Genomic DNA, 144,179 nt, shown 5'->3' with positions numbered 1-144,179 from the left:
CCTCATTTTTTTTGCCAGATGTGGACTTACGCTCCAGCAACTTCAAACAAGTTCTTGGCACTCAGCTGGCACTCAGCTTGGCACACAGCAAGCCAACAGTGTCGTGATCAACACCTGACAAATGTCAACTCCATCAGGCAAAAGTCACCTTCTTGTGCCACATCGTTAATGCTTCTGGCATCTGCCCAACTCCAGAGTGCATCGAACTGAATCTTAACCTACTGCCACCATCTGACGACCACAAACTCCACCATTTCCTCAGAATTCTCAATTTCTATTACTGTTACTTGATCCATGCCACTGCCCTGCAGGAACCGTTAACACAAATCCTCAAAGACGAAAATACAACTGGTCACAGGAAGCTCACGTGGATCACAGACATGCAGCACGCCTTTCAAGTGATCAAGGACGATCTTGTTCAGACAGCACCCTTAGCACACTTGACTCCAGAAGCTCCCCTATCCAGTAACACTGACACTAGCGATTTAGCGATAGAAGCTGTCCTTCAGGAAGAAGTCAACCCTCATGCCTCTTCTCCCATGTTGACCAAGGCGCAGCATACATGGTCAGCTTATGACAGGGAGCTACTAGCCATTTATGCGACCATATAGTATTCCGGAGAAGATGTTGAAGGATGCTCCCTTATAATTTACATGGAACACCAGCCCCTACCCAACGTTATCTGTAACCCACCCAAGGATGAGTGCCTGAGCCATTATCATCACCTCAAATACATCACAAAATTCACTATGGATGTCTGTCATGTGAAAGGCACAGACAACATAGTTGCTGATTACTTGTCATACATTGGCACCATCTCGGTAACGATCAACTTCAACAAGCTCGTGCAGGCTCAACAGGTCCTCTTAAACAATATCTCCTCCACCCTCATCATTGAGCCAGAGTTTGGCAAATGGTTCAATCTGCCCTGTTCTCTGTGACATGTCCCAGGGGCACACATGCCCACTCATCCCAGATCAGCTCCTCTCAATTATTTTCGACCTGTCTCATAACTTCACCCACCCCTGCATCAAACCTGCTACCTGCCTTAATACTGAGCGATACGTTTGGACCCACGTTAAGCGAGACTGCAAGTTGTGGATGTGGACATGTGTATTGTGCCAGTGATGTAAAAACACCCGGCACACTCAGACCCCACTAGGTACATTCCAGATGTCGAAGGGTAACTTCCAACACATTCATGTGAACATGATTGGCCCCTTTCCCCCATATGGCGACTACCGCCATCTCCTCTCTGTTATTGAACAGGAAACACTCAGGGTAGAGACTATCCCCAACCAAGGCATTGCTGTTGAAACAGCTGCCAGAGCTCTTGTGTCTACCAGCTTCGCCTGTTTTGGCTACCCTGGCTCCATAACCATGGACCAAGGTAGGCAATTCAAGTCATCACTGTTTGCTGAACTCTGTAAACTATGCAGCATTACCGATTACAGAACCATCGCCTACCACCCTCAAACTAATGAGCTTATCAAGAGGTAGCATCGCATCCTAAAGACTGCTCTTCTGTGCAATAGTGGTGACGCCCCAATGTCAACTTCGCTTCACGCCTTGGTTGACAGTGTCTGGGGTCACACTGCTAATCTCCATGTTTCCGCCTCTCTCCCATACCCCTCCTAAAATTTTTGTCAACAAAGACATAGCCACTTGCAACCACATCATGCTGCATGACACTACTGTCTACGCCACTCTCCAGCCCTCATTCTGGGGCCTGCGTAGAGTTCTCCAATGCAGCATCAACATCTATGACATTCTGTTATGCAAGCCAGTCACAGTCTCCATAAACTGACTGATACCTGTCTAGTATCTCATCAACAAGCCCGCTGATACAGACTCTACTGTCATGGTGGCTTTCCCTCCCTGCTCCTGACCCTCCTGCCAGTGTGACTGTGTCCCCTCCTTTTCACACACTACTCAACATTACAAGGAGCTGGTAGCAAAGGGCCCACAATGACTACATGGTCGTCGGCCGAAGTGGCCGCGCGGTTCTGGCGCTGCAGTCTGGAACCGCGAGACCGCTACGGTTGCAGGTTCGAGTCCTGCCTCGGGCATGGATGTGTGTGATGTCCTTAGGTTAGTTAGGTTTAACTGGTTCTAAGTTCTAGGGGACTAATGACCTCAGCAGTTGAGTCCCATAGTGCTCAGAGCCATTTTGAACTACATGGTCTCACCTGAGTCCCTGGTAGACAATTTCCAGGAAGGCCTCATCTTACCTGATAATGCCGACTTCACAATTCTGCATGCATATTTCACCAGGCCAGGTGCCCAATACCTGCTCACCCCCCCTGGACAGCAAGCTCCTCATGGACCCACCCAATCCACACATACGGGGGGATATATCTTCCCCACCTCCCCCTACCATGCATACTCGTGTGTGCCCTGCCATCCATGTACCTTCCCATTTCTACGACTATCATTTCTACACTCTGCACCAGACCACCCTCACCAGCACTTCCACCCCCAGGTCGGTGCCTCCACACTGTGCTCCACACCACTGGCAGGTGGGAGGGGGGGAGGCGCTCTGTGGGCATCGTTAGCCAGAGAAAACGACCAACAGTCATGGTTGAGGGTAGCAGTTCAATTCGCTCTGTGATCTGAGTGTGTTATGTTATGTATCCTAGTATATATCGAGTTTCTATAAAATAAAGTGTGTTTTGTACTTCATATCACTGTGTTGTCTGTTATTCACTCCGTATCGGAGTTCTACTACCTCAGCATTCTGTATTCGTCCATCTCTATTAATATGCACCTTATAGAGCAAGAAGAATTATGAAATTCAGCTTCATCCAGTCTTTTCTTTGGTCTTCTTCGCATCATAGGATTTACACTGAGACATTCACTCAGTTGAATTTTGTGTATCATAGGAACCTATTTGATTAAATTTCTTCTTTAATCTAGTCTGAAAACATTTCAATTATGAGCACTTACAAGCATTATCTGTAATGTGACTCATGACCAATAATATTTTTGAAAAATCAAAAAGACACCCCAACGTTTTTCCTCGCACTTCTATTCTGCACAGTACTGTAATATTCATCTTCGTTCTTCAACATTTCTGATGCCTTCATTCCATTTAAGAAGTAACTTTATGCACGATCTCAGTAACAGTAACACATGAGTGTTTCTGCTCACCTTACCAAGAACAACTTCTTTTCCAGTCTACTCTGGAAAAACAATGTGGCGCAACTTTATATGTCTTTGCTTTAGTACTAAACAATGTAACAATTCGAACTTTGTTTTCAATTCGTGGGTGACTGCCAAGTATTGTTGGAAAGCCAGTAACATGAAGCTACAGCGTTACAAGATGAAACATAAAAGGAGAAGGAAAAAGCTCTAAGTACACAATAGAGCTTCGTCGTTATTACTCACCTTTTCCTCACTGACATCAAAATTTTAGCACAGATTTTCTAGCATCCTGTTCGTTTTTATAAAAAATAAACCTTGCCACATTATAGTCTTTCCAGTCCTCTATAAAGTGGCAATATGAACTAAATTTTAAATTCTGATGGACCTTGATCGTTATTGGCATGTATGCTTCATATGTAGGTAATATTTCTTAGTATGTACACATGTTCGTGACAGTACCTGACAAGTACATTGTAACAAATTTGATCTCCTGTATGATGGACCAATAAGTAAATAAAAGCTATAATTGGATATACCCATGGGCTTCAGCTAGAAGTGGCGACACGGGGACCCGAGCTGAGTCTGACATTGCTTCCACTTACTTGTGTCAGACTCCTTCTTTCTCCTTCCCTGTCGGCCTCCCTTGGCCAACTCTTGCTTTTTCGACCCCAACGGTATTAGGTTTCGAGGCCCGAGGGCGTCTTTCCAATTTTCTTATTCCTTCCTATAACCCAACTCCTGAGGGGAGCCCACACCTTAAGAAAAGCCAGCAGTCCTGTGAGCTGTGAGGGTAACACCGCAGGTTCGATGGGAGGCCAGCACCCTCTCTCCATAAAAAATTAAACATGCTTTCAAGACTACAAGTAAGCCTCGGAACATTACTGACAAAAATAGACGACGTCAATGGCAAAGAAACGGTATACGATTTGGAACGTGGAATGTAAGGAGTCTGTACAAGACAGGAGCTGCAATCAATGTGGTCAAGGAAATTCAGAGGTACGAACTAGACCTAGTTGCACTGCAAGAAATCCGGTGGGATGATGCTGGGAGCATTGATGTTGAAAACTGTACAATTCTGTATGGAGCCTGTGAACGAGTTCATCTGTTAGGCACTGGTTTCTGCGTCAGTAAGACGTTGGCCACTAATGTTTCAGAATTCGTTTCAGTCAGCCCAAGAATATCTGTTCTAACACTGGAAGTAAAGCATATTAAGGCGACTTTTGTGAACTGTCATGCTCCCACAGAGGAGAGCGAATGTGAAGTGAAAGACGAGTTCTATGCACAGCTAGAGGCAGTGATGGATGCTATACCAAATGGTCACCTGAGGATCCTCCTTGGTGATATGAATGCCAAGGTTGGGAAAGAACAAATATTCCAAGACACAACAGGTAGGCACAGTCTACACAACCTAACCAATGACAATGGAGTTAGGTTCATCAGCTTCGCTACATCATTAGGGTTGTTCATCTCCAGCACAAACTTCCAGCGGAAAAACATACATAAAGGAACCTGGGTATCACCAGATGGGAGAACTGTAAATCAAATAGACCATGTTGCCGTTGATCTCAGAGCCAAGAGATGGGTGTTAGACGTTAAGAGAGCACGGGGTGCCGAAGGTGGGAGTGATCATTTCCTGGTCAGAGGCCATTTAAACATACAGTGTAAAGGAAGAACGGGGCCTAAGTTAAAAAGTGTGGAAAGGTACCATGTGGAGAAACTAAAAGATGAGACAATGAAGACCAGATATCAGTTGCAACTTAGTAACCGCTTTGAAGCATTCAATGAAGTGGACGCGAATCAGGACCTCGAACTTATGTGGGGAAACATCCAGAGCTCAGTTAGGGATACAGCAAAGGAAACACTCATGGGAAACCCAGTGGGCAAGAAGATCTGGTTTGGAAAGGGATGTGCAGATGCCCTGGAAAGGAGAAAGGAAGCCAGGAACAAATGGCTGAAGGGGACAAATCTGGCACAGGCCAAAGCACAATTTGAGGAGGTCCGAAAGACTACACAAGCAATTCTGAGAAGAGCAAAGAGGAAATATATAAGGAATATCATCACTGAAGCAGAAACAGACTTCAGAGGACAAAAGACGAGGGAAATGTTTCTGAAGGTGAAGTACCTCTGCAAAGGTCACCAGGCCAAGCAGAAATTTGTCAAAGATTCACGTGATAAGATCCTGACGAACGATAGGGACATAGCTGAGAGATGGAAAGTGTACTTTCGACAGCTGCTAAATTGTGATGAACCCGAACTGCAGTTTGATTTCCAGTACCCAATTACAGCAGATGCAGACTATCCCCCACCTACCCTGGATGAGATAAAAACCAGAATCAGACACCTTAAACAGAATAAGAGTCAAGGTCAAGATGGAATACAGGCTGAAATGATCCTGGCAGGAGGAGAGAAACTTGCAGAAAAAATACACTGACTGATACAGGCAATATGGACCAAAGAAGAACTACCAGGAGAATGGAAAACAGCTCTGATTTGTCCAATACATAAGAAGGGCGACAAACTGAAATGTGACAACTATCGAGGAATCGCCCTGCGTAACGTCTGCTATAAGATCCTGTCCAATTGCCTCATACATAGAATTCAGCCAGTGGCAGAATCGGTGATTGGGGAGTACGAGGGAGGTTTCCGGCCAGGACGGTCAACAGTAGATCACATCTTTAGTCTCTGGCAGCTCACTGAGAAACTGGGTGAATATGGTAAAGATTTGCATATCTTATTCGTTGATTTTAAGAAGGTCTATGATTGCATACATCGTAAGAGCCTGCTCAACTGTTTAAGGGAGTTTGGCATAGCAGAGAAACTCATCAACCTGATAAAGATCTGTCTGAACGAGACACATGCAAAGGTGAAGATGGGAAATCGCGTAACTTAGGAATTTGAAATTGTGACAGGACTCAGGCAAGGAGATGGGTTGTCCCCTATCCTGTTCAACTTTGCCCTCGAGAAGATCATACGCAGACCTTCCAAGAGAACGAAGGGATTGAAATCGAAGGAAAGAGACTGGCATACTTAGCCTATGCAGACGACATCTGTTTACTCTCTAGATCGGGAGTTGGAGCAAATGACCAAAGCACTAAAGGAGGCTGCCAGCAAATTTGGGCTAAACATAAACGAAGCTAAGACAGAGTATCTCGTTATGACGTGTGGTCATTGTCAGACTGCTGATCATCTACAATCACTGCAGGTTGGGGACCATTCCTACAAGAGAGTGCAAGAATTCAAATACCTAGGGGCACTTTTCATTGAGAACTCGTCATGTGAAGCAGAGATCAATGCCAGAATACAAGCAGGAAACCGATCTTACCACAGCCTAGCACAACTGCTTCGGTCCAAATCTCTCTCCAGACAGTTCAAGATTCGACTGTACAAAACCCTGATCCAGCCTGCTGTTCTATATGGCTGTGAGACATAGAGTATCCGGAAACAGGACTTCCATAAGCTCCTTGTCTTTGAGAGAAAAGTGCTTTGGAAGATCTTCGGTCCGGTTCTGGATGCAGATACAGGGGAATGGAGGATCAGATACAACCAAGAGCTTGAGGAACTATACCAGCAGTCCAACATAGCAGGAGCTGTCAAAGCCAAACGAATGCAGTGGGCTGGCCATGTGGCCCGGATGGAGGATCACAGATGGTCTCAGAAGCTCCTGGATTTCACACCTACAGGAAAGAGAGCGCCAGGGAGACCCAAGAAGCGTTGGAGGGATGGACTCCATGAAGATTTAAAACAAATGTCAATAGATGTGGACGAATGGCGGATAGCAGCAATGTACAGAATACAGTGGAGGAGGAAACTTGTAGATGCGTGCGGTCCACTGGGCCTCATCATGCAGTAGTAGTAGTAGTAGTAGTAATTGGATATAAGCTCAACCGAAATTTTTGCGAAGAAACTATCGGCGTTCCGAAAGGATAGGCTAAACATGGTTAACGATGGCGTGTTTGTCGCTGTTAGAAGTAGTTTATCTTGTCTCAAAATTTAAGTACATAGTTCCTGTGAGTTAATATGGGCAGAGGTCACTGTTGGCGACCGGAATAAAATAATAATTGGATCCTTTTACCGACCTCCCAATTCAGATGATACAGAAGAGTTTCATTTCAAACACGTAACCGACTCATACGATTATAGTTGAAGGTGACTTTAATTTACTCTCGATATGTTGGCGAAAATACATGTTTAATTCCGGAGGTACGCATAAAACATCATCCGAAATTGTGCTGAACTAATTCTCTGAAAATTATTTCGAGCAGTTAGTTCACTAGCCCACACGAATACTAAGCGGTTGTGAAAACACACTTGACCTCTTGGCATCAAATAATCCTGAGTTAATAACGAGCATCAAAACAGAAACAGGGATTAGTGAATAGAGGGCTGTCGTATCCAGGTTGAATATTGTAAACCCCAAATCCTCAAAATATAAACGAAAAATATACCTATTCAAAAAATCAGACAAAAATTCACTTGGCGCCTTCCTGGGAGACAATTTCCACTCCTTCCAAATTAATAATTTCAGTGTAGACCAGATGTGGCTTGAATTCAAATAAATAGTATCGGCAACAATTGAGAGACTTATACCAAATAAATTAACAAACGACGGAGATGATCCTCCTCTGTACACAAAACGGGTCAGAACACGGTTGCAGAAACAACGAAACAAACATGCCAAATTTAAACAGACGCAAAATCCCCTAGATTGGCGATCTTTTACAGAAGCTAGAAATTTAGCGTGGACTTCAATGCGAGATGCTTATAACAGTTTCCACAACGAAACTCTGTCTAGAAACCTAGAGATTCTGGTCGTATGTGAACTATGTTAGCGGCAAGAAACAATCAATGCCTTCTCTACGCGATAGCAATGGAGATACTATGGAAGACAATGCTGCCAAAGCAGACTTACTAAACACAGCCCTCCTAAATGCTTTTACATAAGAAGACGAAGTAAATATTACAGAATTCGAATGAAGAACAGCTGCAAACATGACTAACGTAGAATTAAATCTCCTCAGAATAGTGAAGCAACTTAAATCACTTAATAAAAGCAAGTCTTCTTGTCCAGACTGTGCACCAATTAGGTTCCTTTCAGAATATGTTGATGCATTAGCACTATACTTGACAATCATATACAACCGTAATCCACTTAATTACAGTCCCATATCATTAACGTCGATATGCAGCAGGATTCTGGAACATACATTGCGTTCGAACATTATGAACTACCTCGAAGAAAACGGTCTATTGACACATAGTCAACATGGGTTTAGAAAACATCGGTCTTGTGAAACACAACTAGCTCTTTATTCGCATGAAGAGTTGAGTGCTATTGACAAGGAATTTCACATCGATTCCGTAATTTCTGGATTTCCAGAACGCTTTTGACATTGTACCACACAAGCGGCTTGTAGTGAAATTGCGTGCTTATGGAATATCGTCTCAGTTATGTGACTGGATTTGTGATTTCCTGTTATAGACGTCACAGTTCGCAGTAACTGACGGAAAGTCATCGAGTAAATCAGAAGTGATTCCCAGCGTCCTCCAAGGTAGTGTTATGGCCCCTTTGCTGTTCCTTATATATATATAACCGATTTGGGAGGCAATCTGAGCAGCCGTCTTAGATTGTTTGCAGATAACGCTGTCGTTTATCGACTTACAAACTCACACTAAGATCAAAACAAATTTCAAAACGATTTAGAAAAGATATCCGAATGGTTTGAAAATTGGCAATTGGCGCTAAATCACGAAAAGTGTGAGGTCATCCACATGAGTGCTAAAAGTAATTCGTTAAACTTCGGTTACACGATAAATCAGTCAAATCTAAAGGAAGTAATTTCAACTAAATATCTAAGACAGAGATTTAGGAACCAGGTATTAAATTGTAAGACATTTCCAGGGGCAGATGTGGACTCTGACCACAATCTATTGGTTATAAACTGCAGATTAAAACTGAAGAAACTACAAAAAGGTGGGAATTTAAGGAGATGGGACCTGGATAAACTGACTAAACCAGAGGTTGTGCAGAGTTTCAGGGAGAGCGTAAGGCAACAATTGACAGGAATGGGGGAAAGAAATTCAGTAGAAGAAGAATGGGCAGCTTTGAGGAATGAAATAGTGAAGGCAGCAGAGGATCAAAAAGGTAAAAAGACGAGGCCTAGTAGAAATCCTTGGGTAACAGAAGAGATACTGAATTTAATTGATGAAAGGAGAAAATACACAAATGCAGTAAGTGAAGCAGGCAAAAAGGAATATAAACGTCTCAAAAATGAGATCGACAGGAAGTGCTAAATGGCTAAGCAGGGATTGCTAGAGGACAAATGTAAGGATGTAGAGGCTTATCTCACTAGGGGTAAGATAGATACTGCCTTACAGGAAAATTAAAGAGACCTTTGGGGAAAAGAGGACCACTTGTATGAATATCAAGAGCTCAGATGGAAACCCAGTACTAACCAAAGAAGGGAAAGCAGTAGTTCCATTAGAACTACTGACGGCCTTGGGAGAGCCAGTCCTGACAAAACTCTACCATCTGGTGAGCAAGATGTATGAGACAGGCGAAGTATCGTCAGACTTCAGGAAGAATATAATAATTCCAATCCCAAAGAAAGCAGGTGTTGACAAATGTGAAAATTACCGAACTATCAGTTCAATAAGTCACAGCTGCAAAATACTAACGCGAATTCTTTACAGACGAATGGAAAAAACTGGTAGAAGCCGACCTCGGGGAAGATCAGTTTGGATTCCGTAGAAATATTGTAACACGTGAGGCAATACTGACCTTAGGACTTATCTTAGAAGACAGATTAAGGAAAGGCAAACCTACGTTTCTAGCATTTGTAGACTTGGAGAAAGCTTTTGACAATGTTGACTGGAATACTCTTTACAATTTGTACAGAAACCAGATGGCAGTTATAAGAGTCGAGGGGCATGAAAGGGAAGCAGTGGTTGGGAAGGGAGTGAGACAGGTTTGTAGCCTCTCCCCAATGTTATTCAATCTGTATATTGAGCAATCAGTGAAGGAAACAAAAGAAAAATTCGGAGTAGGTATTAAAATCCATGGAGAAGAAATATAAACTTTGAGGTTCGCCAATGACATTGTAATTCTGTCAGAGACAGCAAAGGACTTGGAAGAGCAGTTGAATGGAATGGACAATGTCTTGAAAGGAGGATATAAGATGAACATCAACAAAAGCAAAACGAGGATAATGGAATGTAGTCGAATTAAGTCGGGTGATGCTGAGGGAATTAGATTAGGAAATGAAGCACTTAAAGTAGTAAAGGAGTTCTGCTATTTGGGGAGCAAAATAACTGATGATGGTCGAAGTAGAGAAGATATAAAATGTAAACTGGCAATGGCAAGGAAAGCGTTTCTGAAGAAGAGAAACTTGTTAACATCGAGTATAGATTTAAGTGTCAGGATGTCGTTTCTGAAAGTATTTGTATGGAGTGTAGCCATGTATGGAAGTGAAACATGGACGATAAATAGTTTGGACAAGAAGAGAATAGAAGCTTTCGAAATGAGATGCTACAGAAGAATGCTGAAGATTAGATGGGTAGGTCATATAACTAATGAGGAGGTATTGAATAGAATTGGGGAGAAGAGGAGTTTGTGGCACAACTTGACGAGGAGAGGGACCGGTTGGTAGGACATGTTCTGAGGCATCAAGGGATCACAAATTTAGCATTGGAAGGCAGCGTGGAGGGTAAAAATCGTAGAGGGAGACCAAGAGATGAATACACTAAGCAGATTCAGAAGGATGTAGGTTGCAGTAGGTACTGGGAAATGAAGAAACTTGCACAGGATAGGGTAGCATGGAGAGCTGCATCAAACCAGTCTCAGGACTGAAGACCACAACAACAACAACAAGAACAGCAACCTAGGAATTACAATTGCGAACAACTTAAATTGGAAGATACTGCTGCGTGGTATGGGATCCTTACCTGATAGGACTGATGGAATACATCGAAAAAGTTCAAAGAAGGGCAGCACGTTTTGTTTAATCGCGAAATATGGGAGAGAGTGTCACTGAAATGATACAGGATGTGGGCTGGACAGCATTAAAAGAAAGGCGTTTTCGTTGTGACGGAATCTTCTAACGAAATTCCAGTCACTAACTTTCTCCTCCGAATGCGAAAGTACTTTGTTGACACTGACCTACGTAGGGAGAAAGGACCACCACGGTAAAATAGGGGAACTCAGAGCTCGTACAGAAAGATATAGGTGTTCGTTCTTTCCGCGCGCTATACGGGATTGGAATAATAGAGAATTGTGAAGGCGGTTCGATGAACCCTCTGTCAGGCAGTTAAATGTCATTTGCAGAGTATCCATGTAGATGTAGATGCATGGAGCCCTATTATTATTAATGGTTTACCACAAAGCTTGCTGTAGGCTTATGTACTTTGAAAACCACAACATGAAATTCAAAAGTAAAATCAAGCAATGAAACTGACCCATAGAGGTTCGGCAACAAACGATCTGGGAAATGAAGCAAACAGGCTACATTAATTTAGTGTGAAAAACGAGAGTGAAACTACGTGGCATGTGAAACACCTGTTTAAGAAGCTTGTGATGTTACAGAGGTTAGGCTCTCATTACTAAAAAAAAAAAGTGAGTTACGTACCTGTTGAAGCAAAATATCCAATTTACAGCGTCTAGACTATTACCACCATTCTTTTGTTGACATTGTAGCTTTTTTCTAACTAATATAAGATGTATTCACTGAAACGTCCATTAATGCCATTAGAATTGCCTACTTATGACATTTATTGAATTGCCAATAGCTGGAACATGCTTTCGCAAACGACTTTATCACTTTTTGCAGTTATTGGCTGCACACAAAATGACACTTCACGGGTAAGATGGCGCAGTGATAAGATGCGAAAACTAAAATGACATCAATGCACGGACCGTCTGATACAACAAGAGTGCAGTTCTGCATGCAGATAAACTTCCAAGCAGTACTGTTCCTTCGACATTTCAGACATCTTTCATTTTTTTTATATCTGGCTTCAAAATAACGTACAGCGTCTTTGGAGCGACATCTCACCTTATTTTTATTTTTTATGTCCCTGAGCATAACTTTATTGACTAAAAGTATTTCTTTCAAAAAAAAATGCATATAGCTACTAGAAAATGCACGCGTTTTGCCAAGAATTTCCGGCATCCTGTGACTTACTTAAGAAATTGGTGTAATTATAAAATAATTGCGATTTTGTGTAGATAGCAAGTTTTCTGTACAGTGTGGGACTCAAGTAAATAGACCTCACCACTATGAAACTCCACACTACACTTCACTACCACATGAGTTTAACAGCGCCCTACCTTACCCACTGTTGTAGATGATGGCACGTAAATTCGTCATTCTCTTGATTTTTAATTTTTACAAATTTTAGATTTCTTTATTTAATTCCATTCTTTGTTAACCCTAGTTCATTTTCATAGTTTTCTCCGTACATTTGCATGCATCTTCAATTCTTATGTATGTCATATGTTCATGTGAAAAGAAACTAACATACAATGAACATACGGTTATGAATACGATTATGTATTCAATACAATTAATTATTCCATAATTATTACGCTCGCGTTCTAAGTCGCCATTGCAACGTCGATTATATGGGATCTGAGTAAAGAAGGAATTACGAAAATTTTTTTACCTTAAACTATGTCCAATGCCAGGCTGATTCAATAGTGAAAAGCGGCTTCAGATCACATGTAAACGACATCGGTGAGAGAGAAATCTGTACTTAGCTGCCCACTATAATATTTTCTCTCTCTCTCTCTCTCTCTCTCTCTCTCTCTCTCTCTCAACCACATTAGAAATGTGAACGGACGTGAAATATTTCTTTCATGATTAACTGGCTTGGTCGCGAATTTTATGTCAGTTAATTATAAACACATCTAATTCTATTGCACTCATACATTAGACTTCATTACGATGAAACAAGCATGTTCCGTGTAATAAATATAAATGATAATCACCTCTATGAGATGGTCACAATTTTATCTGTATAAATAATGACCAGGTCGAATAATTGTTCTCACAAAATCGATCCATTAGATGAGATATTAAGAAAGAACAACCAACATCTAGTTATCATGTTATGGTATTGAAATAAAAAGAAGTAACACTTCTGTCTGGTAAGACATTTCTTACTATTTAAGAACCATTACATACACATACAGTTCCAAAATTACAGGCAAGAAGTAACAAGTTAAGTAACAAATTTGACAGAGCTCCTTTCTAGTAATGGAAATGAAAGCTACTTAGCCTTATGCAGGGGATACACGAATCTGAGATACTGGTAGATATTCATTTAAACATCATGTGAGCTTCTCACACGGTAGAAATGTATCATTCTACACTTGACCAAACACCATTAATAACCCAAGACACAGCTCGAGATTGAAAAACCATAGTGAAATTTCAATCTTCATGTGTGGTTTTCTTGCTCAGAAGAATACTTGTGAGGTGTCATGTCAGAGGGGTGTTCTAAACACAATTTCGACACAAAGCAGCTCAATAGGCTGTGGACTGGAAGGGGTAGGCTAGCAATAGAACAGTGCATCACCATTGACTAGACACTCATTTATTGAACACATAAGTCAGGTATTACTCAAAAGGAACAATCAGTACAAAATTACAAAATAATATTCTTTTCCTTTAAGTCACTCAAACATTTAAACAGGCAAATAGCAATCATTTAACTGAAAGCCTTTTAAGAAAGCAAGACTAGAAATTTTGAATGATAAGTTTAAAACCATATTTAAATAGGCTCTGACCGAGCACATATTTTAATACGAAATACTGCCTTTAAGGAACCAGCGATCAAAATTAATTACATAATCCTCAACAACCATATTACATCCAAGACATTTAAGATTAAACGGTAATATATAACATCAGAGAGCTGCAGTCCCAAGTTTTCAGCAGCACGGTTCAGATGGACTGCACTGCAACAGTACAATACAAGTCCCTCAGAGGATCTCCCCACACAGGAAGTTATTGCCGCAATCGACAAAATATGAACATCATTCCACGTACAGACCTAAAACAAACTAAAAGTTCTCATAAGTTTGGTACAGTTAATTCCCTTTCAACATAACATACATCGTAGGTCTAGCCCTAGGACAGCACCGACACCCCACAATTTAGCACGCGAAAACGACAGCAATGCACTCATCACGTATCCTTACAAAATACAAGAACAGAGAGCCGGCTCCCCAATAGCGGAACATTTAACCACGCACAGCGTGCGGGTTTGCGGGATGCTGCCCTTAACCTTAACACCAGTTCAAATACTCATCAGCCTACAATCTTGAACCACCATACACATTCCTTCAGTTACGTGAGCACACTCACAATCAAAAGACAAACAACACCAATCATAAGGACAGTAGCACGTAAGCAAGTACCAATGGTAACTTCTGCTTAGATTGGCTACAAATCAGTGCGTGATTTAACACACCAGAGAACAGTCTTTACAACCTAACCATCAATACAATAGCAAATTACTCACACGTGTAATCCCCCACAATTTCGATTCGTAAAGCCATAGACAAAATGTGGAGAACGTATCAGTTAGACCAACATAATGGTGGTCCCTCAGTTACCCCAAATAACTGACTCCCTTAGTTGCACAGCAAAGAACCAGACCTAATGAAACCACCACAGTTTTCGCCTCTAAATTGTCAAAGTACAAGTGAGACTCAATCACAAATGTAATTTTACATCACCAGTTCCCGTATAGTTAAAACAAGCGCCCGATTTTCACCCGTTTATAACGGCAGGCAGCAACATCATACGGAAAAGACCGTAGACACAAGCTCTTACCAATTCTCTTCTCCAAAAGCAGCCACCACAACTCTCGGGAACCACTGAGACATCCACTGCAAAAATCGTTACTCCTTCACACAAATTACAGGACGCCCGCTTCCCGCTGCTTGGTACGGCGCCTTCCGTTCAGAGCCAACTTGTATATCTCCATGCGATAGGTCCGGTCCCACACTCGCTGCGTCAACCCGACAACCGTCTTCCACCACATCCTGGAGCACACCGCACGTAGTACCTCGCCTCTTTACTCCTCGCATAGGCCCCAGAGGGCGCTGCTTACCACCTTGACCGTGGCAGGAAAGATAAACCACCAGAGTGACATTATCGTTATGAGCCGCCACGGCTCATCCTCCCTGCAGAAAACAGAAACTACACCCCCTCCTTCTTTTCTTCCAGAGGGGTCAGTTTCCTCCCTTCACCTGGGGGACGTGAAACCGGGAGACCTTTCCCTTCCCTAGGTTTTTAACTATTAAACTGACCAGGTTTACGACACGCAACACCTTGCATGGACCCACGAAATGTGGTGAGAGATTTCCTGCAATTTTATCGGCGCCCTGACCCCCTGTAACAAAATTACGAATAAAGACGCTCTTTCCCCCGGTTGCACTCTGAACGGACGACGTCCTTCATTGTAGCGCTGCGCCAGCCTCTGATGTGCGAGCTCAATGTTTCTACGCGCGCGCTTCCAATTCTGGCGGATCTGCTCCTCGTCCAGCTCTTCAGGTAATAAGTCATTGATGACCCACAAATTCGTGAGCAGTGAATTCGCCGGGTAGCTAAGCATCAGCGACAGGGGGGGTGGCCTTACTTGCTTCATGATGAGCAGCACTGAAAGCTAAGTTCAACCAGGGTATAGTTTCGAAGCACCTACGCTGTGACTTATGATGAAAGGCTATCAATGCGGCCTTGAGGTTCCTATTGACGCGTTCCGCAAAGGAGCGTTGCGGATAATATGGAATGGTGGTGATACGCCGTATAGCACTTTCGAAAAAAACTTCTTAAATTGTTGAGACATGAAGGCGGGGGCGTTGTCGCTAACTTAAACCCGTGGGGGACGGAAGATGGAAAATATGCCCATTAAGTGGCGAATAGTGAGCCCTGCGGTTATTCCGCTACTAGGAATGAACCATACAAATCTGGTAAATGCATCTACTACCACGAGTACATACCTATGTCCGTTCCTAGTCCTTGGCAAGGGACCGATATAATCAATAAACAACTTGTCCATTGGCACCCTCTCCCTGCTAGACTGCAAGAAGCCTCTTTGAGTATTCGCATTTGGTATAAAAATTTTGCACACCTGACACTCCCCCACTAACCTAGGGACATCTTTATACAGGGTCTTCCATGTCAGGTGTTCTCGGATTTTCTGAACAGTTTTCGCAATTCCCAAATGCCCTCCTACTACCGAGCTATGAAAGTAATGGAACACGGCGGGAACGAGTTCCTTAGGCAAACAAATCTTAGACCTTCCGTCATTCGTAGTCTGATAACAGACGATACCCTTTTCGAGGTTATACCCCTGCACTTGCCTACCTTCGAGGAGCTGCTTCCTCACCGGACCCAATTCGGGTCCATCTGCTGCCTCTCCTTTAGACTCCCAAAGAGTACCGGGACTTCTGTTAACACACCCATGACCCAACGTTCTGACTTGTCTTCAGAATTACCCTTCTGTGTCTCTTGAGCCACCTCGAACATTCGGCTTAGTGTGTCCGCTACAGAATTATCTGATCCCCTGATATGTCGGACGCTAAACTTAAAAGCGGATATCCGTACCACCCACCGCGCAATGCGTCCAGTCTTCCTGGGTCTAGCCAGAACCCAGCTTGATGCCTGGTTATCGGTCTCTAATTCGAACTGCCTATGTTCCAGGTAGAAACTGAATTTTTCTAAAGCAAAGAGTACTGCTAACGTTTTCCATTCGTAAACGGAATACGACAATTCGGCAGCCAAAAGGGTCCTGGAGGCGTAGGCAATTGGGAGACATTCACCCTCATCTCCCTGGAGGAGAACAGCAGAAACCCCAGAGTTCGACGCGTCAGCCTAAACCACAAATTTCCTAAGGAAGTCGGGAACCGCTAACACCAGAGGGTTAGCTAAAGCAGATTTTATCGCATCAAAAGAGGATTGTCGCGACCCCTTCCACTCAAATGGTACATTCTTCTTTCGAAGTTGGTTCAGGGGCGCTGCCAGTTGTGCAAAATTTGGCATGTATTTGCGAAAAAAATTCGCCATTCCTACAAAATGGGCGATTCCCTTCTTACTCTTGGGAGGTGGGAACTTTTGCAAATCTTTCATCCTCTCCTGGTCAATCTTAATGCCTTTAGCAGAAACCAAACGTCCTAAGAAGGAAATCTCTTCATGTGCTAAACTAATCTTGGATGGCTTAACTGTAAGTCCAGCTTCACGCAATCGTAACAAAACTTGCTTAAGGTGCTGAACATGGTCCTCAAATGTTGAACTATACACTATGACGTCATCGAGGTAGTTATACACAAACTTGTACTTGACGTCACCAAAGATATTATCAAGCAACCGGGACAGGACCGCTGCCCTCGTGGACAATCCAAATGGCACCCGATTAAACTTGTAAAGATTCCAGTCCGTGGTAAAGGCTTAGACTCTCCCGACAACAGAATTTGATAATAAGCCTGATACAGGTCCAGGACAGTAAAGATCTTAGCCCCCGCAAACCAGGTAAAACAATGGTGCAGGTCGGGTAAGGGGACCAACTCCAACGCCACCTTTTGATTAAGCTGTCTATAATCCACTACGGCGCGGTATCTCTCCCCCACCTTTGGGACTAAAAACATAGGAGTCGCATACGGCGAAGTCAACTTCCTAACTACGCCTTCCCGCAACATTTTATCATTTAACTGCCGTAATGCCTCCATTTTGGGAGGCGACAGTCTATAAAGTGGCTGACGAACAGGTATATAATCTGTGAGGCGTATGTGATATCTAATTTTGTGGGTAATGCCTAATTTGTTAGTCAATACATCAGGAAAACGACTCAAAAGCTCTGACAACTTCTCCGCCTGACTATGCAGTAAATGACTGAGTCTAAACTCGGAACCTTGCCCTACTACATTATTAACCTCCGTCTGCACCCGACATGAACAAAATTTAAACCCTTTCCCCAGTGCAAAACGGAAATAAAATATTCTATCAGCCCAATCCAAAATTAATCCCCACCGTTGTATCAGGTCACAACCTAATAATAGATCGACAGGTAGGTTATCCACTACCAACAACTTAGCTGGCCAAGAAAACCCTTCAATAGAAATACTACCTCGGCAGCAACCTAGAATAGACAGGTTCTGCCCATTAACAGCCCGACAGACCTCGGGAGTCGTTTGTAAGTCCGGCAGCTTACACAGATAACGATGCTTCTGATACCAATGGTAATCCAGTAAGGAAGCACTACTCCCCAAGTCGACCAACATACAAATCGGTTCACGATTCAAGGCCCTGCACACAAAGGGTAAGGAAGACCCTACAACAGCCCTTATCTGATTACACCTCCGTATGGGACACTTCTGTGACGCGGCGTCTCTATCCCCTTACAGTCAGCTAGAAGGAGGTCTTCCTTTCTCCAGACAGACACGTACCAAATGTTCCGAACTACCACACCGAAAACACCTATTAGGCTTGACGGCTCCTGTCCTGTTCTCAGTAGCCTTAGCTACCCCTTTCTGAATCACGGCATTGACTCGCTCCTTAATGTCTCTCTTACTATCCGCAAAATGGAGTCCTTCGATTTGTGACACCAAATTCTCCAGTTCAGTAAAGGTCGTTGGTCTTGTGGCAAACATCATGCGAGAATGGTCTTCTGGCATAAAACCTTCCAATATATTATCAACGGCCTCTCTCTCTGTCACATCTAAATCCAACACAGTAAGAGTGATCCGAACCTCACTAATGTACTGCTCTAACATTTCATTACCCTGTTGCACACGATAGAAATACTGTCCAGTAAGTTCATGTTTAATATGGGATGTGAACTTCCGTTCAATAATCCGCCTATGCACATTGGCAAGAGAACCCCGTGTTTGCAACACTTGACTAATTATCGTGCCGAACAAACCCATTGCCAAGGGATAAATTAACTGCAAGATAACATGCGGATCAACACCTAAAGCACAAGCGTGTACTTCCAAACGCGCTAATAACCACAGGACCTAATAACCACAGGACCTCAACAACTCCTGACAATTCGTCAACTACTAAGATTGTCAGCCCCTGAATTAATAAAACTATGGGATTAGGTAACTTAGCAAAGCCTTCGCATACTGACAGTCCTGTATTAACTAAATTTCCCCTTCATACAGGTTCTCTCTCTAGATCTTGTGCCAAAGTACCTCCTTTGCCTTGTTCCTCCTGTGACTCTATTAAATTATTCTCAAATTGCAAGGCCACACCCATCTGGTGCAACTCGGCAATCATAGCCTTCTGTTCGGGCGTAATTTTAAACTGCTCCCAATCACCCAATCTATTCACCCTGTGAATTAACTATGCATGGACTCTACTAGTCTGAATACTTGATGGATTACTGCCCCGCATAAACTCAAGTCTCCCTCGCACACCAGAAAGCGACGCAGCGCAAGCCAGCAAAGCAGCGCTTACCTGCGTACTGTCTTCCCCAGCGAGACAAATGGGCCACTCTAAGACGCCGTGCGCTCTGGGATGGTTTGTTAGTGGGAGCCCCTCTCATCCTCAATTCATAAATTAAATGTTCCCTTTTCAAATATTTTAGTCCCGCGCACTCCTGAGGCTGCGGATGGCTGGTCTCATCTCCCTGTAACATAATGAAACGAACAGATTCTGTTCCACAACAAATACAAGCAACCAATCTTAATCTAATCATATACCAAACAATGGTGATGGCTGCCCCAGGAACCAAGAAGAGAACCAAGCTCTGCCACCAATGAGGTGTCATGTCAGAGGGGTGTTCTAAACACAATTTCGACACAAAGCAGCTCAATAGGCTGTGGAGTGGAAGGGGTAGGCTAGCAATAGAACAGTGCATCACCATTGACTAGACACTCATTTATTGAACACATAAGTCAGGTATTACCCAAAAGGAACAATCAGTACAAAATTACAAAATAATATTGTTTTCCTTTAAGCCACTCAAACATTTAAACAGGCAAATAGCAATCATTTAACTGAAAGCCTTTTAAGAAAGCAAGACTAGAAATTTTGAATGATAAGTTAAAATCATATTTAAATAGGCTCTGACCAAGCACATATTTTAATACGAAATACTTCCTTTAAGGAACCAGCGATCAAAATTAATTACATAATCCTCAACAACCATATTACATCCAAGGCATTTAAGATTAAACAGTAATATATAATATCACAGAGCTACAGTCCCAAGTTTTCAGCAGCGCGTTTCAGATAGATTGCACTGCAACAAGTCCCTCAGAGGATCTCCCCACACAAGAAGTTATTGTCGCAATCGACAAAGTATGAACATCATTCCATGTACAGACCTAAAACAAACTAAAAGCTCTCATAAGTTTGGTACAGTTAATTCCCTTTCAACATAACATACATCGTAGGTCTAGCCCTAGGACAGCACCGACACCCCACAATTTAGCACGCGAAAACGACAGCAATGCACTCATCACGTATCCTTACAAAATACAAGAACAGAGAGCCGGCTCCCCAATAGCGGAACATTTAACCACGCACAGCGTGCGGGTTTACGGGATGCTGATCTCGCCCTTAACCTCAACACCAGTTCAAATACTAGTCAGCCTACAATCTTGAACCACCGTACACATTCCTTCAGTTGTGTGAGCACACCCAAATTCAAAAGACGAATAACGCCAATCATAAGGACAGTAGAACGTAAGCAAGTAGCAATGGTAACTTCTGCTTAGATTGGCTACAAATCAGTGCGTGATTTTACACACCAGAGAACAGTCTTTACATCCTAACCATCAATAAAATAGCAAATTACTCACATGTGTACTCCCCCACGATTTCGATTCGTAAAGCCATAGACAAAATGTGGAGAACGTATCAGTTAGACCAACATAATGGTGGTCCCTCAGTTACCCCAAATAACTGACTACCTTAGTTGCACAGCGAAGAACCAGACCTAATGAAACCACCACAATTTTCGCCTATAAATTATCACAGTACAAGTGAGACTCAATCACAAATGTAATTTTACATCACCAGTTCTCGTATAGTCAATACAAGCGCCTGATTTTCATCCATTTATAACGGCAGGCAGCAACATCGTACGTAAAAGAATATAGACACAAGCTCTTACCAATTCACTTCTCCAAAAGCAGCCACCGCAACTCTCGGGAACCACTGAGACATCCAATGCAAAAATCGTTAGTCCCTCACACAAATTACAGGACGCCCGCTTCCCGCTGCTTGGTGCGGCGCCTTCCATTCAGATCCAACTTGTATATCTCCATGCGATAGGCCCGGTCCCACACTCGCTGCGTCAACCCGACAACCGTCTTCCACCATGTCCCGGAGCACATCCCACACAGGAGCTCGCCTCGTTACCCCTCGTGTAGTTCCCAGAGGTCGCTGCTTACCGCCCTGACCGTGGCAGGAAAGATAAACCACCAGAGTGGCACTATCGATATGAGCCGCCTCAGCTCAACTTGTTATTAGCCAAGTCTATGTGACGCTGCAGAGATTTAGAACTTTGGACTCTTTTTCAAACTAGATGACACTGACAAAGATCGACTGTTCTGTGGCTTTGCCTCACCAGAGGTTGTAAAAGACTTTGCACATTTGAGAGATCTTCCAGAATGACCTCTTATATAACTGCCATCAACCTGCTCTTTGACGATGATGCAAGAGAGCATGAAGATCGACCACTGACATGGTCTGCTGATCAAGTTATCAGAATTTCGTTTCTGATCACAGTAGAAATCATGAACTCTTCCGGTTATGGTGAAAAAATTAATGTAATACCAAATCACAGCATAAACTGAGCTGTCTCCACTTTCTCTTGATCTATGTATTCTAAATAATAATACAGTACCCATAGATACTTACATATATTTTCTCAATGAAACTTGAAAATAAAAAGAAATTTAAGAAAATATCAGCCAGATGTTTTCCGAAATGATTTGTATAAAAGTATGAACTAGAAGGGGCACTTAATAAGTAGTGTAACACTTTATTTGTAAAAGCAGGTTGTTTTATTCAGGACTCCAATATACCATATTGGCCCCCACTGGTTTGGCTACAAAACCCTATTTTTAAACATAATCTCCGTTCGAAGTGGCAGCCTCACGCCACATTAAAGGTAGGGCATGTAAACCAGCGTGGTACCACTCTACTGGTCAACGTCAGAGCCAATGTCTGTTGCATCAATAACCTCTCCATCATCCATATACTGCTTCCAATGGAGCAGATGGAAGTTGGAATGTGCGAGATTCAGGCTGTAGGGTGGATGAGGAAAAACAGTCGACTGAAGTTTGTGAGACCTCCTCATGTGCACAGATTTGCGATGGGCCTTGCATTTTCATGGAGGAGGAGGAGTTTGTTTGCATTTTTGTGGCGATGAACATGCTGAAGGTTCCACACGTTCCAACAGTCCAGGGTTCACAGCAGTGTGTGGCCAGGCAGTAAATGGGAAATTGGACAAGTTTGTGCAACCTTGTTTGGATGATGAAAGACGCCTTTCCGAACAACTCACTGTGCTTTTCTTCCTGCCAGGTCTCCGTAGACATTCCGCAAGCGCCTATGAATATCTGAGATGCACTGTTTTCATGCAAAAACTGCGATGCTGTGGTTTCCCACAGAAACAAATTCAACAACAGCTCTCTCCTTGGAACGCACCTCTGTAACAGACGCCATTTTGATGGTTACATGTAACACCATCACCTATCTGAGCTGGGTTGTTTGGGGGAAAGAGACCAAACAGAGAGGTCATCGGTCTCATCGGATTAGGGAAGGACGGGGAAAGAAGTCGGCCGTGCCCTTTCAAAGGAACCATCCCGGCATTTGCCTGGAGCGGTTTAGCGAAATCACAGAAAACCTAAATCAGGATGGATGGACACGGGATTGAACCGTCGTCCTCCCAAACGCGATCACCTATCTGAACTTCATGAAAGTATAGGGGCATTTTTTTTTTCAACCGAAAATGGCCAAGAAGAAAAATGTGCTGCATTAATTACTGGACGCCCCTCGTAAAATAGATGAGAGGAACATTTGACATGCCTTTAATGACACTCGAATTCATGTATATTTTTATCTGGAATCATGTATCGATGTATCGTTTGCAAATCATTGCTAAGTGAGGGCTCCAATTGCCTTTACTTTGTAACGGAAGATTCGAGCAGCATCACGAGGGCACATTCGTTGTTGACACTGGAGTCCAAGGCAAAGCTCACTTGAGACCCGCAGGCGAAGCAGTTGCGTATCATTCAAAAAAGAGGGTTCCATCGTAGGTGCCTGTCTACACGCTCATTCCACAGCCAAGTCGTAGAGGATGTGCCGTCACGGAACTAGCTGCCGTCCTTGAGGAATTTTTCCACCGGTTGCAGTTTTCAGCAAGCTCCTCGTAAAGAAATGTATAATTGTTATGGTGATGAAATATGTGGCCCTTCGTGGAGACATGTGCAGAAACCTAATTACTATTCTTAAAGAGCAGATGTCTGTTTGCAGTATACAGAGTGTCATAAGGCTGTTCGTGTCTCCTTAGTCTGTTAACGTATTTTTTGTGACTATCAGACTCGAGTTTGGTGGCTGTAATGAGAGAACATGCTGCATCACGAAATAAACCTGACCATACAGCTAACACGAATGCGTGTGTCTTATACTTTCTAATATTAAACTTGTTCAGTTGAAATATCGAAAATATCACTTTGAAGTAACAACTTCAATTACTTTGTTTATTCGTGTTAGTGTGTAACACACTTTCCTAACAATGCCTAAACTTATCCAGTCCTATGTTAACAGTTAAGCTCGTTTCACAATCATTCGTCAACCATTGGTAGTTTGCGTTTCTACTTTAATTACACAAGAAAATCTATGATCACAGAAGCCTTTTTATTTATGTTCTACTATCAATATGCTCGTCCCCAAAAGTTACTGATTAACAAACATGAGACGGTTTCAACAACACATCTCAAAAATAACCCACTGTGCTCTTTCCACGAAATAATACATTCACACAAACATTTATGTCACACTAACACTTTCAACTCTCAATTACAGTTTCTAGCAACTTTTTTATACCGCAAGATTCGTTCAATAAGTAATGCAACACATTTTTTGTGCCGATTATGGTTGAAAAAAATGCGCAATTTGTTGTGTGACATCGTGGAATGTTCCCGCTTTCAGCACCTATACTTCCTTGAACTTCCGATAGACGGCGGCGCTATAGGCAGCCTTCGAAACGGTGTCTGTAAATGAGGTGCTTACCGAGCAGGACGGCAGTCATTGAGTTTCTTTTGGTGGAAAATCAGAGCACCGCAGATATTCATAGGCGCTTACAGAATGTCTACAGAGACCAGGCAATGAACAAAAGCATGGTGAGTCGTTGTGCGAGGCGCTGTTATCATCCCGAAAAGGCTGCCCAATCCTGTCCAATATTCGGCGTGCCGACCAGCTGCACACAGCTGTGCTGCTACCCTCAGGAAATCGAAGAAACAACTTCAGCGTGTTGATAGCCAGAAAAATTCAAATGTAGTTCTCCATCTCCATGACAACGCAAGGCCTCACACCAGTCTGTACATCCCTACAGGAACTCACAAAACGTCATTGGACTGTTCTTCCTCATCTAGCGTACATCCCAGATTTCACACCTTCCAACTTCCATTTATTTGGCCCAATGAAGGATGCGCTTCACAGGATGCAGAACATAAATGACAGGGTGGTTGTTGATGCAGCAAGATGTTGGCTCCAACGTCGACTAGTAGAGTGGTACCACGTGGGTATACAGGCCCTCCCAGTAAGGTAGAGTAAGGTCGTCACCATGAACAGAGATTATGTTGAAAAGTACAGTTTTGTAGCCAAAAGAGTGGGGATAGTATACTAGAAACTGGAAAAAAACCTAGCAGTTTTCAGAAAACAAATGTAATGGATTACTTACTGACATGCAACCTCTCCATGCTGAAGCTCAACAATGGCTCTATCGAATACACCAAGCCAGTGTGTGACCACTACTGCAGGGGCATTGTTGACGTACAGCAAGACTACGCTCTATGAGAGAAAAGGGCATTCAGCTTCGAAAGTTCCAGAAATCAACGATAAGTGAGGAGTATGTTACAGCATCGAAAACAGCAGTAGTCCATACACCCTCGCATTCTCTACAGCCAGTATTAAATATTTTCACATCATTGTTGGCGAAATATTTACAACGCAGTGCAGGAATTCCAGGCAGTCTCCCCGCAATTCTCATCTCACTAAACAGTGTACAGTATAGAGTGTCCTAGCCACTGCAGATGACATTCTTTCAAAGTGGCAGTAATACTCGGTAGCCTTGCAGCAGTCGGGAGTCCATCTCTTCTGTTAGACGGTCCTTCCATGGTATGCCTAGAATATTTGGTACGCACCAAAAAGGAGGTTTGTTGAAATCACATTCTTGTTTAGCATATGACATCCAGATCTGGTCCCATACAAGCCAATGCTCACTACCATTACCTGACAGACGAATATTTTTGTGGTCACTGTAAGGTGCTTGTTGGCCAATGCTCACATCTGGAGCTCCCCAGTAGTCTTCACCACTTCACCAATTGTAGCATTTATTTCGTCATCAAGAGAGATATCTTCTGACGCTAGTGAGCCGGGGCAGCAGAGTTTATTGACTACAATCACCATATAGCACAATCCATATCACTGTGAAAGGCGCTGATCATCTTCAGGAGTTTTTGTGGGAATACTACCTTCATTAGTAAGGTGTACAGTCCCTTGCTGCTGACTGTGTCAATGCGCTATTCATGTTGATGAAAGTAATGAACAAGGCTGGCATCTGATAGCAAAATTTTTTCTGAATTTTCCGTAGTGTGAAGATCATATCAACAGTAGGTCGCTGAGATCGAAACCCACATTGAGGCTTGGGACACACACATTCCGCAAGATTGGAAGGTAGGAGATGAGGTACTGGCGGAATTAAAGCTGTGAGGATGGGGTGTGAGTCGTGCTTGGGTAGCTCAGTCGGTAGAGCACTTGCCCGCAAAAGGTAAAGGTCCCGAGTCTTGGTCCAGCACACAGTTTTAATCTTCCAGGAAGTTTCACATTATGCAAGTTTCTCCACTGTGCCCAACATCACATAGGAAAATGCTTTTCCGCCTATAGTAAGCAGCGAAATTCTGTAGTAGCAATTTCAATCACCACGATCACCTTTACCTTTGTATAGAATAGTGACATTGGCGTTGTGCATATCCTGCATCTCACACTACCACAGGCCAACACATCAATAAAATGTTGTATGGTTGTGGAAGGAACTGTGTAAGTTTGAAACATTCTGCATTGGTGTCATTTTAACCAGGGCATTTCCTAGGTTTAAAGCCAGGAATATCTCTTTTAAGCTCCTCATTTGTAGGCATGGCTTTGAGCTTCGAGCAAACTGACAGATGAGAAATTGTTTTTGGCTCGATGGTGGCTGGTCATGAACATAGATTGGGGTAGTGTTCCAACCAGTGACACAACTGTCGATTACAATTAGAGTATTTCATTGATCTCATTAAGTAGGCAGTCTTCTTAGGCGTGGCCCAATGGCCCTTTTGATATCTGCACACACTCCAATGATGTTCCTAATATTGACACACTCCTGTATACTTGCGTAGTGTTTCCCACAGTAAATGTTGATGCAGTTATGGATGGTGAACTGAAAGTTGCCTTTACCTTGCTTATATTTTTGTGGGAGCTGTAAGTTACCTGATTCTTAGAATCACAGAGAGCTTTTGGGATATCAATATTCTTGATGAACACTCATGGGATTTCACTTTTGAATGATCAAATGTGCTGCCAGGCATAAGGGTAAGAAGTGGATTGATCTTCGGGTAACCTTCAAAAATGGGTGCATTTAAGAATGCAAGAATCAACTTCTTTCAATACACTATCACCAAATATATCTACTGTTTCAGGATCCTTAGTTTTACAAAGATTGGTTCTGCTAGGTGTTTTAGGAGACTGAATCTTTTTAAGGACAAAGGGCACTTTTGTCACTAGTAGTATATGAGCACTGTCACAACTGGCGCAATGGATGGGGTACATGTGCGGAAAATGGTGGAGATCTTTCCTCTTCGCCTCTTAGTTAAAATAGGATCTAGTTGCTGCCGATGTTTGGACTGGAAAGTATCTACCGTATTGGAAGATGGATGTTATTAAATGAAAGCGTCTGTGGAATGGTGCTGTTGTTTGTGTAGGATGTTACCAGAAATACATGAAAGGAGTTGAGCCTATGAAATTTTACAGTGCTCAAAGCTATAGTTTCTAACAATTATGATTGGGTGAACCTATAAGAAGCAGTGGTTCCTTTGAATAGAATTAGTTAATTAATTAATCAGTCTCCCCTTCGAATTTATCAACTTCTAATTCAGAATTTCTTAATGCAATGGATATTCATTAATTTATATTGATCATTGCCATTAGTTCTCATTACTGAACCATCAGACTTCCAGTGCATTCGCTTGGTTGATAACTGCTAATTGAAATAAAGAGATGAGGACAATAGTGAATTTGACAACACTTTTATTTTCTGAAACAGAACTCGAAACTAATACTTAACAACCTGCTAGTGGTTTCCATGAAAACTAATTTCGATTTATGCCATAAAATGCAAGAAATTGGAAACCCAACAAATAATTCGAGTTCATAGGATGTGTATGAGAGTGGGGTTATTCCACAGTCATGCCTTTGCTCATTCTGAAAATCGTTCAGTAGAGCAGTGGGTAGTGTTTCTCTCTTTATCAATTCAAATAACAAGAGATGGTGGATTGTGGAGGAGTAACCGGTATGAACAGGATTCCCCATACTACCCTTGATATACTGTGGCCATAATCATAATATTAAATCTTTTCACAATAAATATCATCCAAAGTAAGATTCAGGTTCAGTTCCACAGTAACATGGTGCATCTGGTGAAGCCATATTAGTTATCAACCATGCCATCAAAAAAGTTGCATCAGTGCAGCCGCTGCCGATTTCCTGTGCCAACATGAATGCAGACTGTGTGCTACATTCGCGTGAAATATATGAGTTCTGTTCTCTCATGATACACATCATTCCTAAAGGGAATACAGTAGTCACTTAGTTTACGAGAAAACAACACAAGATGAAAATATAGGTGGTACAGAAAAGCTGCGCATGGGTACTAAATCAGATTTCACGCAAAGGAACAATACTTGATTTCTTTATACGTCGCTTAAGCTTCCAGAAGAGAATACCACTATTGACGAAATTTAGACCAGAAGCAAGTTAACTAAGGTGGATTGTACTGGATGGCTTCCCACGTGGCAATCTATTTCTCTATGGGCCGTTTTCCCTTTTTTTTTTGGGTCGCCAGTCTTCTGACTGGTTTGATATGGCCCGCCATGAATTCCTCTCCTGTTCCAACCTCTTCATTTCAAAGTAGCTCCTGCAAACCTACATCCTCCATTACTTGCTGAATGTATTCCAATCTCTGTCTTGTCAGTTTTTGCCCTCTACAGCTCCCTCTAGCACATGAAAGTCATTCCACGATGTCTTAACAGATGTCCTATCATCCTGCCTCTTCTCCTTGTCAGTGTTTTCCACATATTCCTTTCCTCTCTGATCCCGTGCAGAAGCTCCTCATTGCTTACCTTATCAGTCCACCTAATTTTCAACATTCGTCTGTAGCACCACATCTCAAATGCTTCGATTTTCTTCAGTTCCAGTTTCCCACAGTCCATGTTTTACTATTATACAACACTGTGCTCCAGACGTACATTCTCCGAAATTTCTTCCTCAGATTAAGGCCTATGTTTGATACTAGGAGACTTCTTTTGCCCTTTTTGCCATTGTTGGTCTGCTTTTGATGTCCTCCTTGCTCCATACACAATTGGTTATTTTGCTGCCTAGGTAGCAGAATTCCCTGAACTTCACCTACTCCATGACCATCAACCTTGATGTGAAGTTCTTTTTTTCTCATTTCTGCTACTTCTCATTACTTTCGTCTTTCTTTGATTTACTCCCAATTTATATTCTGTACTAATTATATTGCTCATTCCAGTCAGCATAACATGTAATTCTTCTTCACCTTCACTCAGGATAACGATGTCGTCAGCGAATCATATCATTGATATCCTTTCATCTTGAATTTTAATTCCACTCCCACATTTTTCTATTATTTCCATCATTGCTTCTTCGATATACAGATTGAACAGAAGAGGGAAAGACTACATTTCTGACTAACACACTCTTTAATCCAAGCGTTTCGTTCTTGGTCATCTACTTTTATTATTCCCTCTTGGCTCTTGTACATACTGTATATTCCCCGTCTCTCCCTATAGTGTACCCCTATTTTTCTCAGAATTTTGAACATCTTGCACCATTTTACGTTGTCGATCGCTTTTTCTAGGCTGACAAATCATATGACCATGTCTTGATTTTTGTTTACTCTTGTTTCGGTAATCAACTGCAATGTCAGACTTGCCTCTCTGGTGTTTTTACCTTTTCTGAAGCCACACTTTCATCTGGTGCATCCTCAATTTTCTTTTCCATTCTTCTGTACATTATTCTTGTCAGCAACTTGGATGCATGAGCTGTTAAGCTGATTGTGCAATAACTTGTCAGCTTTTGCAGTCTTCGGAATTGTGTGGATGATATTCTTCCAAAAGTCAGATGGTATGCCGCCAGACTCGTACAGTCTAGACACCAACGTGAATAGCCCTTTTGTTACCACTTCAACCAATGATTTTAGAAATTTTGATGGAATGTTATCCATCCCTTCTTCCTTATTTGATCCTAAGAACTCCAAAGCTCTCTTAAATTCTGATTCTAATATTGGATTCCCTATCTTTTCTAAATCAAATGGCCATTATCCACACAGTATTGACAAAGGTACTACCATGTTATCTCAACTCTATTTTCTTACGGTACCAACATGAAATCTAATTTATCGTGAGGTCACTCAAAAGAACACTTTTCTTTGAGTCACCCACCATGTAGCACATCAAGCCATACAAACTGGTTCCACACTCAACATAAATTCACTTTTAATTACTCGTTGACGCCCATTTCGATTTAGAAACCACTTTCTGAATATAGCCAGACACTGAAACAAGAATACAAAACTGGACAGTACCTCTCCCGCCCGTGTGCTTCCGTGTTAGCTGCATCTGATTATAACTCACATGAAACCATTTCTAAAGTCACCATAGGTAAAATATATGCGAACACGAATTTTGTATTGCAGTAGACAGTATCTACCTGAAAGACATCACATTTTGTAAACCTTTCGTGCCCTTGCTTTGAACATATGAGAGCATGTACACACACATATCTTCACATGTAAAGTAGGTCTTAATCATGAACACATTTATTTCGCACACGGACTTTATCGTAATTTTACCTAATAATCTCCTTCTGGAAGAGATCGTAATTGACAAACCTTTCATGCTCTCGTTTGGCATCAGTGAGAGATTGGTCTCACACAAGGCTTCACACAAACATGAACTTAAAACTAGCATCCATAAATACTCCACACAACAAAAATTTTAATTTTAAACTATTACCTAACAAAAATGACCTTAAAACTAGCGCCCAATAATATTCTACACAAGTAACATTTTAATTCACATTATTACCTAATATCCTAAATGCTGAAAGTGAAATATTGCTACCAAATGGCTCAGAAAGTGAACGAGGAATCTCACAACATCTTCAGACCGAGCTTTCCCATATGTCCACTTACCATCAGCTTCCGTGCCAGAGTGCTGGAGGAGTTGCAGATGGTTACCATTCTTTGTACACTCCGGAAGTCTGCCAACCCTCGACTTCCTTCCAAAGAGCTGTCTTTCTTGCCAACCTAATGCATCTCCATCTGACCAGCAGCTAGTGTCCTCTTGTACCTGTCACCATCTTTGCAGCAGTGCTGCACCAACTTTTGGTGCACCTGCGCAGCAGATGCTGTAGCCTACCACCATATATGTCTATGCTATGCAAAGTATTGCAAAGATTCAAACACCACCCAGGATATGGTTACAAGAAGTACTAAAGGAAAAATGAAGTTGGCTTTCTCTTATTACAAAATAATTAAATAAACAACTAGCTCTTCCTGCTTTGAGTTTGTTTAAATTCTCAGATTGAAAGTATTAGTCAGGAGACACAGTAAATGTGATGTGCAATGAAATAATTAGAGACCAACTAGCAATCTCTAGGACCAATGATGCACCAGGGGCATCATGTGTGTCATTTTGCATTTTAATTACATGTCAGCGACACACACCTGGTACTTTGCACAAAATACTAGCAGCCATAAACCATACTCCTTTATATTGCCCACTCCACGTATGTCTAGGAAGCCTGAACAACACCCATTGCAGACACTAAAGTTCCCTAGAATGCACGGGTGAAGCTCAATGTGCATTCCCCACACTGCTTCACTGAGTAACTCATAAAACTGACCTCTATGTCCACAGCTGAGATCAGCATTGGGGCTTATACATCTGAGTCAATGGTCCACTATTAGTTGACAAATACAAAGTTATAAAGTGTTCTGAAATCATGATTGGGCTTTCAGTGCTGTACAACACGTAATTGAAAGCAGCAAGACTGCCACCGTGTTGTCTGGGACTGTCAATATCTTGGCCCTTACAGAAAAAGTGCGATTTTCCTCAAAAATTTAACCTTCACAAGGTATACTCACTTTTTACATGGCTGCCGTGAAAGTTTTAAGGCTGTCTAAATCCAGTTAGATAAAAGTTTGTACTGTAACTGAATTTCGATCTCTCTTCTATCTTTTCTACCTGGCAGATAATTAAAGAGTGATTACACAATAGCATCTGTAAAATACTTACGAAATATTTATTTTTTACGTTTCATTTTAAACAAACAGGTATATACTTGGTTGGAAGCGGACTATCACTACACCAGTCAGACTGACAACTAGCCACCAGCCAGGGACCATGAGAGAATACCATCAATTTTGTTTTACTCCATGTGAGCACTATTAATGCAATTGCAAAATGATAAATACGAGAGAGATGAACAAATGTAAATGCCATTTATGTCGCATTCTGAAACGTTTTTGCCTTGTGACTTACGTGGTTCACAAAAGCAGCTTGTTGCAATTGTAACTTTATTACACTGCTAAAAATGAAAATTAAAATTTTATTTTGTAAATTTAATGAGGTTATGATGTACAAAGTATTTATTGTCATATTAGTCAGTTTTCTTTGTGTAATGTCAATATGCAAAACGTGAAAAAACATTTTTACTGTCACAAAACCAGAAAGGTGTATGTTGCAGATATTTGTACACTCCTGGAAATGGAAAAAAGAACACATTGACACCGGTGTGTCAGACCCACCATACTTGCTCCGGACACTGCGAGAGGGCTGTACAAGCAATGATCACACGCACGGCACAGCGGACACACCAGGAACCGCGGTGTTGGCCGTCGAATGGCGCTAGCTGCGCAGCATTTGTGCACCGCCGCCGTCAGTGTCAGCCAGTTTGCCGTGGCATACGGAGCTCCATCGCAGTCTTTAACACTGGTAGCATGCCGCGACAGCGTGGACGTGAACCGTATGTGCAGTTGACGGACTTTGAGCGAGGGCGTATAGTGGGCATGCGGGAGGCCGGGTGGACGTACCGCCGAATTGATCAACACGTGGGGCGTGAGGTCTCCACAGTACATCGATGTTGTCGCCAGTGGTCGGCGGAAGGTGCACGTGCCCGTCGACCTGGGACCGGACCGCAGCGACGCACGGATGCACGCCAAGACCGTAGGATCCTACACAGTGCCGTAGGGGACCGCACCGCCACTTCCCAGCAAATTAGGGACACTGTTGCTCCTGGAGTATCGGCGAGGACCATTCGCAACCGTCTCCATGAAGCTGGGCTACGGTCCCGCACACCGTTAGGCCGTCTTCCGTTCACGCCCAAACATCGTGCAGCCCGCCTCCAGTGGTGTCGCGACAGGCGTGAATGGAGGGACGAATGGAGACGTGTCGTCTTCAGCGATGAGAGTCGCTTCTGCCTTGGTGCCAATGATGGTCGTATGCGTGTTTGGCGCCGTGCAGGTGAGCGCCACAATCAGGACTGCATACGACCGAGGCACACAGGGCCAACACCCGGCATCATGGTGTGGGGAGCGATCTCCTACACTGGCCGTACACCACTGGTGATCGTCGAGGGGACACTGAATAGTGCACGGTACATCCAAACCGTCATCGAACCCATCGTTCTACCATTCCTAGACCGGCAAGGGAACTTGCTGTTCCAACAGGACAATGCACGTCCGCATGTATCCCGTGCCACCCAACGTGCTCTAGAAGGTGTAAGTCAACTACCCTGACCAGCAAGATCTCCGGATCTGTCCCCCATTGAGCATGTTTGGGACTGGATGAAGCGTCGTCTCACGCGGTCTGCACGTCCAGCACGAACGCTGGTCCAACTGAGGCGCCAGGTGGAAATGGCATGGCAAGCCGTTCCACAGGACTACATCCAGCATCTCTACGATCGTCTCCATGGGAGAATAGCAGCCTGCATTGCTGCGAAAGGTGGATATACACTGTACTAGTGCCGACATTGTGCATGCTCTGTTGCCTGTGTCTATGTGCCTGTGGTTCTGTCAGTGTGATCATGTGATGTATCTGACCCCAGGAATGTGTCAATAAAGTTTCCCCTTCCTGGGACAATGAATTCACGGTGTTCTTATTTCAATTTCCAGGAGTGTATATTATGAAAATATTTTTAGTATGGCAACTGACAAGGATTGTAGTATTATAATAATCCCTAGACCTAGGTTCACAGTGTCAACTGTTGTCCTCATATATAATATTACCTCTGTCATCAGTTCCTGTAAGGCGTATCTATTGTATAACACCTGTTGTTCCAAACTTGACAACTGTGTGAGATACCATTCTATAACTGCTTTGTTACCTTATTCTTTCCATGTGCTATTGCAGACACCAGGAACTATTTGCCATACAGCCGTTATTAAAATGCCAAAGACTTATTAACATAGTAACCATGCATAAATACTAGACTTCATTCATGTTGCATTGCTCTTCGATAATTATTTTGCTGCTTTTTAATTTCCACCTCAACCGTAACAAGAAGCCAGGGAAAGATATAAAAATGTATGTGTCGATATTTGGAATAATACTAAAGAAGGTTGCTTGCTTTGTCAAAACCATCCCATTCACTGCGCGAAATTATCCTCTCTTGAGTATCAAAGTTTTCTATCGTTGCTATGACTAGTGCTGTATCTGGTGACATCTGTCTGAATATTATTAGTGTGATGACAAAAACAACGTAGCATCCATAACATTTTCTTGTGTTCTGTTCCCTCCATTGTAAACGTTTGTTTAAAGATAAAATGGACAGGTAGTGAACACTGGCAAATTGCCTGCAAAAACTCATTCGCTTGTGTTCACTTTCATTCATTCTGGTGTAAACGAGGCTTCAGGTGAAATGTTCACCTGCAGCCAGTTGAAGGTACTGCAGTTACATTCACACTGGCTTTTGCTGTTGATGCTACAGCCGAGAATCGCCACACAGTTTCCTCTGCACTGTTGCCACTGCTGAAGGTTACACGTCACAGAATGCCACACTGCCTCACAGCTGTTTGCCTCCATGGGTGCCGGGAGCCGCACCGACTGAGTGCTGAACTGCTCACGTTCAGCCTGCTGTCAGCTGGGCACACAGGAGAAACCACTGTACAGCAGGCCATGGAGTGCAGCAGCTTGCTCAGGAGAAGGCCTTACTGTATCTTCCATTTGTATATGCTTCCCAGCACTGTCATCTGAGCATTCATGCACGTTGCTTGAGAGTTCCTCTATTTGCCAGATTTGTACTTTATAGTGGCTGTTCTGGAGCACAATACAACTGCTGTTTACCCAGCAAGGCAACTCCACAGACCGCTCTGCCCTCTCCAGTTTTCTTCATACTTGTAGGGTCTGAAGGTCAGCGCCAGGACATCACCATTTTAGGCAGTACAATCCAACTCTCAAACTCCAAAAAAACAGTATGAAAATTAGAAGATTTCTGAGCGCTGTTGAGCACCAAACATGTAGACTAAATAAACCATATTGTCAGAAGCACTAATGATAAAGTACTTGGCTGAAATCTCGCCAGTAACAACTTTTTTAACTTAATTTGAATTCGATATTTACTAGCAAATAGAAATCCTGTTATTTTTTATTATTCATCATATGAAAAGAAATACAAATTTGATACAGATATGCAAAATGTCTTATCATTAAAAATGTTACACATGTCAATATTACTTTTCAGTCGCCAGAAATAAAAAAGTCTTTTACTTCCTATGTGAAATTTTGCATTTTTGCACCATATTTTAATCAACTCTGAATGCTGGCACTTTCATATGGCTGATAATTACTAGTAGAATGTATGTTACTTTTACTGGAAATATGATTCAATATTTGTTAATTAACATTTCCATTTGTTAATACATACAGAAATAAAATAAAAAAAGGGGAAGATGTTGCTATGAGTGAGATCCGAAGAGCTCTGTGGTCAGTTCCAGTCCCAGTGGTAACTGCCCCTGAACCATCCGATAACAATCAAGTTCTGGTAAAAAGTACTCTGCTTTTAAGTTTCTAATCCCACAACATTCCCACTCCATCCTTGGTGAACAGGTAAAACACTGCTCTGAGTGGGATTCCTTGGAAAAAGGGAGCTGCAAATAACTTTCCTTCCCCTATTTGAAAAGATTTGCTATCACAAGACATAATTCTCTCAGGCACAATGAATATAAATACTTGATATAAAAACTTGTTCCTTGCATCTTCCTTACAATCAAATGTTGCCTTCCGATAGCCACACAATACAACGGCTCAACTAATGTTACTCTCTTTAATTACATTACAACATAACACAAAATATCCCTCCTTATTTCCTCGACCTTCACAATACAGTATCCCATACACAAGTTGCGCCAGATCCTTGTGTTCATCCTTACCCTTACTACTTGTAACCTTGTTCTTAGCAATGGATGCTGCTACCTGTCATAATGAATCTGGAGAATATTAAAATGGTCGTAGGCATCTGACGTGAATTATTATCATTCTAGCTGGCAACTGAAGCTTGACAGTAACTGGTGATGTTGTCTATTACTTAATGCAATTCCTTGTATCTCATAACAAATTCTTTTGTTATGCCATTTGGGGTATACAGCCTTGATAGCATTACCCATAGTCCTGTTCTATATTGTGGTAATTCTCCAGTGTGGTTTCCTATTGACTCTTGGCATTCCAGGGACCTTGGTGTTTGCCCTGCCACACATCTCCATAGTCCCTTAGTGTGTTGGCGAAATTGCAAACCAGTTCCCCATCCTTGCTAATTTTTGGTCTCACCAAATCGAACAGTGAAGGTATCTCTCTCCCATACACCACCTCATAATGGAATGGCTCAGTTGTATGCAGCTATGACAAATGACAAGTACATATCCCTACCATTATGGTGAGAGTTTACACACTAACTCAACATCCTACCAGTAGCACAATGCATGCATTTCATTCTACCATTAGTTTGCAAGCATAGCGGCCTTGTTCTTAATGTCTAAGCCTCTAGCAAGAGACATAGCTGATTCATCAAGTGCAGCATGAAGTTCGTCCTCTGGTCTATGATCACTGTTTCAGGTGCACCAGACTTGAGCAGCCAGTTGTTGACCATGGTCTGTGCAACTGTAGTTGCCTGCTGATGAAAAATGGCAGTCATTTCCAAGTACCATGAGAAGTGGTCAAATATCATTAAAATGAAATGGTTTCCCACTGGAGTCTAGTCCTAGGAAATCCATTCATATCATTTGAAATGATTTAGTTGCCTCTAATAACATTTGCAATAGTACTTGCTTATGGTCCATGTTTACTTGTCGTGCACACAATATACAATTTTTTCCATTCATTTCTATAAGTTCCTTCTATCTAGTTCACCAGCACCATTCTGCTACCATTTCATTAATTGCCCTATAACATTCATGACCAGATAGCGCGTGATTGTGTGTTTCCTATAACATTTCTTCCCTGAGCTTAACTGTTACTACCACACATAGCCCAAACGTAGTTGACTTACATTACCAGCCGTCACTCATGCTGAACTATGGATGTGTCATTTCCAACTTGCATTTGGCGTCAGTAGCTTGCACTGTCTGCCACTCCACAAGGCCGTAACTCAGTGCCCATACTACTCTTATGTTCCTTCTCCATCCATTCATGTTCCATGCTTCTTGCCTGACGTATGAACAACTACATAGTCAAACTTTTAAAGTTCAAGACCACCTCATGAGTATGCTAGAAAGGTCCTTCAACAATAATAACCATTTTAGACCTGCATGATCGATTACCACCTTGAATTTTTTTCCACACAAATAGTATCAAAAATATGTAATTCCATAGATTAATCTGAGCATTTCCTTTTTTGTCATGGAATAGTTCCTTTCTGCATTATTCAGCTGTTGTAAAGTGTAAGCCACAGGACGCTATTCACCATCTACCATCTGACTTAAAACATACTCCGATACCTGACTGGAAGCATAATATCACAGTACAAAGTCTTTCTTATAGTCTGGGATAATGAACACTGGGCTCCATGTCAAAGCTTTTTTCAACTCCTTGAATGGGACTTTGCATACCTTTACCCACACTTGAGTTTCATGCCCTTTTTCGGTAGTTACATAAGTGGCCATATAACATCTTTAAACATCTTTAAACATTTACAAATTCACCTAATATTTTGCTAACCCCAAGCGTGAGTGCAGCTCCTTACCTGTCTCAGGGACTAGCAAATCTCGAACTGCTTGTACCAACATCAGACTCATCTTTACCCCTTCTTTATTATATTCCCTAAGTAACAAACTTCCTCCAAGACAAAATGATGTTTCTCCATCATTAATGTAAGTGTGTGGCACACAACCTTTTCAGAACCTCTTTTAACTGTTGTATATTCTCCCTCATATCCCTCAAGAACATATTTATACCACACATTGCCGAGGTTTCAATCCTCTCAGTACCAACAACCGCTGAAATGTTGCTGGTGAAGTCTTTAATCCGAATGCCATCCTGCAGTACTGATAATGACCCCAAGGGACCGACAATGTTGTTTATGGTTGGTCTTTTGAAACCCCTCTAACTGATAGCACCCACTCCTTAAATCTTTGCTACAATTACCAGCACTATCCCAAGTTATCGATGGTCTCCATCACACTGTGTATCAGATATGCAGCTGTTACTGATGATCCCCCCACCTTCCTCCGCCCCCTGTCCCCCAATGGACTAGAGCTCTTCTCTAGTATTCCATCAGCTAGTTGTTCATTAATTACCTGTTCCATGAATGGCTGTAAATGCTGAGGTATATGATATAATTTCTGATATACTGGTGCTTCATTTCCTGTTGGAATTTGATGCTACGATATGAGTGTTATCAGAAAACGGCCTTGAGGATAGAACATATTCTTGGACATTAATGGCAATTTCTCAATCTCTACCCTTTCCACTTCTTTCAAATGCTCTACCTTCTTATGTAAAGAAGTTTTTTTCAGTGGCCTGCAGATGTCCATGGTTCACATTTGATGTGTCACAATCATCCTTATCTACATGTCTAAATTTGCTACCAAAAGTCCCTTAGTAAACTTCACCTCGTTGGTGCTAAAATTATCTAAAATCGATTTTTCCACCATCTCCTTCTTGTATGCATACAACTCTTCTTCGCAAAAAACAACGTGATGTTTCATATAAATTGTCCTCCTGTAGTGGCTCTATCATACACAACATATCACCAGGCATCTCCGATTCTTCATTAACCCAAAGCAACTTCCCAGCATCTTCTTCTGGCAGAATATCATGTGAATCAAGACTTAGAGCTTTTTTTTTAAGTTTAACTAGTTTGCTCCTTAAGACAGATGAATCTCGCGACAATACTCCACTTGCGATAGTTTTTCCTAGCTGAAATTTTGTCTCTCTGCATTCCACTGTATGTCACCAAAAGCTCAATTATGGCTTCATGTTCGAATAGAAAGTCCAACCCTGTGATCAGACAGTACTCGTCACTTACACAAGACACTACTTGGACACACTGCTTAAACTATTCTGCATCAACAAGAAAATTTAATAGCATTGAAACAGATGACTTCACATCAGTCTCCCACCCCACGTAACCTATAGCACAATAGGTTCAATCTCTTCTGACTTACAAGATCCAGACTTGCCACTGCCATGTGGCCCTGTGCCCAACAAAAACTTACGTTTTCTGATGCCTAAAATTCCCATTACAATATATTCTACCTCTGCATATGAATTTGTAGCATCAAAATTTAACAGGAACGCCACTCAGCAGACTTGTGGCTTCCTTTTTGCATTTAACACCTGTCCATTTCACCAATGCCTATCTTTACCATTACTTTTTCAGTCTCATTGTTGATGTACATTCACATCACATTTACCCCACTAAGACTGCTGACACTGCGTATGGACATACTTTGACCAACCACATCTGTAACATCCTTCATTAATACAAAACACCACTCGCTTATCACATACCCCTGTCCCTATGTCAGTCTTCTCAAACTCTGTAGCCAATGTGACAGCAGTGTATAGCTATTACGCGGTATCTGTCTGAACCTTCTACACAGATCAGGCGACAAGCCCCTTAGAAAAGCACCTAATGCCCTGGATTGGACTTTCTGAAGCATAATCCTCTTTGCATTGTCACTCCTCCCTCCACTTGTACGTTTGAAAATTAATTTTACGTATCCTATCTGCAAAACTTTATACTGTTTCACACTGGTTCTTTGTTATACATACTGAATTGTTCACGGAAAACCTCACGCTATTCTGTTTCTTTAAAACACTGCGGGAGGCAGTGTTTCAACTGATCAAATGACCGCATATCTCAACCACTCCACGTATCTGATAAAAGTTTTGCCGGCCGGGGTGGCCGAGCGATTCTAGGCGCTACAGTCTGTAACGGCGCGACTGCTACGGTCGCAGGTTCGAATCCTGCCTCGGGCATGGGTGTGTGTGATGTCCCTAGGTTAGTTAGGTTTAAGTAGTTCTAAGTGCTAGGGGACTGATGACCTCGTAAGTTTAGTCCCATAGTACTCAGAGCCATTTGAACCATTTGATAAAAGTTTTCGCCTCCCCTGCCAACTGTAATATTGCTACCTCCAATATCCGATCATTTAACCAACTTCCAACCTTCACCAATTCCATGTAGTCCAAGGCAGACATTACGTCCTAAGATGACTTGCAAAAAAAGTGGGAGTGATTAACTGATGGTACGTTGATCTATCTGAGAACTAGGCTGTGTAGTTAATGCTAACTGCTCCTCCCTATATACAAGTTGCCCACTTTCGTATGATCTGCTCTCAACTACGCTATCTTGCCAAGTAAACACTGTAATGCGTCTTGCTGAGAAAGACTCTGTGCCCTGGACTCTGACACTGTGGAATCTTTACTGTCATTACACAATTATATACAACACAGCATCAATCAACATAGCTCACACGGTCACAGTTACAATACGTTAACACATACCATATGCCCTATCATGAGCCATCTCAACTCACTCCACTGCCTAGTCATGTGGTCATATCAGTGACAAGTAGAATACACAACTCCCACCAACTTCTCCAATGAATTACACTGGGAACACCTTACAGGTTCCACATAATGTTCTCTGGTACTGCCACGAAATGATGACATCAGCAAGTTCTAAGAGTTCCACTATTGTGACTTTTAAACTTAGATGTCAGTCCCACCTTGATACTAGCTCCTCTGCTCATGAAAGCAGTAACAAACAGTTCGTTCAGTCACCCCTATGCGTGATGATCAGAGCCTGGATTTGCATGTAAAAACAAATGCATGAAAATGTATGGTACTATGCACCAAAATTCGTAAAATATAGATAAACAATGTGCAAAATAAAAATAGCAATATTAACAAATATTGTCATAAGTTCATCACAATTTAATTATTGGTAGTCAGTTACTTCAGAAAAGTTGTGGACTGCTTTAATCTAAATCTTAAAGGAAAATGAAATAAGAATATTGTTTATTAGAAACGTTATTGTCCAATGCTGCTGTTTCAATAAATGAGACATGCCATTCTGAAGTTTTCCACAGTGAAATACAGAGTGACAATTATTGAACTAAATTAAATAAAATAGTCATAACTTCTGAGCAGTTCGTGATAGGACGTTCAAACTGCACGGTTGGCTATGTGGTAATGATGGGAATTAATATGTGCATGCATGATTTGGCTTAGCGAAGAAGTCCACTTTCATTTAGATGGGCTCGTCAATAAGCAAAATTGGCGCATTTGGGGGACTGAGAATCCGCATTTCGCCATCAGGAACTCTCTTCACACCTCAACTTGTGTCCGTGTGGTGTGCAATGTCCATTCATGGAATAATAAGCGTGACAATCCTCGATGGGATGAAAATGCACGAATTTGCACAACCAAACGGTACATGAAGGTTTTGGAAGATGTTTTCATCCCTATTATCCAAAGCGACCCTGATATTGACAAGATGTGGTTCCTGCAAGACGGAATGTTTGATGTCCAGAGGAGCACTTTGGGGAGTGCATTCTGGCTCTGGGATATTCAGAAGCCACTGGCGTTGGCCTCCATTGGCCGCCATATTCTCCAGATCTGAACACATGCGACTCCTTTTTGTGGGGCTACATTAAAGACAAAAGTGCACAGCAATAACCCCAAAACCATTACTGAGCTGAAAGCATCCATTCAGGTGATCATCAACAGTATCGATGTTCCGACACTTTAGCGGGTCATACAGAATTTCGCCAGTCGTCTGCGCCAAATCATCGCCAAGGATGCCAGGCATATCGAACATTTAATAGCCTAAATCAGAATATCTGTAGTGTATTTACATGTTGAATAAAGAGTGCACAGACTGTAGTTTGTAACTAATTAACTTTTTTTCTTCGTTTGTCACAAAAGGTTTTGTAGAGCGAAAAATAGCTCTCTGCATCACAAGATGTCACCAGTACGTGAGAAACTTCAAAGGTCATCTTTCATGTGTTGTTCTTGCACTTCACAATATTTCTCGGGCAGGTGTTTTGCAATTTCACAAAATGTTATATAGCCTGTATTTTTACCAAGAACTACATTCAGCTTATCAGAAGCAATTTTTGCAACTCCATGTACTTGAAAGGACAATGCTTGCAATACCTGATTCACTAGGAATTATGTTTGTTGCAATAAATTATTCCTAGCTTTTAATTGCTTTGTGATTTCTAGTACTATTGAGGAATGACTACATATGTATTGCAATTTAGTTTTTATGTCACTTGAGTTGAAACTCTGGTGCGCTATCTGTATAGAAGCTGCGTCTTTCAGGTCTGAACTGCCTGCAATTTTTCAAACTACAGAAATGTTAGAATAGTAGCATATAGTGTCCGATCACAAACCCAACCACGTTAACATAGGCTGAGGAAATAATGCTAACTTTGGCGCCAGTCTTCTGAAAATTTAAACTCTAGCAGCTGGTTCAATGAAACGTTTCTTGACACTGGGAACAAGATAGACAACTTCCAGATGTTGCGATCTCCCCATTTATGCTATGGGCTGGGCTAAATGGAGCAAATGTATTTGTTTGGAGTAAAGAGCTTTTAATGCATTTGTTGCTTTCAAAATGCATGGAGCAGAATCTGTAGAAAATACGAGTAACAGTAAACTGTCATATTTTATACCATTTGGCCACAAAAAAGCTAGGGAACCGTTAATAAAATATTGCAACTGTAGAATGTTTTACTGTTTCTAATGTCTGAATATTTAAAAGGTACGGTTTACTTCCTGATTTCATTGTAACTGACTACAGCACTAAATATACACTGGCATGCAGCGTAGTCTCAACTATTGAAATCCAAATGTTTTCATGCTTCCTGGAAATTACGAATAACTTCGTTGAAACACTCGGGCACAAATTTCTGATGGTAGGTTCACCAAGATCTCTTTTGTTTAGGTCTCTTTCTAATAACGTTTTAGGATACGTGTTATTTATAAACGCTGAACATATGTCCTTGACGGAGGAGTGACATGAACCTGTGGGGATGTCGACCTGTCCCCTACATGACCTAGTTAGAAATTTTTGACGTAAAGTAGATTTTCTGGCTCTAGTTTGTTTGGGCTTTAGTGTTCAGATGCTATACTACTTGGAACTTTTTGTCAGAAGCAATACTTCCTCCACATGACAAACAAAATAATACTTGTCCACCCTCATTGAAATTATCAATGCCAAACAACATAACATATTTATGTAACACCGACGAACATGGCAGTTTCACTGCTAGCGTAATTAAGCAAAGTATTACTCACTCCATATTCATGCTTTTGAACTGTGATTGCAACTGCAAATAAATGCATGCAACACATCCAGCAGAAGTGATCTTAAGGCAAACTCAGATGATTACCATCAACCTACGAAGAACAGAAACCCCAGCCTGAGTTGCAACGTGGTTAAATAATTAGCTCATATGATGAACTCATAAATACACTCATTATTCTAAGAAAATAAAAAAAATTATTTCATATGTCAATGAACTAAAATTTTATATACAGTACTTCAGAATTTCATGACAAATGTTATTTTATTACGAATGAGAAATTTTGTTTTGAGGAGAAAAAGAAAAATATGCCATTATTTGAAAAAAATTAATAAATACACTTGCAAAACCAGTTTTCCCCAAAATATTCAACTGTATGCACTTTACAACTGACTAGTAAAGGCGAGAATGGTAAATGCATGAACTCTAAATAAATTCAAAAACTCTTTGCATTTTGCATACAAATGTGGGCTCTGGTGTTGACACTGTGAGCTGCAGCTGTGATGTGGTGCTGTATGGATAGCACTTTTCCGGTACCAACAGCACTGGCCAGGGGTGAAGGGTCATTTCTGTGCAGGGTGGTGTTGCAGTGGTGTGTCGCGGTGACGATGCAGGCACTCGTTAGTTCATGAAAATTGCATCAAAAAATTAAACACTTGATTCAGATTCATGCTACTACACTCATAGCATTGTGGCCTAGTGTCTTCAGCTCACTGACATGGTTGACTTGGGGTGTGTTGCGGTGGCCAGCTATCAGCTAGGAGGCCAGCTGTGACATCTGCCCCAGGAATGTTGATACCCAGGAGACTGCTCAGGAGCATTTGTGTCACAGTTATGTGCAGTGTGGCTGCTTGTGGTAGGCACCAGCGGTGCTGAAGCCTACTGGAATTCTTGGAGCGGATGACAGCCTCCAAGGTTGGAATTCAACCCTGCAAGCAGAGGCATTTGGTGCCTGGATGCCCACATCAGCACTGGAGGGCAAATGGCTGTATCACTGCAGTCATGACACACCACCCCCATTCCCCCCACATTGGTCTCCAACGGAAGAGATCTGGCTGCTGCCAAAATGAGCCTGAGAGGTGGTTCACCAGCAGAAAGGCGCCAAGACGAGGGAGGAGGAATTAGTACCAGAAAATGGTCCAGCAGTGATACAGGCCCAAATTCCTGGTGGCTCTCGCTGACCCATATTGCTCCATAATCTGATGTAGTACATACTGCCAGACTGTGAATATCTATGATACAATTGATGGTTATTTATACTCGTTACAAGCTCATTTGCTGTGCTGATACAGTACTTACAGCCCTGCAATGAACAACAAATCCATTGGCTGATGGTGTAGAAACTACTCGACTTCCTGCAATAAGCCCCATCTTTCCCCTGCAGCGTCAGGGTTGCTGTGCTTGACCTGGCTCCGTCCACATCAGCCCTGTTACTGCAACAGTGTGCCAACACTTTGGCGCCTTCTGGCTGCTTATGGCTCATTCGGTTACTGTGGGTGACGTGTCATTTTCCACACTAACAACCAAAAATAGTGACAGTGCTACAATTTCAACAAATCAACATTTATTTACTAAGAAAAAAGTACATCAAACAATATTTAAAAGGCAGTACACAGAGCCTATTTATATTAGCCATCTTTTTATCTTTCAAAGTACCAAATAACACAAATGCTGTGTCATCAAGAGATGTGAAACAGAACCATGTACTAAGAGAGCAACACTTGCAAGGACAGTCTCCAGAGAGGCAGAACAGAACTACAAACATGCACTACAGACTGTGTGCACAACATGAACTATGTTACAGTTCTGCCCTACATGACACTGATAGTTCACAAGTGAACATCCATCTGCCAAAACCGGATATAACCAGATGCACAATTTCACTCAGACAGTTAGTTCAACAGTATTAATACCATACCTGATTTATCTGCAGTCACTGCCCAGAACAGCCCAACTCGACATTCTATTAGCTATACTACTCATCATTCACTATATTCAATACTAGACCAGTATCCAAAGATTTGTCAGTGCAAGTGCACTGTGAACTACACTGCTATGCATGATCTTCACATGCAAGTTATAGAACATATAGACTTCTTTAACAAGCTATTGTAAATTGCTGATGACCTATATCACCATACATTTTTTTTGTTTAGCTGTTGCCTAACCCCATTTGGCGTAGTGATGAGACAGTATAGTTACTACATATGAACGTCATTGTGTTCTCACTCACTGATCGGTAGATATTCACAGCCACTGAGGTTGGCAACCCTGCACCAGCCAAAATATATGAGTTACATTAAATTACATTAATAGTTGTTCCATAAATCATGAACACGACATTTTGTAATGATGTGGAATGTGTCAGCTTAACACAAGTTTTCTTTTCATGATAAAATTAATTTTTTCATATCTAAAAATTCATCTATTGAGTAGGAGGAGCTGCTCTTCAAAAATTCTTTTAATTTGTTTTTAAATGTTGGTTGCCTATCTGTCAGACTTATAATGCTATTTAGCAAATTACCAAAGATTTTGGCGGCAGCACAATTCACCTCTTTCTGTTTCAAAGTCAGATTTAACCCAGAATAGTCAAGATCATCCTTTCTTCTAGTGATGTAGCTATGCACTTCGCTATTATTTTTGAATTGGGTTGGGTTATTAATAACAAATTTTTTAAGTGAATATATATGCTGTGAAGGTATTGTGAATATTCCAAGTTTCTTAAATAAAAGTGTGCAATATGATCTTGTGTAGGCTCCAGCTATTATGCTGATTACATGTTTATGTGCAATGAATACTTTTTCTCTTCATGATGAATCACCCCAAATATGTCATATGAAAGAAGTGAATGAAAATAGGCATAGTAGGCTAATTTACTGATATGCTTGTCACTAAAATTTACAATAATCTTAAATAAGTTTCTTCCAATTCAATTTCTCATCAGTGCACACACCCAGAAATTTTAAAGATTCTGCCTTAGCAACAGACTTCTGGTCAAAGTCTATATATGTCAATGGTGTTATGCCATTTACTCTACAGAATTGTATGTACTGTGCTTTCTCAAAATTTTGTGAGAGTCTATTTGCAGAGAACTACTCAACAGTTTTCTGAAAGACATTACTTACCATTTCCTCAGCTGATTCTTGTTTGTTGGGTGTGATTGCCATACTCTTATCACCAGTGAAAAGAATTAGCTTTACATCTTCATGAAAGTGGAGTGGCAAGTCATTAATATATATTTGGAACGATAAGGGACCCAAGGCTGATGCCTATGGGACACCATCTTGATACTTCCCCAGTTAGAGGATTCTGCTAATTTTGCAAACTATCTGTACTGTTAATTTCAACCTTCTGCATTGTTCCAGTTACATATGAATTAAACCATTTGTGCACTGTCCCATTCATACCAAATTACTTACGCTTATCTAGAAGAATTTCATGATTCATCCAATCAAAAGCCTTTGCAAGATCAGAAAATATCCCAATGGGTGATGTACAGTTATTCAAAGCATTTAATATTTGATCAATGAAAGCATATACAGCATTTTCTGTTGGAAAGCCTTTTTGCAAACCATACTGACATTTTGTCAGTACTTCAGTTTTACAAATATGTGATGCTACTTTTGAATACATTACTTTCTTAAGTTCTAAGTTTTTGCACTTTCCTAAAGATGAGTTCTTTAGATTGTAATAACAGTTAGTTTAGTACAAATTACTCATTAAATAGAGGTATCAGGGCGTTCTTCAGCTTACTATTTAAGGTGTCACCTTCCTTTATTTATTAGTCCAGAAAACGCGAAGAGACTAACTTTGGGCTGTAATTGTACAGTTGTTTACGTTTGGCAAAATTAACTTAGAGAATTCCGCTTAGTTGTTCTTTTTTCTTTCCAATACTTTAATTTGAGCATTTCCACTCACTGTCAAGTTCATGTTTCCATAAAGTAGCGCAAATCTTAATTTGTTTTATTTAGTATCTTTCTCACTAGTCGGTCGTTTATGTGCAGTTTGCGTAGAGTTACAGTCTTTTCTGATTAAAATAATTTAATGGATACAGCAGTTGAGTGAGTCATGAGTTCTTGTTGTAAGTGTAAAGAATACCTTTTGACGATACATCATACACCTGAACCACTAACATCTAGGCCAAATTTTTACTGCTCGTAAGTAACAAATATTCGTGTAATGTAAAGGGAGGCAATTGATTTAATTCTGTTATTAAAGGCGTAATCTGTGTTGCAATGGGACTGCAGGCTTTGCAAAAAAACACAAGAGAATCGCTAAGTAGGAGGCACAGATTTGTGCCCTTCAGGCTAAATTAGAAATTTGAACTAGATAGGTTGAATGGGGAAAAAGGTCTTGGAAAATGGGTAAAGGCGAAAGGAGGACAGCTCTTCAACTTCACTACATCTGAGCTAACAGCATCAAATAATTTTGACTTGTTACTTGAAGTAGGAGGGGAAGTGATACATCCAGTTATGGGCCACAGTAGGCTTCTACACAAGAAACTCAATGTAGGTTGGCACCAAAATAGAGTAAGTAGAAAACAGTCTTGCTGTTAAGTAGTAGCCATCGGAGAGGAGTTGGCCAGATCATACAAGACAAATTAATAACTGGCTACCAGGTCACAAGTATTGTGAAGCCAAGTGCTAGTCCTAGCCAGGTGATAAAGGTAATAGGGAATTTCTGCAAAGGTTTTGGCAAAGAGGAACAAGTAATTATAGTTGGTGGAGTGGGGATTTGCCCAGCGAAGAACAGTAATTACAGCATTAGGGGTGACCTGGACGAGATGGAAGTCGCAACTACACACACAAAGATGAGTTCTGTGGAGGTCCTGGAGCGCCATGGCCAGCCCTGGGTAAACACTACTGAGAGATGTGTGAATACTAAGTTGAGCACACTACTGACTGAAACACAATCTCATATGAGTGCAGTGCCAGTTGTTACAACTGGGAGATGAGAATACACTAGGTATGGCCTACACCAGACTAGGAGAAGGAAACATAGGATAGCTGAGCTTCTCGCTGATAATATACAGAGGTAGGGAGGGGGGGGGCACCATCACATATAACAAGAGCCTTGTGGTTACTGGCGCCAGATGGGTACCTTTCTTAAGTTAGAATCAGAATTCAGGCACCCTGTTTTGAAAAATGTGAAAATAACAGAAGAGCCTGATAAAATGCTTAATAGTACACAGAAAAGTAAGGTTAGTTGATTTCATCAAAATATTATAGGACTGAGTAATAATGAAAAAGAGCTTCTTGTCTGGAAAATTTAGAGAGCTCTGAAAAGATACACATCCTGTGCCTGTCTGAGCACCACATAATGACAGGGTCAGATTATTTACATATAAAATATTACACTAATGCTGCTTACTCATCAAAAATTACAAGGGAAAGGAGTTGTTACAGACATTATGACAGAAAACAAGTTCAAAAACATTGTGACAAGTAGATTTTGTAATGATCAGCACCTAGAAGAGTGTGCTTGTGAGTGAATGCTGAAAAATACTTCACTTTCAATTTTAACTGTATTAGATCCCCACTGGGAAATTTCGAACTATATCTAAGGAATCTGGATTCCTTACTATGCTATCTGTCAGTCATCAGCAAGCAGTTAATCGACTGTGGTGACTTCAATGTAGATTTTATTAGGGATTCTGACATGAAAAACGGTCTGGAAACCTCATTTGAATCCTACAACTTAGTCTCAGTAATTAACTTTCCAACAAAAGTGTATAAAGACAGTAGACCTGTAATTCAGAATGTTTCCTCTGATGATACTCAAAGTAAGAAAATAACTGTTTACCCAGTAATAGGTGCTGTCTCTGATCATGGTGCACAGTTGATTAGGGTAAATAACATAGCACCTCTGCAGTACAGATACTCCTCAGTGGAAATTAATTAGAATAATTAATGACTCCACAACAAATGGTTTTAAGAATAGTTTACAGGAGATGACATGGGATTCATTTTATGGTAACACAAAATATGCTCCACAATAAATTCATGTAATTATTTGAAAATAGCTTTCCTCATAAGCAAATCAGGAAGGGTGCTAAAAATACATTTAACAACCTATGTATCACCAGAGGAATTAAATTATATTGTGAAAGAAAATGAGAAGTGTATTTTTTGCCATGATCAACTAGGGATCCTGTGCAATAGTTGCATACTATAAGAAATACACAGAATTATTTTGAAAATTTATTTAAAAAATCAAGGAACATGGACATAATGTCAGAAATCAGTACTTCTGGCAACAGACTTATGACTATATGGAATATAGTGAAATGAGAGACAGGACAACCAGCCACAGAACATTGCAACATCACTATTGAACTGAATGGAAGGACTAAAAATGTTGAGTCACAGGTAGCAAATGCATGTAATAATCATTTCTTAAATACAGTAGAAAGCATAGGGACAAACAATTGAAGAACAATATCACAGCAGTATCTTGAAAAATTAACTGTCATAAAATTCAATCTATATGAATGAATCTCTCAAAAACGGAAGCTCACCTGGTTTTGATGAGTTTTCAAAAGAGTACTAAAAATTTGTTCCCATGTAATAAGCTACAAAGCACCGTCTGGCAGAACTAAAGATCTAACTCAAAACGACAAGGGATTGTACTGTACCAACATCACGATCCCCCTGATGTATGGGCTCCTGCTACGCAAAATTGCTTGAGCAAATCAATCGACCACTACAGCAAGAATCAGGTACAGTTTTTGTATTGACAGTCGTTGTTATGACTGTGGATCGCTATCCGATCACAGAAGATTCCGGTAGGAGCCGAGCGTCTGGCAAACTCTTGAAGCCTAGCTTGTACGGTAGCTGCACTGTTCGACAACAAATTGAGGACAGATTAGCAACTGCAACAATGATAAACACTGATGAGACAGCAGACTCAAATGCTAGACAATAACACCCGGCCTCTTCATTATATGCATAATTCGAGGTCATACAGCAATGCTACTACACCACAAATAGATACACCACAAATAGATACACCAAAATATCCAAATAACACGATCAATCGCTATCTACCAGCAATGACGAGACTAGCAGAATACAGCAACAACACACGTTATCTCCCAATCGTCCAAAACAAGACACCAAAATTATTCAAATATGATACCTGTTTATATTGTCAAGCTAAATCGTAAATCCAGCTTGCAATTGTCCTCACAAGCAATGACCTCATTCCAACACAGAACAATCCACTCTGGAACCACCTTGTAATCTTTTAATATCTCTTAACATTCATCTCAAATATGAAGTGAGTGCAAAGACCAATTCACATTGTGGGAATCGCCAGAAGAACATCTGTGCAGCATTATTCTGTGGCAACGAGCGCAAGGGCAATCTGCTTTACTCTTTGATTTTTTTTAAGTATTCTTTCTATTGACATGTTTTTCAGTTGATTGGTGTTCAGGCATTAGTAAATAAAAAGTTATTGCTTGACTACTACGTTGTATCCCTTCGGCAGATGGAGATAAGCTGTAGTTGAACAAAATATTAAACTCTTATTTGGAAAACGTTTACACATGAATAAAGATAACTGAAGCGATAATTCTATTTCTTGCTGTGTAATCTAACGTTCCTATGAAAATAATGACATGTAAGGTATTCCACAGATTAACCTCTACATCTTTGTGAGTATACTCGCTGACTTTTCGTAACAGCTTCAAATAACTTCAATTCTGATTTTCACTCACATAGAACTTCTCTTACGTAAATTTGATCTTGTTAGCTTTTATTAGTATCGGACTCTTGTGTAATTTGCGTGTACCAACGCAATTATGTAATTTTCATGTAAACCAAAATTTCCTAATGTCAGCTCGAGATTATGTTACACAGGAAGCTAGTAATATCTCTGAAACATATCTTTGCTTTCACCGTTTTGTACGAGTTTCTATTATTCACGTTTACGTGATAACACTGTTTTCAGAGATTATTCATCACTCAGTTTCAACCAAAATAAGTTTCCCTTGCACTTTGAAATTAAGTATCCTTCAAACACATCGCTTTCACGTTGACACTTAAACTTGCAATTACATCACAATGAACTACATGCAACAGCTACTAAATAACAACACGTAAAGGTTTCTTTTGACCCAAGGAAACTTGTCTTTCTTTGGGCTAGGTATCTCAATACAAGTTCAAATCTCGTAAGCGTTCAAGTGCCAGCAAAGACTATAACCCTAACCCCCCCCCCCCCCCTCACACACACACACACACACACACACACACACACACACACACACACACAGAAACGGAAATTCAAGAACAAACAAAAATATAATCAAAAAAATAGGCGCTACAGCCTCTTTTGCCTTAACCATAATTAACAAGTCAAACAAAACTGAGCCTTTTATGGTGTTAGTATAACACGACCCACTAAAGTTCCCTAAATTAAATCAGGCCACTCTCCACTTCAACTAACCAAGTTTTTTGTTTAGTTATGTGTTGCTTGTAAATGGTTCCTTTATATTCCCATCGCTTACTAACTCAACCTAATGGTGAGATCTCTCATATCGAGGTGAAACAGTTCAAATATACACAAGCCAATACTAGATCCACTGTAAGATCGTGGCATCCAAACAACAAATGTGATCGAGTTTTTCCCTTCTTGATACACAGCAGACATTGCCACACCACTCCCAAAAACAGCAGCAACACAATTACCTCTAGGCGAGCCACAATCACTAATCACACAACACGGACAGGATATCGGGTTCTGGCGATTCTCTAAAGATCATCAAATGCAAATCTCTCTGACTCGACTCATGCTGTATCTACCACAGCAAAATAACCACTCCTTCCTCCCGAACTGTCCACAGGATCCAACCAATCGACCACACAAAAGCACAATTTCGCCAAAACAGTGTCTAATCCACAACTTCAAAATCCCGAACCTACACATATTCCGTAGCTTGGCCTTGGGAGGAAAACTGCAGTTGCAGCTATATCTATCAACAGGGGCCTAAACGACAAAGTTGCTACACTGTCTTCATAAACTGCACAACATACTACACTGGTTTCACCAATCAAACTCCTTCATCTCTCCCAAGCCTTAAACACAAATTGCAGTTCCTCTATACAACACACAGTGGGTCGGTACCACATCCAACCTTGGCCTGTCCCAAGATTAACTTTATCAGTAAGAAGTCTCTTGGGGAACTAACTATTTTCTGATGTCATACAATAGGCAGCAATTACATGAACACACACACACACACACACACACACACACACACACACACACACACACACACACAACGCGTCGCCAACTTTAGACAGTTAAATTATTATTCCATTTAGCCATCAGGCAACATCGATAGCAGCCAGCTATGTCGTGTCACTAACATAGCATCTCTCGAATCAGCAATGGCCAGTTGTTACATCGCTGAAGCCGCGCCTGTTCACCATCTGTTTTCTCTGCGGCGCGCTCGGGTCATCTACAACATGTTTTATCGCTTTCAATAGATCATACACACATTATTGTATTCACCAGGGTTTATTGGTCATTTACCAGATTGGATGCTCAGCAATTGTAACCGTGAACGAAACCCGTGCTTTTGACACAGCACAAAACCCAGACTTATCTGAAATACGTAATGCATCGTTAACTCAAGGCATCTTTTCTGAGACGGAAATATATCGTCGTTAAACCCCGCTTTAAGAAAGGTGATCAGAGGGGGTACAAATCACTATCGAACTGTTTCACAGCTGTCATCATCCTCCAAATTTTTTGAGAAGATGGTGTATTCTAGAATAGTATCTCACCTTAGCAACAATGGTATCCTTAGCAAGTCACAGTTTGGCTTTCAGAAGGGTGCTCTATTGAGAATGTCATTTACATGTTTACTCACCAGATTTTACAACCATTAAATAATGAAATAGAGCCAGCTGATATTTTCTGTGACCTCTGTGTCAATCACAGTATTCTCCTACATAAATTGACATTTTATGGGATTGATGGTATAGCCAACCAATGGATGTTGTCACATCTAATCAAAAGAATGCAGAATGTTGTACTTAGTAACATTATGCATCTGCTGAAACAGCAACAGTGTGATGCACTACAAGTTGCTTTCACAAGTAGTAACCATAACGGCTGATATTTATTGTTAATTGACTCATCTTGCAAAGACAATGCAACAACAACAACAACAACAACAACAACAACAACCAGGAAGACTGCATGAAGTGAAAACTCCAGTATAATGCCTGTCCGCATTCTCCTACACTGACAAAAATGACTATACAGTAGTTGAGTTCACCTGATCTTGCACCTTCAGATTTTCACCTCTCCTGTAATCTATTGATTTCCTTCAAGGAACTTCCTTTCCAGATGAAAATGACAAGATCTTCACCCCAAAAGCAGATGACTTCTCCATGCACAGAGTCGAACATTTACTACAGTGCTGACGGACTATTGTAAGCACTGAAGGAGAACATACGACAGAAGTCTGCACAGAATAAGGTTTAACACTATTTGAAATCAATTTATTTTCACTCTGAATCGCAACAAAAATTTGTCGTCATATATGTATGAAGAATGAAAGACCAGAAATAGCAAGTAAGTCAACATTACTTAAAAATTTAAAAGGCACAATGTTATGTTGCAAGAACAAGAATGATAATGATAATTCATAAACCATGGACCTTGCCGTTGGTGGTAAGGTGATGCAGATGGCCGTACCGTAGGTGCAACCACAATGGAGGGGTATCTGTTGAGAGGCCAGACAAACGTGTGGTTCCTGAAGAGGGGCAGCAGCCTTTTCAGTAGTTGTAGGGGCAACAGTCTGGATGATTGACTGATTTGGCCTTGTAACACTAACCAAAACAGCCTTGCCGTGCTGCTACTGCGAACGGCCGAAAGCAAGGGGAAACGACAGTCGTAATTTTTCCCAAGGGCATGCAGCTTTACTGTATGGTTAAATGTTGGCGTCCTCTTGGGTAAAATATTCCGGAGGAAAATAGCCCCCATTCAGATCTCCGGGCAAGGACTACTCAGGAGGACATCGTTATCAGGAGAAAGAGAACTGGCGTTCTATGGATCTGAGCGTGGAATGTCATATCCCTTAATTGGGCAGGTAGGTTAGAAAACTTAAAAAGGGAAATGGATAGGTTAATGTTACATATAGTGAGAATTTGTGAAGTTCAGTGGCAGGACGAACAAGACTTTTGGTCAGGTGAATACAGGGTTATTAATAGAAAATCAAATAGGGGTAATGCAAGAGTAGGTTTAATAATGAATAAAAAAAAATAGGAGTGTAGGTAAGCTACAACATACAGCAAAATGAACATATTATTGTGGCCAAGATAGGCACGAAGCGCACAGCTACTACAGTAGTACAAGTTTGTATGCCAACTATTTCTGCAGATGATGAAGTTGATGAAATGTATGATGAGATAAAAGAAATTATTCAGATAGTCAAGGGAGACGCAAATTTAATAGTCATGGGTGACTGGAATTCTTCAGTAGGAAAAGGGAGAGAAGGAAACATAGTAGGTGAATATGGATTGGGGCTAAGAAATGAAAGACGAAGCCGTCTGGTAGAATTTTGCACAGAGCATAAATTAATCATAGCTAACACTTGGTTCAAGAATCATGAAAGATGGTTGTATACACGAAAGAACCCTGGAGATACTAAAAGGTATCACATAGATTATATAATAGTAAGACAGAGATTTAGGAACCAGGTTTTAAATTATAAGACATTTCCAGGGCCAGATGTGGACTCTGACCACAATCTGTTGGTTATGAACTGTAGATTAAAACTGAAGAAACTGCAAAAAGGTGGGAATTTAAGGAGATGGGACCTGGATAAACCGACTAAACCAGGGGTAATAGATAGTTTCAGGGAGAGCATAAGGGAACAATTGATAGGAATGTGGGAAAGAAATACAGTAGAAGAAGAATGGGTAGCTCTGAGGGATGAAGTAGTGGAGGCAGCAGACGATCAAGTAGGTAAAAAGACGAGGGCTGGTAGAAATCCTTGGGTAATAGAAGAAATATTGAATTTAATTGATGGAAGGAGAAAATATAAAAATGCAGTAAATGAAGCAGGCAAAAAGGAATACAAAGGTCTCAAAAATGAGATTGACAGGTCGTGCAAAATGGCTAACAGGGATGGCTAGAGGACAAATGTAAGGATGTAGAGGCTTATCTCACTAGGGGTAGGATAGATACTGCCTACAGGAAAATTAAAGAGACCTTTGGAGAAAAGAGAACCACTTGTATGACTATCAAGAGCTCAGATGGAAACCCATTCTAAGCAAAGAAGGGAAACCAGAAAGGTGGAAGGAGTATACAGAGGATCTATATAAGGGCGATGTACTTGAGGACAATATTATGGAAATGGAAGAGGATGTAGATGAAGATGAAATGGGAGATACGACACTGCGTGAAGCGTTTGACAGAGCACTGAAAGACCTGAGCCGAAACAAGGCCCCGGGAATAGACAACATTCCATTAGAACTACTGACGGCCTTGGGAGAGCCAGTCCTGACAAAACTCTACCATCTGGTGAGCAAGATGTGACAGGCGAAATACCCTCAGACTTCAAGAAGAATATAATAATTCCAATCCCAAAGAAAGCGGGTGTTGACAGATGTGAAAATTACCGAACTATCAGTTTAGTAAGTCACAGCTGGAAAACACTAATGCGAATTCTTTACAGACGAATGGAAAAACTGGTAGAAACCGACCTCGGCGAAGATCAGTTTGGATTCCGTAGAAATGTTGAAACACGTGAGGCAATACTCACCTTACGACTTATCTTAGAAGAAAGATTAAGGAAAGGCAAAGCTACTTTTCTAGCATTTGTAGACTTAGAGAAAGCTTTTGACAATGTTGACTGGAATACTCTCTTTCAAATTCTAAAGGTGGCAGGGGTAAAATACAGGGAGCGAAAGGCTATTTATAATTTTTACAGGACCCAGATGGCAGTTATAAGAGTCGAGGGGCATGAAAGGAAGCAGTGGTTGGGAAGGGAGTGAGACAGGGTTGTAGCCTCTCCCCGATGTTATTCAATCTGTATATTGAGCAAGCAGTAAAGGAAATAAAAGAAAAATTCGGAGTAGGTACTAAAATCCATGGAGAAGAAATAAAAACTTTGAGGTTCACCGATGACATGGTAATTCTGTCAGAGACAGCAAAGGACTTGGAAGAGCAGTTGAACGGAATGCACAGTGTCTTGGAAGGAGGGTATAAGATGAACATCAACAAAAGCAAAACAAGGATAATGGAACGTAGTCGAATTAAGGCGGGTGATGCTGAGGGAATTAGATTAGGAAATGAGTCACTTAAAGTAGTAAAGGAGTTCTGCTATCTGGGGAGCAAAATAACTGATGATGGTCGAAGTAGAGAGGATTTAAAATGCAGACTGGCAACGGCAAGGAAAGCGTTTCTGAAGAAGAGGAATTTGTTAACATCGAGTATAGATTTAAGTGTCAAGAAGTCGTTTCTGAAAGTATTTGTATGGAGTGTAGCCATGTATGGAAGTGAAACATGGACGATAAATAGTTTGGACAGGAAGAGAATAGAAGCTTTCGAAATGTGGTGCTACAAAAGAATGCTGAAGATTAGATGGGTAGATCAGGTAACTAATGAGGAGGTACTGAATAGAATAGGGGAGAAGAGGAGTTTGTGGCACAACTTGACAAGAAGGAGGGACCGGTTGGTAGGGCATGTTCTGAGGCATCATGGGATCACAAATTTAGCATTGGAGGGCACGGTGGAGGGTAAAAATCGTATAGGGAGACCAAGAGATGAATACATTAAGCAGATTCAGAAGGATGTCGGTTGCAGTAAGTACTGGAAGATGAAACAGCCTGCACAGGATAGAGTAGCATGGGGAGCTGCATCAAAACAGTCTCAGGACTGAAGACCACAACAACAACAACAACAACAACAACAATTGTTATAGCATCACTACAAGAGAGAGTTGCAAAACTGCCCCTCAGTTATGATTACCTTAGGTTATTACACGTTTGCAAGATATACCAAACCAGATGTCTTCCACTAATAATGAATCGGTAGTATAACTGAAAATAAATTGATCATAACCACCAAGATTATGAAATAAAATACAAATCGTAAGTATAGAGTTCTGAAAACATCACGTTTATTCATAGAATGTAAGAAAAATACACAATATGAAATCACATTTAGAATGCATGAAACTGAAATAATTCCTGTGTATGTATTTAGTCCAACACAAATTGTGCCTTTTAATTAACCCTTCAGCAGGCATGCCAGTCAAACTGCCACTGCTTGCCACAATAAATCTCAAAGTTCATGGTATAAAGTCTTTTTACATCACACAAGGCATAAATCATGTTTCCCTATTTTGTAGGTTTATTTAGAACAGGGGTCGGCACCACATCAATCGCGATCTACTGGTAGATTGCGAGTGCTTATTTGGTAGATCGCGCGAGTAATGAGAGTGCAAAAGAAAAATTGTTGAATAAAATCGTCAACTGTTTTCCGTAGCAGTATAAATGCGTGTTCGTTCGACACAAGTGGTTTTGTTTATTAATAACAGCGTAGAACTGGCACCAACATCTACCTTGAACCTCTAAAATTTTTTGCTGCATTAGTTTAATTAGCCACTAGCTGTGCGCCACTCGTTGCTTCACTGTTTCACTCATCTTTGTGCAATGTGTTTAGTACGTGTCTGGAAAAGGCGGTGAGTTCCGTGCCGTGCACTACCAACTTCTGTGATGTAATAGATAATGAAAAGGACATACGTAGAACTTTTTTGTGCTGCTGTACTCAGCGCTCAGCATGTGTAGTTGCATACCTTGTTGACAATTTTCGAGAACACACGAGTAGTGCAGCGACTTCACACATAATTAGTTATGTATCAAAAAACGTAAAATTTATCATTTTTATTCCGAATGGGAACACGAATTTTTCATAATACAAAGAAATGGCACATGCATTTGTTTATTTTGTGATGCTAAGATTGCATTTGTGAAAAAGACAAACGTCGAGAGACATTTCAAAACTGTGCACTCACATGTTAACACAAAGTTTACAGGAAACTCCGAACAGGGAAATGAGAAAATCAAGAAACTTAAAAATCAATTAAGTGTACAACAAAGCATGTTCACAAAACCAGTAGACAAAAGTGTTGCTGCCACTCTTGCTTCTTATCGTGTTTTGAATGTATTGGCGAAAAGGAAAGAACCCTTCGAAGACGGTAAATTTGTAAAAGAAGCGTTTTGGAAAGCTGCTGATGAGTTGTTTCATAATTTCACGAAAAAGTCTAAAATAGTTGCTGCCATTGAATCCCTTCAACTTTCATCAAGAACAGTCACAAGGAGAGTTGAAATTATGTCTAATGAAGTTTCCTTTCAACTGAAAACAGATTTGGATGAGTGCTGTCATTTTTAAATGCAATTAGACGAGTCCATTGATGCAAGAGGTATTGCTCAGTTGCCAGTTTTTGTAAGGATGGTTTTTGATAACTTTACTGTCAAGGAAGAACTTTTGAAAGTAATTTCTTTGAAAGGCCATACAAGAGGAGAAGATATTTTTTGCCATGAAGCAACTCATTCTATTGGAGAAAATACCTATCCACAAGCGTGTAAGCATTACCACAGATGGAGCACCAGCCTTGAGAAGTTCTAAAAGTGGTGTTATTGCTCTGTGCCAAAGAGATGAAAGTTTTCCACCATTTTTAACTTATCACTGTATTTTACACCAGCAGTCTCTTTGAGGAAAGTTTTTAAATTTGAATGAAACTATGAATACTGTTGTAAATATAGTCAACAAAATTAGGTCTCACTCTCTTCAAAGACGACGTTTCAAAGATTTGGCAAATGAACTAGAACTACAGTATGGAGATTAACTGCTCCACACTGAAGTGCATTGGCTCAGCAAGAGAAAAGTGCTGCAACATTTCCACAAGCCTTTACCGTTTATCAAACTGTTTTTTCAAGAACACGATGAGAGTAGTCTGTCAGCTTGTATTGAAGATCCTCTCTGGCTTATGAATTTTGCTTTCTTAATTCACCTAACAGAAAAGCTTAATGAGCAGAATTTGAAATTTCAAGGCAATGACAAAGATATTGCTGATATGATATCTGAAGTAAATTCTTTTACTGAAAAATTGTTTTTTTGTGAGAGTGCTGCCTTACGAGGGGTGAATTAAGACATTTTCCAACTCTGAAGACACAAATAGAAGAAAGTGAGATACCTTACAATAGTGAATATCATGCAATAATGATCTCCAGTTTGAGGGGAGATTTCAGTGATAACCCAGTTTGTATCTTTCCTTTGGGCTAACATTGAATTATTGAATATATCTTCTTCCATTGCAAAAGTTTCTGACATAGATAGGGCAGCTCTTGAACTTGAAATAATATCATTAAAAATGATTTGTTTCTCAAAAGTGTTGCAGAACCCAATTCTGTTGGCCTCTAATTCCTCAGGAGAAATACCCTATCTTAGTTAATGTTGCTCCTAGAATAAAGACCTTCTTTGCTTCTACCTACCTGTGTGAATCACTGTTTTCAAATATGAACTTCATTAAAAATAAACACAGAACAAGGTTGATTAATAAACATCTGGACTCATGTATTCGACTAAGTGTAACAAGTTAAACACCAAACTACTCAGATTTCACATTAAATGCAAAATAATTCTTGGGTTATTAGTAAGAGTATACTTCAGAATATTATGAAATAAAATTATTATGTTTCGAATAAATAGTGAAAATTTAAAGCTTTTAGTTTTAATAGTTGTTTTGCAGTACCGGCATCCAAAAATTAAAAATGTAGCTATTGAATTTTTAAAAGTAGATCACTTTGATATGTTGGTAAGGAATAGTAGATCATGAAGGCTTTGTGGTTGCCTACACCTGATTTATAAGATACTGTACAAATACACAGCATCCTCTGAAAGAATGCAATGTCTCGTCTCATCAATAATGACAAACTCACCGGCACTGTCGTGAGCAAGACAGTCGTTGACAAATTCATGATGGAAGCATCAATAGGTGCTAGTTTGTCACTGTTTTCTCTCATTCGGGATGCCCAAGTTGTTGAACCTGAGAGTTCGAAAAAGAAAGGAAAAATGCTTATAGCTGAAGAGAGATTGTAAAATGTTCATTCATATGCCATCTGAACCCCACAGTTCACAGCAGTTCATGTGTGCTGCTCTTTTTATACCTACTACATATACTGCACCTAGAAGAGCCATTATCTATGGTTTTGTGGTGTCTCTAAGGTCTCATTCTATTGAATGTTTTAACTTCAGCTCTTTCACTATTCTGCGGGTGTCAGTTTATATTTTCCACAATTTTCTGTACTTCTAGGAGTTGCTTCTGAACTTGGCGAAACTTTTAGGATGTTCTTGGCCTTGATTTTACAAGGAGGAAGTGGTTCACTAATCCAAATACTTTCTTCATCTTTTCCTGTGTAAAAATATATATGTTTGTTGTCATCCCTCTTCACCCATATGGTCATCTCCTTCCACAGTTGGTTGTTCAGTCAGTGCTGTGGTTTTCTTCTTCCATAACTTCCTCTTCCAAACCAGATTCACACAAATTGGACAATTCCAATAATTATTCTGAAAATTATCATAGTCTTCAGGATGTACAATTTGACAGTGCCTGTAAAATCCTATCGTTTTCTCTATTCCCATTCTTTTATGAGACCTAGCAAAGAAATGTTTATAAAAGTAAGATATTGTTACAAAAGAATACCCAAGATTTTAAAAAAATAATGAGAAATGCATATGGTATCTCGGTTAGATTCTAATATTCAGTACATACTAGAATAAAGGGAAGATAGCTTTGAAGTGAAAGAAAACAAGTATAGAAAACACATCACAAGGCACATAGCTGGAAACACACTGCAACCACAATACTCATTTTCTGAACAACAATACTTGTACAAATGTAGAGTGACAGTATCTGTTGTGAATAACAAACAAGTATTTGGATGGGCACCCAACTATAATGCTATCTTTGATAATAAAAGAAAACTATATCTTGAGGGAAACTGCCACATGTGTGCCCATTGAAGGGTAAAATTCAGGCCCTTAGTAATCACACTTAGGTTTCTTTCAAATAGTTGTCCTCATGTTTTACAGAAGCAACTGGTGACTAAAACTTAATCTTATATGATGCAGTTGTCCATCCCTTTATTTTTGTGCAGAGGTTATGAAGTACTAAACATGGAACAAATGAATTAGAATTTCCATGCATAACACTAATGTTCATCAACCCCAAATCACGTACAGAGCTATATAATATATAGAAAGCATATCTCAATAAATATAGCTCTCTAATGTTCAGTAATGGATTGGTATAAGGTGCAACTAAGCTTGATAAATTTGTTAGACTATATATTTTACTGGCTGACACTCCTGTATGAAGATACACTGACAAGCAAATACACTATGACTACTGCCCACATGGAGACTGAATGCCACCTGGCAGCAGTGCTCAAACGACAAAGTAAGGAATGTACGTAAGCTAAGCCTAAAACGAATGGATAATCATTCTAAAAAATACAGGCCACAGATGTGTAATTTCACTTATGCAAGCAGTTCTAACCCCCCCCCCCCCCCTGCCCCAATGAAACAAGCCTTATTATTGGTGGTCATACTGTAAGAGCAACCACAACGAAGGATTATCTGTTGAAAGGCCAGGCGAAGGTGTGGTTCCTGAAGAGGGGCATCTGCCTTTTCAGTAGTTGCAGGGGCAATAGTCACGAAGACAGATTGATCTAACATCAACCAAATGGGCCTTGCTGTGCCGGAACCTACCGCTGTAAATTTTAATTTTTCTGAGGGTATGCAGTTCTATGGTTAAAATGATGATGGCGTCTCTTGGGTAAAATATTCTGGGGATAAAATAGTCCTCCACTCATATCTCAGAATGGACTTCTCAAAAGGATGTCGTCAGGAGAAATAAAACTGGCATTCTAGGGACTTACACTTGGTTTAAGAATTATGAAAGATGAGTGTATCTGTGGAAGAGACCAGGAGACACCAGAAGGTTTAACAATGGTTATGTGATGGTAAGACAGAGACTTTGGAACCAGATTTTAAGTTACGAGATATTTTCATGACTAGATGTGGACTCGGAATACAATTTGTTGGTTATGAACTGTAAATTAAAACTGAAGAAATTGCAAAAAGGTGGGAAATTAAGGGGATGGAACCTAGATAAGTTGGATGAGCTAGAGGTTGTTGAGAATTTCAGAGGGAGTATTACAAAACAACTGTCCAGAACAGGAGAAATGAATATAGTAGAACACAAAAGGGTAGCTTTTGAGAGATGAAACAGTGAAGGCAGCAGAGGATTAAATACGTAAAAAGACAAGGCCTAGTAGACATCTTTGAATAACACAAGACATTGAATGCAACTGATGAAAGGGGAAAACACAAAAATGAAGGAAATGAAGCAGGTAAAAGGGAATACAAACACCTAAAAAATGAGGTTGACACCAAGTGCCAAATTGCTATGTTGGAATGGCTAGAGGACAGAGACAGGGTGGCACACAGGAAATGAAATAATACTCAGCCAGCTTTAAAATTAATGCATGTTTATTTACACAAAATCAAATGTCAATATTTGCCATTTTAGTTCAAAAAGTTATTTGTGAAAAATAATGTTGTCAAGGTGATGACCATCATTTCTCTTCTCAAAATCCTCCGTCACATGGACTAAAATCTTTGCAGGGATGGCAGCAATTTCTGGAATGATTGCATACTTCAACTCGTCCAAATTTCGAGGTTTAGGTTATAGACACAGTTCTTAAGGTACTCCCACAGAAAAAAGTCACATACTGACAAGTCGGCAGACCTGGGAAGCCAAGGAACATCGCCAAAACGTGAGACAATCCGGCCAGGAAACATGCGTCTAACAACTGTCACTGAAGTGTTTGCAAAGCGCGATGTTGCCCCATCCTGCTGGAACGAAATGCGTTTTAAAGGGATTTGCCATCATCTTAGTTCTGGTTTCAAGAATGTTTCAAGCATACGAATGTGACAAATTGAATTGACAATAACTGTGACCCCATTCTCTTAAAAAAAAAAAAAAAAAAAAAAAAATAAGGTCCAATAATGCCAACAGAGCCAAGAGCACACCAGACTGTTACTTTTTCTGAGTGTAGAGTACGATGGTGGAAAAGGTGTGAATGCTCTGGAGCCCAGTAACATAATTTTTGGTTATTCATGGTCCTGTTTAAATGAAAATGAGCTTCATCACTCATCAATAAAATTTCATTTTCATTCGATCCCAAAATCACTTTCATTCTGTAAGTGAGTCTTCTCGTACAGCAAAATCTGTTTCCTTCAGTTGTTGGACAATGAGCATTTTGTGGGGATGGAATCTTAATTTTTTATGCAAAATTTGTCTAACCGATTCACGACTGATTCGTAACTCACTAGCATGACGTCTAGCTGACCATCCTGGGCTTCTGACTGCTGCTTGCCTTACCCTTTCAACATTTTCTGGTGTCGTTACTCTGCGTCTCGGGCCAGGATGCTTCTTATCCAGTATGTTTCCAGTTGATCTGAAGTTTTCCACCCATCTGAGGATTGTGTTACGGCTCGGAACAGCTCCATGTTGACCGACTTTAAACTGCGCACGAAACAATCACTGCGTAGCAATAATAGACTTACCACTTTTCACGAAACTGTCATAGACAAACACTCAACATTGCAAGCCACACTGCTCCATAGTGACTGAGTACATGAAATGGCGTGTTGTGTGGATCAGAACTATCCCCACCATGAACACCTCCCACCACCACGCCCTCAGTACTACACAGTTCTACACAGTTCAACACCGTCCATTTCCCGTGTGTCACCCTGTACAAGGATTCATATGTATCACTAGGGGAAATATAGATACTACATACAGGAAAATTCAAGAAGCCTTTGGAGAAAATAAAAGCAGCTGTATAAATATCAAAAGCTCAGATAGAAAGCGAGTACTAAGCAAAGAAGGGAGAGCTGAAAGGCAGGAGGATGCTGTGATGAACTTTAAGGAAATGATATAGAAATGGAAGAGGGCATAGATGAACATCAGACTAGAGATATGATACTGCAAGAAGAATTTGAGCACTGAAAGACAGAAGCCAAACACAGCCTTGGGAGTAGATGACATTCTGTCAGAACTACTGGTAGCCTATGACAAAACTCTTCCATCTGGTAAGTTAGATGTATGAGACTATGAAATACACTCATACCTTATACACTCCTGGAAATGGAAAAAAGAACACATTGACACCGGTGTGTCAGACCCACCATACTTCCTCCGGACACTGCGAGAGGGCTGTACAAGCAATGATTACACGCACCGCACAGCGGACACACCAGGAACCGCGGTGTTGGCCGTCGAATGGCGCTAGCTGCGCAGCATTTGTGCACCGCCGCCGTCAGTGTCAGCCAGTTTGCCGTGGCATACGGAGCTCCATCGCAGTCTTTAACACTGGTAGCATGCCGTGACAGCGTGGACGTGAACCGTATGTGCAGTTGACGGACTTTGAGCGAGGGCGTATAGGGGGCATGCGGGAGGCCGGGTGGACGTACCGCCGAATTGCTCAACACGTGGGGCGTGAGGTCTCCACAGTACATCGATGTTGTCGCCAGTGGTCGGCGGAAGGTGCACGTGCCCGTCGACCTGGGACCGGACCGCAGCGACGCACGGATGCACGCCAAGACCGTAGGATCCTACGCAGTGCCGTAGGGGACCGCACCGCCACTTCCCAGCAAATTAGGGACACTGTTGCTCCTGGGGTATCGGCGAAGACCATTCGCAACCGTCTCCATGAAGCTGGGCTACGGTCCCGCACACCGTTAGGCCGTCTTCCGCTCACGCCCCAACATCGTGCAGCCCGCCTCCAGTGGTGTCGCGACAGGCATGAATGGAGGGACGAATGAAGACGTGTCGTCTTCAGTGATGAGAGTCGCTTCTGCCTTGGTGCCAATGATGGTCGTATGCGTGTTTGGCGCCGTGCAGGTGAGCGCCACAATCAGGACTGCATACGACCGAGGCACACAGGGCCAACACCCGGCATCATGGTGTGGGGAGCGATCTCCTACACTGGCCGTACACCACTGGTGATCGTCGAGGGGACACTGAATAGTGCACGGTACATCCAAACCGTCATCGAACCCATCGTTCTACCATTCCTAGACCGGCAAGGGAACTTGCTGTTCCAACAGGACAATGCACGTCCGCATGTATCCCGTGCCACCCAACATGCTCTAGAAGGTGTAAGTCAACTACCCTGGCCAGCAAGATCTCCAGATCTGTACCCCATTGAGCATGTCTGGGACTGGATGAAGCGTCGTCTCACGCAGTCTGCACGTCCAGCACGAACGCTGGTCCAACTGAGGCGCCAGGTGGAAATGGCATGGCAAGCCGTTCCACAGGACTACATCCAGCATCTCTACGATCGTCTCCATGGGAGAATAGCAGCCTGCATTGCTGCGAAAGGTGGATATACACTGTACTAGTGCCGACATTGTGCATGCTCTGTTGCCTGTGTATGTGCCTGTGGTTCTGTCAGTGTGATCATGTGATGTATCTGACCCCAGGAATGTGTCAATAAAGTTTCCCCTTCCTGGGACAATGAATTCACGGTGTTCTTATTTCAATTTCCAGGAGTGTAGATGAATGTAATAAATCCAAACTATAATTTTATAGGTCATGGTTGCAAAATACTATTACAAATTCTTCACAGAAGAATGGAAAAACTGGTATAAGCTGACCTTGGGAAAGATCAGTTTGGATTCCAGAGAAATGTAGAAACACTCAAGGGAATACTGACCCTATGACTTCAGCTTAGAAGATTGGCTAAGGAAAGGCAAACCTATGTATATAGCATTTGTACACTGACAAAAAGGTTTTGACAGTGTTGACTGAAATACTCTCCCTGAAATTTTGGAGGTAGCAGGAGTAAAATACAGGGTGCAAAAGGCTGGTTACAACTTGTACAGAAACCACATGGCAGTTATATGAATCAACAGGCATAAAAGGGAAGCAGTTGTTGAGAGGGAGTGAGACATGGTTGTAGCCTACCCCTAATCTTATTCTATCTGTACATTGAGCAAGCAGTAAAGGAAACCAAAGAAAATTTGGAGTTCGAATTAAAGTCCAGGAAAAAGAAATAAAAGCTTTTAGGTTGGCCAGTCACATTGTAATCCTGTCAGAGACAGCAAAGGACTTGGAGGAACAGCTGAATGGACTGGACAAAACAAGGATAACTGAATGAAGTTGAATTAAATCAGATGATGCTCCAGGAATTAGATTAGGAAACGAGACAAGTGGGAGATGGAGGTTTGCTATTTGGGCAGCAAAATAACTGATGATGGCCAAAGTAGAGGGGACATAAAATGTAGACTGGCAATGGCAAGGAAAGTGTTCCTGCAGAGGAGAAATTTGTTAACATGAGATACAGTGTTAAGCATTAGGAAGTCTTTTCTAAAAGCTTTTGTGCAGATGTGAAACAGCTTAGACAAAAAGCAAATAGATGCTTTCAAAATGTAGTGCTACAGAATAATTTTGAAGATTACATGACCAGATAAAGTAACTAATGTGGAGGTAATGAATAGAATTGGGCAGAAATAAAATTTGTGGTACAAACTGACTAGAAGAAAATATTGGTGATAGGACACATTCAGAGATATCAAGGGATAATCAGTTTAGTAGGTTGGTTGGTTAGTGTTGTTTAACGTCCTGTCGACAACGAGGTCATTAGAGATGGATTGCAAGCTCGGGTTAGGGAAGGATGGGGAAGGAAATTGGCCGTGCCCTTCAAAGGAACCATCCCGGCATTTGCCTGAAACGATTTAGGGAAATCACGGAAAACCTAAATCAGGATGGCTGGAGACGGGATTGAACCGTCGTCCTCCCAAATGCGAGTCCAGTGTGCTAACCACTGCGCCACCTCGCTCGGTAATCAGTTTAGTACTTGAGGGAGGTGGAGCAGTAAAAATCATAGAGTGGAAGCAAGAGATGAATACACTAGGCAGATCCAGAAGGATGTAAATTGAAACAGTTATTCAGAGATGAGGAAGACTGCACAGGATAGAGTAGTGTGGAGAGCTGCATCAAACCAATGTTTGGACTGAAGACCACAACAACGGCCTCTGATGAAGGGCAGATCGTTAGTGCCTGCTGCCTGGGAATGAGCATCTGAAAAGCGACAGAACTTGTTGGCTGTTTGTGTGCTAGTTTTGTAAGCATCCATGAAAAGTTGTTCAAGGGCACTGAAACCACAGACTGGTGACAAAGATTAAGAAATCCATGTCTTTTTGCAGAATGTGAAGGTAAGAGGCTTATCCTCTCTGTAAAGCAACAGAAACAGTGACACTAGCAGATGTGACAACAGTGCCACATCATACGAACACTGTATGTTCCCATTTTGATCCAACAACATTGACAATTATGACTGCAGTGAGCACAAGATTATTGGGATTGCATCACAGTCCAATGAAAATGTCACCTGGACACATAAGTGATTTTACTTGTTACAGCTGGTTGATAGTACTGTCCAAATATGTCATCATGCAGATGAATACCTGCTCAAAATGTGCACCACCCCAGAGACACAGTCAATGCATGAAGTATTATGTAATGGGGGGCATTCACTTGGGCTGCTAGAGGACAAACGATAACTGAAGGACAATGATGTCTGTGGACTACAAGACCATTACTGCAGCAACCTACAGCCCTCATGCTTGATGGCTGACCCTACAATGCTAGCATCTTCCAGGATAATTGTTCATGTCACAATGCCAATCGTGGCAACAACTCATACTGACATATTGGCCACCCAATTTACCTGATACAAACCTAGTGGGACACATCTGGGAAGCTAACTTGGCATTTGTTCTGTGCTCACAAACCAGTTGGCCTACAATTTGGGAACTGAGTGATCCATGTATAGACATCTGGCACAACATAGCTCTGGAAATCAGACCATGCAGAATGACTGCTGCAAAGTGTTCCAAGGGTGGGCCAACACACTATTAATCCCATGATCTAGTTCTGGCTCATTAGCATATATTTGCCATTACCAGATATTTCATAACAGAGGATCAGCAGAATAAGTACACATATGTAGACAACATTACATACACTGCACTACTGTTGTGTAAGTATGCCCGAGTATCAACTACCACACTCATCAATTTACTGTGATCTTTCTCCAAATACTAACCTGAGTGAAGCATATGCCATGAATTTATTTTTTCCTGCTCTATGCCTAATATGAGTCTTGAGATCCCATCTTTAAAATGATAACTGACAAACCATTACATTTCCTTCAACTATGTGGAGTGATGAATACTGCATGATATGTTCAATTACTAATGTAGGTAAGCAATTTCTCTACAATGATGAACTTCTGAAGTGCAACAGGGACATAGGAGTATCAATCACAGAATCCACATAGGGTGATTGGTTTCTCATTTTTAGTACTGCAACTTCGTGAAATGTCTAGCTAAACAAATGGATCTGTCACATTCTCTGTGACTTCTTTCTACTGCATATTACGGCATATATCTTCAGAATCCTGACATGTTAAGGATTTTCACAGGTGTCAATGTCTTCCTCCAATATGTATTATCATGTGGACCTTGAGGGCACCAGCAACGGCAAATTCTTTGCCTTAGGTAGCATATTCCTTACGTCTCTTGCCAGTGTGTATTAGTACATGACTCTTAAGATGACCCAACTGAGTAAAAGACTTGCCACAAATTTTGCATTTGTGTGGTCTTTTTCCTGAGTGGATCGTTGCGTGCCTCTTGAGCCAACGCACCTCAGTATAAGTTTTACCACAAATGTCACATTTGTGGGGTCTCTCTCCAGAGTGCATTAATATGTGGCTCTTGAGAGTTTCCAACTGAGCAAAACATTTGCCACAAATATCACATTTATGAGGCCTATATCCAGCGTGTAGTAATTCATGCCTCTTGAGATTACGCAAGTGTGTAAAAGATTTGCCACAAATATCACATTTGTTTAGTTTCTTGCCAGTGTGAACCAAAGAATGCCTCTTGAGATAGCGCAACTCAATAAAAGATTTGTCACAAATGTCACATTTGTGTGGTTTCTTTCCAGAATGTATTAATGTATGACTGCTGAGATGACCCGACTGAATAAAAGATTTGCCACAAATATCACATCTGTACTGTCTCTCTCCAGTGTGAATCAGCGAATGTATCTTCAAATAACGCAATTCAAAGAAAGATTTGCCACAGATATCACATTCGTGGGGTCTCTTTACAGTAACTACAGCAGCATCAGTACTGGCATTATCTGCTGTACATAAAGTTCCATAACTATCACTTTTGTCTTGTCTCTCTGCATCATGTGTTATACTGAGTGTGTCACATATGTCTTTCATGGAATTCTTTGAAGTTTTCAAAGTTTCACTGTGTGAAAACTGCTTCTCAGCTTGTTCTGTTACAGAAACTGCTTTATCATCTTCCAAGATAATGTTTTCATGCTCATCACAGCTGTCAACTATCTCTCTATTGCCAGCAGATAAGGCTTCATCTCCTCCACTCCCTTTTAAATGTTTGTTCAAGCTAGATTTACTGGAAAATACCTCCCCACATGACCTACAAACAAATATAGGTGGCTGTACACCATCAATGTGCGTGAAGATATGCATTATAAGCCTGTATTTTGAAGGAAATATCTGTAAGCAGAAACTGCAACTAAATTCATGCAATTCCATTTCACTCAAACTACAATTGTGTCTGGTGCTGAATGAGCTATCCTCTTGCAAAGTCAATCCTTGTGTATGGGTACCACATATGTAGACAGGTACTGTGTCCTCTGCACCTCTCTCCAGCTTGTCATGGATTACTCCTTCATGAACAGTTTCTTCGAATGAAATGCCACAGCTCTCACCCATACTATGAACCAACCTGAAGAATGAGAAGAACATAAAACATTGATTTGTGACATACACAGAAATAAAATTTCTGTGTCCACCAAATCCAGAGTCATGTAAGGCTTAAGTAATGCAAATATATGCTAAGGTTTAACACATTTCTAAGGAAAATGATCAGACAAATATCAACAACAACAACATTATTTACTACTGATTCAGGTTGTTACATTTTAGTATACATTTTAATTTAAAAGTGTGTGATTTTGTTTAACATATGGTACTGCAAGCTACTGGTTCATACCTATTTATTTTAATTGCACTTCAATATGTTCCAAAAATGGAAGGCTGAGACATTTCAGATTTATGTAAGAGAAATACTGAATATGTATAATTAGATCCTTACTTCTTTAACATTCATCTCACAAGTGAACAATGTCCAGTTCATTCTATAAGACTTTTTAAGTACAACTAATACTAGGACACAAAAAGAACCAGGAAAGTAGAGCAAATAATGATTTTAAAATAATGATAAAATAACACTTTGCAGTTGGCTTTTCCTTTGTTTTGAAAAACATTTTTAGCTTTAGGTAAAAAAGTCATTGATAAGTTTATTTCATTGAGTAAAACAGCAAAGTTTGTTATTTGATTTCATGTAAATCAAAAACAAGGGCAAGCTGCAGCATTTTTATTGACCATCTAGTATGGCTCCAATCACGTGGATAATGACTGTACATAAACAGGAAACAATTTCAGTTCAATAAATAAAAACAAACAAATATGCTGAGGAATTAATTAATTAATTAATTTCAAACACACACACACACACACACACACACACACACACACACACACACACACACACACACACACACACAGAGAGAGAGAGAGAGAGAGAGAGAGAGAGAGAGAGAAAGAGAGAGAGAGAGAGAGAGAGAGATTGGCTCTGAAACAGATGTAAAACCCTGTATACATGCAAATGATGCATGGTACACACATACACCCCACCAATACACCACAGACCTTTCCGAGACAGGGTAGCTAGTGGCCCTCAACAATACAGACAGGTATAATGTACGTGTAGCCACAACAGAGGAAATCTGTGGAGAGGTCAGAGATACATGATTCTTGAAGTGTGTCCACAACCTTTCTAGTAGTTGCAGGGGCGACAGTCTGGATGACTGACTGGCCTGGTCAGCCAACATGGCCATAGGGTTTCGATATGTAGAAAGAAGCAGAGGTTGTTGAGAGTTTCAAAGGAAGCATTATGCAGAGATTGACTGAAACAGAAGAAAAGAATAAGATGAATGGGTAGCTTTGAGGCAGTAGAAGATAAAATAGGTAGAAAGAAAAGATCTGGTGGAACCCTTGGATACTGAATTTAATTGATGAAACCAGAAAACATTAAAATGCAGCAAAAGAAACACACAAAATGGATTACAGGATGTCTAGAAAATAAGATTGACAAAAAGTGTAAAATGGCTAAGCAGGAATGGTTAGACGATAAATGCAAGCCTATAGAAGCATTTATAACTATAGAGAAGATAGATATCACCTATAAGAAAATTAGTGAGACCTTTGGAGAAAAATAACCCAGTTGTATGATAATATTGTCAGACACAGTAAAGGACATGCAAGAGTAGTTGAATGGAACGGCAGTCTCTTGAAGGAAAACTATAAGATGAACATCAACAAAAGCAAAACAAGGATAACTGAATGTAGTCCAATTAAACTGGGCAATGTTGAAGAAATTATATTATGAAATTAGATTCTTAAAGTAAAAGATGAGTTTTGCTATTTGGACAGCAAAATAATTGATTATGGCTGAAGTAGAGAGGGCATAAAATGCAGACCAGCAGTGGAAAAAAATATATTTTAGAAAGAAAGTCATTTATTAATAAATTATATAAATTTAATGTGTTAGGAAGTGTCTTCTGAAGCTATTTGCTTGGAGCATAGCCTTGTATGAGAGTGAAACATGGGGACTGACAGTTCAGATGTAAAACGAATAGAATCCTTTTATGTGTTGTGCTACAGAAGAATGCTGAAGATTAGAGGAAATAATGAATAGAATTGAGGAGAAAAGAAATTTGTGACCTAACTTCACTAAAAGAAAGAATCTGCTGACAGGACACATTGTGAAGCACCAAGGAATCATGGATTAGTATTGGAGGGAAGTATAGAGGTACAAGTTATACAGAAAGAGCAGAATACAGTAAGAAGGTTCAAATGACTGTAGATTGTAGTAATTATCTAAAGATAAACAGACTTCCACCAGATAAAGTAGCATGGAAAGCTATATCAAACCCTATTCAGACTGAAGATCACAACGATGTTTGGCAGGGTGGAAACAATAGTAAGCTTAACAATACACTTACAATCAGGCATTTTAAAATATTTTTTATCCCCAACAGCAGATCACCTGGGATGCGAGAAGACCCTCAATTGATTCAGGTACAGGTGTTAAAGGCTAGGTCTCCAGATCACACACAGTGGAAGCTATAATACCATACTGAAGGCCATAGTTACCCACTATAGCAGAATCGAAAGGTGACATCTTTCAGGATCCCAATGCGTGCATCATGTAGGGGCATGAAACTTTGTGTGTGTGTGTGTGTGTGTGTGTGTGTGTGTGTGTGTGTGTGTGTGTGTATGTGTGTGTTTCTTTTCTGGTTGTTGCTTCTGACTTGTTTGCATTTTGGTGTGAATGTATAGTTTTGTTCAGCACAGTATCTGGCAAAGAGAAAGTGTTTTTATACATATTTCCAATTTTCTCTACATCACAGCTCTGGTGATGTATGGACAAGTATTCCTCTCTTAATTACCTGTTGAAATTTTTGTTTTCGAGATATGCATATGTAGTGTTTCGTTCATTCTGAAATTGATGAAGAGGTGGTCTCTTGCTTGTGGTACTTAAACTGTGTTAACTTGACTGCTTAAGAACTGAGTAACATTTTTTTTCTGCATTGCTATGAGTGATTGATGCTCTTCTATTAGTGATTTACATGTTGTTACAATAAGCTGTTCAGACTAGGGTTCTGTTTTCTTTTGTAGGTTCAAATGGCCCTGAGCACTATGGGACTTAACTTCTGAGGTCATCAGTCCCCTAGAACTTAGAACTATTTAAACCTAAGTAACCTAAGGACATGACACAGATCCATGCCTGAGGCAGGATTCGAACTTGCAACTGTAGCAATCTCGTGGTTCCGGACTGAAGTGCCTAGAGCCACTCGGCCACAATGGCCGGCTTCCTTTTATAGCTGTGATTTACTTTTGGTAGTCAGACCCTGTAGTGTTAATATGTCTTTGTTGTTCATCCACACTATCTCATTTTGATATCCATTTTTACTAAGGGAGAGGTTAGGTTTTGGGTGGTACACGCCTACTTGCTAATGTCAATGTCTGACAGAGTAATTAAGTTGTACAGGTTTCCACAATTAAAGTTCCAGTTTCAAAATGCTACAAGAGGAGAACCTCTACTCATGACATCAAATTTGAGCAGCATATTATTGACACAGGGAAACATCATGGGACAAAAAAGACACTTACTAAAATCTGGCCAACAGATGGTACCATAAGCATCACAATATGCATGCCAATAGACACTTATTCGTAAGTTTGTGTCCAAGACCCCTGACATGACTGCCTCCATGAAGGATCGTACTCTGCTGATAAAGTGCACCAGTAACCTTGAAGTTCCATGCACTCAAGGGTATAAAAAAAATGGTCTGATGTCTGCTAAGTGTCTGGAGAATACGACTGCAAAATTCTAAGAGACAAGTTCTTCTGACGTACAGTGCAGCAGAGGAAGGAAACCAGCTGAACAAACATCTGCTGAAGATGTGTCCACACTCCAGGTGGGGTCAAGGGGTGGTGGTGGTGTGCAACGCGTAACACATGAGGAATTTCCTGAATGCTGAACATGCCTGCGAGCACGGTGCATAAATAACTGTATAAAATCCTGCAGTGCTATCCATGCAAAATTGTCCATATTTAGGAGTTACTTCCTGCTGTTCTGCCAGCAAGACAAAAGCTCACTGCAGAATTTCTTGCATGGAACATTCTGAAGTTGGTTTCCATATCCAAGGACATGGCAGTATGCTGAATATAGCAAATGGAAAATCTGCACACACATCAAACAGTACCACCTCATTCTGAAAATGTTAACTGTGTGGTGCAGGTTGACAGCAAGCATCATTAATTGTAGGGCCACATTATCTTGAGGAGGAGTAGTGTGGGCCCTGTTATCTGTACTTTTCCTGGTAAATGCTATGGGAATCATTTGTGCATCAACATTGTAAATGTGTGTGTAGGTTTATTTTTACGCAAGATCACACTTCTGCCAACGCATTTTGAAAAAGCTAGAATTATTATCTATCATTTCTCCAACAGCCTGGCTGTCCAGATCACCTAATCTTAATCTGTGCGACTTCTGGCTCTGGGGTTATCTGAAAGAACGTATCTGAATCTAAGGCACCCACAGTGCAATGTGTTCTGAACGTGACCCCCAAAACACACTGATGTGGAACAAGCTGCTTCTAGGTTTCAACTTGTCACAGAAAATGGTGGACAGCATATTGAGTATGTCTACCAGTCTCTCAACTAGAAACCTATGTCCTTTTGCTTTTTATTCAGTTTTTGGCCTCAGGACAATTAAAAACTGATTTTTCCCGTCCAATGTGGTAGGATCTTATCTTGGTGGATGGGCTTACCTAACTGTGTCACAACTACTGACTACCAAACTTGTGCAGTCCTGTACATTTGACAGTACAGATGGTGTAATGCGCATCTCAAACCATAGCCATCGTATTGTGACTCATCTGTCATTTGTAGCTGACCCGATTTATGTTACGATGCGTGCAGTTCCGTGTACTGGTAAAATTTTCATTAACTTTTTGTTCCCTTGCCTTTGCCCCTGCTTGGCGTCGTCCTGAGTAGTAGTTCTCTTTCTACAGTGCTTTGAAACTGGAATTTTAATTGTGCACACCCTACATATGTTAATGTGGGTTTTTCTGCTCAAGTTGAAAGAGAGGTCATTATTTTCTTTATGTATAGTGATGAATAGGATGTTGACCACAGTGAGTGTGTGTGTCCCTCCCTCTCAAAATCGACCCCCCCCCCCCCCCTACTCTGTCTCATTTCTCTTTCATGCAAACAGTTTGCAACAAAGAGAAAATTTAAGTGACCTCTTAAGAGGAACTTTCCCTTTAATGGGATTTGTATACCGAACAGTGTACATACTTATTTAGTCTAAATGTTTGGACAAATACATTTTCTATGTGATCAATCAAAATACTTGCAGTTAAGCAACACATTAGTTAATAGTATTCATTGCCAAGAATATACATAACAAATTATTCTTTAAGAAGAAATCCTCAGTCACAAAGCTAATGCGTAATATTGTATCTGTCTGGTTTTTGTATTCTGTGTTTTTAAATCATACCTATCAGATATTGGCCCCATAAATAATTTCTCATACAGCTGCTTCCAGACAGGCCAGGTTATACGGAGCTCATGCCCAGTGGACTCATATTAGAGGTGGCCCAGAACACCTCATACTTTCACATCTACAGCTGCAAGGTGCTGACTGTCCATGTAAGAGTCCTCTAAGTACAACTACAAAGACGAATGGAGTGGAAGTCAGTGTATTCCAGCAGCTGGATTGTTCAGAGTGGAGTGATACCTTTTGAATCAAGGCAGGAAGTCAGTAAATAGTTTCTTGGATTCTACAGCCTAGTAAGCCACTCGTTCAGAAAACTTTTTATATAATGCTGCTCACAGCTACCTAGGGCCACATTATCATATCTCCTGTGAAACGTACAGTCCTCCTCTGGTTTCAGGAGAGGAAATCAGATTGCTTCCTAGCATAAAGTACAAAGATCTCTAGTCAGTCAGCTTTTAATTAAAAAGAGCCCATTTCAAGGGATGATGGAATTTGACTTTTGGGAATAAAGAATCCAAACTACACAAGAACATATAGCAAATGCTTGCATATTAGGTCTGTAAGTGCTGTACCAATTAGCACTCACTGAAAACAAAAAGGAATATCTACATTTTTCATGGTACAGTTTTCGCCACTGAACTACACTCTCCAGTGTTTATGTCATCCCTGCTGATATAATAGCTTTGGTGACAGTAATAAATCACATTCGTTGTTTCTCGTATCTTCACTGAGCTCGGTAAACAATGGAAAACAAAATACATTTCTGAAAAGTTGTTCTGGGGGGTAATGTTCACGATACAAATGTTCTCTTAATCTACAACAGTTTGATGTTCCCTGTACATAATCACCATTAAACTTGTCACCAAGCTGTACAAAAATGCCTGCTATGGACTGAAATACTTAGTTCCACAATAGGAGTGTACCAGCAGTGTGGTTAGCCTACTCCATGATATTCCTCGTCTGAGATGCCGTAAGCAATTTTGAAAATTTCCGGATGGTAAAACATTGCCCAATTTGTTCTACATGGTTTCCACCTCAATGACTTCCTTCTGTATTACAAAGAAAAAGCCCCTGAGAGGAGCTGGCAACCATTACGAAGCAAGATAAGAGATTAGTTGCAGAATATGTTACCCGGCTGAAGCAAATGCTACTGCTTGTATTCAGAAGAGACAGCTCTTTTAATGACCAAGTTTTCTGCATTCTGACCACAGGGCGTGCTGGAATTCTATTACATATTACTGCCATTAATACCTCCTAAAAAAGAAATGGATGCCTCGCTTTGCAGATGAGATTAGTAATGCAACTTGCAAGGGGTGCCTTGGCACAATAATCAAAACAAAATAGACTCATCACTGAGTAAATGTTGAATTTGATGCTGTGAAAGCTTGATGTCCAATTCTTTTGACAACTGTTATAATATGTTTTCCTCCGATGATTATGGTGGTCCTTTTGGTCTTAAATGGTGCAAGTATTATCTGTCTTTGAATGCTAGGAAAGAGTAGAATGTTAAGTAATACTTTTAACTGCTGCATCAGCTCCCAATCTGGAAGGAATGACAGTCTGTACGTATGGTCCACCATTGGATGTGTTCTCGAAGACAGTGCTGGTGAAAGCTTGAACATTGTATGTATCGTCTCTTCTGAATGGCATCTCCCATAACAAAACCAAATGACACAGCGAATATCCATCATCAATGCCAGTTAGTCATTGCTCAAAACTGCATAACTGTTTCAAAAGTCAACAAAAACTTTCGGAGTGTAACATCATGGTCCTGCTCCATGTGTAGTTTTATGGTACTTTCCACAGTTTCTGGTTTCCTAAATTATACAGTGAAATCCCACAGAAAAAAACTTTGAACAGATCAATAGCTTGTCCTACTTGGGATAAATAGCATCACCTCAATGCTGTCTAAGCAGTTACACATTCTGTTAACAATGATAAAGTGGAGTTTAATATTAATACCACTGTTGATCTCCGACTCACTATTCCCATGATTTAAAATTTTCCTCAATTATTTGCTGCATCCTTTCCACCAGCCATCCTCCAATTCCTGTTCAGCCCCTTGACTTGGCTATATCTTAAAACTTGGCTATATCTTGCACCATTCTCTCTTCCAACCCATGTAATTGTGCTCGTGCCTTCTAGTGCTTTCTTGCAGCACAGCATAATCTAAAATTTTGGAGTGCTTCACTCAAATCAAATGACTGTTGTGATTTGAAGCTTTTGGCAGCAGCAATGTGTGCTACGAAAATATGCTTGTTCCATTTGATTTATTTTTATAGTCTCGTGAAGGATTTTTTCAGAGGAGTGAATGCACAAAACATTACTTTTCCAAAAATTAGTATTTCAAGGATTACTTCCCTCGTGTAATACATTTCAAAATTGAGTTTCTCAACTACACCTTGTAGGAATAACATTACAAACAAAAATACACATCTCAATTGTTTGCTAACATGTGTGCATACATGATCAGTAAAGTATCTGCATGTGAAGTTGCAAAGTATTCTTACTAATTATCATTGTTAACAGCCCTTCATCAAAAAAGAAAGTGTAACCTCAAGTGGATTCAGAGGACCTGCAAAATGAAGTTTTACACATAGTGCCCCCATAGGTGCAAATTTATTCTCTCCTGCATGACAAGTACTTCTTCAGCATTTGACACTTCTGCATCGCTGTCATTTAAGTCCCTACCTTTTCTGTCTTCTTTAAACTACAGAACAGTCAGCAATATCTGCTAGATGACCATTACACAACATAGTGCAACCGTTGTTACTGATAGACAACTCTAAATAAACTTTGTAGCACCTCTTGAATACTGCCAACTGAGGCCAAATGCTGTTCTTAGAATTAATGGCACTGCACCACCAGGCACCCTGAACTCAATTTTTAGTGCATGGTCCACAGGTTAAATTCCCAAAAATGGCTTACAAGAAACCATACATTTACTAAAGTTTAATATGTTGAGATATTCCATGACATTAAGTGTACAATTGCTGAAGTCCAGCCTGTTTTGATATTGTTTGACTTGTTAATTGTACATTTAATGTCGCCATGACAAAATGTCATTTTCTAAAAGTCTGTGAGTTCTGGTAATGGTCAAATTATTTTACATCCTTCAGCTGTGTGACACACCCCCTCCCCTTTCCACATGAACCAATGACTCAGTTGAAACCAGATGGCTTGTATGCCTTAATGAAACAGACAGCCATACCATAGGTCCAAAAGCAATGACAAGACATCTAGAGAGAGCCCCCACTAATACGTGGCTACAACAGAAGACCAAAATCCTTTTCACAATTTGAAGATGCAACAGTTTGGATAACTGACTGATCAGGGCTTGTACAATAAGTTACATCTACATCTACATTTATACTCCACAAGCTACCCAACGGTGTGTGGCGGAGGGCACTTTACGTGCCACTGTCATTACCTCCCTTTTCTGTTCCAGTCGCGTATGGTTCGCGGGAAGAACAACTGTCTGAAAGCCTCCGTGCGTGCTCGAATCACTCTAATTTTACATTCGTGATCTCCTCGGGAGGTATAAGTAGGGGGAAGCAATATATTCGATACCTCATCCAGAAATGCACCCTCTCGAAACCTGGCGAGCAAGCTACACCGCAATGTAGAGCGCCTCTCTTGCAGAGTCTGCCACTTGAGTTTGCTAAACATCTCCGTAACGCTATCACGGTTACCAAACAACCCTGTGACGAAACGCGCCACTCTTCTTTGGATCTTCTCTATCTCCTCCGTCAACCCGATCTGGTACGGATACCACACTGATGAGCAATACTCAAGTATAGGTCGAACGAGTGTTTTGTAAGCCACCTCCTTTGTTGATGGACTACATTTTCTAAGGACTATCCCAATGAATCTCAACCTGGTACCTGCCTTACCAACAATTAATTTTATATGATAATTCCACTTCAAATCGTTCCGCACGCATACTCCCAGATATTTTACAGAAGTAACAGCTACCAGTGTTTGTTCCACTATCATATAATCATACAATAAAGGATCCTTCTTTCTATGTATTCGCAATACATTACATTTGTCTATGTTAAAGGTCAGTTGCCACTCCCTACACCAAGTGCCTATCCGCTGCAGATCTTCCTGCATTTCGCTAAAATTTTCTAATGCTGCAACTTCTCTGTATACTACAGCATCATCCGCGAAAAGCAGCACGGAACTTCCGACACTATCTACTAGGTCATTTGTATATATTGTGAAAAGCAATGGTCCCATAACACTCCCGTGTGGCACGCAAGAGGTTACTTTAACGTCTGTAGACGTCTCTCCATTGATAACAACATGCTGTGTTGTGTCTGCTAAAAACTCTTCAATCCAGTCACACAGCTGGTCTGATATTCCGTAGGCTCTTACTTTGTTTATCAGGCAACAGTGCGGAACTGTATCGAACGCCTTCCAGAAGTCAAGGAAAATAGCATCTGCCTGGGAGCATTTATCTAATGTTTTCTGGGTCTCATGAACAAATAAAGCGAGTTGGGTCTCACACGATCGCTGTTTTCGGAATCCATGCTGATTCCTACAGAGTAGATTCTGGGTTTCCAAAAATGACATGACAAGAGAGCAAAAAACATGTTCTAAAATTCTACAACAGATCGATGTCAGAGATATAGGTCTATAGTTTTGCACATCTGCTCGACGAGCCTTCTTGAAGACTGGGACTACCTGTGCTCTTTTCCAATCATTTGGAACCTTCTGTTCCTCTAGAGACTTGCGGTACACGGCTGTTAGAAGGGGGGTAAGTTCTTTCGCTTACTCTGTGTAGAATCGAATTGGTATCCCGTCAGGTCCAATGGACTTCCCTCTGTTGAGTGATTCCAGTTGCTTTTCTATTCCTTGGACACTTATTTCGATGTCAGTCATTTTTTCGCCTAAGATGGTCTTTCTACACCGTTACTGTGAATGGCGAAACTACCATAATTAGATATCCTGAGGACATGTAGCTCTATTGTACAGTTTAATAATGATGGCATCCTGCTGGATAAAATATTCCAGAAGTAAAATAATCTGCCATTCATAACTCAAGACTACTCTGTAGGATGTTGTCACCAGGAAAAAGAAACAAATAATCCTATGGGTCAGAGTGCGAAATGTTAATCCCTTAGTCCAGTAGGTTGGTTAGAGAACAGAAAAGAGAAATGGATAGGTTCAAGCAGAATATGATGGGAATTAGTGATGTGCAGTGGGAGGAAGAACAGAAATTTTAGTCAGATGAATACAGGTTATCAACACAAAATGAAATAAGGGTAATGCAGTAACAGGACTAATACTAAATAATAATTTAGGAATGTGCATCAATTATTATGAACAGTATAGTGAACACAGTATTACAGCCAACATGGACACAATGCCATGACCATCCATAATGTAAGTAGTCATCCATAATATAAGTTGTGTATATACATATTAGCTCTACAAATGATGAAGAGATTGGAAAAAACGTATCATGTAGTCCCTTAAAATTTCGAAGCAGTGCAAAGATTGGCAACTTGCTTTACATGTTCAGACATAGAACAGTACACTTCACAAAAATAAAAAGAAATAATATACTATGGCTACATCAACAATGTCCCATCTTTTACAAATATCCAAATGTAACAATATGTGGTGATCTAAAATGGAATCATCACACTGGCTCAGTCATAGGTAAAGCTGGTGGCAGACTTCACTACACTGCTAGGATACTGAGGAAATACACACATAGTAAATGAGAAATTTAACAAATTCCTGTAAATATTTTTGCAACACTATGAATAATGTGTTCTTTTACAACACATAAGGGGTAATTACAGTTTATGCCAAGAGAAAGTGTGGTTAACATCTGAACTCAAGTATCATGTGCCAGGGACAGCTTTAGTCAATACAGAGGGGTATGTCTGACAAAGATTTGAATGTGCACCACAAATAGTATAGCAAAATTCCTTACAGTGTCATCAAACTTAGGCCATACAAACAACAAAAAGTTGTACTCTGAATCATATAAAGCTCCCTCTTCCTCGCACAAGATACTTAACCCACAAGCTTCTGTTCAATTTTATACCTTTTCAGAGGTAAAGAGGTCTAGGAATATGGTTAGCAAAAAGTATAATTTTCTGACCACATTGTCTTTTCAACTAACAACATTCATCCTGTAATCTAATACAGTAACTAAATCATTGCTTTCAATTCTGTGATAATACTTTCCTGCTGTGATCTAAGCCTAACCGATCAGTATACATTTGGCTATCACATTCTGGAAACTGGTGACCAATTGTTTTGCTACTACATCAGTGATGGTTGTTGGGTTTCTAAACAAACTTAATAGATCTTGCTCTATGTCTAAGTCCTTGTATGGCTTTTTTTTTTTTTTTTTTTTGTGGTAGGTTTTTGACAGTGGACATCAGTGATTTGGGGTATTTTCAGTTAGTATTATACGACAGAGAATCAATATAAAAATATCTACAAACATTGACACATCAGTTAGGTCTTCATAATATTACTAAAACTGTCTTCAGCTGCTTAATCATAGTTAAGATACTTTTTGATGGTGGCCTGTGGAATGTTGGTACCAAAAGATCATGTGTTCCCTGATCCACTATTGTGGCACAACATTCAAACAGCTGTTCAACACTATGTTCATTAATCTGAAGAGGCAGGAAATTCAATATAATTTTTGCATATACAGCCACTCAGCCCTTCTTCTCACTTGTTCTAAAGTAGCGTAACATTAGCTTATACCCATCAACACGAATTTCAGTAACTTCCATAGTTCCAAGTTATCTTCTGGGAAGTACAGTATAACTGTTGAAATTCTATCTGCAATTCATTTCCCTGTATGTGTATTAAAAGTTCTCATTTTTATTTTATGACAGCCATCGTTTATATGTTTATATATTAGCCGTTCAGCATGTTTACTATGCAACTGGCATTCAAACTAAGGATTCTGCCTTTTACTATTGTTGTTTATCGATAATAATTAACAATTATTAAAGTAGATTTTATGTTTTAACTACTTTCATGTGGAGTAAATAAAAATGTAAACTGCAGAGAGAGTTCTGCAATGAATAATAAGAACTTACCTTACACTATCAGAAGCACATCTCATTGAGGCTAACACCTGAAATATTTCAAGAAATTATTAGTGATTTAAAAGTGATGAAACACTAAATAAATAAAACATAATAAACACCAACTACCATCTGACTGTTCCACAAGATAATGTCTGTAATGCTTGCAAATAGCAATAATGAGGACATGCCATAAAAACTGTAGTAGTTATTGACACACAACACAGTACAAGTAAAAATTTAAACTTCATTTCAACACTGTTTTTAGTACCATAAGTAACCATAATAACATACTGGTTCAGTTAAAACCATACTTCCTATTTGATACTTCGAACAGGAAAGTGGCCAGAAACATCTCATCTGCCACGACTTGCGTAAAAGTTCTCTACTTTCTTTCATTATAAAATTGTATCACGAGTGATGCATTTGGGACTTTGTCTTCTGGAAAGTCCAAACCAACAGGCAAAGGCAACTGAATATCTTCTAAACTCAACTACAAAACTCAAACCCAAAATGAAGTACAGGCATGTAACATTAAATATAGAAACAGTATTAAATGTCGGCAAACTCAAACTACTGAAATAAATTGTTAATTTACAAACTTCTGATGAGTCTCCATTAAAGATACCAGATGGCAAGTTTTGGAATGGTTCACAAAAATTCAGCTGTCAATTGGTCTTTCCCAGTGATGTTTCCACATTGTGCAACTCCACCTGTATATCTCCGGGTGTGCTGCGTTTGTGTATAAGGTGCTTGCCAGCTTATCACGTTGGCCGAGTGAACTTTTCTCATGCCAAACTTGCACTATTGTGAGTGTAACCAAGTGCCTTGTTTTGGCTATACTCAGTCTCCCATGTCCTTCCGGTGTATTTACCTGATGTTTATTTAATGCCTTTATCTTGATACATATAAATGTATTTGGTGGTTTATAAATTTAAGGTATATTATGGATGTCCTTAGCACCTAGCATGTGAACTTCACTACTTGCTTGTGACTGCTTGCGCAGGAACTGTTAAGTGAGTAATTACCCGTTGTAGTTACCTGCGTTACCTACAGGAAGTGATCTGTTGGTCACTTATTTAGTATGATTCCCTTTTCTTGAGTTATCAACTAGAGAGAGAGAGAGAGAGAGAGAGAGAGAGAGAGAGAGAGAGAGAGAGAGAGAGAAACTCCTTCACTTAACTGTTTGGGAAACGAGTTGGCATATTGCTGCTGCATGATTGTGTGCATCTTCTCTCTTCTTTCAGAATTGTATTTTGTTTGTGTGTGTGTGTGTGTGTGTGTGTGTGTGTGTGTGTGTGTGTGTGTGTGTGTGTGTGTGTGTTTGTTTTATAGGCAGTTAGTCTGAGTTGGTTGGTTGGTTTTTTGGGGGGTTTGATGAGGGCTAAACATTGAGGTCATCAGTCCCCTGTTCCAAACAGACGTACTTGTAAAAGGCCTACACAGTAAAAGCGTAACCTCTGCACCCAGAGGGAGGGAACACCAAGGGGTACAGGGCTAAAATGAACACCGCGATAACACAAAATAGAGGACACTTAAAAGGAGCAGAGCAAATAGTTGACTAGATTAAAACAGACTAAAGTGGTTGATGGATCACATAAAAGGTCAACCACTCAAATACAAACGAAGAACCTCCAGCTGGAAAGCATTTATAGAGGTACCAACACAACTTGTTACCATAAAAGACACTATTTTGGTATCCACGTCACAATTAAAAGTCACTGGAGTGGGTGTAGTCTGAGAAATGATGCGAGAGCACCCACACTAGAGTGAGTGGTAAAACCCAGCTGCATGGATAAAACGTAAAACTGAGTCAGCTATAGAGGCATCGTCACCGAGAATTAAAGGAAGTGCAGCTGGTAAATTAAAGGACTGCCGCAAGGGGCCTAAAAGGGGTCAGTCCATCAGAAGATGGACCACTGTCAGTCCTGCATCACAGCGACACTTGGGCGGCAAAGGAGATAGCTGTGGGTCAACCGCGTATGTCCAATTCGGAGATGGCAGAGAACAACTGAGTCCCTACGCGTGCTCCTCAAGGATGAGTTCCATATGGCCGTGGACGACTTTACCATGGGGAGCTTATTTGGCATGTTCAAGACAGACCATTCAGAGCTCCTGACATCGTGGACCTTGCGATGTAGGGCTGACCGGAGGTATCTTTCCACGAGACCAAGCTCCAAGGGTGGCGAAGTGGTGGCCTGCTTGGCCAACCGATCAACACATTCATTTCCTGGAATGCCGATGTGGCCCGAGGTCCACATAAATGTCACTGAATGACCACACTCGGTGAGAGCAAAAACAGCATCTTTAATACCGCGCACCTAAGGGTCCCAAGAAAAACACTGGTCGAGTGCTTGCAATCCACTCAGGGAGTCACTGCATATGACAAATGACTCCCCAGGGCAGGAGGAAAGGTGAGCGAGTGCACGATAAAGAGCAACCAGCTCCGCAGTGAAAACACTGCTCCCACAAGGCAGGGAATGCTCCTCAACGTAGTCGCCGTGAATGAAAATAAACCCAGTGCGTTCATCGACCACAGAACCATCAGTGTAGACCACATCCGCATCGCGAAATGAGGCAAGAAGAGCCATGAATTGTTGACGAAGACTGGCAGGTGGAACAGAGGACTTGGGGTCGCAGGACAAATCCAAGCAAAGCCGCAAGCAAGGAGGGACCAAGGAGGGGTAGAAGAAGAGGGCCAGAAGGATGGAGGAAGGGGAAAGGACTCGAGTGACGAGAGAAGAGAACAAACGCGGACCACGATCGGGAGACCTGACCTAGGCTGCAGTCATGGGGAGGGGAGTGCAGAAGATGGAAAAAGGAGCCTGCGGTTTGGGTGGTCGGGCTAGGCATGGATGCAGGCGATGTATGATGCAAGCAAATGTTGTCAGCAGAATCGTAGGGGAGGGATTCCAGCTTCTACAAGATGGCTAGTCATGGGACTAGTGCCGAAGGCACCTGTCGCCAGTCTGACGCCACAATGGAGAATCAGGTCTAGGATCTGCAATGTTGAAGGTGTTGCTGAGTCGTACACCACGCTCCCGTAGTCGAGATGGGACTGGACTAAGGCCTTATAGAGCTGTAGGAGGGTTGTTCGTGCAGCCCCCCAAACGGTGTGGCTGAGGCAGCGAAGGATGTTAAGGTGCCGCCAGCACCGTTTCTTTAACATTGTGAAGATGAGGTGTCCAAGTGAGATGAGCATCAAACCGCATGCCAAGAAAGCGATGCATCAACTCAATATGAAGGAGTTCATTGGCAAGGTAGAGCTCTGGATGGAGGTGGACTGTAGACGACAACAGAAATGCATCACTCGGGTCTTAGAGGCTGAGAACTGAAAACCATGGTTGCATGCCCAAAAATGTGTCTTACGGATAGCTCCCTGCAGCTTAGGGAATTTTAATAAAGACAAAAGTCATCGGTATATAGAGAGGAACAGACCGATGAGCCCACCGCAGCCGCAAGACCATTAATCGCCACCAAAAAGAGGGGAACACTGAGAACCGAGCCCTGCAGGACATAGTTCTCCTGAATATGAGCAGAGCTAAAATAAGTGCCAACTCTAACCCAAAAGGAGCGAGTGGAGAGAAAATTCCGTAGAAAAATCTGAAGTGGACCCTGTAAGCCCCATTCATGCAGCGTAGCAAGGATGTGATGGCGCCAGGTGGTATCGTACGCCTTATGGAGATCAAAGAAAACAGCAACTAGATGTTCTCGCCAAGTAAAAGCTGTACGAATAGCCGACTCTAGTGAGATTAAATTGTCGGTCGCTGAGCGGCCCTGATGGAAGCGCCCCTGATGTTGGGCCAGGAGGCCCCGAGCTTTGACAATCAACATGCGACTCTGACTCACCAACCGTTCCAGGAGTTTGCACATAACGCTGGTAAGGCTGATAGGGTGATAGCTATCAACCACCAATGGATCTGCACCAGGTTTCAGCACTGGGATGGTAACGCTGTCCTGCCAACGAGTTGGGAAAATGCCCTCCATCCAGATGTGGTTAAACAGGGCGAGTAATTCACCCTGACAGTGCGCCGAGAGATGGCGAAGAAACTGGTTGTGAATTTGGTCTGGACCTGTAGAAGTATTGGGGAAAGCTGTAAGGGCACTTTGGAACTCCCATTCACTAAACGAGGCGTTGTACCATTCCCAATGGTGCGTGCAAAACGACAACTGCGTACGCTCAGCCTGCTCTTTAATGGCGCAGAATTCTGCGCTGTAGCCTGCTGTCGCCAAACTACGAGCGAAGTACTCTGCCAGATGTTCGGCGATGGTGATTGGGTCAGTACAAACTGTACCCCGAAGAGAAAGGTAAGGGACAGACGCATAAAGCCAAAAATGCGCCGAACCTGTGACCACACCTGAGATGGGGAGGTGCGAGAACCCATGGTGGCAACATATCGTTCCCAGCAGTCCTGTTTGCTCTGCAGGATTAACTGCAGAGCCCGGGCCCGCAGCCATTTAAAGGCAACCAGATTAGGGAAGGATGATGCCGGTGTCATTGCAGGGCTCGCCGGCGGTCCCAGATTATTTCTGAAATCTCTGGTGTCCACCAAGGGACTGACTTACGCCTTAGAGTACTTGAAGAACAGGGGACAGTTGCCTCGGCAGCAGAAACAATGGCCATAGTGACCTCGTCCACTGCCAAATTAATGTCACCAGGAAGCGGAGCAATGGCCAAAGTAGCTGACGTGTAGGCTGCCCAATCAGCTCCACGAAGAGACCATCATGGCAGCTGGTCAGGGGGTTGGGACTGAAGAAGAGAAACCAGGATAGGAAAGTGGTCGCTACCACAGAGGTCGTCGTGGACCTGAGGTATGGAAGACGACCTGGGCTACTAAGACAGAGGTCAATGGCCGAGTATGTGCCATAAGTCAAGCTAAAATATGTGGGAGCACCAGTGTTAAGGAGGCAAATGTCCTGCTGTGCCAAAAGAGCCTCAACATTCCTACCCTGGCGCGAGATCTGGGCCCCACCCCATAAATGGTAGTGGGCACTGAAGTTCCCCAAAAGGAAGAATGGCGGGGGGAGCTAGGCGAACAAGGCAGCTAGGTCAGCAAGAGAGCAAGAGGGACAATGTCATCCAAGAACATAAACACAGACATCGCCAGGCACCCTGTCGTATTCTACGCGGTTCTTATAGTAACCCCGGTAGCCACAGAGGGAGGGGGTCCGCCGAACAGGAAACCAGGTTTCCTGTCTGGTCAGGCAAGTGGCAGGGAAGCGGTACAAAAGCTGTTTCAACTCAGCAAGGTGATGGAAAAAACCACGGCAATTCCATTGAAGGATAATGGTATCCGACTGAAGACATGAAAGAACCTGGGGAGGGGGGGGAGATAGGTCACACTTTAGAAGCGCTCGCCGCCGCCACCAATTGCGAAGTAGCCTGATCAACTTCCATAGGAGCTGTGGGTCGAGCAACATCTAGCTCCTGAGTGGATGCTAGATGCTCCACATCATCTTCAGGTGCAGTGGTGAACTCCTTTTCTGTCTCTATTCCCTCCTCTTTCTGCTTTGTCTTCTTTTTGGTAGGGTCCCATTTGTCCTTCGGTTTATCGGACTGGGTGGGCTTTTCCGACCCAGTCTCATGGACCGAGGAAGGCCTGGAAGCCCTACGGCTCTCAAGTGGTGGCTTTTTCAGCAAATGGCTGACATCTGGAGGGGCAGTAACCGTGGAAGGGAGGGCACCAAGCGATCCCTTCCGCACGAGGGGAGCCGGAGGAGGTGGGCACTTCTCCAGCTCAGAGGTAGGGACTGCAGTCCCCAAGGAAGGCGAGGTTGTTACTCTCGATGTTGAAAACAGGGGAGCAACGGAAGAGGGTGTTCCCCCAACTACCAGGGGGGGGGAGGGGGGCAGGAATAGACGGCTGGGCTGGAGGGCCCACAAAAAGTGGCTGAGCTTGGGGGCTCATCGCCAGGGATGGCGACATCGAAGCTGTTGCAGCTTACGTTGATGAAATGAGCACAGGGTGAAGTTGGTCATACTTGCGTTTAGCCTCTGTGTAAGTAAGCCTGTCCAAGGTCTTATACTCCATAATCTTCCGTTCTTTTTGATAAACTACGCAGTCTGATGAGCAAGGTGAATGTTTCTGTCCCCAGTTGACACAAACAGGGGGTGGTGAACATGGGACGCTGGGGTGGGAGGCACGTCCACAATCCCAACAGGTAGAGTTGGCGTCACATCTCAATGACATATGCCCAAACCTCCAGCACTTAAAGCAGCGCATGGGAGGAGGGACGTAAGGCTTAACATCACATCGATATATCATCACCTTGACCTTCGCGTGCAGGGTGTCATCCTCGAAAGCCAAGACGAAGGCAGCGGTGGCGACCCTACTATCTTTAGGTTCCCTAAAGACACGTCGTACAAAGTGGACACCGCGGCGTTCCAGATTTGCACGGAGCTCGTCGTCAGACTGCAACAACAGGTCACGAGGAAAAATAAATCCTTGAACCATACTGAGGCTCTTATGGAGACTGCAACATCACCGAGCTTGTCACAAGCAAGCAATGGCCGTGACTGTACTGGGGATGCTGTCTGTATGAGGGCTGCTCCAGACCTCATTTTAGACATGCCCTCAGCTTCTCCAAACTTGTCCTCTAAATTTTCCACAAAAAACTGAGGCTTTACGGTCAGAAATGAGTCCCCATCTGTTCAGCTGCAAACCAGAAATCGCGGAGAATATGTCTCACCAGGTAATTTAGACCGCCGTTCCTCCCCTGGTGTGGGCAGGAAAGGGAACGATTGGGGGTCATACATTAAAACATTGAACTTTCCTTTCTTGTGCTTGTGCACTATTCGTATTTCTTTTCATGGTGGTCCCACGAGCAGCTAGGGAAATGAATGTCCACCCAGACAGAGCCCCGCTTGCCTGGGTAAGCCTAATACAACTGGGGAGGGGGTGGGGCGGCAGGTTCCCCAGAGGTCGCCCGCTAGCAACAGTTCTACCTCAACAGCCATTCGTCTCCTCGGTGCGCAGCACACCTTGAGATTGAGGTTTCTTTTTATAGAGGTTTATACCATCCTCAAAACCCAGGCAGTTAAAGCCAAGATCCCCGGGCTCTGTACTGTGCAACGTTCCACCGTCGCCTTACGGTGGGCATTGAAGCACGCTCAGAGATTACAGTATTGAGGACTGGTGGCGCTTCCAGTCCCCAGCTCAACTAAATGCTGAGCCCCCTGATGGGTATCTGAGTTTCTCAGGCAGTGTAGCGCAAGATGTCTCAGTTTACAGTGACATCAGAGCCTATATTGTTTAGACTCGTGCACTTCCACAGTTGCTCTGGAAACTTTATTTCTGATTTTATGACATCTACTGTTCAAGATTTAATTCATTATTTAAAGCATTTTTGCTATAAATATTTGATGCCTGATTTAAAGTATTATTATTAATTCCTGTTTGATCTGTTTTTGCACCTTCCTGAGATTAACTAGTATACTATTCAGGCTTTACTGCTACTGAGGTTTACTGTACAGTTTAACTAGCTGCTCCTATAATCTTATTTTGCAGCAACTAAGGTAGTTGCTGTTATCTTGGAAGACGTAAAAAACATTGTCTTGAATCTTATGTGTTACTGTATTTTAAGTGAATCTGTATTTTTAAATAAATGGCATTTAGCACTGTTATTGCAACAAATAATGTTCAACGCCTTCTCACCCAGTCCTTTCTCATCCAAACTCAATAAGTGCGAAGTAGCACACAGACCAGATTCATGATTTCCTGTCAGAAAGGTCACAGTATGTAGTAATTGACAGGAAATCTTCAAGAAAAACAGGTGTCATATCCATCATTCCCCAAGGAATTGTTATAGGCCTTCTGTGGTTCCTAATCTACATAAATGATTTAGGAGACAATCTGCTGTCATTTACCATCTAGTAAAGGCATTAGAAGACCAAAATCGATTTCAAAATGACACACATATCTGTATGGTGCAAAGTGGCAATTGTCTCTGAATAACGAAAAATGTGAGGTCATCCAGCTGAGGATGAAAAGAATTCCATGAAATTTTGGTTACACAATAAATCAGACAAATTTAAGTTTACAAATGAACTAGATACATAGGAATCACAACTACACACCACTTAAATTGGAATTATCACATACACTATCTAGTGGCAAAGGCAAACCAAAGACTGTGTTTTATTGGCAGAACACTTACAAAATGCCACAGGTCCACTACAGAGACTATCTACTCTATGCTTGTTCATCCTCAGCTGGAATCTTGCTGTGCTGCATGGGATCCTCAGCAGATAGGACTGACACGACACTAAGAAAGTCCTGAGAAGGGCAACTCCCTTTGTATCGTCAGTAAATAGGGGACAGAGTGTCATGGGTATGACAAGTAATTTGAGCTGGCAACCATTAAAATAAAGGCATTTTTCATTGTGGTATGATGTTTTAATGAAATTTTGATCATCAACTTCCTCCTCTGAATATGAAAATGTTGTCACCATACTACATGGCATAGAGCTCTTACATTAAGATTTAAGAGTTAATTTTTCCACACACACTGTTAGACAGTGAAACAGTATAGAAATAGTCTGAAGTTGGTTTGAAGAACCCTCTGCCAGGCATCGAAGAGTGAATTGTAGAGTAGTCATGTAGAGGTAGAATTCTAGTCACAACTTGGGAGCCAACCGTTCAAAGATTTGTTGCATATTCAAAATTGTATACTGATTCTTATGAAGAACCGGATGTGGCAGATGAGACAAATCTAGAAGGCATACTACAAGGATGTGAATGTTGATCTGATAATTCCTATACTGTTTATCACTACAGAAATTTTACATGAAAAAGGTTTAAAAACTAATTTCTATGGGAACTGTGAATGTGGCAATGAAAGTGTAGAAGTTAAAGTGATATTTCTGAAATCCATACTTGCACACCAAATGCCGGACGCTGTGGCCGAGAGGTTCTAGGCGCTTCAATCCGGAACCGCACTGCTGCTACGGTGGCAGTTTCGAATCCTGACTTGGGCATGGATGTATATGATGTCCTTAGGTTAGTTAGGTTTAAGGCGTTCTAAGTCTAGGGGGCTGATGACCTCACATGTTAAGTCCTATAGTGCTTCGAGCCATTTGAACAACACCAAGTGAAAGTGATAATTCTTCTGTCAAACATGAATATGTTTTCAGACTAACAAACGAACCAATGGTTATTCTACAAACCAACCTGTTTAAAACTGTGACCTGCAACTATCTTAATTTTTAATTGCAAAAAGTAACACCAAAATTGAAAAAAGTAAAAATAAAACATTGATTTTACCAATGTTCATAATTTATGTATAGCTTAGTTTTGTAGAGTACCATAAACTGCATTAAGTACAGGGTGTACACAAAGTCCAAGAACATTTTCAATTATTTATTGCACAAGAACCAAACATTGTACAGATATCATACGTCATTTTAAAGAGAAACCCTGAAAGATTTTTCACGTATACCACCACAGCATAGTTTAGTAATTTGCCAATATTCAGCATTAGTCGCGAACATGGCGAGTTCAGGTGTGGAGCGAGCTTTCTGTGTGTTGGAGTTCAACAAAAACAAGTGTGCTACAAATTGTTTAACTGATGTTTAGAACCAAGTATGGTACAAAGCTTCCAACAAAGAAGGCCATTTACCACTGGTGATTTGCTTTTGCCCGGCAAAGAAAAGTGGACGTCCCAGTGTGAGTGAAGTGAATGTAGAGCACGTGCGAGAGACATTCATAAGGAGTTCAAGGAAATCGGAGCATCATGCATCCCGTGAACTCGAAATGGCTCCATTGACAGTGTGGAAAGTCCTGCTACAAAAGCTGTGTATGACACCATTCAAATGTGGAGCTAGTGCAGAAGCTCAATGACGAAGACAAAGACAAGTGTTTTGAGTTTTGTTCGCAGTTGCAACATTGAATTTGAGCGTGATTCCCCAAAGGTAAATGTTTTTTGTGCCTTGTCACGTTGAAAATTGCATGGGCCATTCTTCTTCACCGAGAGCACTGTCACTGGATATTCCTACTTGGATATGTTGCAACAATGGCTGATGCCTCAAATGCAATCAAACTCTCCGTTAATCTTTTAGCAGGATGGGGCTTCACCCAATTTTCATCGTGACGTTCGTGGATTCCTGAACACACAGCTGCCGCATCGATGGATCGGCTGTGCTAGAGAAGGGGGCAGCTGTTTCATGAAATGGTCTCCCCGATCACCAGATCTCACTCCGTGTGACTTTTTTCTGTGGGGACACATCAAAGATCTGGTGTATGTGCTCTGGGAGAGAATACGGCGAGCGACTGTCACAGTTGACAATGCCATGCTCGGATGGGTATGGCAAGAATTCTATTACCGTATTGACACCTGCCGGGTCACTAATGGTTCACATATCGAACGTTTGTAAAAAAAAACTTTCAGAGTTTCTCTTTAAAATGCAATATGTATGACATCTGTACAATGTTTAGTTCTCCTGCAACAAATAACTAAAATGTTCCCAGACTTTATTTACACCCTGTATTTGCATAGGTCTTGTAAAGAATCACCAACCACATATCTGGTCTTTTGTGCCAAACTGCATCATGGAGAACATCATGATAGTAATCCTTTGTCACTGTTCGCCCTTCCGGTGTCTATGCACAATTCCATGGACATCAAATAAGGCAGTCAGCACCATCTTGATTTTGCTTCGCACCTGCTGCACTTTCTTTGGCCCTGAAGACTCAGGATGCTTCCATTGCAATGGCTGTCTTTTTGTTTCTGGGTCGTACCTGTACACCCATGACTCATCTCCAGTTATCATGGTGTTCAGAAACCCAGTATCAGTGTTGGTGGTGTCCAGAAGATCCTGTGCAATGTCAAAACGGAAGTCTTGTTGTTCTGGCAACAACAACTTTGGCACGAATTTCACAGCCACTCAGTGCATGTTCAAATCATGCAAAATTGCAGGTGCAGAATCTTTACTCACTCCAACCTCTTGGGCAATCTCCCGCACAGTCAATCGACGATCTGCCATCACCAAATTTTGCACCCTCTCAACAACAGCTGCACTCCGAACAGTTTGAGGCCTGCCAGAATGCTGGTCACTCTCTGCTGATGTGCGGCCGTATTTGAATCAGTTGAACCACTCCTTAATTTGTGTTACACCCATCGCATCTTCTCCGAACACCTGTTGAATCTTACGAATTGTTTCACTTCGAGAATCACCAAGCTACTCACAAAATTTGATGCAGTATCTTTGCTCAACACTTTCCACCATTTTGAGAGAATCGGTAATCCAACGAACACGTAGTGTAGCATCTCACTCGGCAACTGACAGGCAGCAACTGACACGCTGGAAGGCGGGGACCAAATCTTTGCATGCATATAAAGGTCTCTTCCTTTACTGTGTCCAGTGGCGCTGTGCTATTGTTTCTGTTTTGTGCAGGAAAATCAAAGGTTGAATACTTTTTAGACAGTCCTCATAAGGAGTGTGAACAGTGTGAGATGTTGAGTGCACTGTGAGGGAAACCAAGATGTTTTGCACACTTGTGAGACAGTGTTATCAGCACCTGACAATTAGGAAGCTGTTTCACTGTAGGTGCCCATTTGGTCAGCTGATTCAGTTGTGCAGCAGTATCCAGATTTGTGGGGCTTTCAGATATGAGGGCAGGCATACTCATCATGAAGGTTCTGTTCAACCACATACCACCACTGCAAGGGAGGATCGCTGCATTACACACAAAGCACATTTTAGTCTCTTCACAACTGTGCCTACCAGCTGAGAAAAAGTTATAGGCTCCCTGTAACATTCTGTCATCCTGAACCACTGTTCGGAAACTAGCAGCAGCCGGACTAGGAAATTGCTATACTATGGGTAGGCTGCCATTAACACCACAACAGAAATCACTGGGTTTTGAAGTGTTGCCTTGACTGGGAAGCACAGCCAGCTGGAATGCCTCGGAAGAGATCACGTTCTTCCAATGTTTTTGACTGGCACAATAGTGTTACTCCTGACATCATTACGTGCACAGCCATCATGTGTGACTTCAAGTCATGTCTGATAGTGACTGGAAGAACTATGATGGCATAAAAGTACAAGGGTGGTTTGAAAAGTTCTCGGAACAGAAGAGAAAAAAATACATGACCGAAACTTTTTTTTATTTTTCAATGTAGTCTCCTTGCAGATTAATGCACTTGGTCCAACGATATTTCAGTACCTTGATCCCATCTCGAAAATGAGTTGCCTCCAGGCCTGCAAAATAGTTGTCAACTATGGCTAACAATTCTTTATTTGAAGTGAAACTTTGTCCATCAAGAAAAATTTTCAGTTTTGGGAAGAGATTAAAGTCTGACGGAGCCATATCGGGTGAATACGATGGGTGTGGCAACAATTCATACAATAGTTCGTGTAATTTTGTCATGGTGATGGCACACGTGAGAGTGCATCAACAGTCGTGGCACCAATCTTGCAGATAATATTTTCATTTATAATTCTTCAGGTAAAATGTGATATACCCTTTCAGATGACATCTGGCAAGCGTGAGCAATTTCACGCACTGTCAATCGGCAGATCCTGCGTGACCATTTTGTGCACTTTTGTAATGATTTCTGGAGGAAATCTTGGCCGACCACTGCGCGGATCATCATCTAAATCCTCTTGACCAAATTTAAATTCATCTGCCCACTTGGCAACAGTCGAATATGAAGGAGCAGAGACCCCAATGTATTCTGGAAATCGACATGAATGTCCTTTGCTTTCATACCTTTCTTTACGAAGTACTAAATCATTGCTCGAATCTCAATTTTTTTGTATCTTCACAAATCACTATGTGGGAACAACAACAGAGCCACATCACTGCCACAGCTCTCTTCCAAGAACACTGCTGCAGCACGTGTTTACAGGCAGCACTCCAATGAATACCATGTGAACTACTCGTTGCACTAGTGCTGACCTCTCATGGTGATTTGAGCACTTTTCAAACCACCCACGTACACCAGAAATGTTCTGTGCCCTAATGCATTACTTCTCATGCGACAGTGTAGTGGTACTATTTTTCAACAGGACAATGCTCAAGATATGGCATGCCTCTATGACTGTTTGTCTGATGCTGAGGTACTCCTGCGGCCAAAAAGATTCCCAAATCTGTCCCCCGTACATGAAGAGAGGAACCAGCTTGTATGTCAACTCTTTCCCAATACCAGTATCAACATTACCTACAACCAGTTACATTAAATAGTTGTGGGTCAGCTTGCCTCAGGAGCACCTGCCATCACTTTATGGAACTCTTTCCAACCAAATCAGTGTAAGCATGCAGCCCAGAGAAAGTACATCATCATTATGATAAGTGGCCTCATATCACCAATTTCTTTGTAAATTTGACTTGATACTATAATCACTGAACTAATTTGACATACCATAAACCTGTGAAGTCTCATTTTGTTTCTTGCTCCCCTTCTGTGTGCTTCACATATTCTGGGAGCCAGTGAATTTATCTGGGCAACATTTCAAGTTTTAGGTAAATTATTGAATGGCTGAAGTATTTCATTCTTCATGAATTTGAATTTTAATGTCAGGTTTTTAATGCCAATAAATTCTTGGAATTTTTAGAATCCGTACATTCTTGTGTGGTGCAAGGTACTTTTCATAATCTATATGGAACCTTTAATTTACTGGCTGAAAATTCTCATCCTCACAGCTCTGGGTCGAATGAATTGCGGATTACAAGACTTATTTTCTGACAACATTACATTGTAAAACCATATTTCTTTTATGGATTATATTTAATTTTGTTCAGACAAGTGTCTGAATGCAATATTAGTCATTTAGAAAAGAAAATGTTAACGTACTGAGTAGTGAAAAATGAGTGACTATACGACATGGCTCTTTAGCCGAACAAATTCCCTTGTGATACAATTGACCCTTAACGACTCAAATCTTTTGTACCCCTATGCATTTTCACAGTTAGACTACAACTATGCTACCTATACCAATTATTTTAAATAATAACATTGAATAGTCTTAAATGAGTCAGCCATTTCTACAATGAAGCAAATAAATTTCTTAACTAATTAAGAGGCCCTGCTAATCCTTTGATGCCTTTTCTTTATGCAAAATAAATTTTTCTTGAATGCTTCCACCATTTACTGGTAACGCATGACATTTTAAATCATAGTCTGGGCCATTCATCATAATGGTCCACAGAGAATCAAAAGAAAATATTCTCTCAGAACAAAATAAATTATTTTTTGCTGTGTAACTAGCTCAACACACATCTGACCACACATTCTATATACAATATATTATGACTCATACTCATTTACGGCAGAAATTAAGACTCATCTCACATTAACTCACCCAAATCTCATTTAGGAATTTAAATATTTTTGAGAAAATATAAAATTCTTTATAAACTTTATGATTAAAGAAATTATCAACTATCTTTGTGACAAGTATTGGCAAACTAATTTAGTCATTCAACATTTCGCATATATGCCAAGTACAATGTGTTGAGACTGAAGTATCAAGGATGATTTAGCACACACAAATATTATAACGTTTAACAAATTTCCCACCCATTAAGAATCTTGGCAGAAACTTACATGTATCAAAGATTCACTGAAAAGGTAAAAAAGTCCAATGTATTCTTCTCAGTTGCGTTAATCAGAAGTTATTGAAAATAGGAATATTTCATAAACAACCCACGCCGTCAGAATTTATACTTCTACTAAGTGTCAATGCAAGGCATCCATCACATATGCACTATATAAAATGTTTTATACCAAAAAGGGTCGCTGAGAATAGTTTTACACATATTGTTAAAAGTCCTGTTCAGATTCTACTCATAACTGTCAGCAAATAACAGATCACAATCCAAGTCAAGTTTAATAGTACAAGAATAGTGGAAATTATTAAGGGCACTTAGTGGAAATTATTAAGGGCACTTAGTCCAAGAGAACTCTCAATATATGCCTAATCTCCTGCAATACATCCTTTACATTAAACAACCAAAGGCATTTTTCCTCATTCTATATGCAATAAATCAGAGATGTGAATGCTTACAGTATTCTCAGTTTCATCCACATGCAGTTCAGGATCCTCTTTGATAAAGTCCGTGGGGCAGGAGTTCCCCTCTGGATCTTCAAGAACCTGAAAAAAAAGCAAATAATCTCTCAATTAAAGCTGCTCTCCTGATATGGATCTCAATATTTCTTTCTTGTGAATCTCATCCATTCTTTCTGAGATTCTGATCACTTATGCTCAAATACATTTAGAAACATAATTTATTGAGCCGCTTTTATAGCAACACACATTCCCATGATTTCAACTTGTGCTAAACTGCACTACAAAGATCCAGTTCTTTTTGCTATGCAGCATACTTTACAGCACTTACTGATCTTTACCTTTATGTGCTGACCTAATAGTTTGGTGCCTCCATCACCTCGTCATTTACCACAACTTTTGTTCCATATTTAATGAACTCGCCTACTAAGTGCTGTCCAAGTTTGCAAAATTAACAAATTCTCATGCTTACAGCTCTGGGTCGAATGTATTTTGGCTTACAAGACCTATTTTTGAGGAAATATAAAATTCTTTATAAACTTTACGATTAAAGAAATTATCAACTATCTTTGTGACAAGTATTGGCAAACTAATTTAGTCATTCAACATTTCGCATATATGCGCTAGTACAATGTGTTGAAACTGAAGTATCAAGGATGATTTAGCACACACAAATATTATAACGTTTAACAAATTTCCCACCCATTAAGAATCTTGGCAGAAACTTACATATATCAAAGATTCACTGAAAAGGTAAAAAAGTCCAATGTATTCTTCTCAGTTGCGTTAATCAGAAGTTATTGAAAATAGGAATATTTCATAAACAAACTACGCCGTCAGAATTTATATTTCTACTAAGTGTGAATGCAAGGCATCCATCACATATGCATTATATAAAATGTTTTATACCAAAAAGGGTCGCTGAGAATAGGTTTACACATATTGTTAAAAGTCCTGTTCAGATTCTACTCATAACTGTCAGCAAATAATAGATCACAATCCAAGTCAAGTTTAATAGTACAAGAGTAGTGGAAAATTATTAAGGGCACTTAGTCCAAGAAAACTCTCAATATATGCCTAATCCCCTGCAATACATCCTTTACATTAAACAACCAAAGGCATTTTTCCTCATTCTATATGCAATAAATCAGAGATGTGAATGCTTACAGTATTCTCAGTTTCATCCACATGCAGTTCAGGATCCTCTTTGATAAAGTCCGTGGGGCAGGAGTTCCCCTCTGGATCTTCAAGAACCTGAAAAAAAAGCAAATAATCTCTCAATTAAAGCTGCTCTCCTGATATGGATCTCAATATTTCTTTCTTGTGAATCTCATCCATTCTTTCTGAGATTCTGATCACTTATGCTCAAATACATTTAGAAACATAATTTATTGAGCCGCTTTTATAGCAACACACATTCCCATGATTTCAACTTGTGCTAAACTGCACTACAAAGATCCAGTTCTTTTTGCTATGCAGCATACTTTACAGCACTTACTGATCTTTACCTTTATGTGCTGACCTAATAGTTTGGTGCCTCCATCACCTCGTCATTTACCACAACTTTTGTTCCATATTTAATGAACTCGCCTACTAAGTGCTGTCCAAGTTTGCAAAATTAACAAGTTCTAATGCTCACAGCACTGGGTCGAATGTATTTCAGCTTACAAGACTTATTTTCTGACAAAATTACATTGTCATTTCAGCTGTTTCCTTTGATTTCTCCTTCTGTCCAGACATCACCAGTACCTTTCACTGGACCAAAGATACTGGAGATTTAGAGCTCAAGCTTCATCATCATCTGGGTGTAATACTCTAGGAGTCAGTCGTATAAATCAACACTGGGAATGTAACTGCATAATATGCCTTGATTTCAGTTTTTCTGGGATAGCGTGTGATGTCAATTGTTGTTGTACTTGCAAGGTTGTGGATGAACGAGGGTTGCCCCGAAAGTAATGCACCACACTTTCTTTCTCAGCCAAAACGTATGCTACATATGCAAAACATTACATATGCATAATCTAAAGTCTCCTGAGTGAGCATGCCAAATTTCCATCACTTCCATCAGACAGTTTCAAAATGGCATCTGTAGGTGATGTACATTACAAGCAGTATGCCTTCATTGAATTGCTCACTGCAGAGGAAGAAACTATGGGGAATATTCAACAACGCTTGCGCAAACTCTATGGAGCATCTGCTGTAGACAAAAGTACAGTTAATGGCTGGGCATGAAGAGTGAGGTTGTCAGAAGGCGGTTTGGTGGAGCTCCACGAATTGCAGCTGTCGGGAGACCAACAGCTGTCACACCTGACATGTTGTAGTGGGCTGATTTCATTTGTGAGGACAAACACATTACAACTCAGCACTTTGAGGACAATGAGGTGGCGAGTCACATAGTGAAGCACTGGATCCACCATCAGGACAAGGATTGATACAGACAGGGTACCGAGGCCCTTGTCTCGTGCTGGAGGAGGCCTTAGAATGGGATGGAGATTACGTGGAAAAATAGGGTGTGTAGATAAAATACCATTCTCTTGTGTGCATAATCCTCATTCTGTTCAATAAAGAAAAAAATTGCAGTACATTACTTTCTGGAATGCTCCATTGTTTTATATGCAGCTGTATGTTGCACCCATATTTAAAAATTTCCCTAGGCTCAAAAATAAAATTCGCAGCTTGCAGTGAAGCAGTCTGCACTAGACCTCTCGAAAGAATCAAAGAACCATTATGTATGTTTTCTCAAGATTACTGTCCAGGTCAGTTCCATCTGTCCTGTTGGTTACAAACCTCACTGTTACCACCATCCCATCTCTGGACTTTGCCATGGCTGTACAAAACTGTCCTTTGTTCAGTCTCTGTATTTTCCAGTAAAGTTACCACCTTTGCTGTGTCTTCTAATTTATTAATTAATATGATGAATATTCTTGGACAAGCGACATAAGCTTCTCATCAACCTGTGCAGGCACTGAAACTTTTTCATTATAAATATTTTAGGTATTACCTCGCCAATCTGTCCGCTACAGACCAGTAACATGGTCAGAATGCAAAAAAAGGTTGTTTATCATAGGAACCCTTTTACTGACCCATAACATCTTAGTACAACTTTAATTTTCTACTGGAAGTGCTGTCTGAAATAGTGTTCACTGTTAAAACAGAAGCAAAATACAAAGAGAATGCAGATACACTAAAAAATCTTACCTACAGTCTAAAATACATCTGTATTTTACAGTAAGATAGTGTTACCATGAATGAAAATTTAACAACTTGAATTATTTTTAACATGGCTGCACAACAGCAATGGTTACAGAACAGCAGGGATAAACCACAGCCAAATTGCTGCAATAAATGGTGGATTTCAAATAACCTTTACCCTGGTTTTGACAGATTTAAACCCATCTTCTTCAGAAGAACAAACAAACTTCACATTAGTAATTCATCCAGTAAAAGCTGTCTCTACATTACATGTATCAGCAACAGTTTGCATATCCATATGTAAGGATTAAGGGCCCTAGAATCAAGAGCTTCTCACATCAGTAAAACCAAACACTTAAAACAACACACCACATTAGTAACTAGCAGTAGGGTCTGCATGTAGCAACTAATATGGTCTTATTTTAAGTGTGTGGGATATATTGGCCATTGCCAACACAGACAGAATGTGGAGACAGCTTTTACTGAATGAAGTATTATTCTGATGTTTTTTGTCCTTATGAAGAAGACAGATTTAAAGATTATTTGAAACCCATCATTTATTGCAACTGGTTGGCTTCCTTTTATTCTTGCAGTTTAACAACTGCACATACCTTATTATAGTACTGCACTGACACACAACTTGGTTGGTTTGTGGGATTAAAGGGACCAGACTACGATGGTCATCGGTCCCTTTTTCCAAAAAATTAAAACCGCCCACAGAGAATAAAAAAAAAAAAAACGAACAGCAGGAAAGACGTCAGACGACACAGGACGAGAAAGACTCCGACAGAGATCAGACAAAACAAATTAAAACACACAGAGTGTGACGGTGGTTGGCCGACCATAAAGGAAAAAAAGAGGAAAAGCCAACCACCAAGAACACATTAAAAACTCAGTTTAAAATCGGAGGCTAAAAGCCAGAATTAACACTAAAAAACATAAACACTCAGATTAAACTATAAAAACCCCCAGCCCGAATAAAACGCAAAACTAAGTCCACCATGGCAGAGTCATCTAGTAAAGGGGCAGGGAGCGTATCAGGCAGCGCAAATGTCTGCCTGAGCACAGTTAAAAGCGGACAAGTTAATAAAATGTGCACCACCGTCAAAACCGCCCCACAGCAACAGAGGGGCGGGTCCTCACGACGCAATAAATAACTGTGAGACAGTAGGGTGTGGCCAATGCGGAGCCGACAAAGAACAACTGAATCTCTGCGAGTGGCTCGCATGGATGACTGCCACACACGCGTCGTCGCCCTGAGAGAATGGAGTTTGTTTGGCGTGGGCAGACTGCGCCATTCAGTGTCCCAAAGCGAGAGAACTGCACGGCGGAAGACTGCCCGCAAATCAGTCTCCGGGAGGCCAATGTCCAGGGTGGGTTCACTGGTGGCCTGTTTGGCCAGGCGGTCAACACGTTCATTGCCCGGGATACCGACGTGACCGGGGGTCCACACAAAGACCACAGAGCGGCCGCAACGCGCAAGAGTATGCAGGGACTCATGGATAGCCATCACCAGACGAGAACGAGGAAAACACTGGTCGAGTGCTTGTAAACCGCTCAGGGAATCGCTACAGATAACGAAGGACTCACCTGAGCAGGAGCGGATATACTCTAGGGCACGAAAGATGGCGACCAGCTCAGCAGTGTAAACGCTGCAGCCAACCGGCAAGGAACGTTGTTCGGAATGGTCCCCTAGAGTTAGCGCATACCCGACACGACCAGCAACCATCGAACCATCAGTGCAAACAATTCCAGAGCCCTGATACGTGGCCAGGATGGAATAAAAGCGGCAGTGGAAGGCCTCTGGATTGGTTGGTTGGTTGTTTGAGGTTAAAGGGACCAAACAGCAAGGTCATCAGTCCCTTGTTTCAAATAGACTCCATTCTGCTAACGGGACATCTCAGTATAGTCAGAAAAATAAAACGGAAAAAGGGGAAACGTAAAAGGGCAGTCACGTTGTCATTAGTAAAAACAAATGAGGGAAGGTGGCAAGAGAACGAACCCAACACTATGCTGAAGCAGCATAGGCAAGACCACCTGTGACTTAAAAGGTACAACTGCTATAATGCAGAAAGTACGTATGGGAATAGAAAAACTAACCAAGCCTTAAAAAGAAGGGGTAAAAACAGAGTAAAAGGGAAAGAAAAGAGGATTCCGGTCAGGGAGGTGAATCGGGAATCTCTGAACACTGCCTACAGTGGGAGACACCCAGACACTCACCGCCCTGCCCCAATACCAGAGGGAGATTAAAAACTTTAAAACTGAGAATAAAAACCACTCTCCCGGAGGAAACCTAGAACCAGAGAGACCATCCAGGAATCGTCAGCCAACATCAAAGGTAAAGTGTGGGAGAGTCTGTACTTAGCACGCAGAGCCAAAAGAAGGGGGCATTCAACCAAAATGTGGGCCACTGACTGGAAGGCTCCACAACCACATAGCGGGGGTGGCTCATCACGCAAAAGGAAACCATGGGTCAGCCTGGTATGGCCAATGCGGAGACGACACAGTGTGGTCGAGTCCTTGCGGGAGAGGCTAAAGGAAGAACGCCATGGGCCTGGATTCACCTTAATGGCACGAAGTTTATTAGACAGTGGAGTAGCCTCCCAAGAATTGGCCCATGACTGTGAAAAGTGGGATTTGATGTGAAGCCGTAAATCCGCTGCAGGAGGGGTTACAGAAAACGGGGGGTAAGTAACTGCTCCCCCAGCCAAACGATCAGCGAGCTCATTACCCGGGATACCCACATGGCCCGGGACCCATAGGAAGTCAATGGAACAAGCAGCACGGTGAAGATCAACGAGATGGTCATGGATGGCAGAGACCAAGGGATGGCGCGAAAAACACCGGTCAATAGCAAGAAGGCCACTCATCGAGTCCGTACATAACAAAACGCGGTTGTGTTGGGATTGTTTAATAAAGGTAAGGGCCCGGGAAATTGCCATCAATTCCGCAGTAAACACCCCACATGAGGGTGGCAGTAGATGATTTTCCATTCCAACAAAGGACGTGAAGGCATACCCAACATGATCAGCAGATTTAGAGCCATCAGTGTAAAAAACAACAGCATCCCGAAACTCCCATAAAATTTGGCGGAAAAAGGAACGGAACACCACCGGGGGGATGGAATCTTTCGGACCGCGGCGGAGATCCATCCGAATTCGAGGCCGAGGAACTAACCAAGGAGGGGTGGAGGGGAGGGAGCGAGGAAGACAGGACGAAGGCCTCTGGAGGTACTGAGACCTTCGAGCCCTGTGCCAAGTCGAACCGAAGGCAAGGGCGAGGAACACACCAAGGGGGTGTACGCAGAGGTGCCCGGAAAGGAGGTGGAACAGGGAAAAACCCAAGCCTGGAGAGAAGCTCCTTGACGCGTACGGCAATCGGACAACACGACCGGGGCCGACGGTCTGGCAGATGGACGACTGACTGCGGTAACAGGACACGGTAATTTGGACGCCCGAGCAAGCAAACAACATGGGCAGCATAAGCAGCCAGTAATTGTTGGCGTCGTAACCGCAGTGGAGGGACACCTGCCTCCACTAGTATGTTGTCCACAGGGCTGGTGCAGAAAGCACCAGTGGCAAGGCGTATCCAGCTATAGAGGATTGGGTCCAGCACCCGCAATGCAGATGGGGAAGCTGAGCCATAAGCCAGGCTCCCATAATCCAGACAAGACTGGATGAACCCCTGGTAGAGCCGGAACAGGGTAGATCGGTCGGTGCCCCAGCAGGTGTGGCTCAAACATCGCAGAGCATTGAGATGCCGCCAACATGCCTGTTTGAGCTGCCAGATATGAGGCAGCCAATTCAACCGGGCATCGAAAACCACACCCAAAAACCTGTGTGATTCCACCACTGAAAGAAGTTCGCCATTAAGAGAAAGCTGCGGCTCCGGGTGGACAGTACGTCGCCGGCAGAAATGCATAACGCAGGTCTTGGCTGCCGAAAACTGGAACCCATGAGCTACAGCCCAAGACTGCGCCTTGCGGATAGCGCCCTGTAGCTGACGTTCAACAGCTGCAATGCCAGTAGAGCTGTAATAAAGGCAGAAGTCGTCAGCATACAGGGAAGCAGAGACAGAATTTCCCACGGCCGCAGCGAGCCCGTTAACGGCTATTAAAAACAGGCAGACACTTAAAACAGAACCCTGTGGCACACCGTTCTCCTGGACGTGGGTGGAACTATATGAGGCTGCGACTTGCATGCGGAAGGTACGATATGACAGGAAATTGCGGATAAAAATTGGCAGAGGGCCCCGAAGACCCCATCCATGAAGCGTAGAAAGGATGTGATGACGCCATGTCGTATCGTACGCCTTCCGCATGTCGAAAAAGACAGCGACCAGGTGCTGACGGCGGGCAAAGGCAGTACGGATGGCCGACTCCAGGCTCACTAGATTGTCGACGGCGGAGCGGCCTTTACGGAACCCACCCTGAGACGGAGCCAGAAGGCCCCGAGACTCCAGTACCCAATTCAAGCGCCGGCTCACCATCCGTTCGAGATGCTTGCAAAGAACGTTGGTGAGGCTAATGGGGCGGTAGCTGTCCACGTCCAAAGGGCTCTTGCCCGGTTTCAAAATGGGGATGACAATGTTCTCCCGCCATTGCGACAGAAACTCACCCTCGACCCAGAGACGGTTGTAAAGGTCGAGTAGGCGTCGCTTGCAGTCCACTGAAAGGTGTTTCAGCATCTGACAGTGGATGCGATCGGGCCCGGGAGTGGTATCAGGGCAAGCAGCGAGGGCACTGCGAAATTCCCACTCACTGAATAGAGCATTGTAGGATTCAGAAGTGTTTGTGCGAAAAGAAAGGCTCCGACGTTCCATCCGCTCTTTAATGGAGCGGAAGGCCTGGGGGTAATTCGCATAAGCGGAACTCATAGCAAAATGCTCTGCTAAGCGGTTTGCAATGACGTCGGAGTCAGTACAAACTGCTCCATTCAGTGAGAGTGCAGGGACGCTGGCAGGGGTCCAATTGCCGTAGACGCGTTGAATCTTGGCCCAGACCTGCGATGGGGTGACGTGGAGCCCAATGGTGGACACATACCACTCCCAGCACTCCTTCTTGCCTTGGCGGATAAGGAGGCGGGCCCGCACACGCAGCCGTTTGAAGGCGATAAGGTGGTCTATGGAGGGATGTCGCTTGTGACGCTGGAGCGCCCGCCGGCGATCTTTAATCGCTTCAGCGATCTCAGGCGATCACCAAGGCACAGCCCTCTGCCGAGGGGACCCCAGAAGAACGGGGAATGGCAGATTCGGTGGCAGTAACGATGCCGGTGGTGACCGATTGAACCACTGCATCAATGTCATCACTAGAGAGAGGCTCAATAGCGGCAGCGGAGGAAAACAAATCCCAGTCAGCCTTATTCATAGCCCATCTGCTGGGGCGCCCAGAAGAATGACGTGACAGTGACAGAAGGATCGGAAAGTGGTCACTGCCACACAGGTCGTCATGCACACTCCACTGGACAGATGGTAAGAGGTGAGGGCTACAGATCGAAAGGTCGATGGCGGAGTACGTACCGTGCGCCACGCTGAAGTGTGTGAAGGAACCATCATTTAAGAGTGAAAGATCGAGCTGTGCCAATAAATGCTCAATGGTGGCGCCTCAACCTGTTGCCACTGACCCACCCCACAGAGGGTTATGGGTGTTGAAGTCGCCCAGTAAGAACAAAGGTGACGGCAATTGGGCTAGCAGTGCAGCCAGCTCATGCTGCGCGACATCACCATCCGGTGGAAGGTAAAGACCACAGACGGTAATAGCCTGTGGCGTCCACACCCTAACAGCGACAGCCTCTAAAGCTGTTTGTAGAGGGACAGACTCGCTGTGAAGAGAGTTAAGGACATAGATGCAGACGCCACCAGACACCCTTTCATAAGCTGCTCGGTTCTTATAATAACTCCGATAGCCTCTGAGGGCGGGGGTTCGCATCGCTGGAAACCAAGTTTCCTGAAGAGCAATGCAGAAGAAAGGGTGAAGGCTGATAAGCTGCCGGAGCTCAGCAAGATGGTGGAAGAAACCGCTGCAGTTCCACTGGAGGATGGTATTTGCCATGTCTGTGAAAGGCATGACGGGACTGGGAAGGCAGATTACGCCGCTGGGTCACCTGCTGCCTCCGATTGAGCACCCGTGCTAGTGCTATCCATGGCGTCTGAGGGACCGGCGAGATCAAGGTCCTCAGCGGACGCCAGAATCTCCACCTCGTCCACAGACGCAGAGCTGGAAGGTTGCGGTGGGGTGGCTGCCACTGCGAGTTCCTTGGGCTTAGAGCTCTTCTTCTTGGATTTCTCACACTGCTCCTTGGGTTTAACTGGCTGGGAGGGCTTCACCGATTCAGCCTCCGGCACTGAGGAGGATCGTGAAGCCCTTCGACCAGCTGATTGTGGGCACTTACGCCACTGTCGGTTGTCAGCCTTCACACTGGTGGAAACCTGGGAAGGGAGGGACCCAAGGGACCCCTTGCGAGCGTGAGAAGCCAAAGAAGTTGGGCACTTCTCCGGCTTAGAAGCAGGGACGGACGTCCCTGATGGGGGGGATGGCGTTGCTCCTGAGGTAGGTGGCGCAGGAGCAACCCGGTGGGTAGAGGTCCCCACTGGCAAGGGGGCAGGAGGAGTTGTACCACTCATCGATCCGGCTGGAAGTCGCGAAACTGATGGGGTGAGCACAGGTGTTGCAGCAGCGGCATAGGTAGACGTCATGGGCACAGGATGTAGCCGCTCATGTTTCCGCCTTGCCTCGGTGTAGGTCAGGCGGTCCAGGGTCTTACATTCCATTATCTTCCTTTCCTTCTGGAAGACCCGACAGTCCGGTGAGCAGGGGGAATGGTGTTCTCCGCAGATAACACAGATGGGAGGTGGAGCACATGGAGTATTGGGATGCAAAGGACGTCCACAATCTCGACATGTGATGCCGGGAGTGCAGCGACATGACATGTGCCCGAACTTCCAGCATTTAAAACACCGCATCGGAGGAGGGATATATGGCTTCATATCACAACGGTAAACCATCACCTTGACCTTTTCGGGTAAAACATCACCTTCGAAGGCCAAGATGAAGGCACCGGTGGCTACCTGATTATCCCTCGGACCCCGATGGACGCGCCGGACGAAGTGAACACCTCATCGTTCTAGGTTGGCACGTAGTTCATCGTCGGACTGCAGAAGAAGATCCCTGTGGAATATAATACCCTGGACCATGTTGAGAGTCTTATGCGGTGAGATGCTAACGGAAACATCCCCCAACCTGTCACAATTGAGCAACCTCCGTGACTGGGCAGAGGATGCTGTTTTGATGAGTACTGAACCGGAGCGCATTTTGGACAAGCCCTCCACCTCCCCGAACTTGTCCTCTAAATGCTCCACAAAAAACTGGGGCTTAGTTGACATAAACGATTCCCAATCAACTCGCGTACACACAAGGAACCGGGGTGAATATTCTCCACTGCCTTCTTTTGCCATACGTTCCTCCCATGGAGTGGCCAGGGAGGGAAATGATCGTGGTTCGTATTTCTTGCCGTTGAGGTTAGACCTCGATCGCTTAGAGACTGCTGGTGGAGGCCCACCAGCGAGAGATGATGTACCACGCTTCATTGCGGGTCATCCGCCCTGATGCCACCTACTCCAACCAAGGGCCCTCCCCACGGGCGCCACCCAGCCGCAGCAATAGCCACCTGGCAGGATGGCCATTGCCGGGAGTCCCGATACCCCAGTAGGATAGGCATCTACTCCTTGGCATACATGGGGAGTTAACGGCGCAGGCATCAGTAGAGCGATCCCTGTGTTGTCAGGGGGCTACAACCAACAGGGTACATGGCGGCCCCACCACAACGGACTGGCTACCGTGCTGGATCTTAGGTGCAAAAATGTCCAAGGTCGTTGTCGCAGTTAAAAGCAACACTGCAGAGTGCAGCATGGTAATCGCACCCAGGGACGTATCCTCGCCCAAGAGATGGAAAACGAGTGGGACACCATTGCAATGACGAAAAAGCCGGCTAAAGGTCTCAATGCACGACGGATACAGTGCACCATGTAAGGCGCCCTTCCCCAATTGGCTCGCTCTTTGGAATAATTTAGAAAGATGGAGGTCAAACCCGAGAGGGGACCATCACATGAGGAAGAAACAGTTGAGACTCCTTTTAGTCGCCTCTTACGACAGGCAGGAATACCGCGGGCCTATTCTAACCCCCGAACCCGCAGGGGGATGACACACAACTAATTTCCACTTAACTGATTACAACATGAGAACTCGTATGACAAAAAATGTTCTGTTCTTTAGCAGGATGAAAAAGTCTGTAATGTCCTTTTGCTCAGCAGATGACAAGCTTGATTTCGCTGCACTGTTCTGCCATTTCCTAATCCACAAAATGTGAGATATATTGAAGAGCTATATTACGTGCTTTTCTAGCACCCGTATACGATTATCGAGCTGAACCAAGCTGCACGTTCATTGTCTTCACCATCTTCCTCATTCTCATCAATTGCTTGAGTTACAGTATCAATCATTTTGTCATCAATTAATTCTTCTTCTGTTGTGCAGTCAACTTCAGCTGTACTGATCCACTCATAAGTGACCTCAACATATGGTTGTAAGGACTGCAAATCTCTAAGAACTGCTGGTGAAACTTCCTGGCAGATTAAAACTGTGTGCCCGACCGAGACTCGAACTCGGGACCTTTGCCTTTCGCGGGCAAGCGCTCTACCAACTGAGCTACCGAAGCACGACTCACGCCCGGTACTCACAGCTTTACTTCTGCCAGTACCTCGTCTCCTACCTTCCAAACTTTACAGAAGCTCTCCTGCGAACCTTGCAGAACTAGCACTCCTGAAAGAAAGGATATTGCGGAGACATGGCTTAGCCACAGCCTGGGGGATGTTTCCAGAATGAGATTTTCACTCTGTAGCGGAGTGTGCGCTGATATGAAACTTCCTGGCAGATTAAAACTGTGTGCCCGACCGAGACTCGAACTCGGGACCTTTGCCTTTCGCGGGCAAGCGCTCTACCAACTGAGCTACCGAAGCACGACTCACGCCCGGTACTCACAGCTTTACTTCTGCCAGTACCTCGTCTCCTACCTTCCAAACTTTACAGAAGCTCTCCTGCGAACCTTGCAGAACTAGCACTCCTGAAAGAAAGGATATTGCGGAGACATGGCTTAGCCACAGCCTGGGGGATGTTTCCAGAATGAGATTTTCACTCTGCAGCGGAGTGTGCGCTGATATGAAACTTCCTGGCAGATTAAAACTGTGTGCCCGACCGAGACTCGAACTCGGGACCTTTGCCTTTCGCGGGCAAGCGTTCTACCATCTGAGAGCGCTTGCCCGCGAAAGGCAAAGGTCCCGAGTTCGAGTCTCGGTCGGGCACACAGTTTTAATCTGCCAGGAAGTTTCATATCAGCGCACACTCCGCTGCAGAGTGAAAATCTCATTCTGGAAACATCCCCCAGGCTGTGGCTAAGCCATGTCTCCGCAATATCCTTTCTTTCAGGAGTGCTAGTTCTGCAAGGTTCGCAGGAGAGCTTCTGTAAAGTTTGGAAGGTAGGAGACGAGGTACTGGCAGAAGTAAAGCTGTGAGTACCGGGCGTGAGTCGTGCTTCGGTAGCTCAGTTGGTAGAGCGCTTGCCCGCGAAAGGCAAAGGTCCCGAGTTCGAGTCTCGGTCGGGCACACAGTTTTAATCTGCCAGGAAGTTTCATATCAGCGCACACTCCGCTGCAGAGTGAAAATCTCATTCTGGAAACATCCCCCAGGCTGTGGCTAAGCCATGTCTCCGCAATATCCTTTCTTTCAGGACTGCTAGTTCTGCAAGGTTCGCAGGAGAGCTTCTGTAAAGTTTGGAAGGTAGGAGACGAGGTACTGGCAGAAGTAAAGCTGTGAGTACCGGGCGTGAGTCGTGCTTCGGTAGCTCAGATGGTAGAGCGCTTGCCCGCGAAAGGCAAAGGTCCCGAGTTCGAGTCTCGGTCGGGCACACAGTTTTAATCTGCCAGGAAGTTTCATATCAGCGCACACTCCGCTGCAGAGTGAAAATCTCATTCAAGAACTGCTGGTGTTTCTACGTATTGACTTTCATCACTTGTTGCACGTGCTGTTTCACCTTAATTCTCTTCACTTGTTTCTTTCATTCATTTTTTGCCAAGATTTTTCAAGTGTTGATGCCAGTATTTCCTCCCAAGCTTTGGAAATTGTACAGTTTAAATCTTTTGCATGTATTGATTTCATAGCTTTAAACAAGCTGCTACCTTGTTGTATCCTTTCTAAAATTGATCCAGTGAATTTTCAATGATATCACCTCTTCAGCCACTCAGTGACACCCTCGTCCACGAGTTGGATTAGATACGTTAAACTGTCAGGTAGAAATAAAGTTTTACTACTACTTTTTTCACATTCATCTCATATGGATGAGATGTCACATTGTCAAGTATCAATCTAACATGTTCAGGGAGGGTTTATTTATTTTTTTTTTTTTCATTCTGTAATGGTAGGGATAAACTAATCATAAAACCTTTTCTCAGAGAGGCTGTATTCCATCCATGCTGACTTTTGGTTACAATAATATACAGGTAGTGATGCCATATCACTGTTCTTGAGCACCCTTGGTTTTTTTTTCTCTTCCAATTACAAACAATGGCATTTTGTGGCTTCCATTAGCATTACTACAGAGATCAATAGTTACTCTATCTTTGGCAAGTTTTTCATGTATTACAGACTTGTTTTGTGCAGCAACAGATCTTGTAGGGAGCATTTTGTAGTTTAAGCCACACTCATCAACGTTATACATTTAGCAAGGTATCAGCTTTTGATGTTTAATAAATTTTTCAAATTCTGGAACAAATTCATTGACAGCTGTTTTGTGAGCAGACAGTTTCATACCAAAAATAATTACATTCCAAATGCCATTCCACCGATGTTACAGTTACAGACTGTTACAGACTTCGCATTTCCAATATTTCCTCCTAATCTTTCATACAAAATCAATATACCGGGTGATCAAAAAGTCAGTATAAATTTGAAAACTGAATAAATCACAGAATAATGTAGATAGAGAAGTACAAATTGACACACATGCTTGGAATGACATGGGGTTTTATTAGAACCAAAAATAAAATACAAAAGTTCAAAAAATGTCCAACAGATGGCGCTTAATCAGATCAGAACAGCGATAATTAGCATAGCAAAGTAAGACAAAGCAAAGATTGTGTTCTTTACAGCAAACGCTCATTATGTCCACCATCATTCCTCAACAATAGCTGTAGTCGAGGAATAATGTTGTTAACAGCACTGTAAGGCATGTCCGGAGTTATGGTGAGGCATTGGTGTTGGATGTTGTCTTTCAGCATCCCTAGAGATGTCGGTCGATCATGATACACTTGCGACTTCCGGTAACCCCAAAGCCAATAATCGCACGAATTGAGGTCTGGGGACCTGGGAGGCCAAGCATGATGAAAGTGGCAGCTGAGCACACAATCATCACCAAACGACACGCGCAAGAGATCTTCACGCATCTAGCAACATGGGGTGGAGCGTCATCCTGCATAAACATCGTACGTTCCAGCGGGTGTTTATCAGCCAGGCTGGGGATGATGCGATTCTGTAACATATCGGCGTACCTCTCACCCGTCACGGTAGCAGTTACAAAACCAGAATCACGCATTTCCTCGAAGAAAAAAAGCCCAATAACAGTAGATGTGGTAAATCCAACCCACACTGTGACTTTCTCATCGTGCAATGGAATTTCCACGACAGTTCTAGGATTTTCGGTAGCCAAAATTCTGCAGTTGTGGGCGTTGACAGACCCTCGGAGTATGAAATGAGCTTCATCGGTCCACAACACGTTACTCAACCAATCGTCATCTTCCGCCATCTTTTGAAATGCCCACACCGCAAATGCTCTCCACTTCACTGAAACGCCAGGTAACAGTTCATGATGCTGATGGCTTTTGTACAGATATCATCGGAGGGTACGCCTAAGTGCCAACCAAACAGTAGTGTATGGAATGCCGGTGCGACGTGTGACTGCACGAGCGCTGACTTCCCCGTGCATAGATGAACCCTCTACAGTCTCCAGTTCTTCCTGAACTGTCTCAGCAGCATTACACCTTGTGCTCGGTTGGCCACTACGGAGTCTATCGACTAAACAACCCGTGGATTCGAACTTCGAACTCATTCTCGTCACAGCTGCATTTGTCAACAGACCTTTACCCATTCAAATCCCCTTCCTATAGCGATAGGACCGTAACGCTGAACTAGCACATTCCCCATTCTGATAATACAACTTCACTAAATGCGCCTTTTCAGGTAACATCAACATGCTGCGACTGCTGGCGCATCTGATTTTCTCTCTCATTACAGCTCCTTGTATACACGATTGTCACTGACATCTTGCTGTCCAGTGCCATCTGTCAGACACTTTGTGAACTTTTTTTTGTTTTTTGTTCTAATAAAACCCCATGTCATTCCAACCTTGTGTGTCAATTTTTACCTCTCTATCTACATTATTCCGTGGTTTATTAAGTTTTCAAATTTATACTGACTTTTTAATCACCCAGTATTTTCTTTTACAATTAGTCCAGACAACAGAGTTTTGTTTTCTTCTATCCTGCTCAAACTATACCCACAAAGCATCACCTAGAATTTCACTTTTGGTGTTCTTCAAAGTCTTACTTATTTTCAGTTCTCTCTTCTCATCAATCATCACTATCACTTTCATGAATTTTTCTATTTTTTTCCATTCTTTAACTGTTGTTTTGTCATCCCCTCATTTGCAGTTTTTTTAAAGAGACACTTCTTTAGCAAACCTTCCAAATCCTATCAGTTTCTCTGCTAAATACAGCATCACATGTTTACGTTTAGTTGATGCTATAATTTAATTTTACATACTCTGATATGTAAAAAGAACATGGGCACTAATTTATAAAATGAATTCAAAGTAACACTTACTGATCAGGTTAGAAGCAAGTTATTTCATACTAAAACTGATCGAACTACTGCATCTATCAATGGTCACCTGCCTACTTATCCACATCACAGAACTAACTGTAGTGACAGACGGGGTATGCACACAAAAACCAGAAATGGCATGGTCAGACTAAGTGGAGAATTGAACTATCCGAGGTCACATTAGCTAGGTTCTACTGTATCACCTTACCGTTGTTTCTTGCCACCCTCTCACTAAGTACCCTACCTTCCTTGATTTCCAACACTCCCCCACACTGTTGAGTGATGAATGTCTGATTACTGTCCACTCTTGTAAATTCTACAAATATTGGAGACATGGGTTATTTCAATTCCCGGAACATCTCCAAGATGTGTCTCATACTAAATATGTACTTAACAGTCTATATCCCTGCCTACAACAAATTATGCCACATGCTCATACCTGAGACCTGTCACTCAAGTTACATCTTAACCATGCAAGCCACTTTATGGTATATTAAAGAGTGTGCTTCTGGCACCATTACAAATATTTCCCACTTCCCAACGAGAGAGATACAACTATAAAAACATCTGAAGATTTCAGATGTTTTTGTGTAGTTCAAGTGCTTGTGAAGAAGAAGAGTTGGAAAGCATCTTTATGGGTTCTACAGCCTCTGGTTTCACCATCGCAGTCATTTTGCGAGGCGTATATTAGAATAAATGTTACAATTTCAGACTCTTCTTACTGTGTCCTTTGGAAATGGACCTATGACACATGCTTCTCAAGGAAAAAAGTAAATAAATAAATTACCTAACAGTTTTGAGCCTCTCTCATGACACTGTATCATTTTCTGCTATGCACTACATAACAAACCTAACAATTAACTGTACTTCATTTACAGATCCTGTTTGACATGGGTAACATTAATATTTGTATTTTTTGTCCTCTTCTGTATCTGTATCAAATTCAATGTCCTGAATTATTTGTTGGATGTATTCCTACCTCTGTCTTCCCCTGAAGTTTTGTCGTCTACAGCTGTCTCCAATATCAAGGAAGTTACTCCCCAATGTCTTAACATGAGTCCTATCATCCTGCCCTTCTTCTCAGTACTTTTTGTAAGTTTCTCCTTTGCCAATTCTGTGGAGACCGCCTCAGTTCTTATCAGTTCACACAATTTTCTGTGGTATTCTGTAATATATTATTTCAGACAGTTCAGTTATCTTCTTTTCGATTTTCTGACTGCGTACATCCAGATATAAATTTAATATTCACCCAAGTTGATCTTATTTTCCAATGCTGGGTACTATTAGTGAAAATGCAAAGACTTAAAGTATCCAGAATTTATTATGGAATGTGGAACTGACCACTGGTTGTCACAGAAAGTGGATTTGCCAATATGAAAGACAGTAGGGAGTGCTGATTTGTCAGTAGATAGGTAGTATCATCAGAATGGGTTGATCAGAAGAGATCAGTGACTTCAAACGAGGACTAGTCACTGGGTGTCACCTGAGTACCAAAACCAACAGGGACATTTCAACTCTTCTATAGCTTTCCAAGTTAACTGTTGGTTATCTGATTTTTAAGAGGAAAAACAAAGGAACATTAGAGTTAGAAAGACCAGGCAGTCTTCATGTACCAATGTACAGGAATCAATGGGCACCAAGGTGAGCAGTTGTAAAATTTGCACGGAATTAGTGGAAGGAAACAGTCTTGAGTTCCAAGTTGTTACCAGCAGTCTAGCTAGCATAATGACCGTGTGTAGGGGGTTAAAAAGAATGGGTTACAACAGTTGAGCATATCCTCATAAGCTACCCATCTCTGTAGTCAGTGGTAAGCAATGTTCGTGGTGGTATAAAGAATGATGCCTCTGGGCCATGCGCGACTAAATAAGTGATTTGGACTGATGAATCATGCTATATGCTGTGGCAATCCAATGGAATGCTTTGGGTTTGGTGAATGCCTGGAGAATGTCACCTCCCATCATGTGTAGTGCCAACTGTGAAGTATGGAGAACAGGTAGTTACAGTATGGGGCTGTATTTTGTGGCTGGTGTGTGCTTCTCTAATTGCACCTAAGAAAATGCTAAATGTGGAAGGATACGTACATGTTTTACCATTCTGTGTGCTGCATACAGTACAGGAACAGTTCAGAGATGTTTATTGTATCATAATGGTAATGCCCCTGCTATAAATCAGCATCTGTGAAGCAATGGTTTGTGGACAATAATGGTGCTGAATTGCACTAGCCTACACCAACCCGAATCCTGACACAAATCCTATGTACCACCTTTGGGATTAGACAGAACATCCACCACCACTCAGACCCCAACATCCACCAACACTGCCTTCTTGGTTTCTGCTCTCAAGGAAGAATGAGCTGCCATCAGGTATTGAGATACATCACTGAAAGTGTCCCACAGAGTTCATGCCTTCATAAAGAAGAAAAGTGGACACTCCATATTAATTTTCAGCAATAGGTGTCCGGATACTTCTGATCAGATAGTGTATAAAATGTGTAAGTCTAGCTACATATCCACCATAAATATTGAGATTTGCGAAACTTCCTAGCTTCACACCCATACCGGAATCTTCTATCACATATTTGTAGATATTTCCTTTATGCTCATTTTTTTCTTTCAATAGAACGCAAATTTGATTCTGCTTGTACGAATGATCTTCTTGGCATACTTTCATTACCTATCTCTGTCATAAAATCTACTCTGAGTCGCATGAGGACCTGCTGTATCCTAAGCTTACACTCGTGTGGGTGGTGGGGAGGGGGGGGGGGGGGAGCAGGGGAGAGGTGATATAACATTTCAAAGTTAATTAAACTCAGGAAATACAGATGCAAATGATTGCATTGTCAACTGAAAACCCACAAACAGAAAGAGTGATTTTTGGTCATAAAATGAATACAGTATCAATAGAATTAACCAAATTTTGTGCTATTTACACAGCTTCACACTGTCACCATGTCTTTTCAGTGCATGCTGTTTAGGAAATGCAATGCTCCATTCTACATCTGCACCCACATGGATACTACGCAAATCACTTGAGTGCCTGGCAGATGGTTCATCAAACCACCTTCACAATAATGGTCTATCATTCCAGTCTCAAACAGCGCGCAGAAAAAATTATCACCTATATCTTTCCGAGCAACCTCTCATTTCCCTTATTTTATTACAATGATCGTTTCTCCCTACATAAGTTGGCGTCAACAAAATATTTTCGAATTTGGAGGAGAAAGTTGGTGATTGAAATTTTGTAAGAAGCTTCTGTCACAACAAAAAAAAAATCTTTTAAATGATGTCCACCCCAAATCCTGTAGTTCGCGATAACACAAATTGTGCTGCTGCTCTTTGAACTTTCTCAACATACTCTGTTAACCCTATCTGGTAAGGATCCCAGACCGCGCAGCAGTACTCCGAAAGAGGACAGGCAGGCGTAGTGTAGGAAGTCCCTTTGGTAGATTTGTGTCTTCCCCACAACATTTTCTCTGTGTTCTTCCCAATTACAGTTGTTCGTAACTGCAATTCCTTGGTATTCAGTTGAATTTACAGCCTTTAGATTTGACTGATTTATCATGTAACAGCAGTTTAACAGATTCCTTTTAGCACTCATGTGGATGAACTCTCACTTTTCATTATTTAGGGCCAGATCCCAATTTTCACACCATACAGATATCTTTTCTAAATTGTATTGCAAGTCGTTTTGATCTTCTGATGACTTCACTAGATGATAAACAACAGCATCATATTCAAACAACCTTAGACAGCTGTTCACACTTTCTCCTAAATCATTTATATAGATAAGGAACAGCAGAGAGCCTATAACACTACCTTGGAGAATGCCAGAAATCACTTCTCTTTTACTACACAACTTTCTGTCAATTATTACAAACTGCGACCTCTCTGAGAGGAAATCACGAATCTAATCACATAACTGAGACGATATTTCATAAGCACACAGTTTCACTAAGACTCACTTGTGTGTAACAGTATCAAAAGCCTTCTGGGAATATAGAAATATAGAATCAATTTGATATCACTTGTCAATAGCACTCAGCACTTTGTGAGTGTAAAGAGATAGTTGTAGACACATATGAATGATTTTTTTCTAAACCTGTGCTGACTGTGTGTCAATAGACCATTCTCTTCAACATAATTCACAACATTCGAACACAATATATATTCCAAAAATCCCGTTGAATATTGACGTTAATGATATGTAATTGAGTGGATTACTCTTACTACCTTTCATGAATATTGGTGTGACTTGTGCATTAAAACCCAAATGTATGTCTTGTGCACTGGATACAACCATCTTCCTTAACTTTAAGTGTTCAGTGAACAGTAACTACTAAGTTTCAAATATATACCAACCAGATATTTTACTGCTTATGGCTGCCAGCTTTTCTGTTATAGCAATGTAACACTAAGGCAGGTTAACAGAGCAACAATTACACGGTTAATAAAGTTACACTTCTTAAAAGTGTTCATTTAGCTTTCATACATCACTTACATGTCAAATATTTTTACAAAGTTCAAAAACTTACATTATGCTCAGAGCCATTTACAAGCAGTGAACACTGGGATTTCGGTTATTCAATGGATCTTTAAGAAAATAAAAAAATAATGCAATCAAAACTTCTGTACCTTGGCTGTATATGACTCTCTCATAAGAGGGGTGGAGGAGGGGGAACGTGGAGGGAATACTATCAAACAGGTCTCATGGAGTAATGATGTCACAGAAGTAACGATTAGCACTAAATTTCTAACTTCCACTTTTTGGCTTGTCTCACCGTATAATCTGCTGCCGATAGTGTTATTGGATGTGGTATGGGTGGGGTGGGGGGGGGGGAGGGGGGCATGTGGTCAACCCATTCCAGTCCTCCCACCAAGGAAAACCTTTGGTGGACCTGGGAATCAAACCTATGTCACTCTTATGGCAGTCAGCTATGCTAACCCCTCAGCTACAGAGGTAGATAGCAGTTATCCCTAAACAGCAAGGAAATGTGGATGCCACAGTCAAACATCTTAAACCAAATGTCTATTCACTCTGGAAGTCTGCCATGTCAGAAGAAGATAAACCACCAAATATCAACAAAAATTAATTCTTACATACCAACTACACACACACACACACACACACACACACACACACACAAACACACACAAGATACGCTATTTTCCTCCACTAGAAGTTCCACCATTCTGCACAGAGTGGCATTTCATTTCTGTACAGAAAATAGAACACAACCTTCTCCTTCTCTCTAATACCACTGTCATGTTACAGAGACAGTAAATTATGGAGGCTTTATCAACCACAACATTTATTTTACACTTGAAATTATACAAATTATGAATTATCCTAAATCTGTACAGATAAAAATAAATATACTGGCTTCACCTACAACACTAGAAAGACTACATAAATCATAGAAAACAGCTCCTGTACATGCCATCTTCACTCTAATGATTATTATTGTATAAACCCAAAACTAAAGACAAATTTTCCACCAGGACTATGAATGAATACAGCCTCTGAAGTAAATAGCAGTGACCACTTGCCTTACATGCAGTAATGTACAAATTCTTAGTGGTTCTCTCCCCAAAACTTTCCAGTCTAAAGAACCCAAACACACTCTTAGCACAATTTCAGCTCTCAGTGAATGACAAGGTGGGCTACAGAAGGTCAGTTTTGAGCAACTGCCCTCCATTCACAACCATCTTTATTCTTTCCCTGATTCTTTTCTTTGTTTAATTTATGTACCTTATTGATGGACTGTTTCCACATCAATCAAACCTAGTTTCATGAACTTATCTATACAGTTGCAGTGATTTAATGAATTTATTTTCTGTCCCATTGAACTGAAAAACTCTTGTAGCATTTTCAGCAAATTAAAGGGGTCACATAGTGCATACAGAACAAGTGCAGAATGTTCTTCCTGTGGTGTCACCGCCAGACACCACACTTGCTAGGTGGTAGCCTTTAAATCGGCTGCAGTCCGTTAGCATACGTCGGACCCGCGTGTCGCCACTATCAGGATTGCAGACCGAGCGCCGCCACACGGCAGGTCCAGAGAGACTCCCTAGCACTCGCCCCAGTTGTACAACCGACTTTGCTAGCAATGGTTCACTGACAAATTACGCTATCATTTGCCGAGACGATAGTTAGCATAGCTTTCAGCTACGTCATTTGCTACAACCTAGCAAGGCGCCATTATCAATTGCTGATCTTGTTAATCATGTAACGGCAAGACCGACGGTCACCATTAATGGATTAAAGTTAAGTATTCCACCAACTACGTCCGTTTTACTAAAGTCTAATTTCCTTGTCCTGTTCCAGACCTCACGCCAGCCTGTGTGAGCTAAAACGCGTGCCTTTCGGCTTCCTCTTGTAACCTGGTGTTGGCTTTCCTGCCAACCCATAACACTTTCCACAAGGTATTTTGTTTGTTTTACTGTGTGTTACTGAATAAGCAGGAATATGTAAGGTTTCCTCAGTGCACATTTAGATTCATCTAGAATATGTAAGCTTTTCTCAGAGCATGTTTAGGTTCATTTTTATCACTTGTGCGTTTGTGAGAAATAAGGCCAAATGTATAAATTTTGTGGATCATCTTTGCCCTGCTATATATGCCAATGTCACCTGACTTGAATAGAACAGCAACTATTGAAAACCTACCCCAGTTGCGAAAATAAGCAGGGCGAGTTCCAGCAGCCGAAAGTACTTTCTTTGTGCAAAGCATTTAGCTTACTTGCTTTATTAAATAGTGTCAACAGCAACTGAGGTTTATACCAAATAAATTAACAAAAGATTGAGCTGATCCCTCATGGTATGCAAAATGGGTCAGAACACTAGCAGAAGCAATGAAAAAAGTAAGCCAAATTTAAATGAACACAAAACCCCCAAGATTGGCAATCTTTTACAGGAGCTCAAAATTTAGTACAGACTTCAATGTGAGATGCTTATAACAGTTTCCACAGTGAAACTGTCTCGAAACCTGGCAGAAAATCCAAAAAGACTCTGATCATATGTAAAGTATGCTAGCGGCAAAGCACATTCAAAGCTTTCTTGAATGATAGCAACAGAAACACCACTGATGACAGTGCTTCTAAAGCAGAGTTACTAAATACAGCTGTCTGAAATTTCTTCACCAAAGAGGATGAAATAAATATTCCAGAATTTGAATCAAGAACACCGCCAACATGAGTAACTGAGAAACAGATATCCTCAGAGTAGTGGAGCAACTTAAATCACTTAATTAAAGTAAGTCTTCCGTGTTCAGATTAACTCCCTTCAGAGTATGCTTATGCAATGACTCCTAGTTAATTATTTATAACTACTTGCTTGGTGAAAGATCTGAACCCAAAGACTAGAAAGTTGTACATGTCACACCAATATTCAAGAGAGGCAAGATTTGTGATTTCCTGTCAGAGGTCACAGCTCATAGTAACTGACTGACAGTCATCGAGTAAAACAGAAGTGATATCTGGTGTTCCCCAAGGTAGTGTTATGGCCCTTCTGCTGCTCCTTATCTATGTAAATGATTTATGAGAATCTGAACAGCCACCGTAGATTGTTTATCGTCTAACAAAATCTTGACAAGATTAAAACCAATTGCAAAACAATGTACATAGGATAGCTGTATGGTGCGAAAACTGGCAACTGACCCTAAATAAAGGAAAGCATGAGTCATCTGCACAAGTGTTAAAAGAAGTCTGTTAAACTTCAGTTACATGGTAAATCAATAACATCTATAAGCCGTAAATTCAACTAAATTCCTAGGAATTACAATTACAAACAACTTACGTTAGAAAGAACACAGAAAATGTTGTGGGGAAGGCAAACCAAAGACTGTTTTATTGGCAGAATGCTTAGAAGATGCATAGGGCCTACTAAAGGGATGGCCTACACTACACCTGTCTGTCCTCTTTTGAAGTGCTGATGCGTGGTGTGGGATCCTTACCAGATAGCATTAACAGAGTATATCATGGAAGTTCAAATAACAGCAGCAAATTTTGCATTCTCAAAATACAGGGAAAAAGAGTGTCATGGACATGATACAGGATTTGTGGTGGATATAATTAAAACAAAGGCGTTTCTCATTGCTGCAGAATCTTCTCACAAAATATCAATCCCCAACTTTCTCCATGAAATGCAAAAATATTTTGTTGATGCCGAGTTACAGAGGGAGAAACAATTATCATAAAAAAAGGGAAGTCAGAGCTCACATGGAAAGATACAGGTGTTCGTTTTTTCTGTACACCGTTTGAGAGTGGAATAATAGAGAACTAGTGTGAAGATTGTACAATAAACCCTCTCCCAGGCACTTAAGTGCAATTTGAGGAGTAGCCATGTTGATGGAGAGGTACATGTAGATGTGAGTCATTCAGAACCTTTCATGTTACTAGTAAGTTCTATCTGATAGTTAAATACCCACAGGGACTATGCTAGTTTTGTGCAGAGGCATGGTAAACTGTACAGAGATACAGGCATGTAGAAATGCTTTCATGGACCATGGACTTTGTGATGGAGTTTATAATAGATACAAACAGTATCCGTGATTGTTGAAAGTGAGATCCAAGCATCACATAAATAACTGTCCCCGCTGATACTTATTAATGCCTGTAAGCAGCTAATGGTCTGGATTTCATTGTAATTTCATTATGATAATTTGGTAGCATGACTTTGTTGAAGAGAAAAAATACGAAGCTTATAGGGCTCATTTAGAAAGTAACCGAAAAAAGTTTGCGGCAGTAAATACAGTGGCACGTCCCTCAATATTTATGCACAAATGATGATGTACTAAGATTTATTTTTATTTTCTCTGTCAGGAGCTGCTATTAGCAAGTTACTCTACTATGGCTGTTTCTGTTGCTGTGTATGACCCTCATGTTGACTGTATGATGAATGGTACTTACCTTCTGATAATCATTATGTCAACAGGTGTAAAACTGATGGAGGAGTCCTTAATAATATCCAAAAATGTGTCAAATATTTCACTACCAACTGAGTTTCGTTAGTCATTTGCGTTACTGTCTCAGTTATTGAATCAGAGGACAATCACTTAAGGTACCTGTACTCCTTAACCTAAGTATAAGAGTTTCTAATTTATGTTCATGTTGATAGCTACAATACATACACTGTAGTTCCTATAATTTCCTATAATATATACACTCAATTCATTTTCACAAGTAATAATCCATGTGTTGTGCACGCGCGTACACACACACACACACACACACACACACACACACACACACACACACACACACCACTCAGTTTGTGAGTCATCACTAGGAGCCCCAATGTCAGATAGAAACAGCAGCTTTGTCAGGACAGAAGAGACTTGTCAACAATACAGGTTTGCCAGAGGATCTCATCTGAGATGGGGTGTAAACACTATTGGGCAGCTATGAGTCACAGTTCAAGTGCACAACAGTGTAGCAACAATGAAGTTTTATGGACTCTGAAGTCCTCTTCAGCTCTTGTTTTGGCCATTGGCTGAAAGGGTCATGAAGACTACATCTGTTACCAAGTCAGAAGTGCAGCTTTCAATTAACACTATCATGTTCTGCACCTATGTCAGTCACCCAGTTCCAAGCAGAGCTGAAGGCTCATATCAAACTCTTTGTTGATTTTCTGATAGCCTCAGTTGTATATTTTGCAGCCTATGTTACTGCACAAAGAAGAAACCACAAGTGCAGTGGTCTCAGGAAGAAACCAGGTAAGTAGCACAGTACATTTGGAATGTACTCTCATATTTTTTACATTTGGAGAGCCCTTTGTAAAGCCCAGATGCAGTTAAGTGAAGGACATGACAGAGCTAAGAATGGCTCACTTGCTCGCCATTGACGCATACGTGCCCTGAAATGTCAGAGAAAATAAATGTAAACCTTAACTAAAGGTGAAGCTCTCATCAACATAGAGGTTGTTCTCATGACTGCAGTGTTCTACTAAGCATGGTTCTACCGGGTGTGGTATACCGCAACCTTCCTCCCACCTCTTCACTGACTAAAATTTAACAGACACTACAAACTATTGTGGAACTTTGCATTTTTTACACACACAAATCATTTCCAGCAATGAAAGAAATGCTGGGCAAAATTTCCCCTAGGTAGTATTATAGGCCCTCTGCTGTTCTTTATCTATATAAATGATTTAGGTGATAATGTTTGCAGATATTGCTGATGTTTATCCATGGAGCAAACATTGGCAATTGACTCTAAATAATGGAAAGTTTAAGGTCATCCACATGAAGCCTAAATGGAATCCATTTAACTTTGGTTACACAATAAGCCATAAATTCAACTAAATACTTAGGAATTACAATTACGAACAACTTAAATTGGAAAGAACACATTGAAAATGTGGGTAGGACAAACTAGAGACTGTGTTTCAGTGGCAGAACACTCAAAGGTGCATCAGATCTGCTAAAGAGACTGCCTAAACTACACTTGTCTGTCCTCTTTTTGAGTACTGCTTCACAGTGTGGGATCCTTACTAGATAGGATTAACAGAGTACAGCAAGAAAGTTCAAAAAAGGGCAGCATTTTTATATTATCGGGATAATGGGGAAAGAGTGTCATAGACATGATACAGGATTTTGGATGGACATCATTAAAACAAAGGCGTTTCTCACTGCAGCAGGATCTTCTGAAGAAATTTCAATCACCAACTTCCTCCTTTGAATGCGAAAATATTTTGTTGACATTGACCTACATGCACAGAAATCATCATCATCATCAAAACGAGATAAATCAGAGCTCACACAGAAAGAAGCCATATAGACTTGGATTTGTAGCCTCACACTTGACACTGAGCCACAAAGTCACCTTACGTTCGAAAACTGCAGAATTCAAAATAAGATTCAGAGTTACTCTAATCAAACCACAATAGCACTGTGCTAAGAAAATTAAAACAAGAAACTAGAGATAAATAGGGGCAAAATCTCAAATTCCATATGGAATACACAACAGATGAAAATGCTGAACACAGAGGAGGCTACAGAGCCTAAAGGAGTAGCCAACAGATTCAATAAAAAAATTTGGGGTAAAACTGGCCACACATTGGCAACATCATTATTAGTTACCAAAACAATGGTCTGTTGCATGTGATTATAAAGAGGCAAAGTCCACGCTAATTTGTAAGAAGTCACAGGAAACACCTACAGAAGTACAGACCTGTCTAGCAGATGTTAAAACCTTGTAGCATGATTCTGTGCTGCTACATGATGGCTCTTTTTTTAAAGAAAAAAGTTTCTCTGCAAGAATAAAAATATATTCAAAGACCACTGCTCATGTAAAACTGACCGCTCTGTTCACAGTTTTGGGACTACTATACATATGCATATTGTTCTCTACAGTAAAAACACTGCAATAAACTCCACAACCCTCTTATTATTACATAATGAAAAAGAGCAACACTCTACAGTATCTATTTACTGCACTATACATAGATTACATATGTACAGTACAGTAAAAACTGAAGGTACCCTATACACTAGTAAAAAATCACTTAGGAAAAAAGTCAGTTAAAGATCTTTTGTGTACAAGGTAAAATTCTAGACTAAGCTGTAGTGTTCCACCATTTCTTGGTCTACAAAATGTCCATAGGTGTTGCAGTTGATTTCTGCTCAATGTACTGAACGACCATAACAAAAGCATACTTGGCATCAATGTGTGAAGTCCAGGTAGGGGGTCTGCCTTCACCGGCCAAGACCCTCACAATTTCTTCACCATTTTCTTGCAAAACAGCAGCAATAATACAATCGTCATGGATCTCTTCACTCATTTCACAGTCTTTGTCACACTAGAAAATCCACTCCTCACTTCACTAGCACGGGCATTTGGTGGTACAGTATGTAGATCTTTAATGACATCCTGCGTGACGTCATTTTGCTCCCCTTCAAACTGGTCAGATTCGGTCGTAACTTCCACCTGAAGCTTATGGTAAGATTTTTGCAGCATGTCAGATTTTAGTTCCTTCCATGAATCAGCAACTGCATAGGTAGCATCTCTGACACTGAGGGATTTCACAGCTTCAAGTACATCACAACCTCCTTGATATTTTTCTAAAATCGAGCTGACGTACTTTCTGCGATACTGCCTCTTTAACCATTACTCCCAGCTCCATTGGTTTGGTATGCGATGTGACATTTGGTGGAAGGAAGATAGTGTTTTTGTCCCCTTTCACGAGATCCTCAGATGGATCTGATGAGGCATTATCAAACAGCAACAGAGCACAAACAGAGAACTTTTGTTTCAAGTCTTTTACAACAGAAGGAACAAACTTCTCAAATAAAGATTTGAAAAGATTCCAGCCCATACAAGCAGATTTTTGATTGCAGTAATAAACTTGAAAGGAAGATAAGTTGGTCCTGTTCTTGAATGCCGTAAGCTTCTTACATATGCTAATAACAAACGGGAAGCTTGTGTGAATTATCAGCACTGCTGCAAGGAGCAACAATTAGCCTACCCTTTTTATGTTTCATTCCTCTCTCAGTTTCATTTGATGCAGCAAATATTTTATAGTTCAGGTCTGGCTCGTCTACGTTATAGACTAGGCAATCTAACACTTCACTTTCTTCAGAAGTTTCTTGGAACTTCATACAAAACTCCTTAGCCACCTCAGTATCAGCAGATAGTTTTCCACCAGAAATTGAAACACACCAAATGCCATCATGGGTTTTCCAGCAATAAATCCAGCCTTCACTAGCTGCTAATTCGCTTCTGGATTCTAGTCCCCCCCTCCCTCCCCCCCCCCCAAAGCTATTGCCTTTTCTTTTATAATGAGCCCAGATATCAGGATCCTTTCCTTCTTCCTTTCTTTGTGGAACCACATCCACAATGCATTATCAAGCAGTTCAAATTTAGGCTTTTTCAATGTTCTGCAATTCTTAAGAGCATTTTCATTTTCACCATCTACTGTCACTGTACATGATTCAAAGTCTGTCCGAATTCTTCTCTACTCTTTAGTTATCATGAAGCCTCTGATGAGTTCCTTTGCAATTTTTTCGAGTGATTCCCCTTTGTCCAGTTTTCGTAGTACTGCTAACTTTTCATTTGATGAAAGAGTAACGTGTTTATGATTCACTTCTGACATTTTGAACACACGCGCGCGCGCGCCCACACACACACACACACACACACACACACACACACCTGTACAGTACACACAATCACAAATATATACAGTACTGTAACAAATACAGAAGAACTATGCCGTACAACCAATAAACAGTAAGCACTAAAAACTTCACAGTGCAGTACTGTACAAAAAACACGATGATAAAAGCAATATGAGATGACGGAGCACTAAAAATGGGCGTGCAATAACAATAATTACCTGTAAACAACAATGGCATGACGATTAGTGAGTCACCACCACAAGTTGGGGCAAGTTTGGCTCAATCATGGTCAGGTCAACCAGAGTGGCAGACTAGCGGAGGGTGGACAAGAGGGGTTCTACTGCAGCATAAAGCCTAAAAATGTTGTATTTTGCCTCCTTTCTCTCATTTCCCATAGGCGACTTATTCTATTACTGAGTGTGTGTCATCTTTATACTGCCTTATGTGAGCAAACACATATTGGCTATCTGTGTCATTATGTTCATCTCAGATGATCCATAAAGTAATAGCACTTAATTCCATATAGTCACAGAGTCCAGAATTACTTCTTGAGTCACACCACCCTCCAATTCTTATTTTACTTTTACAGTCAATGGGTAAGCCTGGGCTTTAGTAACTGTAAAACAAACTGTAATGAGTGCATTTAAAAAACCATGATCTCCAAATATTACACAGATGTAGCATCTATTAAGTTTCACTATGGAACTTAACAAGAATTAATTACGATTTCTACTGTGTTCTTTTCTGGGAAGACATTCTTGTTGACAGTGTTATTAAGGTTTATTTCAATATGAGTGAACAAAAAAAAATCATATAAACCACAAATAACAACATTTGAAAATTGATTACAAGCCTGCATTTGATCCAGTCCCTATGTTATTATTTTCAGTAACTTTACATGTAAATAAATTAAGTGTAGTCAAATCAAAGGTTACAGCTAGAATTTTAAGTATTAAAACTAACATTGTTCATATGAAAGAAAGGAAAAAATTGTTTTTATTTAGCTAAGAAGAAAAAAAGCCTATTGCAGAGTCAGCAAAACAGGTGGGTTTGGCATGGTTGCTTTGCACATCTATCACAACAAATGACATAACATGAGTTTGTAACACATATCTATGGTAACGCCTCATCAGTATTGTCACAGCACTGTGAGCAACTATTGTTGTTGTCTGCAGCCATTTTTACTTCACAACTGAAAGCTGGCAACAGCAGCAGGAGCACAACTTTAATGAAGGCAGAAGTGACACATTTACAGGAAACGCTCAACCCAAAGAGAATTTCTTATTGAATACCAAAAGTGGTCCTGATTTAAAAATGGATAAATGTTTACAATTTGAAAAAACAAACAATAACTGAGATCCGCACTAACTTGAAACTGTTTAACTCACCAGAAGTCTGGCGATATTAAGGTAGCAATGTATTCCAGGTACCAGTACCATGTAACAGGTTTTACATGTGTGTGAAATACGGTGTCTTTATAATTTCGTGCCTCCACAGCTGAATAACACAAATGTTAGTGAGTACCACGACAGCTGCATTTCATCTATGTTTATTTTGTTGCAAATAAAGATCTTCAGGTGACACTTCAAAATCTGCTAACAGTCTTCGTAATTAAGGTTGGTTGGTTTAAAAGAGGGTTTAAGAGGGTGAGAATATAACAAGTGAGACTGACAACACAAAACAGAGAGAAAGGAAAAACCACAAGAATGATGGGAGGGTAACAAACACTTAAATGGACAAAAGGAGAGAAGAAAACCACAGAAACACAAGTAACAGGTAGAAGAGATTAAAACAACGAAACAGATTACCATAGCTGGCTGGCCATGAGAATAAAAAGGAGGAGCCAGCCACTCTTCTACACAATAAAACCTCCACCCTAAACGCACTAGGGTGAAGGACATGGAGGGGGGGGGGGGGGGGGGGGGGCAAAAGGACATGCACTAAAACTTAGATAAAATTATAAAACCCACCCTCACGAATAAATTGTAAAACTAAATCAGCTGATGATACGTTTTCAGATTAAATTAGCAACGAGTCCGGTAACCAAAGATTTCATCAGAGGACAGTCAAAGTTGGACAGTGCACCAGAATATGGGCCACTGTCAACCAGGCGCCACACTGACACTAAGGCAGGTCTTCACGGCACAGGAGGTAGCTGTGGGTTGCTCAAGGGTGGCCAATGCGGAGCCGGCAGAGAACCACATAGTCCCTGCAAGGGGTCCGCATGGAGGACTGCCACACATTCGTAGTCTCATTAATGGCATGTAGTTTGTTGTGCCTACTGAGACTATGCATTCCGTATCCCAAAGCCAAAAAACCTGGTGGCGTAAAAACAAATGCAGGTCAGTTATTGGAATGCCAATCTCCATAGCCTGTTTGGTCAGCCTGTCAGCAACTTCACTGTCTGAGATTCCGACATGTCTTGGGGTCCTCACGAACACCACTGAACCACCAGACTGGTCCAGGGCATAGATGGACTCTTGGATGATCACTATCAAAGGATGAAGAGGGTAGCACTGGCCAATAGCTTGTAGGATGCTCAAGGAGTCAGTACATAGAAGAAACGACTCCCCAGGGCATGAACGGATGTGATTAAGAGCACGAGATATAGCCACCAGCTATGCAGTGAAAACACTGGAGCCATAAGGCAAGGAATGTTATTCAATATGACCGCCATGGACATACGCAAAGCCAATGTGACCGTCAGCCATCGAGCCGTAGGTGCGAACCACTTCATGCCCTCGGTACATGTCAAGAATTGAGAGGAAGTGACGGTGGAGAGCCCCGGGGTGAATGGAGTCCTTTGAGCCATGTTAAAGATCCAGGCGAAGCCGCGGCCTAGGTGTACATCATCATGGAGGCGTATGCGAATGGACCTCGAGTATAGGTGGTAAAGGCAAGGACTCCAGTTCAGACAGAAGGGATTGAATGTGAACAGCAATTGTAAGCCTTGACCTGGTCCGCCAATGTGGGAGATGAACTGCCGAGGGTGGGAAAACAAGACTGTAATTCGGATGCACAGGAGAATTACAAACATGTGCAACGTAACTGGTGAGCAGTTGTGCATGCCTGACCTGTCAGGCCACTGGTCACCGGACTCGTCCTAAAAGCTCCCGTCGCTAGTTGGACGCCACAGTGGTGCACTGGGTCCAGTAAACGCAATGCTGAGGGTGCTCCCCAACCTTAAACCAGACTCACATAGTCAAGGCAGGATTGAACAAAGGCTCCGTAGAGCTGCAGCAGCATAGAGCAATCTGTACTCCAGTTGGTGTTGCTCAAGCAGCAGATGGCACTGAGGTTATGCCTGGAGTGCCACGTAAGTTGATGCAGATGAGGAAGCCAAGTTAATCAGGGCATCAAAAACCAGTCCTAAAAATCAATGTGTCTCCACTACAGTGAGGGGATCATCAGTACAGTAAAGTTCTGGTTCCAGACGAACAGTACGATGCCGACAAGTGCATAACACACGACTTTGCAGCCAAACTCTGGAAGCTGTGGGCTAGAGCCCATGACTGCGCCTTGTGGATGGCTCCCTGTATTATTTTTTTTTTTTTTTTTTTTTTTTTAGTTTGCAAAACTGCCCATTCTGTGGCTTAGCGAAGGGTAAAAAAAAAAGCTAGTAGGAAATCAGCAGCAACAGGAGCAAAATTCAGAAAATGGGGAAACTAAAGAACAGAAGGAAAGCTTAGAAAACCACTATAGAAGAGGAGGGGGGGGGGGGGGGTGTTTTCCCCAAGAAGATCCTCAACTGACCGACATCATCTCACTGACACTGATAAACTCGAGTATGCAATTGGCTGAGCGCGCGTCATCTGCTAAAATGGAAGATCTATCAGGCGACAGCTGTAAATGGGCGTGTAGTGGAGTAACATAGGGGCACTGAAGTAAAAGGTGTCTCACCGTCCACAGCTGAGAGCAGTGGGGACAAAACGGGGGAGGATTGCCACTTAAAAGATGTCGATGGCTAAAAAGACAGTGCCCTATCCGGAGTCTAGTTAAAATTACTTATTCCTGACGACGAGTTCGGGAGGAAGAGGTCCAAGCACTGGGAAGACCTTTCACATCCTGCAATTTATTATTGGGAAGTGTAGACCAATGAGCGTGCCATAAAAGAGAGCAACACGACGACAGAAAACACACTGTAGATCGGCAAAGAGAACCATCCGAACAGCAGGATGAGGAAGAGAGACTGCAGGCTTGGCCACTATATCGGCCACCTCGTTTCCACAGATACCAACATGTCCTGGGTTCCAGAGTAATACCATAGAGACGCCCCCTGCGGAGCAAGTGTAGGCAGTCCTGAATCCGGTGGACCAGAGGGTGGACAGGGTAAAGTGCTTTGACACTGAGGAGAGAGCTGAGCGAATATGAGCGTATAATATAATGTATCCGCTGATGGCGATGGATGTATTGGACAGCCTGGAGAACAGCATAAAGCTCCACAGTAAAAACCAAACACTGGTCGGGAAGCCAAAAATCTATTAGGGGTGTCGCCAACAATATAGGCACTCCCAGTGTAAATAAATGCGGCATCCTTCATCGTGCACATAGAGCAGCAGATGCCCAACGATAAAACGAGAGAAGGGGTATCATCCTTGGGAAGCTGACAAAGGTCATGGAGCAGGCAGGTCCGGAGGCAGAGCCAAGGCGGTGCTGTATGCCCAGTTGTCAAGAAAGTTGTAGGAATGTGGAAGGAAAGAGATCTCAGCAGTTGACGGAAGTGGACTCCTGTTGGTAGTAGAGAGGAAGGGCGTCTTGCATAGCCCAAATCCACAGAGGCATCGAAAAAAAGGTCATGGGCCGGATTAGCAGGCATGGAAGACAGACAGCTAGCATAACGACTCAGAAGGACAGCTCGCCAATTGGACAGCGGAGGTTCAGCAGTCTCAGCATAAAGGTTTTCTACAGCGATGCTTTAGAAAGCTCCAGATGGTAAATGCAATCCGCGGTGGTGGACAGAGTCGAGATGCCGAAGAATAGACGGACGAGCAGAGGAGTAAACTATGCTTCCACAGTCCAATTTCGAGTGCACTAAGGCGCAATATAGGCAGAGAAAGACCACTCGGTCCGCTCCTCAGGAGGTACCATTCAGAACACAGTGTTCATGGATCACAGACAGCGAGCTGAAAGATAGAAAACGTGGGAGGACAGGCACCGTTTTTTGTCAAGCACAAGTCCCAAGAATTTAGCGACGTCTGCGAACGGAAGGTCAACAGGGCCTAGATGTAGGGAAGGTGGAAGAAATCCCGTGCGACGCCAAAAATTTACACAAGCGGTATTACTGGGGGAAAAGCGGTAGCCAGTTTTGATGGTCCAAGAGTGGAGACTATTGAGACATCCTTGAAGACGTTGTTCAAGAAGGCTGGTCCATTGAGAGCTGTAGTAGAGCGTAAAACTGTACACTAAGAGGGAGCCCAAGACATCGGAAAGGAGACAATCTATAATTGTCAACACTTAGCACAGAGCCATGGGGCACCCCATTTTCTTGGGAGAAAGTAAAGGTGAGAGTAGTGCTCACCAGCACTTTAAATGTGCACTCTGTCATAAATTCACGAATAGACAGGGGTAGCCGACTGCGAAAGCCCCAAGAGAACAGTACGTGGAGGATGCCTGTCCTCCAACAGGTATCGTACGCTCTCTCCAGATCAAAAAATATTGCTACCACTTGGCATTTCCTGAGAAAATTGTTCATGATATAAGTGGAGTGAGCAACAAGATGGTCAACTGCATCCAAACTGATCTTCCCTGAGATCGGCTTCTACCAGTTTTTCCATTTGTCTGTAAAGAATTCCCGTTAGTATTTTGCAGCTGTGACTTATTAAACTGATAGTTCAGTGATTTTCACACCTGTCAACACCTGCTTTCTTTGGGATTGGCATTATTATATTCTTCTTGAAGTCTGAGGGAGTTTCGCCTGTCTCATACATCTTGCTCATCAGATGGTAGATTTTGTCAGGACTGGCTTTCCCAAGGTTGTCAGTAGTTCTAACTGAATGTTGTCTACTCCCGGGGCCTTGTTTCGACTTAGGTCTTTCGGTATCATATCTCCGATTTCATCTTCATCTACATCCTCTTCCATTTCCATAATATTGTCCTCAAGTACATCGCCCTTGTATAGACCCTCTATATACTCCTTCCACCTTTCTGCTTTCCCTTCTTTGCTTAGAACTGGGTTTCCATCTGAGCTCTTAATATTCATACAAGTGGTTCTCTTTTCTCCAAAAGTCTCTTTAATTTTCCTGTAGGCACTATCTTACCCCTAGTGAGATAACCCTCTACATCCTTACATTTGTCCTCTAGCCATCCCTGCTTAGCCATTTTGCACTTCCTGTCAATCTCATTTTTGAGACGTTTGTATTCCTTTTTGCCTGCTTCATTTACTGCGTTTTCATGTTTTCTCCTTTCATCAATTAAATTCAATATCTCTTCTGGTACACAAGGATTTCTACTAGCCCTCATCTTTTTACCTACTTGATCCTCTGCTGCCTTCACTATTTCATCCCTCAGAGCTACCCATTCTTCTCCTACTACATTTCTTTCCCCCATTCCTGTCAATTGTTCCCTTATGCTCTCCCTGAAACTCTCTACAACCTCTGGTTTAGCCAGTTTATCCTGGTCCCATCTCCTTAAATTCCCACCTTTTTGCAGTTTCTTTAGTTTTAATCTACAGTTCATAACCAATAGGTTGTGGTCTGAGTCCACAGCTGCCCCTGGAAATGTCTTACTATTTAAAATCTGGTTCCTAAATCTCTGTCTTACCATTATGTAATCTATCTGAAACCTTCGAGCATCTCCAGGCCTCTTCCATGTATACAACCTTCTGTTATGATTCTTGAACCAAGTGTTAGCAATGATGAAGTTATGATCTGTGCAAAATTCTACCAGGCAGCTTCCTCTTTCATTTCTTAACCCCAATCCATATTCACCTACTACGTTTCCTTCTCTTCCTTTCCCCACTATCGAATTCCAGTCACCCGTGACTATTACATTTTCGTCTCCCTTCACTATCTGAATAATTTCTTTTATCTCATCATACATTTCATCAATTTCTTCATCATCTGCAGAGCTAGTTGGCATATAAATGTGTACTACTGTAGTAGGCGTGGGCTTTGTGTCTATCTTGGGCACAATAATGTGTTCACTATGCTGTTTGTAGCAGCTTACCTGCACTCCCATTTTTTAAATTCATTATTAAACCTCCTCCTGCATTACCCCTAGTTGATTTTGTATTTATAACCCTGTATTCACCTGACCAAAAGTCTTGTTCCTCCTACCATCGAACTTCACTAATTCCCACTATATCTAACTTTAACCTATCCATTTCCCATTTCAAATTTTCTAACCTACCTGCCTGATTAAGGGATCTGACATTCCACACTCTGATCCGTAGAACGCCAGTTTCGTTTCTCCTGATAAAGACGTCCTCTCGAGTAGTCCCCGCCCGGAGATTCGAATGGGGGACTATGCCATTATCTTTTAACCATACAGTAAAGCTGCATACATATATCAAATTGCATAACTATTAATTGATGTCACTTAATGATTTCCCTCTGAAAGTGAACTTAATTGCTGTCAGTCGTTACTGAAGCCTCGTTTACATATTCGAAGCCAATGCAGAATGTAAATATTATTATGAAACATATTTCTCAGACTGATGAACACAATAAGTGTGTCTTCACACTCATTTCTGAAATAATTATTTTAAATCAAATACATAGAAATCTAAATTCATGGTGCACACAGTGTAAAAAGATGTAATGTTTTTCATTTTCATATTTAGTGACATTGCTAATATTCATGAGAAAATGAACTTTAGTATTATGTAGGTCAATAAAGTTGACATTTAAAAAGAGATATATCAGATCAGAATAAACTCACTAAGCCAAATATACCATCAAAGAATTAGTTGGTACACTACCTCCACTGTATGAGAGCTTCCACACCAGCAATGACATAAAGTAGTGTTGTAACATGAAATATTTAACATGAACATACACTTCAGTTTTAGAAAACTGAGACTGAATTACTCACTCATACAGCAAAAAATATGAATTATGTTTACTCACACACCATACTGCACACAGAAATTAATGAAATACAAGGAAGCCACTCACCATAGGGTCCGGCTCAGAAGGTACCTCATCTGTTATCTCTTGTTTTATCCAGTTAGTATTCATGTCATCCATGGCTGCCACTGTACACGTCTGAAAAACAGACAATCAGATAAAAACATCTGTACTCAATTTCCATTGTTACTATGAGGTATAGCTCAAAGCCAATATTTTCCGTCTCTTATGGACCGCAGCAAACAACAAACTATACAAGAAATACATATGACCCTGGCTAAGAAACAAGCATCCAACGACATGACCTAATTTTTTACAGATAGTCAGAACACAATCTCAAAATCATGTAGAACGCAAATAAATGAATACTGAAATATTTTCACAGTTGCGAATACCAACAACCATCAGCTGTTTAAGGGAATGATGACAATGAAAATCTGTGCTGCACCAAAATTTGAATCTGGATTTCCCGCTTTCCACAAGTGGTTACCTTAGCCACTTTGGCTATCCATCCATGACTCACAGCCATACTCAAACTTATGTACGTCATCGTTCCTGTGCCACAACCTGTATTCATACACACATTACATAATTCCCACACAGGGGAGGACTTTTAATTTGATGTACTGCCCAGTATTAGTGAATAAATATGATATTTCAGTTTCTGTGCTGTTAAGAGAAACGACGCAATGTTCCTTCGGACGTGCATGCATGTCTGCAGGAATAAGTGCTGCGGCAACTACAGCTATTGCATCGTCATTCTTAACAATACAGGCACTGCAATATTGTATTATAAATGTATACTGATTGCTACAGTTCCTTTGGAGCACCGGCTTAAGGTATAATGCACTATGGGGCACTGGCTTAGGGTACATCGCACTATTTTGTGAACTATGGGAGAGTGATTTATCTGGATGAAACCTACATTTGGCATTATGATCAAGAAACTAATATAGTACAGTGAATTTACTAAGTAAAACCATAATGTACACTAGTTGACCAAATTTTGCAGACGAAGAAAGGAAGGTTAAATTGGAGCTTGCAGTTATCTGTTACATCAAAGTTTGTGGAATGATTCTGAGTCTATCCTGATGTACAATAGAATGTAAGTGTGCATTACGGAAACATCCGATTCCACCCCCCTGGCTTGACCCATGACGTCATCAAGGTGAGAACATCCCCTAGTTCCACCGTATACAATAGGGTGACCATAATGTCATTGCCTACAAATGTGAATAAAAATACAAACGTCACCAGAAAATTTCATTCTAGCAATAAAATGAAACTAACGGCACAACCGTAGGAAGTAGGCACTAAATTTACGAGGACACGAAAAACAACATCACAAACTAAATATCACATCCTATGTGAAAAACAAAAAATTCTCAGTGTACAACGTAACGTTACAAACACGAAAATCACATGAAACGTACACTTATATTGAACTACAGAGTTCAAAACGAAGGCCCCGGTATGAGGAAACTAAAACGCGCAACTCCAAAATGTTGTATTGCTAATGCCCTTCACCTACATAGCTCAAACGAAGCCAATGATATCAAAACCACGCAGACAAATTGAAAACCTGAAATGCCCTGCTTACTTGACCAATTAAAATAGAAACAAGAACTATAGGCCTACACCAAAACAAACAAACCATATATAAGGCATTAAAATGCAAATAAAAACAAAACATTACTCACCAACCACAGCCACCAACGAATACAACAAGGTGCCCCCTCATGCCCCCAACACACAATTAACAAAAACCTCCAAACGACCACAACCTCTCAACCCCCCCCCCTCCCCTCTTAACCAACCAAGCCACCGAATATTAGTCCTAATCACAACACCCACAAGGAAATAGAACAAACAAAAACTAATACCATTCACACATAAAAAAATGGAAAGATGAACGCTAACCAACATAATACTTGACTAAAACAATCTTCCTGATACCTAAAACAAGGTCCTCCATTGAATAGATCTCAAAATATTGTTGTGGTGTCAGAGTCACATACACAGGTCACTGATCCAAGGAGACAGGACTCTTAGTTAACTTCATATTCTCGTTACACACCACACCCCACATAGTAGGCAATCACACTGAACCGCTGCATAAACCTTACCACTGTCATATCGTTACCCTGTAGAACCGCATAGCATAACTTACATTTTTTCTGTCGTATCCATGCCAACAAAAAACAAGAAAACACTAACACATGTCAGTCCATAGCAAACAACATGAGCACATAATCCCCCGAAACAATAGATCAACTCACTGGCAACTGTAATACGTTCTTCCAGCAAATCCACATAATTGTTATACAAATTCACGTCACCGAATGCCACACATAAATCATCTTCCGACATGAACACCCACAAGCGCGCGCCACCAAATGCAACAATACGCCAACTATGTACAGACATGACCCGACTCACAAACCCGAGGCCCAGGAGAAGGACTTCACACAACATAACACGCTTACAGCGAGGGTCAAACCAAACGGTTTGACTCCAAAGCTTTCCTTGACTATCAAAGCGTTTTATAATCCTTTCATTATTAACAACTGGTGACAACAGAATAGAATCTGTAATTATAATCATACCACTCTATGCTGCACTTTGAATTCTTAAACGATTCACTGAACGAACTAGACGAATAATAAATACACACTGCAAACCAACAGAATGAATGGATTACACAGCACTTTCTTTCATCCCAATGTAACGAATTTCTGAAATGATTAGTAATAGCTATGGGCCCCTGTATCAAGAGAAATGACAATCAAACTGCTCACTTTGTAATCTGAAAGAGGTATACATCAGATCATAGAAAAATTCTCTTTTGTTTATATTTACATGCGGTGTGCACGTCAACACAACCATTCTAATATTTTCAATGGGGAAACTTTACAGTGGCCCTTTCTGCCTGTCACCAAATATTTAACACCGACTTTCACGTGGATCACAGCACAGAGAAACTGTTCCAGTAACTTCACATACCACATCACACTATCAGCCGCTTCTTTTACGAAGTTACGAGAGACAGACATAGCGATTTTATCGTACAGTGCGAAAATAGCAAGCATTTGACACGACACTACACATACGTGAAAACGTGCCTTTATCATGACTGTCAACAGTAGACGAAAAAGGCTTTTTTATTAAGTATTCCACTCCCTTACTCAATTCGAAAAATTGCATACTCAATGAAAGTAACCCAATTGTTTAGTTGTAATAAACAGTTATGTATGAAATTCATAACACCGTCCAAAGCCACAACCAAATACACCGAAAGTGATCTTGTCACAGAAAACTAAATACCAAATAAAGTTATGTTCAAATGTGTCCAACAACTGTAATAAACAAATACAATTGGGTAACGAAGTCATTACACCATGACAAGACATTCGCGAACTGCTTCAGGTATTAAATTAGTTCCAAAATAAATTGTTGTCTTTCCTTCGTTCATGTCTCTAATCCTTAGACACTTGTCTATTACCTGAAGAACGTAATGTACCACTTTTCGCAAAAACAAAAATTCGCAGTAACTTCGCAATACGCTACTCTCTTGTGCACTAAGATAATAAATGCGGAAGAACAAACTAACGCTATTGATCTGCCAGAACAGGCGTCTAAAGCTAGCCACTAGCGAAATGAGGGATGCTCAACTACCGGACCTACCGACAGATGGCCTTACCAGCTGGTCGTCTGTATTGCCCGCCATATTTGAATTTGCCAAGAAGTTTCTCTCGGTCTGTACGGTGTATAAGGAATTAAGGATTATCGAAATGGTGATTTCTTGTTCCGCTTTCAATTGTACGAAGCGATGGAGTAAGGAAAGTGACTTACCACTTCACAGGTAATAGGACTACCGATACAATACGAAAACAATACAGACTTAGTGCGTTTGCTAATTCGATGTTTTTGAACAGGTTTCCTCTAAAGCACCCAGAGCTGCTAAAGAAGTGGATTACTTCCGTGAAGCGGAAAGATTTTAAACCTACGTCTTGCAGTTTTCTTTGCGGAAACCTTTTCCGGCAAGATGATTACGTAGTGAGCCCTGGGACGTGGAAGAAACGTCTCAGACCCGAAGCAGTGCCATCAATTTTTGACTTTCCGACACATTTGATGCCACCAAATAAACAGCCACGACGACATGTTAGGATTTTGAGTGACAACGATGCTTCTCCATTTGAGGTAGCTAATTAATTTCCTTGCTATGTGCGTGGTTTTGACTTTTGTGAATTTATTTCGTACGCACACAAATGGGCTACATAGGTCTAAGCAATGTTGTAATAGTTCCATATTTTTGTTTTTAGCGTTCTGTCCTGGAATCCGTGCTTGATTTGCTCTCTGCAGAAGCTACTGATTGCGTGGAGAATGTTGTCAATGAGAATTCTTCCGTGGAAAGCATGTCCCATTTATCCAATGCAGAAGCTGCGAATTGTGTCGAAATCGTTAGTATAATGATGTTTTCACACCCACAAAGTTTTCTTATAATATTTTTTCATCAAGCCTTGAGTTATTTCAATCACATATAACGAAATTATTTCTTTATTTCAGAGTGCAGTTGGTTCTCAAGTAGTTGATTGTGGTATACAGTCGAAAGTAGAAATGGAAGACAAGGCGACCAAAACTTGCAATTTTTTCTCAGACATTGTGCACGAATTAAAACGTAAACTGAAGTGTGTTCGTGAAAAACTTCGAAGAAGAGAGAAGAAAGTGTTTTCCATGGATGACATCATAAGTTCATTGAAGGAGAAGGGGCATCTTCCTGAGAAGTTACATAACTTCCTCAATCATCAGAAAGGAACACAAGTGGAATTAGTGTGCAATTTAGTGGACAACTCCTCTCGTCAAAGGGTAATAGATACACAACAAATGTGAAAATGTTTGCGATGACTGTGTACTTTTATTCACCAGCAGCATATGAATACCTGCAAAAATTAATGCCTCTGACCCATAAATCATTGATTTCCAAATGGGTGGCAAGTGTCGGCTGTGAAACTGGCTTCTTAAAAGATGTTTTTAAGTACGTTGATTCGAACCCAATCGTAAGGGACCAGTTCAGCGATTCATGTCTAATTGTAGACAGTGTGGCACTTAGGAAGCAAGTAGTTTGGGACCAAGGAACTAAGCAATACACAGGTTTTTTAGAGTTTGGTGGGGAAGTGCCTCAGTCAAAAGAAGTAATAGAGGCATCTGAGGCTCTGGTTTTCATGCTTGTCTCTATTAAAGGCAAATTTATATGCCCGATTGCATATTTCTTTATCAATGGTGTACAGGCAAATAATCAAGCCACACTGATGAAATCCGCTTTAGAGAGGCTGCATAGTTCTGGCATTAGGGTTTGGTGTGTTACATGTGATGGCTGCAAGGTAAATATAAGCACTTTACGTACACTTGGCTGTACTTTAAATTTTTCCAAGGGTGATTTTAAGAGCTACAATGTTTATTGTATGTTGGACATGTCATATGATGAAGTTTGCCAGAAATGCTCTAGCAGAAGTATCTGCTATTGAGTCTCCAACTGGCATTATTAGATGGCATTTCATTGAGCAATTGAACAAGGTACAACAAGAAGAAGATATGACATTTGCCAACAAACTATCAGGACAACATATAAGTTATGTAAATAGAAAATGAATGTTTCATTAGCTCCACAGACTTTGAGTTCTAGTGTGGCAGATAGTATAGAGTTTTTGAGGAGGGTTGGTGATCCAAATGTTAAAGGAAGTGAAGCAACAGTAGAATTTTTGTATAATATTGATAGAATTTTTGATATTCTGAACTCCAGAAATCCATTAGGTAAAGGGTATAAGAGCCCCCTGAGACTTGACAACAAATATTATTGGCTTGGTATTTAAAAAAAAATTAAATTTAAAAAAATGGCTCTGAGCACTATGGAACTTAGCATCTATGAACATCAGTCCCCTTGAACTTAGAACTACTTAAACCTAACTAACCTGAGGACATCACACAACACCCAGTCAACACATTGGTATTTTCAGACACACTGAAAATTATATCAAAAGCTTAAAAATCATTGGTGTTCCATTGCTGCTCCATGCAAGAAGTACTTTTGCTTTTGGGATAATTTTCAATATGCAATCAGTAAGGCACATAGCTCTGACACGTATGCTTCGTGTTGAATCTCCTTTGAAGCATTTGCTAACATATAAACTGTCACAAGACCACATAGAGCTTTTTTTCCCCTGCATTCGGTCCAGATGTGGTTGGAACAACAATCCAAATGCATACCAGTTCAAATGTGCCACGAGAAAGTTGATCTTGGGTAACAGTGTCACTGCAATGAATGGGAATTGCTCAAATTTTAATGTGTGTTGTTTGCCACCTGTTTATGATTTTCATTTATTTATTTATTTATTTGATTAGCCATCCGTAGACATTTTGCAATGTATGGATGTTGTCAGTTTGGATACAGTGATTTTTGCAGATACATTGACACTTTTATATGCATTTACAGAGTATACAAATACAATGACATTTATCACTTAAATTACATTCAAACAATTAAATATTCACTTATTGTTTAGAAACAGTGTTCCTGAAAATATAGTTTAAGGGTTTTCTGTAACAGTACATGTTGTTAATTTCTTTGATGTCCTGTGCAGCTTGTTATACATTTACAGAATATACAATACAATGTCACTTAAATTACATTCAAACATTTAAATATTCACTTACTGTGTAAAAACAGTGTTCCTGAAAATACAGTTTAAGAGTTTTTCTGAAACAGTACATGCTGTTAATTTCTTTGATTTCCTGTGGCAGCTTGTTATACAATTTTACACCCTGATACAAGAAACTTTTTTGGGTCTTATGCTTGTTTCTCCTATCTAGATGAAGGCAGTGGCTTGTTCTTGTGCTATAGCTGTGTAAAATGCTGTTTGTACTATAATTCACTATATTTTTCTTTATATATACTATAGTGTGGAACATAAATAAACAGGGAACAGTTAGAATACCAAGTATTTTGAATAGTTCTCTGCAGTGAGCCCACTTACTGCTGGTCCCTTATTATTCTTGCTTTATATAAATGACATAAAAAATCCTAATATTTATACCAAAATAATGTTGTTCGCAGATGACACTAGCATAATTATAAGTGATGATAAAAAATCATTAACTACCACAACTGATATAGTCCTGAAATATATTCAACATTGGTTTAATGCTAATGAGTTAACACTTAATCTAAGTAAAACAAATTATATACAGTATGGCAAAGCAACTCAAGATATGGACCTCCAGTTAAAACTAATGGATAAGAAGATAGAGAGTGTACAATCCACAAAGTTTTTGGGAATGCACATTGATCAAAACTTAAGCTGGAAAGACCATCTCAAGTACTTATCCCAAAGGCTCAATTCGGCATGTTTTGCATTGAGGATATTATCTAGAGTATGTAGCACAGACTGTACTAGACTAGTGTATTTTGCTTACTTTCAGGCCATCGTGTCTTACGGCATAGTGTTCTGGGGTAAAACTAAATCAAGCTTAACAGATATCTTCAAATTTCAGAAAAGAGCAATACGAATCATAACACATAACTCTCCAAGAACTCATTGTAGGCCCCTTTTCAAAGAACTGCAAATACTCACAATACCATCACTGTATATTTTTAAAAGTATTCTGTGTACAAGAGCACATATGAAAAATCTACGTACAAATGAGGACTGCCATAATTATAATACTAGAACTTGTAAGAATTTGTATGTAGAAAGGGTAAGGACAACACAAACCCAAAAGCATGTAAGTTATTTTGGAATAAAAGTCTACAATGCTCTGCCAGTGTACATGAAGGCAATAATAGATGAAGTAAAATTTAAGACTGAGCTTAAAAATTACCTTTTAAGCAAAACTTTCTATGATGTAGATGAGTACTTTGATTGTGTGTAAATTTATTGCCAAAAAATTTAATTTATATGTCTAAATTTGTACTTTTAAAAAAATGCCTTGAAAGTGATATTCCATTATTATGTCTGTAGTACTTGTACTAGTATGATAACTTTGTTGTGACAATTCCTACATCATGTAAATGATATACAGGAAGATAATAAAATGAAAATGAAATGAAAATGAAATTCTCACTGCTCTCTTCTGCACTTTAAAAACTGTTTGTAAGTTGAGTACATTATTTCCCCAGAAAATTATCCCATAGCTTATAACTGAATGTACATAGCTAAAATATACAGTTCTTAGACATTCATCACTGCATACTGAGGAGAGAACTCTAAGTGCGTAACACGTTGTAGATATCTTTTTTGTGAGTTTTTTAACATGTTCTCTCCACCTAAGCTGGCTGTCAATATGCAACCCTAGGAATTTTGTGGTGGGCACTTCGTCTACAGAGGTGTTATGTAGCTTTAACTTTAGGGGACTGTTTATTCTAAAGCGTATGCTATTTGTTTTCTTAATATTTAAGGTCACTTTATTCTCTGTAGACCATTTGTAGACATCTTTCAGTGATTCATTACAATTTTCCAACATTTGTGCTGATGTCTCACTGATGATTATAATATTGCTGTCATCGGCAAACAATATCTTCTCTCCATGTCGGATATATTGTGGAAAGTCATTTATATAAATCAAGAACAACACCGGACCCAGCACACTTCCCTGAGGGACCCCAATATTAATATGCTGTGGATCTGACAGGTGTTTTTCTATGAACTTTGATCTACTGGAGACATGCGAGATCTCTACCCACTGTACTCTATTTTTAAGGTATGAATGGAACCATTTGTTGATTACCCCTCTTACTCCTAGTGCTTCTAACTTAAGTAATAGATTCTGGTGGTCAACTGTATCAAAGGCCTTTGACAGGTCAAGGAATATGCCAGATACATAGTTGCCTTCATCCAGTGCTTCTAGAACCACTTTAGTGAAATGTGCTATTGCCATTTCTGTATCTCTGCCTGGTCTGAAACCAAATTGGTCATTTGAAAGAAGGTTGTATTTGTTTAGATAGCTCATAAGTCTGTTC

General features: G+C 41.4%; 1 protein-coding gene and 3 non-coding genes across 4 annotated transcripts; 1 reads left to right on the top strand and 3 right to left on the bottom strand.

Moving 5' to 3' along the window:
- Positions 1-68,581: 68,581 nt before the first annotated feature.
- On the bottom strand, positions 68,582-138,804 carry LOC124719956 (zinc finger protein 235-like). The gene is made up of 6 exons (XM_047245167.1): positions 138,669-138,804; positions 135,215-135,304; positions 99,040-99,126; positions 97,873-97,959; positions 82,878-82,915; positions 68,582-70,389 (listed from the first exon to the last, which is right to left on the bottom strand). Exons 2-6 carry the CDS (start codon positions 135,284-135,286, stop codon positions 69,123-69,125), a joined length of 1,551 nt encoding a protein of 516 aa, XP_047101123.1. The 5' UTR covers positions 135,287-135,304; positions 138,669-138,804; the 3' UTR covers positions 68,582-69,122.
- On the bottom strand, positions 109,702-109,776 carry Trnas-cga. The gene has a single exon. It is a non-coding gene; the product is annotated as a tRNA-Ser (tRNA).
- Trnas-cga lies at positions 110,003-110,077 on the bottom strand. Its single transcript has one exon. It is a non-coding gene; the product is annotated as a tRNA-Ser (tRNA).
- On the top strand, positions 110,646-110,720 carry Trnas-cga. The gene has a single exon. It is a non-coding gene; the product is annotated as a tRNA-Ser (tRNA).
- Positions 138,805-144,179: the final 5,375 nt, after the last annotated feature.

This window comes from Schistocerca piceifrons, chromosome 11 (assembly GCF_021461385.2).
Source record: "Schistocerca piceifrons isolate TAMUIC-IGC-003096 chromosome 11, iqSchPice1.1, whole genome shotgun sequence".
Taxonomy (NCBI): Eukaryota; Metazoa; Arthropoda; class Insecta; order Orthoptera; family Acrididae; genus Schistocerca; species Schistocerca piceifrons.
Note: the sequence above shows the minus strand (reverse complement) of the source record. Positions and strands in the feature narration are given on the sequence as shown.

Coding starts and splice junctions, on each gene's coding strand:
- LOC124719956 (XM_047245167.1), bottom strand. CDS start 135,286: ATGGATGACATGAATACTAACTGGATAAAACAAGAGATAACAGATGAG. Junction 97,960..99,039: donor TGGATGAAACTGAGAATACT/GTAAGCATTCAC, acceptor CTTTTTTTTCAG/GTTCTTGAAGATCCAGAGGG. Junction 82,916..97,872: donor TGGATGAAACTGAGAATACT/GTAAGCATTCAC, acceptor GAAATATTTCAG/GTGTTAGCCTCAATGAGATG.